The sequence below is a fragment of the Rhinichthys klamathensis genome, unplaced genomic scaffold (genome assembly GCF_029890125.1).
Source record: "Rhinichthys klamathensis goyatoka isolate OS25496 unplaced genomic scaffold, OSU_Roscu_1.1 h1tg000176l_1, whole genome shotgun sequence".
Taxonomy (NCBI): Eukaryota; Metazoa; Chordata; class Actinopteri; order Cypriniformes; family Leuciscidae; genus Rhinichthys; species Rhinichthys klamathensis.
In genome coordinates this window covers 2,585,590-2,707,485 of record NW_026606705.1, presented here as the reverse complement: position 1 = coordinate 2,707,485, position 121,896 = coordinate 2,585,590, and the positions used below count along the sequence as shown (strand labels likewise).

Sequence of the window (121,896 nt, the reverse complement as noted above, 5' to 3'; positions counted from 1 at the left end):
GCGCTGCTTTGCGGCCTGTAGCTCTTGATTAAAAAAAGGTGTTTCAGCAAAGTCAGCAAACGGCATTCGAGGATTGGTGAGGCCTTCCGCTGCATACATCTGGTATACCTTTGTAGAGCAGTAAAAGTACTTCACGCTCCCAGACTGATAAAAAAAATGAATGGAGGATCCATCACCAAGGTAACGTGACTTTGGCTGGCCACATGCAAGACAGTTCCGTGTCCTCTTTATAACAGGCTGTTGCTGTTGCTGCTGCTTCTCCACAATCTCTTTGGATCCCTGGAGGCAGCCTGCACAAGGGCAGCATACTCCGCATCCACCTGGGTGAGAAGGTCTTTCTGCCCATGGTACTTTGCCAGAAGGCCATCAATGGAATCCCTCATGGGCTGTGTCCACCGAAAATGGTCCAGGACAAAAAGTAGACCCCCTGCCTTGATAGAACCTGTGCGAGCAGCTCGTGGAGAGGGAGCAAAGGGCAGTGGTGGCGTCATCTCATCTAAAAGAGAGGAAAAGGGACAGGAAAATTAAATAATTTTCCCTTTTATCTCTGAAATATCTGTAGTATTCATATAAATAATGAATAATTAAGGGATGACGATGTGAGCTGAATCACCTTTTACATTGGTGGGCTGTGCAGGCTGGATCATTGTTTGTGAGCCAGGAGAAGCCACACCAAAGATGTCATCCTGGAGCATAGGGTAATTAATTTAGGTTACAATCAGTAATTACATAGTTAGATTTTGTATTTTAGTGATTGGGGATATTTGTAAGTACAACAGTCAAGTTTACCTGAGCAAAGTGTTCCTCCCTCACCTCCTCAGGTGTGTCATCAGGTGGGAAGATCTCACTGAGAGCAGACGGCTGTGAGGACTGATGCTCTCCCTCCCCTGCAACAGGTACCTTCTGGGACTTGTGCTTGTCCCAGTCTAGGGGGACAGGACGACAACCAGGCTCCACATACTGCAGTCCAAACCTTTCTCTGGTGTCTGTCTGTGAGACAAGTAAGGCAGGGTACTTGGCCTGGCCTGTCACCACGTCTGAGAGCTTGTTCAGTTCCATGATCAGCACAGGATCAAAGACTGCAGGCAGCTTCACTCCAGGCTGCTTCAGGTCCACAAGGCGCTGGAAATTCCAGCGAGCCACTCCAATCATGCCCTGCGCCTGGAAAAGTTCTGTGGATACCTGAGTGCCTGTGACCCATCTCGCCTGATGGAAATGGAACCCCTCCTGCTGAGAGGTGCCTCTCACAGGGATCCACACGGGTACAGCTGCCGCCTCCCCCTTCACATGGTTCAGCTGGACCGTTCCACCATGCCTATAGAGGATCCCCTCTTCAATCTCTGGGTCACTGAGGCAGCCTCTGAGGATGTGGACTCGCTGAATCCTCCACACCTTCAACATCGATGGTTTGAACAGTGGCCCACCATCAGGATCGCATTCTAAAAAGAATCTTTGGAGAACGCTCTCCACTCTCTCCAGCAGCTCTTTGGGGTGTGGGACCCTAGTGCGACAGTGCTCCCTGATGTGCTTCTTTGTTGGATTTGCAGGCACTATTCCACAGAAGACATAAGCCTGCTTCAGTCTCTGTAGGTCCGTCTGGTCCACAACACTAAAAGCTGCTGACAGAAACTTGCAGAAAGCACTGTGCAGTGGATGGTGCTCTGAAGTACACTCTCTGGAGAATCGCCGCATGCAGTGGAATAAGTCCAGCTTGATGTTGATGTTGCTATTATATTCTTTGCGGGAGGCACAGGTGTTGATGAGATGCCCAGAGGTAGCCGCAGTCACTATAGCCTCAGTGGTCTTCCAAGAATCCCAGAGGAGGTGCTCCTGGGGATCAGGGTTTGGGATCCTGAAGGCAGCACAGCAATCTCTGTTCCACACACAAAGAGAAGTATATTTAAAATATTAAACATTCAAATAAATAGGATACATGTATTTGCTATACTATATTTTGTTTACTTTACAAATATAATATACTGTAGGTGGGAAGGAAAATGTGATGGCTGGTTCTTACCTGTCAACCCACTGGTAGTTGGCTTTTGGCAGTCCTGCAAAAATGTAACGACGGGACAGCCCCTCATACATTGGCTGCAGGGATTTATCACTTTCAGACTGCAGCATCACCCAGGACAAGATCATCCAGTTTTCATTCATCACAGCGTATGACGACATAGTACCGGATGCAAGCACAACCTTCCGGGCCACCTTGCGGGTATGGTCAGCCCTTAATACCTGTCCAAATGTGCCTTGAAGGAGCAGATTGAGTGTGCTCTCCTGCCTATGGTACTCCTGAATGAGGCAGTCAACCAAGTAGTGGGGTGAGACTGTTACTCCAAACCAGCCGTCCACATCACCATACCCACCAAATGGAGCAGGAGTATTTGTTGCTCTTAGTGCCCCTGTGATGGTCTGCTGACCATAAAGTCCACTGTCTCCATCCAGCACATTCTTAACAGTGGACAGGTAAGCCAGGTGTGCACGCTCATACCTGAGGTGGAGAGCTTCGTTCAACTGATTGGCCATATCATTGGGAGACTTTGCTGTGCGCCGCAACTCATCCATCACAGTCTTACATATGGCCTTCTTGTGCGTCAGAAAAGCTGGAAAAATGTTGCAGAATCGACTTGGCAGCATCTCTATCCATTGGGGTTTGTCTGCAAACCAGTACTTTTTACAGACTTTACAGCTGAGCCGAGAGGCCAGCATGTAGTACTGGCTGCTTGTACCAATAATGACACGGGGTCGTCCAACTCCTGATGAGACAACTTGAGGATTCGGACAGCCGTTCAGACATGGCAGAGTGTAGTTGTTGCGGACTCTTTCCATAATGGTGTGCTCTGGTTTCCAAATGAAGAATGGATGAAGTTGAAAGTATTTTGGTGATGGCAGCTTATAGACAGCATCAATAAGCTCAGGCTGAGGTGGGTAACGCCACAAGGAGATCATGTTCATTGGATGTCTCACCAGTCTAGAGCCTGGCCACAGTCCCAAGTTTTCCATTTCTGTTTTCATCCAGATTCTCTGCTGGTGAGAGCAGTTCCATTGGCTTACATCCTGCTCATAGCCTGGCAGTGGTGGAAGTGCTGGCTTCTCCTCCAACTGAGTTGAGGGGTACCCAGCAGAGGCTGCAGGGAGTGCTGTGGGCGGAGTAGAGGCTGCAAGGAGTCTCGACTGGACAGCAGCTGCAGGGGGGCCTGAGGGAGGAGTAGAGACTGTAGACTGTGCAGAGGTCACTGGGAGGAGGGCTGCAGGACAACATGGTTGACATTAGTCATAGATGAGCATTACATTTGTTAAATAGGTTAAATCTGTTTTAAATTGTATTAAGTAATATTATGTTACATTAAGTCCTTACACTGACAGAGCATGGTTTCCTGCACTGGTCTCAAAGGCGATGTGGACTTGCTTGTCGATAACCCCAATTCAAGCAACTCTGGAGGTACTGGCAAAAGAACCCTCACTGGAGTGAATGGAATTGGTGAAAAACAATAACACTGATCAGAAACAGGCATATCCTTACAGTAGAGTCGGCATGTGTACACGTCCATATACTAACCTGGATGTGGAGATGCAGTAGCACTATATTCATCAGGCCGGACTGGTTTTAGGAGTGTTGCTGGTGGTTTACGCCTCCCTAACACAGAAAAATGTAATGTCATTCTAAATACCCTGTAGTACTGTCCCTTAATAAATGTGTTATTACGTAGTAATGTAAATGCATGCAAACCCATAAAACACATGTCAAGACTCTTTATAATATTAAAGGTGTGGTATGTTAATGCATTACCATTACATGAGTACTACATTGCATGAGTACTCTACAGCTTCATGTATCAAAACGGATGCATCATTCTAGTCCAAATTAATACATATTTGTACTTTTGCTGTACTTCTGCATTTTGGTACATACCAAACCTTTAAAGTATAGCATGCAAAAAAACATGCAAAACAAGAACTCTGTACTTACCCTCAATGATGAGATATAAATGCCTTATAAATGTTAGTAGAACAATTGAACACAAGAATTAGAACAGGCCTGAACGTGGCCTAACCAACAAACAGCAACAAATCAATGTAGAACAGATAATCCTGATTCATGTCAGAATCATCCCTAGCATGCAGTAGACAAGACCTTTGACCACTGGGACTCCAACAACTTCTGAACCTGAAAGCATAGTAAAGATAATTTAACTTTCAAGCAATTACAACATAAACAGACACAATGACATATAAAACCCTTTACTGTTAAAGTACAGTACACACCAAACTACACAAAGATGTGAAAAATGTAAAACACTGCTACGTGTCTTTTGCTTGTTCAGTATACAGTGGTGTGTACAGGAGTCACACGTACATGTATGTGCACAAATACACTGTATATACAGTATATATGCACAATTGATCTGAATCTTGAATTGAGTTGAAACTGAATCAACACTGAAGTGACTTGAGCTGAATAATGTCGCAATTGGCTTGTTAGAGCTGCTTTACAGCATCATTTGTTTTGAATTTGTTACTATTGTGAAGCTGCTGCGAAAATCTATACTGTAGCTTGTATGTATATTCAGTATACAGTTTACACACATTGAATATGCATACAAGCCAAGTCAGAAAGTCAACTTTATTTCTAAAGCACTGTATGTGTGTGTGTGTGTGTGTGTGTGTGTGTTTGTGTGTGCATATATAAGTATTACATATGTATGTAAAAGTTTGTTTTTCAATTGCGTGTAATGCGTATAAGCGTATAATGTGCTTGCAGTTTTGCAGACTTGGTCTGAAGATTAGGTACATGACTGAATGGTTTTACTGAGTGGGCCTCAAGTTCCACCTTTAGTGTGTAATCAATTTGAAAAAACTGTAGTATAATAATTTACGGGCATTAGAACAGGCCTGATCACGCCTAATAAACAAACAGTGATTTGACAGTGTGTTGGATGGATAATCCTGATTGAAGTCAGAATCATCCCCAGTGTGCATTCAGAATAGGACCTTTGGCCATAGGGACTCCAACATCTCGTGAACCTGAGTGCACAGCGCAGAAACAATGTAACATCCCAAACATTTACCATCTTGAATAACGCTGAATAAAAATGTAATGATGTTTCATGGAAATGAATGCAGTTTGATAGAGCATGTATGTGCATGTATGTGGTTCTCACTCAGTTGGCCTGGAATTTTAGATGAAAGAGTGGGTAGCATCATCCTCCCCAATTCTTCACCTTCCTCCACTTCTATGGAAAAAGAACAAACCAAGGATTGGTATGAAAGGATGGAATTATAAATATCATCAACTGTTGTTTATTCAGGGAAAATTGACTGAGCATTAAGCTCTTTTACAGCAGTACCCCGACTCCACATTCATACGAGTGTACATTCAGAATATGATATCAAAAATATGTATATAGCAGTCACAATAAATACTGTGTGTGTGTGTGTGTGTGTGCGTGTGAGCACACATGCACCTACACTACCGGTCAAAAGTTTTGGAAACAGTTGTGTACATTTTTTTTCAGGATTCTTTGATGAATAGAAAGTTTAAAAGAACAGCTTTAATTTGAAATAGAAACTTTTGTGACATTATAAATGCCTTTACTGTAACTTTTGATCAATTTAATTCATCCTTCATGAATAAAAGTATTTATTTATTGTATTTCTTTCCCCCAAAAAATAACTAACAATTCTTACTGACCCCAAACTTTTGAACGGTAGTGTTTAATGTGACAAAAGCTTTCTATTTCAGATAAATACTGTTCTTTTGAACTTTCTATTCTTCAAAGAATCCTGAAATAAAAATGTAAATAACTATTTGTTCTACTGTAATACTGTAACAATAATACTATTGTTGACAATGATAATAATGAGAAATGTTTCTTGAGCATCAAATCATCAGAATCATGTGACACTGTAGACTGGAGTAATGATGCTGAAAAACCCAGCTTTGATCACAGGAATAAATTACACTCTACAATATATACACATAGAAAACTGCTATTTTGAATTCTAATAATATTTCACAATTTTGACTGTTTTTTTTAATCAAATAAATACAGCCTTGGTGAGTAGAACAGACTTAGTAGAACAAATCTTACTGATCCAAAAAATTGTCTGTGTGAGGTTTTCTTACTCAGTTGGGCTTGGAGTTTGGATGGGGATATAGAAAGCATCATTCTCTCCAATTCTTCATCATCCTCCATTTCTGTAAAACAAAGCATAAAAGCAAAGATGCGAATCATATGTCATCCCACATTTACATATATTTTAACATGACCTTATATGTACTGTCAACAAACCTGGAGGATGAGAGGCAGATGCTGTAAGGCCAGCGGAAGCAGGTTCCGCTGAAACACTCTGAAGCTGGCTCTTTTTCTGAGTGAGGTACAGCTGCAGCCGATACATTTTGCTGCCTGGGACACACTGTTTCTGGAGGATGAATGCAGCATATCCATCTGCTCTGCTCTCCCAAACATCCCTCCAAGTCTTTTCTGCATTAATTCCAAAGCCAACCAAGTTGTCATCTTCATTCTTCACAGGTGGTGCCACTGATCTTCCAGTTAAATACTTTAGGAGGTCCTCGATTTCCTGGAAGCTATTACTGTACTCAAGAAATGAAAGTAGGCTGTCCTTCTTGGGACCCTCTGGTTTAAACTGTCCGGCTCTCTCCTCCTCCTCAACCTTCTTAGTCAAGAATATGGTATAGCCTACATCATTCTCTAGTAGCCACCGGAATGACTTGCCTTTGTACTTTCCAAACTGAAGCACATACTCTCCCAGCACCTCTTTTCTGTCTGACACATCTCCTCCTCTCATGAAGACAACAGAGCGGGCATTCTCCTTTACCTTGTCTTCCCTTTGAGGGTCTGATTTGTCCTGGAGATTGGGGTTGTCTTTGATCCTCTTGGCTTCATCTGAGGGATCTTGTCTCAGATATCCAGTCGGTCCTTTCCTGAAGCACACTTTGATCTTGCCTGGGAAGATCACTTTCACCTTCATCCTGCTGTGCTGTACATATACATTCACAAAGAGCTGATTAGTGTTTATGGTCTGTTGCATTAACACACTTAATTAATTAACACACTTCTATTCTGATTTAAATTATCTTATTTCTTAATAAATAAAACAACAATTCAATGAACCATTTTATTATGAAATACAAATTCATATTAATTGCACAATATCCTCTTTGACACTATTATTGTGTTTATTGATCTATTTTATCATAATAAAATGTTATTCATATAATATATCATTAAATTGCACATTTTTTTTTGTAATTTAAATGTAATATATTTGTGTGTACTATATATTACATTAAAAGTACTACATCACACTGCACTGTTATCATATATATTTTAAACATTTTATTTGAGTCCATAGTAAGAAATCAATGATGAAACATTCACCTTTACAAACAAAGATACTCTTATAAAATAACAGCTGTATTTAACGTTACAACGAGGAGTTTGGTTTACTGGGTTTCTTAACGTCACAAACAATTCAACACAATTAACAATACGATAACATGATAATATACATGCAATTTAAACGATAAAATATATGAATAATAATGTATATGCGGTCACCTGAGGTAAAATCCGTCTGAAGGTAACGTTAGTGTAGAATGTAAATATTTGTTGTAAAAAAACAAAACAATTTGCTGACAATTCGGTAAAATCTGTCTGAAGGTAATTTAGACTGTAAATATTTGTTGAAAAAACCCAAAACAATTTGCTGACAATTCGGTAAACAAATATCTCCGATCGTAAAACGGGTCTCCCCTCCTCCACTGCGAATGATTGACAGATGACACTACGCTTCTTAAATTCCCCGCCACGGAAAAACGAAACAGCGCCATGAAGTCTAAGTGTGGCCAAAAGTATATTGCATCCGTAGTGTTAAGCACTACCATAGAGAATGAATGGGAAAAGTTAAGAGAAGTTAAGCTTAGCCATTTTCGGCTCCCGCGCAGTTGACCCGGGTTCGATTCCCGGCCAACGCATTGCCTTTTGCTCAAGCCGTCGTTAAAACAGTCGTCCGGGGCCCCTGGCCAACTCCTCATTTAACTCGTGGCTGGAGCAAAACTTTTGCATGGGTCTTTGGGCAGCAGTAAAAGGACTAAGTCTCCCCGTCGGGGAATCGAACCCCGGTCTTCCGCGTGCAGGCGGAGATACTGTCCACTATACTAACGAGGAGTTGCAGAGATAGGTAGTCGCCCCCGATCAGCGCCCCCCGACCAGGAAAGGCCTCATGCGTCATTTTAGGTCATCGCTTCACAGAAGCCAGTTAAGCCAAACAAATCATCTAATACCATTTAAATATGAAGTGTCTGTGTAAAACGGGTTAAGTTATTAAATTAGAGAGCTAGCTTTTTTAATAAAGAGCCTGGTAGGTCAGGTCAAAAAGTTAATGCGTTTTTTTCCAGTGCCGGGCCCAAACAAAGAGAGTTTCGGGTCCTGCCAGCTGCTAATGTGTTGCCAGCATTCTTGCTGACCGCACAAGGCGGCATCCAGTCTATGCCCGACCATCTGCGTTGGTGGTATAGTGGTGAGCATAGCTGCCTTCCAAGCAGTTGACCCGGGTTCGATTCCCGGCCAACGCATTGCCTTTTGCTCAAGCTGTCGTTAAAACAGTCGTCCGGGGCCCCTGGCCAACTCCTCATTTAACTCGTGGCTGGAGCAAAACTTTTGCATGGGTCTTTGGGCAGCAGTAAAGGCAGAGATGGGGGACTCGAGTCACATGACTTGACTCGAGTCAGACTCGAGTCGCAAATTTAAGGACTTGAGACTTGCTTGACTAAATTAAAAAAATGACTCGACTTGACTTTGACTTGAGATCCAATGACTTGAGACTTGACTTGACTTGAACTGTATGACTCGAGAATGACTTGATATACATTTTTATATAAATCATCGCAACATCCATTGATAAACAAAATGAAAGCAACGGAACCATTGACGTCATCAGATTCTGCGCGATTGCGTGACGCTGCACAAGTCCAGAAATAGCCTACATCGCGGTGAGCGCGCTAAATACAAAAACATCTCCCTGCATCGTATCTTTTTGGATATAAACACTAGAAAATGACCATATTCATGCAAGAAGATTTTTTGTACGCATAATAACTGGCAAGGGATATCGGACGACCATCACAACCTCGAACAGTCGAACTTCATTCACCACGTCTAAAAGTAAGCTATGGCTTGTTTAACCTGTTTGTTATAGTTAATTTGACTATCTTTAAATCTAGAGAGATTAATATTGGTCAAAACAGCATGCCTCTTTATACACAATTATGTTTTCAAATGTAGCTTAATGTTGTCAATATTCAAATGATAATTAATGACGGTATATGTTTTGTATAACATTTGCCACATTTCTTTTTAAATCATGCTTTAAAGCCAAAAATGTTGTTCTTTCCAATGACGAAAAACAATATAGAAAACTGTCGTTTGTTTTGTCGTTTATGTTTCTCTTAATGTTATCAGGGTTTGGTGGCAAAAAATGCCAACAGAATTAATATACACCCAAAATTCAAAATGTGGTGAAAAAATGGCCCTAGTATGGCCCTGGCCAACTCCTCCTTTAACTCGTGGCTGGAGCAAAACTTTTGCATGGGTCTTTGGGCAGCAGTAAAGGACTAGGTCTCCCCGTCGGGGAATCGAACCCCGGTCTTCCGCGTGACAGGCGGAGATACTGTCCACTATACTAACGAGGAGTTGCAGAGATAGGTAGTCGCCCCGGATCAGCGCCCCCCCGACCAGGAACGGCCTCATGCGTCATTTTAGGTCATCGCTTCACAGAAGCCAGTGAAGCCAAACAAATCATCTAATACCATTTAAATATGAAGTGTCTGTGTAAAACGGGTTACGTTATTAAATTAGAGAGCTTGCTTTTTTAATAAAGAGCCTGGTAGGTCCGGTCAAAAAGTTCATGCGTTTTTTTCCAGTGCCGGGCCCAAACAAAGAGAGTTTCGGTTCCTGCCAGCTGCTAATGTGTTGCCAGCATTCTTGCTGACCACACAAGGCGGCATCCAGTCTATGCCCAACCGCCTGCGTTGGTGGTATAGTGGTGAGCATAGCTGCCTTCCAAGCAGTTGACCCGGGTTCGATTCCCGGCCAACGCATTGCCTTTTGCTCAAGCTGTCGTTAAAACAGTCGTCCGGGGCCCCTGGCCATCTCCTCATTTAACTCGTGGCTGGAGCAAAACTTTTGCATGGGTCTTTGGACAGCAGTAAAGGACTAGGTCTCCCCGTCGGGGAATCGAACCCCGGTCTTCCGCGTGACAGGCGGAGATACTGTCCACTATACTAACGAGGAGTTGCAGAGATAGGTAGTCGCCCCCGATCAGCGCCCCCCCCGACCAGGAACGGCCTCATGCGTCATTTTAGGTCATCGCTTCACAGAAGCCAGTGAAGCCAAACAAATCATCTAATACCATTTAAATATGAAGTGTCTGTGTAAAACGGGTTACGTTATTAAATTAGAGAGCTTGCTTTTTTAATAAAGAGCCTGGTAGGTCCGGTCAAAAAGTTCATGCGTTTTTTTCCAGTGCCGGGCCCAAACAAAGAGAGTTTCGGTTCCTGCCAGCTGCTAATGTGTTGCCAGCATTCTTGCTGACTGCACAAGGCGGCATCCAGTCTATACCCAACCGCCTGTGTTGGTGGTATAGTGGTGAGCATAGCTGCCTTCCAAGCAGTTGACCCGGGTTTGATTCCCGGCCAACGCATTGCCTTTTGCTCAAGCTGTCGTTAAAACAGTCGTCCGGGGCCCCTGGCCAACTCCTCATTTAACTCGTGGCTGGAGCAAAACTTTTGCATGGGTCTTTGGGCAGCAGTAAAGGACTAGGTCTCCCCGTCGGGGAATCGAACCCCGGTCTTCCGCGTGACAGGCGGAGATACTGTCCACTATACTAACGAGGAGTTGCAGAGACAGGTAGTCGCCCCCGATCAGCGCCCCCCGACCAGGAAAGGCCTCATGCGTCATTTTAGGTCATCGCTTCACAGAAGCCAGTTAAGCCAAACAAATCATCTAATACCATTTAAATATGAAGTGTCTGTGTAAAACGGGTTAAGTTATTAAATTAGAGAGCTTGCTTTTTTAATAAAGAGCCTGCTAGGTCAGGTCAAAAAGTGAATGCGTTTTTTTCCAGTGCCGGGCCCAAACAAAGAGAGTTTCGGGTCCTGCCAGCTGCTAATGTGTTGCGAGCATTCTTGCTGACCGCACAAGGCGGCATCCAGTCTATGCCCGACCATCTGCGTTGGTGGTATAGTGGTGAGCATAGCTGCCTTCCAAGCAGTTGACCTGGTTTTGATTCCCGGCCAACGGATTGCCTTTTGCTCAAGCTGTCGTTAAAACAGTCGTCGGGGGCCCCTGGCCAACTCCTCATTTAACTCGTGGCTGGAGCAAAACTTTTGCATGGGTCTTTGGGCAGCAGTAAAGGACTAGGTCTCCCCGTTGGGGAATCGAACCCCGGTCTTCCGCGTGACAGGCGGAGATACTGTCCACTATACTAACGAGGAGTTGCAGAGACAGGTAGTCGCCCTCGATCAGCCCCCCCCCCCGACCAGGAACGGCCTCATGCGTCATTTTAGGTCATCGCTTCACAGAAGCCAGTGAAGCCAAACAAATCATCTAATACCATTTAAATATGAAGTGTCTGTGTAAAACGGGTTACGTTATTAAATTAGAGAGCTTGCTTTTTTAATAAAGAGCCTGGTAGGTCCGGTCAAAAAGTTCATGCGTTTTTTTCCAGTGCCGGGCCCAAACAAAGAGAGTTTCGGTTCCTGCCAGCTACTAATGTGTTGCCAGCATTCTTGCTGACCGCACAACCCGGCATCCAGTCTATGCCCAACCGCCTGTGTTGGTGGTATAGTGGTGAGCATAGCTGCCTTCCAAGCAGTTGACCCGGGTTCGATTCCCGGCCAACGCATCGCCTTTTGCTCAAGCTGTCGTTAAAACAGTCGTCCGGGGCCCCTGGCCAACTCCTCATTTAACTCGTGGCTGGAGCAAAACTTTTGCATGGGTCTTTGGGCAGCAGTAAAGGCAGAGATGGGGGACTCGAGTCACATGACTTGACTCGAGTCAGACTCGAGTCGCAAATTTAAGGACTTGAGACTTGCTTGACTAAATTAAAAAAATGACTCGACTTGACTTTGACTTGAGATCCAATGACTTGAGACTTGACTTGACTTGAACTGTATGACTCGAGAATGACTTGATATACATTTTTATATAAATCATCGCAACATCCATTGATAAACAAAATGAAAGCAACGGAACCATTGACGTCATCAGATTCTGCGCGATTGCGTGACGCTGCACAAGTCCAGAAATAGCCTACATCGCGCTGAGCGCGCTAAATACAAAAACATCTCCCTGCATCGTATCTTTTTGGATATAAACACTAGAAAATGACCATATTCATGCAAGAAGATTTTTTGTACGCATAATAACTGGCAAGGGATATCGGACGACCATCACAACCTCGAACAGTCGAACTTCATTCACCACGTCTAAAAGTAAGCTATGGCTTGTTTAACCTGTTTGTTATAGTTAATTTGACTATCTTTAAATCTAGAGAGATTAATATTGGTCAAAACAGCATGCCTCTTTATACACAATTATGTTTTCAAATGTAGCTTAATGTTGTCAATATTCAAATGATAATTAATGACGGTATATGTTTTGTATAACATTTGCCACATTTCTTTTTAAATCATGCTTTAAAGCCAAAAATGTTGTTCTTTCCAATGACGAAAAACAATATAGAAAACTGTCGTTTGTTTTGTCGTTTATGTTTCTCTTAATGTTATCAGGGTTTGGTGGCCAAAAATGCCAGCAGAATTAATATACACCCAAAATTCAAAATGTGGTGAAAAAATGGCCCTAGTATGGCCCTGGCCAACTCCTCCTTTAACTCGTGGCTGGAGCAAAACTTTTGCATGGGTCTTTGGGCAGCAGTAAAGGACTAGGTCTCCCCGTCGGGGAATCGAACCCCGGTCTTCCGCGTGACAGGCGGAGATACTGTCCACTATACTAACGAGGAGTAACAGAGAAAGGTAGTCGCCCCCGATCAGCGCCCCCCCGACCAGGAACGGCCTCATGCGTCATTTTAGGTCATCGCTTCACAGAAGCCAGTGAAGCCAAAAAAATCATCTAATACCATTTAAATATGAAGTGTCTGTGTAAAACGGGTTACGTTATTAAATTAGAGAGCTTGCTTTTTTAATAAAGAGCCTGGTAGGTCCGGTCAAAAAGTTCATGCGTATTTTTTCCAGTGCTGGGCCCAAACAAAGAGAGTTTCGGTTCCTGCCAGCTGCTAATGTGTTGCCAGCATTCTTGCTGACCGCACAAGACGGCATCCAGTCTATGCCCAACCGCCTGCGTTGGTGGTATAGTGGTGAGCATAGCTGCCTTCCAAGCAGTTGACCAGGGTTCGATTCCCGGCCAATGCATTGCCTTTTGCTCAAGCCGTCGTTAAAACAGTCGTCTGGGGCCCCTGGCCAACTCCTCATTTAACTCGTGGCTGGAGCAAAACTTTTGCATGGGTCTTTGGGCAGCAGTAAAAGGACTAGGTCTCCCCGTCGGGGAATCGAACCCCGGTCTTCCGCGTGACAGGCGGAGATACTGTCCACTATACTAACGAGGAGTTGCAGAGATAGGTAGTCGCCCCCGATCAGCGCCCCCCGACCAGGAAAGGCCTCATGCGTCATTTTAGGTCATCGCTTCACAGAAGCCAGTTAAGCCAAACAAATCATCTAATACCATTTAAATATGAAGTGTCTGTGTAAAACGGGTTAAGTTATTAAATTAGAGAGCTTGCTTTTTTAATAAAGAGCCTGGTAGGTCAGGTCAAAAAGTTAATGCGTTTTTTTCCAGTGCCGGGCCCAAACAAAGAGAGTTTCGGGTCCTGCCAGCTGCTAATGTCTTGCGAGCATTCTTGCTGACCGCACAAGGCGGCATCCAGTCTATGCGCGACCATCTGCGTTGGTGGTATAGTGGTGAGCATAGCTGACTTCCAAGCAGTTTACCCGGGTTCGATTCCCGGCCAACGCATTGCCTTTTGCTCAAGCTGTCGTTAAAACAGTCGTCCGGGGCCCCTGGCCAACTCCTCATTTAACTCGTGGCTGGAGCAAAACTTTTGCATGGGTCTTTGGGCAGCAGTAAAGGACTAGGTCTCCCCGTCGGGGAATCGAACCCCGGTCTTCCGCGTGACAGGCGGAGATACTGTCCACTATACTAACGAGGAGTTGCAGAGACAGGTAGTCGCCCCCGATCAGCGCCCCCCTGACCAGAAACGGCCTCATGCGTCATTTTAGGTCATCGCTTCACAGAAGCCAGTGAAGCCAAACAAATCATCTAATACCATTTAAATATGAAGTGTCTGTGTAAAACGGGTTACGTTATTAAATTAGAGAGCTTGCTTTTTTAATAAAGAGCCTGGTAGGTCCGGTCAAAAAGTTAATGCGTTTTTTTCCAGTGCGGGCCCAAACAAAGAGAGTTTCGGTTCCTGCCAGCTGCTAATGTGTTGCGAGCATTCTTGCTGACCGCACAAGGCGGCATCCAGTCTATGCCCAACCGCCTGCGTTGGTGGTATAGTGGTGAGCATAGCTGCCTTCCAAGCAGTTGACCCGGGTTCGATTCCCGGCCAACGCATTGCCTTTTGCTCAAGCTGTCTTTAAAACAGTCGTCCGGGGCCCCTGGCCAACTCCTCATTTAACTCGTGGCTGGAGCAAAACTTTTGCATGGGTCTTTGGGCAGCAGTAAAGGACTAGGTCTCCCCGTCGGGGAATCGAACCCCGGTCTTCCGCGTGACAGGCGGAGATACTGTCCACTATACTAACGAGGAGTTGCAGAGACAGGTAGTCGCCCCCGATCAGCGCCCCCCGACCACGAACGGCCTCATGCGTCATTTTAGGTCATCGCTTCACAGAAGCCAGTGAAGCCAAACAAATCATCTAATACCATTTAAATATGAAGTGTCTGTGTAAAACGGGTTACGTTATTAAATTAGAGAGCTTGCTTTTTTAATAAAGAGCCTGGTAGGTCAGGTCAAAAAGTTAATGCGTTTTTTTCCAGTGCCGGGCCCAAACAAAGAGAGTTTCGGGTCCTGCCAGCTGCTAATGTGTTGCGAGCATTCTTGCTGACCGCACAAGGCGGCATCCAGTCTATGCCCGACCCATTTCCTTTTGATCAAGCTGTCGTTAAAACAGTCATCCGGGGCCCCTGGCCAACTCCTCATTTAACTCGTGGCTGGAGCAAAACTTTTGCATGGGTCTTTGGGCAGCAGTAAAGGACTAGGTCTCCCCGTCGGGGAATCGAACCCCGGTCTTCCGCGTGACAGGCGGAGATACTGTCCACTATACTAACGAGGAGTTGCAGAGATAGGTAGTCGCCCCCGATCAGCGCCCCCGACCAGGAACGGCCTCATGCGTCATTTTAGGTCATCGCTTCACAGAAGCCAGTGAAGCCAAACAAATCATCTAATACCATTTAAATATGAAGTGTCTGTGTAAAACGGGTTACGTTATTAAATTAGAGAGCTTGCTTTTTTAATAAAGAGCCTGGTAGGTCCGGTCAAAAAGTTAATGCGTTTTTTTCCAGTGCGGGCCCAAACAAAGAGAGTTTCGGTTCCTGCCAGCTGCTAATGTGTTGCCAGCATTCTTGCTGACCGCACAAGGCGGCATCCAGTCTATGCCCAACTGCCTGCGTTGGTGGTATAGTGGTGAGCATAGCTGCCTTCCAAGCAGTTGACCCGGGTTCGATTCCCGGCCAACGCATCGCCATTTGCTCAAGCTGTCGTTAAAACAGTCGTCCGGGGCCCCTGGCCAACTCCTCATTTAACTCGTGGCTGGAGCAAAACTTTTGCATGGGTCTTTGGGCAGCAGTAAAGGACTAGGTCTCCCCGTCGGGGAATCGAACCCCGGTCTTCCGCGTGACAGGCAGAGATACTGTCCACTATACTAACGAGGAGTTGCAGAGACAGGTAGTCGCCCCCGATCAGCGCCCCCCGACCAGGAACGGCCTCATGCGTCATTTTAGGTCATCGCTTCACAGAAGCCAGTGAAGCCAAACGAATATTCTAATACCATTTAAATATGAAGTGTCTGTGTAAAACGGGTTACGTTATTAAATTAGAGAGCTTGCTTTTTTAATAAAGAGCCTGGTAGGTCCGGTCAAAAAGTTCATGCGTTTTTTTCCAGTGCCGGGCCCAAACAAAGAGAGTTTCGGTTCCTGCCAGCTACTAATGTGTTGCCAGCATTCTTGCTGACCGCACAACCCGGCATCCAGTCTATGCCCAACCGCCTGCGTTGGTGGTATAGCGGTGAGCATAGCTGCCTTCCAAGCAGTTGACCCGGGTTCGATTCCCGGCCAACGCATCGCCTTTTGCTCAAGCTGTCGTTAAAACAGTCGTCCGGGGCCCCTGGCCAACTCCTCATTTAACTCGTGGCTGGAGCAAAACTTTTGCATGGGTCTTTGGGCAGCAGTAAAGGCAGAGATGGGGGACTCGAGTCACATGACTTGACTCGAGTCAGACTCGAGTCGCAAATTTAAGGACTTGAGACTTGCTTGACTAAATTAAAAAAATGACTCGACTTGACTTTGACTTGAGATCCAATGACTTGAGACTTGACTTGACTTGAACTGTATGACTTGATATACATTTTTATATAAATCATCGCAACATCCATTGATAAACAAAATGAAAGCAACGGAACCATTGACGTCATCAGATTCTGCGCGATTGCGTGACGCTGCACAAGTCCAGAAATAGCCTACATCGCGCTGAGCGCGCTAAATACAAAAACATCTCCCTGCATCGTATCTTTTTGGATATAAACACTAGAAAATGACCATATTCATGCAAGAAGATTTTTTGTACGCATAATAACTGGCAAGGGATATCGGACGACCATCACAACCTCGAACAGTCGAACTTCATTCACCACGTCTAAAAGTAAGCTATGGCTTGTTTAACCTGTTTGTTATAGTTAATTTGACTATCTTTAAATCTAGAGAGATTAATATTGGTCAAAACAGCATGCCTCTTTATACACAATTATGTTTTCAAATGTAGCTTAATGTTGTCAATATTCAAATGATAATTAATGACGGTATATGTTTTGTATAACATTTGCCACATTTCTTTTTAAATCATGCTTTAAAGATAGTGATAGTGCTTGTGATAGTGATAGTGATAGTGCTTTTTAATTTTAGATAGACTGATAGTGCGCATGCGCGGGCGGTGTTTGTTTGTGTTTAGAGCTCCGTCGAATTGATTCATTAATCCTTGATTTTCTTCTTTACCACTCATTTATTAACAAGCACTTTCTATTTTTATATCGTGTGAACCTATCCTCGATACTATTCCCTATAAAAAAAACAATCGGATTGCTTTGATATCGCTACTTAGATCCAACTTTGCGAATCTCGGCTACTAGCCTTTAGCCCGTTAGCATTTCACGCGTGGGCTCGCGCCTATCGAGCGTCTGATTTTACACCCGTTTCACTGAAAGGATACAGGTTATATCCAGCATTCCAGTCCTAAATTAGTAGTGATATTGGTAGTATCACTGCTAATTTACTGTTCATCTGTTATAATGGCGAACATATCGGATGTGTGTCTAACGTTACCTCTGAGTGCAGGTGAGGACACATTCGAGCTGATGTCGGTACGATTGGAACTGGAATCGGTGGAGAAACAGATCCGTGGTCTGCTGGAGAGGCAAGCCGAGCTGCGGGATCGGCGATCAGCGCTTGAAACGTCACGCGCCGATGCTCACAAGTCAGTGGTTAGTAACTTTTTGACTCCGACTTCCTCTACTCCGTGCGTTTCTCTGCCCAGGAGGACGCGATCATCTCTGGCTTCATTCACTCCGGCACCTACACAACACCATGGACCCTGGGTGATCCCACAGCGGAAGACACGAGCCAGGACCAGAGCAAGAGCCTCTCCGCCCCTCCCGGTCTTCGAGATCTCCACCTGGAACCGCTTCTCCCCTCTTCACGAGTCGGAACGCGACGACGCCGTGATCATCGGCACTTCCATGGTCCGTCATGTCCGCGCTTCCTCAGGTAAGGGTAAGGTGCGCACTCACTGCTTTCCTGGTGCTCGTGTTCTTGATGTCGCCGCACAGGTTCCCGAGATTCTGAACGGTGACGAGCGCGTCGGAGCCGTTGTCCTCCATGCGGGAACGAACGACATCAGGCTGCGGCAGACGGAGGTTCTGAAGAAGGACTACAGGAGCCTGATCGAGGCGGTACGCAACACAGCGCCTGAGGCAACGATCATCGTGTCTGGACCGCTTCCCACGTACCGACTAGGACAAGAAAGGTTCAGTAGACTATTTGCTCTAAATGAATGGTTAATGTCATGGTGTAATGAACAGAAACTGCTCTTTGTAAATAATTGGAATCTGTTCTGGGAGCGACCTAGGCTCTACCGTGCTGATGGCCTGCACCCCAGCAGAGCCGGAGCGGCTGTTCTGTCGGACAACATCTCCAAGACGTTGCACACCATCTGACTAGTAAGTCAAAGTCCAATTCACAGTCTTTGCTGTCCCAACTTAATTGATATAAGTAGTGTAGAACATTATATAGAAACTGTGTCTATTCCTCGTCTAGTGAGGCCAAACAATAAATGTAGTGTAGGATCTAGGAAAAATCTTATTGTAATTAAACCAGAAAATCTAAATATCAGTGAACAAAAACAATTTCTAAAACTAGGTCTTCTAAACATTAGATCGCTCACACCTAAGGCGGTTATTGTAAATGAAATGGTCACAGATAATAGCTTCGATGTACTTTGCCTTACTGAAACCTGGCTTAAACCAAATGAGTATTTCGGTCTAAATGAGTCTACTCCGTCAGGATATTGTTATAAGCATGAGCCCCGTCTGATCGGTCGTGGCGGCGGTGTTGCAACAATCTATAGAGATATTCTTAATGTTACTCAGAAAACAGGTCACAGGTTTAATTCGTTTGAAGTACTTGTGCTAAATGTTACGCTCTTAGATGTAAGAAAGAAATCCCTATTATCTCTAGCCTTGGCTACTGTATATAGACCTCCAGGGCCCTACACTGATTTCCTAAAAGAGTTTGCAGACTTTCTCTCAGATCTATTGGTCAATGTTGATAAAGCAATAATTGTTGGAGATTTTAACATACACGTAGATAACACAAATGATGCGTTAGGGACTGCGTTTACAGATTTATTAAACTCCTTTGGGGTCAAGCAAAACGTCAGTGGTCCCACTCACCGTCTAAATCATACACTAGACTTAATTATATCATATGGAACCGATCCAACCGATATAGATATTATACCGCAAAGTGACGATCTCACTGATCATCACATGGTAACTTGTATAATACGTACTGCTGAAATTTGTCATGTTGCGCCGCGTTATCGACCAGGCAGAACAATCCTTCCAATCACTATAGATAGATTCTCAAATAGCTTACCTGATCTATCTCAGCTGCTCAGTGAACCCAAACAAACAGATGAACTAGAGGAAATGACCAGCAGTTTGAGCACCATTTTCTCTAGTACATTAGATATTGTTGCACCAATTAGATTGAAAAAGGTTAGAGAGAAAACTAAAGCACCATGGTACAATAGTACTACACATGCTATCAAGAGAGAAACTCGTAACTTAGAGCGTAAATGGAAACAAACTAATTTAGAGGTCTTTAGAATCGCGTGGAAAGACAGTGTGTCACGTTATAAAAAGGCTCTAAAAGCAGCCAGGGCAGAGCATCTCCGCAAACTAATAGAAAATAACCAACATAATCCAAGGTTTTTATTTAACACCGTGGCTAGACTAACAAATAAACAGACATCACCAGAGCAAAATATTCCGTTACAGTATAGTTGTAATGATTTTATGAATTACTTCAATGAGAAAATAGAAAGCATCCGAAATACAATTGTAAATGTACAATCCTCTATGGTGTCTTGTGATTCAGCCTCAATTATCGTCCCTCAAGAACAACTACACCGCTTTACAACTGTAGGACAGGAAGAGCTAAATAAACTTATCATTGCATCTAAACCAACAACATGTTTATTAGATCCAATACCCACTAAACTACTGAAAGAAGTGTTACCTGTAGTGGAAGAGCCTCTTCTCAATATTATTAACTCGTCTTTATCTTTAGGTCATGTTCCAAAAATATTCAAGCTGGCAGTAATAAAACCTCTTATTAAGAAACCGCAATTAGATCAAAATAACTTAGCAAATTACAGACCCATTTCAAATCTTCCATTTATGTCTAAAATACTAGAAAAAATTGTGTCCGCTCAATTGTGTTCTTTCTTGCAAGAAAATGAGATATACGAAAAATTTCAGTCAGGATTCAGACCGCATCATAGCACAGAAACTGCGCTAGTTAAAATTACAAATGATTTACTTTTAGCTTCTGACCAAGGCTGTATCTCAATACTAGTTCTACTCGATCTTAGCGCTGCGTTCGACACTATAGATCATAAAATACTCCTGGATCGACTACAAAACTACACTGGTGTTCAGGGACAGGCATTAAGCTGGTTCAGATCGTACTTATCGGACCGTTACCATTTTGTCTGTTTAAATGGGGAAAAATCAAAGATAACGTCAGTAGACTATGGAGTGCCGCAAGGATCGGTGTTAGGCCCTCTGCTATTCTCAATATATATGCTGCCACTTGGTAATATTATAAGAAAACATGGAATTAATTTCCACTGCTATGCTGATGACACTCAATTATATATTGCATCACGACCAGATGAATACACTAACTTATCTAAATTGACAGAATGTCTTAAAGATATAAAATGCTGGATGACGTGTAATTTCCTGCTACTAAATCCAGATAAAACTGAGGTATTACTTATTGGTCCAAAAAACTACCCACAAAATCTCTTACAATACAACTTTAATTTAGAAGGATGTCCTGTTACCTTATCGACTACAGTAAAATACCTGGGTGTTATACTAGACCGCAACTTGTCTTTCGAAAATAATATTTCGTATGTTACAAGAACAGCTTTTTTCCACCTTAGAAACATTGCTAAATTACGTAACATGCTATCTGTTTCTGATGCAGAAAAGTTAGTTCATGCATTCATGACCTCGAGACTAGATTACTGTAATGCTTTATTAGCTGGTTGTCCTGCATCCTCAATAAACAAGCCACAGTTAGTCCAAAATGCAGCCGCTAGAGTTCTTACTAGGTCGAGAAAATATGATCATATAACACCGATTTTATCATCTCTGCACTGGTTACCTATTAAGTTCCGTATCAATTACAAAGTACTACTACTGACCTATAAAGCCCTAAATGGTTTAGCTCCTGTGTATTTAATGGACCTTCTATCGCCCTACAATCCATCGCGTTCTTTAAGATCCCGAAATTCGAGGCTTCTGGTCATTCCTAGGATATCTAAGTCCACTAAAGGAGGGAGGGCGTTCTCACATTTAGCTCCTAAACTCTGGAATAGCCTTCCTGATACTGTTCGTGGCTCAGACTCGCTCTCCCAGTTCAAAACTAGATTAAAGACGCATCTCTTCAGCCAAGCATTCACATAATGCTTACCTTTTATACCACTGTTGAATCAGATCGACTGCATTAATATTATGAACAGCAGCTACGCTAATTATCTCCCATCTGTTTTTCTGCTGTTATCTCGGGACGCTAGTCCCGAGGTAAATAGCGTTCGTCAGCTCCAGTTTGTATCCAGCCTCTCACGGAGACTTCAGATGCCCCAACACCTGCGATGAGACGACTCGACGCCTGTGAAGAGACGACTCAACGCCGGCGATATGTTATGCCCTAAATTAATACATGATGATTAACTAACTATATTCTTCTATGTACATTTCTGAAATGCACTTTCTGTAAAGCTGCTTTGAAACAATATGTATTGTGAAAAGCGCTATACAAATAAATTTGAATTGAATTGAATTGAATTAAAGCCAAAAATGTTGTTCTTTCCAATGACGAAAAACAATATAGAAAACTGTTAGTTTTGTCGTTTATGTTTCTCTTAATGTTATCAGGGTTTGGTGGCAAAAAATGCCAGCAGAATTAATATGCACCCAAAATTCAAAATGTGGTGGAAAAATGGCCCTAGTATGGCCCTGGCCAACTCCTCCTTTAACTCGTGGCTGGAGCAAAACTTTTGCATGGGTCTTTGGGCAGCAGTAAAGGACTAGGTCTCCCCGTCGGGGAATCGAACCCCGGTCTTCCGCGTGACAGGCGGAGATACTGTCCACTATACTAACGAGGAGTTGCAGAGACAGGTAGTCGCCCCCGATCAGCGCCCCCCGACCAGGAACGGCCTCATGCGTCATTTTAGGTCATCGCTTCACAGAAGCCAGTGAAGCCAAACGAATATTCTAATACCATTTAAATATGAAGTGTCTGTGTAAAACGGGTTACGTTATTAAAGTAGAGAGCTTGCTTTTTTAATAAAGAGCCTGGTAGGTCCGGTCAAAAAGTTCATGCGTTTTTTTCCAGTGCCGGGCCCAAACAAAGAGAGTTTCGGTTCCTGCCAGCTACTAATGTGTTGCCAGCATTCTTGCTGACCGCACAACCCGGCATCCAGTCTATGCCCAACCGCCTGCGTTGGTGGTATAGTGGTGAGCATAGCTGCCTTCCAAGCAGTTGACCCGGGTTCGATTCCCGGCCAACGCATCGCCTTTTGCTCAAGCTGTCGTTAAAACAGTCGTCCGGGGCCCCTGGCCAACTCCTCATTTAACTCGTGGCTGGAGCAAAACTTTTGCATGGGTCTTTGGGCAGCAGTAAAGGCAGAGATGGGGGACTCGAGTCACATGACTTGACTCGAGTCAGACTCGAGTCGCAAATTTAAGGACTTGAGACTTGCTTGACTAAATTAAAAAAATGACTCGACTTGACTTTGACTTGAGATCCAATGACTTGAGACTTGACTTGACTTGAACTGTATGACTCGAGAATGACTTGATATACATTTTTATATAAATCATCGCAACATCCATTGATAAACAAAATGAAAGCAACGGAATCATTGACGTCATCAGATTCTGCGCGATTGCGTGACGCTGCACAAGTCCAGAAATAGCCTACATCGCGCTGAGCGCGCTAAATACAAAAACATCTCCCTGCATCGTATCTTTTTGGATATAAACACTAGAAAATGACCATATTCATGCAAGAAGATTTTTTGTACGCATAATAACTGGCAAGGGATATCGGACGACCATCACAACCTCGAACAGTCGAACTTCATTCACCACGTCTAAAAGTAAGCTATGGCTTGTTTAACCTGTTTGTTATAGTTAATTTGACTATCTTTAAATCTAGAGAGATTAATATTGGTCAAAACAGCATGCCTCTTTATACACAATTATGTTTTCAAATGTAGCTTAATGTTGTCAATATTCAAATGATAATTAATGACGGTATATGTTTTGTATAACATTTGCCACATTTCTTTTTAAATCATGCTTTAAAGCCAAAAATGTTGTTCTTTCCAATGACGAAAAACAATATAGAAAACTGTTAGTTTTGTCGTTTATGTTTCTCTTAATGTTATCAGGGTTTGGTGGCAAAAAATGCCAGCAGAATTAATATACACCCAAAATTCAAAATGTGGTGAAAAAATGGCCCTAGTATGGCCCTGGCCAACTCCTCCTTTAACTCGTGGCTGGAGCAAAACTTTTGCATGGGTCTTTGGGCAGCAGTAAAGGACTAGGTCTCCCCGTCGGGGAATCGAACCCCGGTCTTCCACGTGACAGGCGGAGATACTGTCCACTATACTAACGAGGAGTAACAGAGAAAGGTAGTCGCCCCCGATCAGCGCCCCCCCGACCAGGAACGGCCTCATGCATCATTTTAGGTCATCGCTTCACAGAAGCCAGTGAAGCCAAAAAAATCATCTAATACCATTTAAATATGAAGTGTCTGTGTAAAACGGGTTACGTTATTAAATTAGAGAGCTTGCTTTTTTAATAAAGAGCCTGGTAGGTCCGGTCAAAAAGTTCATGCGTATTTTTTCCAGTGCCGGGCCCAAACAAAGAGAGTTTCGGTTCCTGCCAGCTGCTAATGTGTTGCCAGCATTCTTGCTGACCGCACAAGGCGGCATCCAGTCTATGCCCACCCGCCTGCGTTGGTGGTATAGTGGTGAGCATAGCTGCCTTCCAAGCAGTTGACCCGGGTTCGATTCCCGGCCAACGCATTGCCTTTTGCTCAAGCCGTCGTTAAAACAGTCGTCCGGGGCCCCTGGCCAACTCCTCATTTAACTCGTGGCTGGAGCAAAACTTTTGCATGGGTCTTTGGGCAGCAGTAAAAGGACTAAGTCTCCCCGTCGGGGAATCGAACCCCGGTCTTCCGCGTGCAGGCGGAGATACTGTCCACTATACTAACGAGGAGTTGCAGAGATAGGTAGTCGCCCCCGATCAGCGCCCCCCGACCAGGAAAGGCCTCATGCGTCATTTTAGGTCATCGCTTCACAGAAGCCAGTTAAGCCAAACAAATCATCTAATACCATTTAAATATGAAGTGTCTGTGTAAAACGGGTTAAGTTATTAAATTAGAGAGCTAGCTTTTTTAATAAAGAGCCTGGTAGGTCAGGTCAAAAAGTTAATGCGTTTTTTTCCAGTGCCGGGCCCAAACAAAGAGAGTTTCGGGTCCTGCCAGCTGCTAATGTGTTGCCAGCATTCTTGCTGACCGCACAAGGCGGCATCCAGTCTATGCCCGACCATCTGCGTTGGTGGTATAGTGGTGAGCATAGCTGCCTTCCAAGCAGTTGACCCGGGTTCGATTCCCGGCCAACGCATTGCCTTTTGCTCAAGCTGTCGTTAAAACAGTCGTCCGGGGCCCCTGGCCAACTCCTCATTTAACTCGTGGCTGGAGCAAAACTTTTGCATGGGTCTTTGGGCAGCAGTAAAGGCAGAGATGGGGGACTCGAGTCACATGACTTGACTCGAGTCAGACTCGAGTCGCAAATTTAAGGACTTGAGACTTGCTTGACTAAATTAAAAAAATGACTCGACTTGACTTTGACTTGAGATCCAATGACTTGAGACTTGACTTGACTTGAACTGTATGACTCGAGAATGACTTGATATACATTTTTATATAAATCATCGCAACATCCATTGATAAACAAAATGAAAGCAACGGAACCATTGACGTCATCAGATTCTGCGCGATTGCGTGACGCTGCACAAGTCCAGAAATAGCCTACATCGCGGTGAGCGCGCTAAATACAAAAACATCTCCCTGCATCGTATCTTTTTGGATATAAACACTAGAAAATGACCATATTCATGCAAGAAGATTTTTTGTACGCATAATAACTGGCAAGGGATATCGGACGACCATCACAACCTCGAACAGTCGAACTTCATTCACCACGTCTAAAAGTAAGCTATGGCTTGTTTAACCTGTTTGTTATAGTTAATTTGACTATCTTTAAATCTAGAGAGATTAATATTGGTCAAAACAGCATGCCTCTTTATACACAATTATGTTTTCAAATGTAGCTTAATGTTGTCAATATTCAAATGATAATTAATGACGGTATATGTTTTGTATAACATTTGCCACATTTCTTTTTAAATCATGCTTTAAAGCCAAAAATGTTGTTCTTTCCAATGACGAAAAACAATATAGAAAACTGTCGTTTGTTTTGTCGTTTATGTTTCTCTTAATGTTATCAGGGTTTGGTGGCAAAAAATGCCAGCAGAATTAATATACACCCAAAATTCAAAATGTGGTGAAAAAATGGCCCTAGTATGGCCCTGGCCAACTCCTCCTTTAACTCGTGGCTGGAGCAAAACTTTTGCATGGGTCTTTGGGCAGCAGTAAAGGACTAGGTCTCCCCGTCGGGGAATCGAACCCCGGTCCTCCGCGTGACAGGCGGAGATACTGTCCACTATACTAACGAGGAGTTGCAGAGATAGGTAGTCGCCCCGGATCAGCGCCCCCCCCGACCAGGAACGGCCTCATGCGTCATTTTAGGTCATCGCTTCACAGAAGCCAGTGAAGCCAAACAAATCATCTAATACCATTTAAATATGAAGTGTCTGTGTAAAACGGGTTACGTTATTAAATTAGAGAGCTTGCTTTTTTAATAAAGAGCCTGGTAGGTCCGGTCAAAAAGTTCATGCGTTTTTTTCCAGTGCCGGGCCCAAACAAAGAGAGTTTCGGTTCCTGCCAGCTGCTAATGTGTTGCCAGCATTCTTGCTGACCACACAAGGCGGCATCCAGTCTATGCCCAACCGCCTGCGTTGGTGGTATAGTGGTGAGCATAGCTGCCTTCCAAGCAGTTGACCCGGGTTCGATTCCCGGCCAACGCATTGCCTTTTGCTCAAGCTGTCGTTAAAACAGTCGTCCGGGGCCCCTGGCCATCTCCTCATTTAACTCGTGGCTGGAGCAAAACTTTTGCATGGGTCTTTGGACAGCAGTAAAGGACTAGGTCTCCCCGTCGGGGAATCGAACCCCGGTCTTCCGCGTGACAGGCGGAGATACTGTCCACTATACTAACGAGGAGTTGCAGAGATAGGTAGTCGCCCCCGATCAGCGCCCCCCCCCGACCAGGAACGGCCTCATGAGTCATTTTAGGTCATCGCTTCACAGAAGCCAGTGAAGCCAAACAAATCATCTAATACCATTTAAATATGAAGTGTCTGTGTAAAACGGGTTACGTTATTAAATTAGAGAGCTTGCTTTTTTAATAAAGAGCCTGGTAGGTCCGGTCAAAAAGTTCATGCGTTTTTTTCCAGTGCCGGGCCCAAACAAAGAGAGTTTCGGTTCCTGCCAGCTGCTAATGTGTTGCCAGCATTCTTGCTGACTGCACAAGGCGGCATCCAGTCTATGCCCAACCGCCTGTGTTGGTGGTATAGTGGTGAGCATAGCTGCCTTCCAAGCAGTTGACCCGGGTTTGATTCCCGGCCAACGCATTGCCTTTTGCTCAAGCTGTCGTTAAAACAGTCGTCCGGGGCCCCTGGCCAACTCCTCATTTAACTCGTGGCTGGAGCAAAACTTTTGCATGGGTCTTTGGGCAGCAGTAAAGGACTAGGTCTCCCCGTCGGGGAATCGAACCCCGGTCTTCCGCGTGACAGGCGGAGATACTGTCCACTATACTAACGAGGAGTTGCAGAGACAGGTAGTCGCCCCCGATCAGCGCCCCCCGACCAGGAAAGGCCTCATGCGTCATTTTAGGTCATCGCTTCACAGAAGCCAGTTAAGCCAAACAAATCATCTAATACCATTTAAATATGAAGTGTCTGTGTAAAACGGGTTAAGTTATTAAATTAGAGAGCTTGCTTTTTTAATAAAGAGCCTGGTAGGTCAGGTCAAAAAGTGAATGCGTTTTTTTCCAGTGCCGGGCCCAAACAAAGAGAGTTTCGGGTCCTGCCAGCTGCTAATGTGTTGCGAGCATTCTTGCTGACCGCACAAGGCGGCATCCAGTCTATGCCTGACCATCTGCGTTGGTGGTATAGTGGTGAGCATAGCTGCCTTCCAAGCAGTTGACCTGGGTTTGATTCCCGGCCAACGGATTGCCTTTTGCTCAAGCTGTCGTTAAAACAGTCGTCGGGGGCCCCTGGCCAACTCCTCATTTAACTCGTGGCTGGAGCAAAACTTTTGCATGGGTCTTTGGGCAGCAGTAAAGGACTAGGTCTCCCCGTCGGGGAATCGAACCCCGGTCTTCCGCGTGACAGGCGGAGATACTGTCCACTATACTAACGAGGAGTTGCAGAGACAGGTAGTCGCCCTCGATCAGCCCCCCCCCCCGACCAGGAACGGCCTCATGCGTCATTTTAGGTCATCGCTTCACAGAAGCCAGTGAAGCCAAACAAATCATCTAATACCATTTAAATATGAAGTGTCTGTGTAAAACGGGTTACGTTATTAAATTAGAGAGCTTGCTTTTTTAATAAAGAGCCTGGTAGGTCCGGTCAAAAAGTTCATGCGTTTTTTTCCAGTGCCGGGCCCAAACAAAGAGAGTTTCGGTTCCTGCCAGCTGCTAATGTGTTGCCAGCATTCTTGCTGACCGCACAAGGCGGCATCCAGTCTATGCCCAACCGCCTGCGTTGGTGGTATAGTGGTGAGCATAGCTGCCTTCCAAGCAGTTGACCCGGTTTCCATTCCCGGCCAACGCATCGCCTTTTGCTCAAGCTGTCGTTAAAACAGTCGTCCGGGGCCCCTGGCCAACTCCTCATTTAACTCGTGGCTGGAGCAAAACTTTTGCATGGGTCTTTGGGCAGCAGTAAAGGCAGAGATGGGGGACTCGAGTCACATGACTTGACTCGAGTCAGACTCGAGTCGCAAATTTAAGGACTTGAGACTTGCTTGACTAAATTAAAAAAATGACTCGACTTGACTTTGACTTGAGATCCAATGACTTGAGACTTGACTTGACTTGAACTGTATGACTCGAGAATGACTTGATATACATTTTTATATAAATCATCGCAACATCCATTGATAAACAAAATGAAAGCAACGGAACCATTGACGTCATCAGATTCTGCGCGATTGCGTGACGCTGCACAAGTCCAGAAATAGCCTACATCGCGGTGAGCGCGCTAAATACAAAAACATCTCCCTGCGTCGTATCTTTTTGGATATAAACACTAGAAAATGACCATATTCATGCAAGAAGATTTTTTGTACGCATAATAACTGGCAAGGGATATCGGACGACCATCACAACCTCGAACAGTCGAACTTCATTCACCACGTCTAAAAGTAAGCTATGGCTTGTTTAACCTGTTTGTTATAGTTAATTTGACTATCTTTAAATCTAGAGAGATTAATATTGGTCAAAACAGCATGCCTCTTTATACACAATTATGTTTTCAAATGTAGCTTAATGTTGTCAATATTCAAATGATAATTAATGACGGTATATGTTTTGTATAACATTTTCCACATTTCTTTTTAAATCATGCTTTAAAGCCAAAAATGTTGTTCTTTCCAATGACGAAAAACAATATAGAAAACTGTTAGTTTTGTCGTTTATGTTTCTCTTAATGTTATCAGGGTTTGGTGGCAAAAAATGCCAGCAGAATTAATATGCACCCAAAATTCAAAATGTGGTGGAAAAATGGCCCTAGTATGGCCCTGGCCAACTCCTCCTTTAACTCGTGGCTGGAGCAAAACTTTTGCATGGGTCTTTGGGCAGCAGTAAAGGACTAGGTCTCCCCGTCGGGGAATCGAACCCCGGTCTTCCGCGTGACAGGCGGAGATACTGTCCACTATACTAACGAGGAGTTGCAGAGACAGGTAGTCGCCCCCGATCAGCGCCCCCCGACCAGGAACGGCCTCATGCGTCATTTTAGGTCATCGCTTCACAGAAGCCAGTGAAGCCAAACGAATAATCTAATACCATTTAAATATGAAGTGTCTGTGTAAAACGGGTTACGTTATTAAATTAGAGAGCTTGCTTTTTTAATAAAGAGCCTGGTAGGTCCGGTCAAAAAGTTCATGCGTTTTTTTCCAGTGCCGGGCCCAAACAAAGAGAGTTTCGGTTCCTGCCAGCTGCTAATGTGTTGCCAGCATTCTTGCTGACCGCACAAGGCGGCATCCAGTCTATGCCCAACCGCCTGCGTTGGTGGTATAGTGGTGAGCATAGCTGCCTTCCAAGCAGTTGACCCGGGTTCCATTCCCGGCCAACGCATCGCCTTTTGCTCAAGCTGTCGTTAAAACAGTCGTCCGGGGCCCCTGGCCAACTCCTCATTTAACTCGTGGCTGGAGCAAAACTTTTGCATGGGTCTTTGGGCAGCAGTAAAGGCAGAGATGGGGGACTCGAGTCACATGACTTGACTCGAGTCAGACTCGAGTCGCAAATTTAAGGACTTGAGACTTGCTTGACTAAATTAAAAAAATGACTCGACTTGACTTTGACTTGAGATCCAATGACTTGAGACTTGACTTGACTTGAACTGTATGACTCGAGAATGACTTGATATACATTTTTATATAAATCATCGCAACATCCATTGATAAACAAAATGAAAGCAACGGAACCATTGACGTCATCAGATTCTGCGCGATTGCGTGACGCTGCACAAGTCCAGAAATAGCCTACATCGCGGTGAGCGCGCTAAATACAAAAACATCTCCCTGCATCGTATCTTTTTGGATATAAACACTAGAAAATGACCATATTCATGCAAGAAGATTTTTTGTACGCATAATAACTGGCAAGGGATATCGGACGACCATCACAACCTCGAACAGTCGAACTTCATTCACCACGTCTAAAAGTAAGCTATGGCTTGTTTAACCTGTTTGTTATAGTTAATTTGACTATCTTTAAATCTAGAGAGATTAATATTGGTCAAAACAGCATGCCTCTTTATACACAATTATGTTTTCAAATGTAGCTTAATGTTGTCAATATTCAAATGATAATTAATGACGGTATATGTTTTGTATAACATTTGCCACATTTCTTTTTAAATCATGCTTTAAAGCCAAAAATGTTGTTCTTTCCAATGACGAAAAACAATATAGAAAACTGTTAGTTTTGTCGTTTATGTTTCTCTTAATGTTATCAGGGTTTGGTGGCAAAAAATGCCAGCAGAATTAATATGCACCCAAAATTCAAAATGTGGTGGAAAAATGGCCCTAGTATGGCCCTGGCCAACTCCTCCTTTAACTCGTGGCTGGAGCAAAACTTTTGCATGGGTCTTTGGGCAGCAGTAAAGGACTAGGTCTCCCCGTCGGGGAATCGAACCCCGGTCTTCCGCGTGACAGGCGGAGATACTGTCCACTATACTAACGAGGAGTTGCAGAGATAGGTAGTCGCCCCCGATCAGCGCCCCCCTGACCAAGAACGGCCTCATGCGTCATTTTAGGTCATCGCTTCACAGAAGCCAGTGAAGCCAAACAAATCATCTAATACCATTTAAATATGAAGTGTCTGTGTAAAACGGGTTACGTTATTAAATTAGAGAGCTTGCTTTTTTAATAAAGAGCCTGGTAGGTCCGGTCAAAAAGTTCATGCGTTTTTTTCCAGTGCCGGGCCCAGACAAAGAGAGTTTCGGTTCCTGCCAGCTGCTAATGTGTTGCCAGCATTCTTGCTGACCGCACAAGGCGGCATCCAGTCTATGCCCAACCGCCTGCGTTGGTGGTATAGTGGTGAGCATAGCTGCCTTCCAAGCAGTTGACCCGGGTTCGATTCCCGGCCAACGCATTGCCTTTTGCTCAAGCTGTCGTTAAAACAGTCGTCCGGGGCCCCTGGCCAACTCCTCATTTAACTCGTGGCTGGAGCAAAACTTTTGCATGGGTCTTTGGGCAGCAGTAAAGGACTAGGTCTCCCCGTCGGGGAATCGAACCCCGGTCTTCCGCGTGACAGGCGGAGATACTGTCCACTATACTAACGAGGAGTTGCAGAGACAGGTAGTCGCCCCCGATCAGCGCCCCCCGACCAGGAACGGCCTCATGCGTCATTTTAGGTCATCGCTTCACAGAAGCCAATGAAGCCAAACGAATAATCTAATACCATTTAAATATGAAGTGTCTGTGTAAAACGGGTTACGTTATTAAATTAGAGAGCTTGCTTTTTTAATAAAGAGCCTGGTAGGTCCGGTCAAAAAGTTCATGCGTTTTTTTCCAGTGCCGGGCCCAAACAAAGAGAGTTTCGGTTCCTGCCAGCTGCTAATGTGTTGCCAGCATTCTTGCTGACCGCACAAGGCGGCATCCAGTCTAGGCCCAACCGCCTGCGTTGGTGGTATAGTGGTGAGCATAGCTGCCTTCCAAGCAGTTGACCCGGGTTCCATTCCCGGCCAACGCATCGCCTTTTGCTCAAGCTGTCGTTAAAACAGTCGTCCGGGGCCCCTGGCCAACTCCTCATTTAACTCGTGGCTGGAGCAAAACTTTTGCATGGGTCTTTGGGCAGCAGTATAGGCAGAGATGGGGGACTCGAGTCACATGACTTGACTCGAGTCAGACTCGAGTCGCAAATTTAAGGACTTGAGACTTGCTTGACTAAATTAAAAAAATGACTCGACTTGACTTTGACTTGAGATCCAATGACTTGAGACTTGACTTGACTTGAACTGTATGACTCGAGAATGACTTGATATACATTTTTATATAAATCATCGCAACATCCATTGATAAACAAAATGAAAGCAACGGAACCATTGACGTCATCAGATTCTGCGCGATTGCGTGACGCTGCACAAGTCCAGAAATAGCCTACATCGCGCTGAGCGCGCTAAATACAAAAACATCTCCCTGCATCGTATCTTTTTGGATATAAACACTAGAAAATGACCATATTCATGCAAGAAGATTTTTTGTACGCATAATAACTGGCAAGGGTTATCGGACGACCATCACAACCTCGAACAGTCGAACTTCATTCACCACGTCTAAAAGTAAGCTATGGCTTGTTTAACCTGTTTGTTATAGTTAATTTGACTATCTTTAAATCTAGAGAGATTAATATTGGTCAAAACAGCATGCCTCTTTATACACAATTATGTTTTCAAATGTAGCTTAATGTTGTCAATATTCAAATGATAATTAATGACGGTATATGTTTTGTATAACATTTGCCACATTTCTTTTTAAATCATGCTTTAAAGCCAAAAATGTTGTTCTTTCCAATGACGAAAAACAATATAGAAAACTGTTAGTTTTGTCGTTTATGTTTCTCTTAATGTTATCAGGGTTTGGTGGCAAAAAATGCCAGCAGAATTAATATGCACCCAAAATTCAAAATGTGGTGGAAAAATGGCCCTAGTATGGCCCTGGCCAACTCCTCCTTTAACTCGTGGCTGGAGCAAAACTTTTGCATGGGTCTTTGGGCAGCAGTAAAGGACTAGGTCTCCCCGTCGGGGAATCGAACCCCGGTCTTCCGCGTGACAGGCGGTGATACTGTCCACTATACTAACGAGGAGTTGCAGAGATAGGTAGTCGCCCCCGATCAGTGCCCCCCTGACCAGGAACGGCCTCATGCGTCATTTTAGGTTATCGCTTCACAGAAGCCAGTGAAGCCAAACAAATCATCTAATACCATTTAAATATGAAGTGTCTGTGTAAAACGGGTTACGTTATTAAATTAGAGAGCTTGCTTTTTTAATAAAGAGCCTGGTAGGTCCGGTCAAAAAGTTCATGCGTTTTTTTCCAGTGCCGGGCCCAGACAAAGAGAGTTTCGGTTCCTGCCAGCTGCTAATGTGTTGCCAGCATTCTTGCTGACCGCACAAGGCGGCATCCAGTCTATGCCCAACCGCCTGCGTTGGTGGTATAGTGGTGAGCATAGCTGCCTTCCAAGCAGTTGACCCGGGTTCGATTCCCGGCCAACGCATTGCCTTTTGCTCAAGCTGTCGTTAAAACAGACGTCCGGGGCCCCTGGCCAACTCCTCATTTAACTCGTGGCTGGAGCAAAACTTTTGCATGGGTCTTTGGGCAGCAGTAAAGGACTAGGTCTCCCCGTCGGGGAATCGAACCCCGGTCTTCCGCGTGACAGGCGGAGATACTGTCCACTATACTAACGAGGAGTTGCAGAGACAGGTAGTCGCCCCCGATCAGCGCCCCCCGACCAGGAACGGCCTCATGCGTCATTTTAGGTCATCGCTTCACAGAAGCCAGTGAAGCCAAACAAATCATCTAATACCATTTAAATATGAAGTGTCTGTGTAAAACGGGTTACGTTATTAAATTAGAGAGCTTGCTTTTTTAATAAAGAGCCTGGTAGGTCCGGTCAAAAAGTTCATGCGTTTTTTTCCAGTGCCGGGCCCAGACAAAGAGAGTTTCGGTTCCTGCCAGCTACTAATGTGTTGCCAGCATTATTGCTGACCGCACAAGGCGGCATCCAGTCTATGCCCAACCGCCTGCGTTGGTGGTATAGTGGTGAGCATAGCTGCCTTCCAAGCAGTTGACCTGGGTTCGATTCCCGGCCAACGCATTGCCTTTTTCTCAAGCTGTCGTTAAAACAGTCGTCCGGGGCCCCTGGCCAACTCCTCATTTAACTCGTGGCTGGAGCAAAACTTTTGCATGGGTCTTTGGGCAGCAGTAAAGGACTAGGTCTCCCCGTCGGGGAAGCGAACCCCGGTCTTCCGCGTGACAGGCGGAGATACTGTCCACTATACTAACGAGGAGTTGCAGAGACAGGTAGTCGCCCCCGATCAGCGCCCCCCGACCAGGAACGGCCTCATGCGTCATTTTAGGTCATCGCTTCACAGAAGCCAGTGAAGCCAAACGAATAATCTAATACCATTTAAATATGAAGTGTCTGTGTAAAACGGGTTACGTTATTAAATTAGAGAGCTTGCTTTTTTAATAAAGAGCCTGGTAGGTCCGGTCAAAAAGTTCATGCGTTTTTTTCCAGTGCCGGGCCCAAACAAAGAGAGTTTCGGTTCCTGCCAGCTGCTAATGTGTTGCGAGCATTCTTGCTGACCGCACAAGGCGGCATCCAGTCTATGCCCGACCATCTGCATTGGTGGTATAGTGGTGAGCATAGCTGCCTTCCAAGCAGTTGACCCGGGTTCGATTCCCGGCCAACGCATTGCCTTTTGCTCAAGCTGTCGTTAAAACAGTCGTCCGGGGCCCCTGGCCAACTCCTCATTTAACTCGTGGCTGGAGCAAAACTTTTGCATGGGTCTTTGGGCAGCAGTAAAGGACTAGGTCTCCCCGTCGGGGAATCGAACGCCGGTCTTACGCGTGACAGGCGGAGATACTGTCCACTATACTAACGAGGAGTTGCAGAGACAGGTAGTCGCCCCCGATCAGCGCCCCCCGACCAGGAACGGCCTCATGCGTCATTTTAGGTCATCGCTTCACAGAAGCCAGTGAAGCCAAACGAATAATCTAATACCATTTAAATATGAAGTGTCTGTGTAAAACGGGTTACGTTATTAAATTAGAGAGCTTGCTTTTTTAATAAAGAGCCTGGTAGGTCCGGTCAAAAAGTTCATGCGTTTTTTTCCAGTGCCGGGCCCAAACAAAGAGAGTTTCGGTTCCTGCCAGCTGCTAATGTGTTGCCAGCATTCTTGCTGACCGCACAAGGCGGCATCCAGTCTATGCCCAACTGCCTGCGTTGGTGGTATAGTGGTGAGCATAGCTGCCTTCCAAGCAGTTGACCCGGGTTCGATTCCCGGCCAACGCATCGCCTTTTGCTCAAGCTGTCGTTAAAACAGTCGTCCGGGGCCCCTGGCCAACTCCTCATTTAACTCGTGGCTGGAGCAAAACTTTTGCATGGGTCTTTGGGCAGCAGTAAAGGCAGAGATGGGGGACTCGAGTCACATGACTTGACTTTGCAAATTTAAAGACTTGAGACTTGCTTGACTAAATTAAAAAAATGACTCGACTTGACTTTGACTTGAGATCCAATGACTTGAGACTTGACTTGACTTGAACTGTATGACTCGAGAATGACTTGATATACATTTTTATATAAATCATCGCAACATCCATTGATAAACAAAATGAAAGCAACGGAACCATTGACGTCATCAGATTCTGCGCGATTGCGTGACGCTGCACAAGTCCAGAAATAGCCTACATCGCGGTGAGCGCGCTAAATACAAAAACATCTCCCTGCATCGTATCTTTTTGGATATAAACACTAGAAAACGACCATATTCATGCAAGAAGATTTTTTGTACGCATAATAACTGGCAAGGGATATCGGACGACCATCACAACCTCGAACAGTCGAACTTCATTCACCACGTCTAAAAGTAAGCTATGGCTTGTTTAACCTGTTTGTTATAGTTAATTTGACTATCTTTAAATCTAGAGAGATTAATATTGGTCAAAACAGCATGCCTCTTTATACACAATTATGTTTTCAAATGTAGCTTAATGTTGTCAATATTCAAATGATAATTAATGACGGTATATGTTTTGTATAACATTTGCCACATTTCTTTTTAAATCATGCTTTAAAGCCAAAAATGTTGTTCTTTCCAATGACGAAAAACAATATAGAAAACTGTTAGTTTTGTCGTTTATGTTTCTCTTAATGTTATAACAAACTCGTACTTCTATGGGTAAAGTTTACTATAAATCTGAATGTCTTTTGGGAAGGGATCTGCATACCAACTTATCACAATCATAAAACTGGTTGATGTCAAAAAAGAACAATAAGACAGGAAAATGCTTTACTTCGTAGAGATATATTATGAGAAAAGAACAATAGTGAAATGCACACTAAACCCAAAACCCATTAGCCTACCATAATACAATAATACAAAGTCCTCAACAAACAGAGTGTAATGTTGGATGCAACGAATGAGGATATACTTGTATATCACAGTCCATAGGTGAAAGAAAAACCCTTCTAGCTGATGTAGATGTACAATAGTTATTGAATCCTTGGTAATAGTCCAGACCAGATTCAATACTCCACACAGCAAATCCAGACTCAAGTAGAAAACAGTTCTTATCCTCTTCATTAAATATCCCGTTTCGATGACCCAAGGCCAATGAGATATTATGCAGGTAGTTTACTCCGTTTTATCCCCAACATGTACCATGTAGCAGGAAAAAGCATCATTGGTACAAAAAAAGGTAGGTAAAAGGAGTCCTTCTACAAACAAAATATTAAACATTATTATAAACCTCACCAACAATTGAATACAATTTGTACAGCACAGCCACCATTGAATATATAAAAAAAACCTTACTTTGATTGAGCATAAAACGGTAAGTTTCCCAATCAGGACATCAGTAAAGGTAAGGTTACCAGAGGGAAGCCATGCTTTCCTCTTACCAAACAGTCCTCCCTTCTTCTACTCCCTACCGGTATTTAACTAAGCATAAACGAACCATGGTGTCCCCTAATGGTGGGTAGTAGAATAACACCATAAGTAACATTTAACTGTTACATACCCCCCTGATCAGAAAGAGACTTGTCATAACCATAACAAGTTTTCAAATTCTGCACATGATAAGTCTCAACATTTTCAGAATCATTAAGGAAAGAAACAGAATAGTTGACAGGACCAAGACATTTGACAATCTTAGCTGGACCCTTCCACTTTGCGGCTAATTTAGCCATAAAGCCTTCTTCAGCTCTGGATAAAGGGTGAGATCGGACCCAGACTACATCTCCCACCTGAAATTTACAATACTTGCGTCGCAGGTCATAGTAGTATTTTTGTCTATGTTGAGCTCGTTCCACATTTTTCTTCACAAGGTCAATGAGGTGTTCTTGTCTTTCCAACACACTATAGGCAGGACTACAAGGAGCCGGAGGTCGATGTAAAGCTCTTTCTAACGGTCCCTTTAATTTCCGTCCCAGAGCTACTTCGGCTGGTGTGAATCCTGTGCTCTCCTGGAAAGTAGTATTGATCGCAAACCTAAATTCAGGTAACCACTGATCCCACTGGCGATGCTGATCTCCCACATACGAAGCAATCATTGTCTTTAGGTGGCGATTGATCCGTTCTGTCATATTCGTTTGTGGGTGATAGGATGTGGTCAATTTTTGTATTACTCCCCACTGTTTGCAGATTAAGGAAAGTAGCTGTGAAGTAAACTGAGCTCCGCGATCCGACACTAGATAAGCAGGGGTGCCCCATCGAGTAAAGATTTCCTCTACTAGAATTCTGGCTATTTGGGGAGCTTTCGCCACTCTCAAAGGGTATAACTCCACCCACTTGGAACAGTAGTCAACGATAACTAAGAGATGTTCATTTTGCTTGACACTCTTTGGGAATGGACCCATCAGATCAACTCCAAGCATATAACCGGGTTCGACTACTGGTGTGGACTGTAGATATCCAGATAACTTGGTTAACACAGGCTTATACTTTTGACATGGTTGACACTCTTTACAATACTTCCACAAATCAGTTCTCACATTTGGCCAATAGGCGATGTCCAGAAGTCGAAGAAGGGTTTTTAATCTTCCAAGATGACCACTTAATGGGTTATCGTGTACATATTGCAAGAACTCTTTACGAAAACACATTGGTATGACGAGCTGTAGTTTCTGTCCCTTATTTCCATCAGGTACACTGCGAAACAGTACTCCATTCTCGAGCAAGTAATGTACTCTTGAAAGGTCCTGAGAAGTTTGTGAACTAGCCTTTTTACATATCTCCTGGATCTCCAAATCATTCTGTTGTGCAGTAGTGATCTGATCAAGATCTACAGGTAAATTTGTTGGAAAAGCAGTCGACTTGGTAGCTTTAACTACAGCCAGCAGCTCTGATGATCCTGGATGTTCTTGGTTTCTAGACAACACATCGGCTACGACATTACATATACCTTTTCTGTATTTAACTGTGAACTGAAAGCCTTGCAGACGTATAGTCCACCGTGTGAGACGAGAGTTTGGTTTGGGATGCTGAAAAACCCATGTGAGAGCTGCATGATCTGTGACGACTTCAAAAGGTTGTCCTTCCAAGTAATGTCTCCATTTCTCAACAGCCCACACGACAGCCAAACACTCTTTCTCAGAAACTGAATAAGCTTTTTCTGCTCCTCTCAAGAGCCTAGAAGCATATGCTACCACATGTTCCTCTCCTTCTGTTTCCTGGGTTAATACCGCCCCCAAACCAGTCTCACTAGCATCAGTCTGTACCTTGAATGCTTTACTGAAATCTGGAGGAGTTAGTACTGGTGTTTGGGTAAGGTCTTTCTTTATTATCTCCAAGGCGCGCTGACATTGATCAGTCCAAATCCATGAAGTTTTCTTTTGTTTAAGAGCATGTAAAGGTGCAGCTTTTGTTGAGAAATTTGGGATAAAACGGTGGTACCACCCTGCCAAACCCAAAAAACGCTGAACATCCTTAATCGATTGGGGTATCGGAAAATCCTGAACAGCAGCTACCTTCGCTGGATCAGTTTTTACTCCTTCTGCTGAAACAATGTGACCAAGAAAAGTCAGTTCTCTTTGTATGAAGTTGCATTTTTTCAGATTTAGAGTGAGGCCAGCATCCTGTAGACACTTGAAGACCTGGTTTAAATGTTGAAGATGCTCCATTTCGTTCCGAGAATACACCACCACATCGTCTATGTATACCAGACAACATTTTCCTCTTAACTCCCTGAGTACATGTTCCATTAATCTTTGGAATGAAGCGGCAGAGTTTTTCAATCCAAAAGGAAGCCGCAAGAATTCAAATAACCCTGAGGACGTCACAAAGGCTGTTTTCTGGATACTATCTGCTTCCATCTCCATTTGCCAATAGCCACTTTTAAGGTCGAGTGTGGTAAACACAGCAGCTCCATGTAGTGACTCTAAAATGTCCGGAATTTGTGGCATGGGATAAGCATCAAGATGTGTCTTCATATTCAGTCCTCGATAGTCAATACAGAATCTTGATCCACCATCCTTCTTTGGAACGATTACCACCGGAGAAGCCCAAGGAGAGATTGAAGGACGTATGATTTCTTGGGCTAACAACTCTTTGATTTCAGTACCTATGAACTGCTGCTTATCCCTAGAAACTTTGTAGGCTCTTTTCCTGACCGGTATTTCATCTGTGGTAATAATGCGGTGTTTTATCAGGTTTGTATGTCCAATGTCGTGGGTACAAACGGTTGGCCAGTCTAACATAACATTTTCTAGTTTCCTTTTAATCCAGGGTTGAGTGTCAGCATTTTGAACAAGTTGCTGAATAGTCTGCAAAGTGCCATCAGGAACTGGAAGATTGGGTATAGCAAGATAAAAATGCACTGTGGAACAGACATCATTGCTCAAAAATGGAAAAAAAAGATCTGGCTTAGCTCCTATGGCAGAAGGCAACGCGTACTGAGCTTTTTGGAAGTCTAACACGATTCCTGTCATCAGTAGAAAATCCATGCCTAAAATGATTGGCACGGTCAAATCAGTATCCCTCATAATGAACAATGTCAGATCCATTTGCGATCCTTGAATTTCACCTCTCCAGTTTACCTTTCCCAAAGCTGTCTGCCTCTGTCCATTGGCTAGCATGAAGGACTGTCCTTGGCACTGCTGGTATGGTTCTGCTTTACACAGTTGTTTCCAACAGGATTCCTGGATAAGGGATAAAGTGCTACCAGTATCCACCATGGCTGAAAAATATCTGTCTCTGATAACTATGGGAATATAGACAGTTTTAATGTCTGGTCGTGTTGAATTTTGAGTGGATTGCATGACTCTGGTATTAGCTATATGAGGTTTTCGTTGAGATTCACGAGAGTTTTGTGCCCTCCTTTGTTCTTCCCCATTCACCTGACTCCAGTATCTTCTAGACTCCTCAAAATCTCGCTCTATCTGTGTGCCAATTCTTACCAGTTCACCCACATCTCTCACAGTTCCTCTCATCAGACTCGCTAACCGTGGATTACAATTCCGTAGTATAGCCTGTACTACTTCTCATTCAGTCATCTCCTTTTTCCATCTCATGCACAAAGCACGGTAGTGAAAGGCAAAGTCTCGAATATTTTCTTTGACTCCTTGTTTCCTTTCTAATAACTTTCTTGCAGCCACTTCTTCATAATCTTCACTCAGAAATGAGAGCAAGAAAGCTTCCTTAAACTGCTTCCAATTTCTGACATTCCTTCTTTCAGCCATCCACCAATCTTTAGCTGTTCCTTTCAATACAGTCGTTAAGGCAGCCAGTATCTCAGAGTCAGAAAGAGGACGAACAGCAAAATACTCTTCACATCTTTCAATAAACTCTACAGGATCTTCATCTTGAGTATTGCTAAAGTCAGGAAAGTCAATTTTTACAGGAGGGTTGTATTGTATTGAAGACTCATATCCAGTTACGGGACTAGTGAGCTGCACATCAAAAGTTTGATCTCTTCCATTCTTGACTGGAGTGGGTAATGGGGAACTTAGATGGGGCTGTTTGGGAGTAGACACGTTTGACATAAGAGATTTGAATTTTTGATCAATCTGGATATCTCTCCTTTTTAGACAGTCTACCATGGATCTTCCTAAATCTTGTATGGCAAATTCCAGCTGTTTCTTAACTCTGTCACATTCACGTTCTACAAAATAATGTAATCTTGCTTCGATGGCTTTACATTTGTTTTCCATCTCATCCTGAGAGACACATTCATCCAATCTCTGATGACAGTCTTCAACTCGGCCTTCAAGTGATGTTACTCTTCCATCCAGTCTTTCATTAAAAGGTGTAACAGAGGGAATTGACTGTCCCAGTTCTCTATCATCTTCAAGTGGCGGAGGGGGCGGTAAAGGAAAATTATCCAGATCCTCACTGGAGTTATCTTCCTCAGAGTCCAGGTACAAATCACTAAATGTATTGATTAGTTCTTTGATTGGTTCTCTGTGAGCGTTGAAGGACTCTGATGCAAAATCCAGGCTAGGTACGACCTCATCCTCATCCAGAGTATTATGGCTTGTCATTCTTAATAAAGACTCAAAACACAGTAAAACATCCGTGTGTGTAGTTAATTAGTATGTCCCTGTTCGGGCGCCATTATATAACAAACTCGTACTTCTATGGGTAAAGTTTACTATAAATCTGAATGTCTTTTGGGAAGGGATCTGCATACCAACTTATCACAATCATAAAACTGGTTGATGTCAAAAAAGAACAATAAGACAGGAAAATGCTTTACTTCGTAGAGATATATTATGAGAAAAGAACAATAGTGAAATGCACACTAAACCCAAAACCCATTAGCCTACCATAATACAATAATACAAAGTCCTCAACAAACAGAGTGTAATGTTGGATGCAACGAATGAGGATATACTTGTATATCACAGTCCATAGGTGAAAGAAAAACCCTTCTAGCTGATGTAGATGTACAATAGTTATTGAATCCTTGGTAATAGTCCAGACCAGATTCAATACTCCACACAGCAAATCCAGACTCAAGTAGAAAACAGTTCTTATCCTCTTCATTAAATATCCCGTTTCGATGACCCAAGGCCAATGAGATATTATGCAGGTAGTTTACTCCGTTTTATCCCCAACATGTACCATGTAGCAGGAAAAAGCATCATTGGTACAAAAAAAGGTAGGTAAAAGGAGTCCTTCTACAAACAAAATATTAAACATTATTATAAACCTCACCAACAATTGAATACAATTTGTACAGCACAGCCACCATTGAATATATAAAAAAACCTTACTTTGATTGAGCATAAAACGGTAAGTTTCCCAATCAGGACATCAGTAAAGGTAAGGTTACCAGAGGGAAGCCATGCTTTCCTCTTACCAAACAGTTCTCCCTTCTTCTACTCCCTACCGGTATTTAACTAAGCATAAACGAACCATGGTGTCCCCTAATGGTGGGTAGTAGAATAACACCATAAGTAACATTTAACTGTTACAATGTTATCAGGGTTTGGTGGCAAAAAATGCCAGCAGAATTAATATGCACCCAAAATTCAAAATGTGGTGGAAAAATGGCCCTAGTATGGCCCTGGCCAACTCCTCCTTTAACTCGTGGCTGGAGCAAAACTTTTGCATGGGTCTTTGGGCAGCAGTAAAGGACTAGGTCTCCCCGTCGGGGAATCGAACCCCGGTCTTCCGCGTGACAGGCGGAGATACTGTCCAATATACTAACGAGGAGTTGCAGAGACAGGTAGTCGCCCCCGATCAGCGCCCCCCCGACCAGGAACGGCCTCATGCGTCATTTTAGGTCATCGCTTCACAGAAGCCAGTGAAGCCAAACAAATCATCTAATACCATTTAAATATGAAGTGTCTGTGTAAAACGGGTTACGTTATTAAATTAGAGAGCTTGCTTTTTTAATAAAGAGCCTGGTAGGTCCGGTCAAAAAGTTCATGCGTTTTTTTCCAGTGCCGGGCCCAAACAAAGAGAGTTCTGGTTCCTGCCAGCTGCTAATGTGTTGCCAGCATTCTTGCTGACCGCACAAGGCGGCATCCAGTCTATGCCCAACCGCCTGCGTTGGTGGTATAGTGGTGAGCATAGCTGCCTTCCAAGCAGTTGACCCGGGTTCGATTCCTGGCCAACGCATTGCCTTTTGCTCAAGCTGTCGTTAAAACAGTCGTCCGGGGCCCCTGGCCAACTCCTCATTTAACTCGTGGCTGGAGCAAAACTTTTGCATGGGTCTTTGGGCAGCAGTAAAGGACTAGGTCTCCCCGTCGGGGAATCGAACACCGGTCTTCCGCGTGACAGGCGGAGATACTGTCCACTATACTAACGAGGAGTTGCAGAGACAGGTAGTCGCCCCCGATCAGCGCCCCCCCCCCCGACCAGGAACGGCCTCATGCGTCATTTTAGGTCATCGCTTCACAGAAGCCAGTGAAGCCAAACAAATCATCTAATACCACTTAAATATGAAGTGTCTGTGTAAAACGGGTTACGTTATTAAATTAGAGAGCTTGCTTTTTTAATAAAGAGCCTGGTAGGTCCGGTCAAAAAGTTCATGCGTTTTTTTCCAGTGCCGGGCCCAAACAAAGAGAGTTTCGGTTCCTGCCAGCTGCTAATGTGTTGCCAGCATTCTTGCTGACCGCACAAGGCGGCATCAAGTCTATGCCCAACTGCCTGCGTTGGTGGTATAGTGGTGAGCATAGCTGCCTTCCACGCGGGGGCCAGGCATTTATACCTGTAGATCGGTGACTAGCCAATCAGAAGCGAGAAAAATTTGAGGGCGTGTTCCAGGTTTTATCAATATTATTCCTCACTGAAACTTCGCTTCGAATCCCAGCTGAGGTGAAAATGAAGATGTTATTTATACCTTTTGACACATTCACTAATTCATATATTTAATGGAGTATGAATCAGTAATCACTTTACTTTTGTTTTCTAATATGAAACTTGCTTCTGAAGGATACTTATTTTACTGATAAATTAATTGGTGCACTGTGATATATTACCTATTGGGCTTGCCCAAAATAACAGTCCTTATTTTACTGATAAATTAATTGGTGCAATGTGATATATACTGTAACTTATTGTGCTTGTCCAAAATAACAGTCAAGGATTTAGGGACATTTTCAGTTAAATTATGTTTTAATAAAAAATAAACATCCAAAAGAATAAAAGTATACCTTTATAAAATATACAATTATAAAATAATACCTTTTTCATTTTAAAAGACTAATTATACCACAACACTATGTACAGTACATGTTAAGTACACAATAATGTGAACCAAGGCAATTGGATTGAATGAACCAATAAAAAAAAAATGGGAATATCTCAACATGACCAAAAGAAATAATCAATCTATGAAATCAAGTGACAGTTTAAAAACACCTACTGAACAAAGGTCTATGGAAGAATAAAAAAGAAACAGGCTGAAACAGGCTACACAGTACTTTTTCAGTTAAACAAAGTTCCTACTGCCCATGTGCATGTATACAGTACAGTTATAAATATGATTGTGCCAAAAGTAACAAACTAATAAAAAGTAAGAACAATATAACAACATGCTTAAGAAATATTATATGCAAAAAAAATCTTACAGGTGAGATGCAAAGTATTTACAATTACAAAAGATTAATAGTGCTTTCCATCATCCAAATAATCATAGAGTTTTGAACGAATTGTAAAAACATTTTAACTGATAAATTATGCATATAACAGTAAATGTTGCAGACTTTTTTAACATTTTACAATCATGCATGGACCCACATGGCATTCTAAAGTAAAAAAAAACAAAAACCAGAAAGACAAATAAGGCAAGAACAAACCACAGTGGTTTCAGCATGTAAAAGATATCCATAACAAGATACAGAGTTATTTTTTTACGATACAATAATTACAATGTACACATTCAAAACCAGGAAACATGAGGGCAGTCACTTTCCCTTTTCTGCTACCCATCTCTTCCTTTCTGCCTCATAAAAGGAAGATTGACAGAACTCTCCCCAAGTCATCTCGTGAGTCATCCCCTCTGTCCGATATAGGGAAAACACTTTGGCAGGACAATATACATATTTCCCTGCCACACCAGGGAATCCAGTATGTGTATGTGGACTATCTGGGCCTTGTTTGAGGGGCTTGTGGCAGAACCTACAGAGGCGACCAGTGGGATGCTGCTCCATGGCCTTTCTCTTTCCCCGCTCCTCCATTACCTGTCTTGCCTCTGCAGAGCGCTGCTTTGCGGCCTGTAGCTCTTGATTAAAAAAAGGTGTTTCAGCAAAGTCAGCAAACGGCATTCGAGGATTGGTGAGGCCTTCCGCTGCATACATCTGGTATACCTTTGTAGAGCAGTAAAAGTACTTCACGCTCCCAGACTGATAAAAAAAATGAATGGAGGATCCATCACCAAGGTAACGTGACTTTGGCTGGCCACATGCAAGACAGTTCCGTGTCCTCTTTATAACAGGCTGTTGCTGTTGCTGCTGCTTCTCCACAATCTCTTTCACCATCTGTTCAATCTCACCCTTAGTTAGCGGGGACTCCTGGGGCTTATTTCTGGGTGGGTTCACTGGGGCAGGTGGGAGGGTTACCACTGGAACACTTACAGTTTCACTACCTTTTGTGAGGTGATGCCACAGCTGCTGGGTCTCCAGGAGTTTCTCTGGACTGGTGTTCAGGGATGAACTTGTGTTCGTCATCTTGGCCAGGTGTTTCACATAACGTGAGATATGCTGTTTTGTGGTGGGGTGTAAGAGGCTATTGGGATCCCTGGAGGCAGCCTGCACAAGGGCAGCATACTCCGCATCCACCTGGGTGAGAAGGTCTTTCTGCCCATGGTACTTTGCCAGAAGGCCATCAATGGAATCCCTCATGGGCTGTGTCCACCGAAAATGGTCCAGGACAAAAAGTAGACCCCCTGCCTTGATAGAACCTGTGCGAGCAGCTCGTGGAGAGGGAGCAAAGGGCAGTGGTGGCGTCATCTCATCTAAAAGAGAGGAAAAGGGACAGGAAAATTAAATAATTTTCCCTTTTATCTCTGAAATATCTGTAGTATTCATATAAATAATGAATAATTAAGGGATGACGATGTGAGCTGAATCACCTTTTACATTGGTGGGCTGTGCAGGCTGGATCATTGTTTGTGAGCCAGGAGAAGCCACACCAAAGATGTCATCCTGGAGCATAGGGTAATTAATTTAGGTTACAATCAGTAATTACATAGTTAGATTTTGTATTTTAGTGATTGGGGATATTTGTAAGTACAACAGTCAAGTTTACCTGAGCAAAGTGTTCCTCCCTCACCTCCTCAGGTGTGTCATCAGGTGGGAAGATCTCACTGAGAGCAGACGGCTGTGAGGACTGATGCTCTCCCTCCCCTGCAACAGGTACCTTCTGGGACTTGTGCTTGTCCCAGTCTAGGGGGACAGGACGACAACCAGGCTCCACATACTGCAGTCCAAACCTTTCTCTGGTGTCTGTCTGTGAGACAAGTAAGGCAGGGTACTTGGCCTGGCCTGTCACCACGTCTGAGAGCTTGTTCAGTTCCATGATCAGCACAGGATCAAAGACTGCAGGCAGCTTCACTCCAGGCTGCTTCAGGTCCACAAGGCGCTGGAAATTCCAGCGAGCCACTCCAATCATGCCCTGCGCCTGGAAAAGTTCTGTGGATACCTGAGTGCCTGTGACCCATCTCGCCTGATGGAAATGGAACCCCTCCTGCTGAGAGGTGCCTCTCACAGGGATCCACACGGGTACAGCTGCCGCCTCCCCCTTCACATGGTTCAGCTGGACCGTTCCACCATGCCTATAGAGGATCCCCTCTTCAATCTCTGGGTCACTGAGGCAGCCTCTGAGGATGTGGACTCGCTGAATCCTCCACACCTTCAACATCGATGGTTTGAACAGTGGCCCACCATCAGGATCGCATTCTAAAAAGAATCTTTGGAGAACGCTCTCCACTCTCTCCAGCAGCTCTTTGGGGTGTGGGACCCTAGTGCGACAGTGCTCCCTGATGTGCTTCTTTGTTGGATTTGCAGGCACTATTCCACAGAAGACATAAGCCTGCTTCAGTCTCTGTAGGTCCGTCTGGTCCACAACACTAAAAGCTGCTGACAGAAACTTGCAGAAAGCACTGTGCAGTGGATGGTGCTCTGAAGTACACTCTCTGGAGAATCGCCGCATGCAGTGGAATAAGTCCAGCTTGATGTTGATGTTGCTATTATATTCTTTGCGGGAGGCACAGGTGTTGATGAGATGCCCAGAGGTAGCCGCAGTCACTATAGCCTCAGTGGTCTTCCAAGAATCCCAGAGGAGGTGCTCCTGGGGATCAGGGTTTGGGATCCTGAAGGCAGCACAGCAATCTCTGTTCCACACACAAAGAGAAGTATATTTAAAATATTAAACATTCAAATAAATAGGATACATGTATTTGCTATACTATATTTTGTTTACTTTACAAATATAATATACTGTAGGTGGGAAGGAAAATGTGATGGCTGGTTCTTACCTGTCAACCCACTGGTAGTTGGCTTTTGGCAGTCCTGCAAAAATGTAACGACGGGACAGCCCCTCATACATTGGCTGCAGGGATTTATCACTTTCAGACTGCAGCATCACCCAGGACAAGATCATCCAGTTTTCATTCATCACAGCGTATGACGACATAGTACCGGATGCAAGCACAACCTTCCGGGCCACCTTGCGGGTATGGTCAGCCCTTAATACCTGTCCAAATGTGCCTTGAAGGAGCAGATTGAGTGTGCTCTCCTGCCTATGGTACTCCTGAATGAGGCAGTCAACCAAGTAGTGGGGTGAGACTGTTACTCCAAACCAGCCGTCCACATCACCATACCCACCAAATGGAGCAGGAGTATTTGTTGCTCTTAGTGCCCCTGTGATGGTCTGCTGACCATAAAGTCCACTGTCTCCATCCAGCACATTCTTAACAGTGGACAGGTAAGCCAGGTGTGCACGCTCATACCTGAGGTGGAGAGCTTCGTTCAACTGATTGGCCATATCATTGGGAGACTTTGCTGTGCGCCGCAACTCATCCATCACAGTCTTACATATGGCCTTCTTGTGCGTCAGAAAAGCTGGAAAAATGTTGCAGAATCGACTTGGCAGCATCTCTATCCATTGGGGTTTGTCTGCAAACCAGTACTTTTTACAGACTTTACAGCTGAGCCGAGAGGCCAGCATGTAGTACTGGCTGCTTGTACCAATAATGACACGGGGTCGTCCAACTCCTGATGAGACGACTTGAGGATTCGGACAGCCGTTCAGACATGGCAGAGTGTAGTTGTTGCGGACTCTTTCCATAATGGTGTGCTCTGGTTTCCAAATGAAGAATGGATGAAGTTGAAAGTATTTTGGTGATGGCAGCTTATAGACAGCATCAATAAGCTCAGGCTGAGGTGGGTAACGCCACAAGGAGATCATGTTCATTGGATGTCTCACCAGTCTAGAGCCTGGCCACAGTCCCAAGTTTTCCATTTCTGTTTTCATCCAGATTCTCTGCTGGTGAGAGCAGTTCCATTGGCTTACATCCTGCTCATAGCCTGGCAGTGGTGGAAGTGCTGGCTTCTCCTCCAACTGAGTTGAGGGGTACCCAGCAGAGGCTGCAGGGAGTGCTGTGGGCGGAGTAGAGGCTGCAAGGAGTCTCGACTGGACAGCAGCTGCAGGGGGGCCTGAGGGAGGAGTAGAGACTGTAGACTGTGCAGAGGTCACTGGGAGGAGGGCTGCAGGACAACATGGTTGACATTAGTCATAGATGAGCATTACATTTGTTAAATAGGTTAAATCTGTTTTAAATTGTATTAAGTAATATTATGTTACATTAAGTCCTTACACTGACAGAGCATGGTTTCCTGCACTGGTCTCAAAGGCGATGTGGACTTGCTTGTCGATAACCCCAATTCAAGCAACTCTGGAGGTACTGGCAAAAGAACCCTCACTGGAGTGAATGGAATTGGTGAAAAACAATAACACTGATCAGAAACAGGCATATCCTTACAGTAGAGTCGGCATGTGTACACGTCCATATACTAACCTGGATGTGGAGATGCAGTAGCACTATATTCATCAGGCCGGACTGGTTTTAGGAGTGTTGCTGGTGGTTTACGCCTCCCTAACACAGAAAAATGTAATGTCATTCTAAATACCCTGTAGTACTGTCCCTTAATAAATGTGTTATTACGTAGTAATGTAAATGCATGCAAACCCATAAAACACATGTCAAGACTCTTTATAATATTAAAGGTGTGGTATGTTAATGCATTACCATTACATGAGTACTACATTGCATGAGTACTCTACAGCTTCATGTATCAAAACGGATGCATCATTCTAGTCCAAATTAATACATATTTGTACTTTTGCTGTACTTCTGCATTTTGGTACATACCAAACCTTTAAAGTATAGCATGCAAAAAAACATGCAAAACAAGAACTCTGTACTTACCCTCAATGATGAGATATAAATGCCTTATAAATGTTAGTAGAACAATTGAACACAAGAATTAGAACAGGCCTGAACGTGGCCTAACCAACAAACAGCAACAAATCAATGTAGAACAGATAATCCTGATTCATGTCAGAATCATCCCTAGCATGCAGTAGACAAGACCTTTGACCACTGGGACTCCAACAACTTCTGAACCTGAAAGCATAGTAAAGATAATTTAACTTTCAAGCAATTACAACATAAACAGACACAATGACATATAAAACCCTTTACTGTTAAAGTACAGTACACACCAAACTACACAAAGATGTGAAAAATGTAAAACACTGCTACGTGTCTTTTGCTTGTTCAGTATACAGTGGTGTGTACAGGAGTCACACGTACATGTATGTGCACAAATACACTGTATATACAGTATATATGCACAATTGATCTGAATCTTGAATTGAGTTGAAACTGAATCAACACTGAAGTGACTTGAGCTGAATAATGTCGCAATTGGCTTGTTAGAGCTGCTTTACAGCATCATTTGTTTTGAATTTGTTACTATTGTGAAGCTGCTGCGAAAATCTATACTGTAGCTTGTATGTATATTCAGTATACAGTTTACACACATTGAATATGCATACAAGCCAAGTCAGAAAGTCAACTTTATTTCTAAAGCACTGTATGTGTGTGTGTGTGTGTGTGTGTGTGTGTGTTTGTGTGTGCATATATAAGTATTACATATGTATGTAAAAGTTTGTTTTTCAATTGCGTGTAATGCGTATAAGCGTATAATGTGCTTGCAGTTTTGCAGACTTGGTCTGAAGATTAGGTACATGACTGAATGGTTTTACTGAGTGGGCCTCAAGTTCCACCTTTAGTGTGTAATCAATTTGAAAAAACTGTAGTATAATAATTTACGGGCATTAGAACAGGCCTGATCACGCCTAATAAACAAACAGTGATTTGACAGTGTGTTGGATGGATAATCCTGATTGAAGTCAGAATCATCCCCAGTGTGCATTCAGAATAGGACCTTTGGCCATAGGGACTCCAACATCTCGTGAACCTGAGTGCACAGCGCAGAAACAATGTAACATCCCAAACATTTACCATCTTGAATAACGCTGAATAAAAATGTAATGATGTTTCATGGAAATGAATGCAGTTTGATAGAGCATGTATGTGCATGTATGTGGTTCTCACTCAGTTGGCCTGGAATTTTAGATGAAAGAGTGGGTAGCATCATCCTCCCCAATTCTTCACCTTCCTCCACTTCTATGGAAAAAGAACAAACCAAGGATTGGTATGAAAGGATGGAATTATAAATATCATCAACTGTTGTTTATTCAGGGAAAATTGACTGAGCATTAAGCTCTTTTACAGCAGTACCCCGACTCCACATTCATACGAGTGTACATTCAGAATATGATATCAAAAATATGTATATAGCAGTCACAATAAATACTGTGTGTGTGTGTGTGTGTGTGCGTGTGAGCACACATGCACCTACACTACCGGTCAAAAGTTTTGGAAACAGTTGTGTACATTTTTTTTCAGGATTCTTTGATGAATAGAAAGTTTAAAAGAACAGCTTTAATTTGAAATAGAAACTTTTGTGACATTATAAATGCCTTTACTGTAACTTTTGATCAATTTAATTCATCCTTCATGAATAAAAGTATTTATTTATTGTATTTCTTTCCCCCAAAAAATAACTAACAATTCTTACTGACCCCAAACTTTTGAACGGTAGTGTTTAATGTGACAAAAGCTTTCTATTTCAGATAAATACTGTTCTTTTGAACTTTCTATTCTTCAAAGAATCCTGAAATAAAAATGTAAATAACTATTTGTTCTACTGTAATACTGTAACAATAATACTATTGTTGACAATGATAATAATGAGAAATGTTTCTTGAGCATCAAATCATCAGAATCATGTGACACTGTAGACTGGAGTAATGATGCTGAAAAACCCAGCTTTGATCACAGGAATAAATTACACTCTACAATATATACACATAGAAAACTGCTATTTTGAATTCTAATAATATTTCACAATTTTGACTGTTTTTTTTAATCAAATAAATACAGCCTTGGTGAGTAGAACAGACTTAGTAGAACAAATCTTACTGATCCAAAAAATTGTCTGTGTGAGGTTTTCTTACTCAGTTGGGCTTGGAGTTTGGATGGGGATATAGAAAGCATCATTCTCTCCAATTCTTCATCATCCTCCATTTCTGTAAAACAAAGCATAAAAGCAAAGATGCGAATCATATGTCATCCCACATTTACATATATTTTAACATGACCTTATATGTACTGTCAACAAACCTGGAGGATGAGAGGCAGATGCTGTAAGGCCAGCGGAAGCAGGTTCCGCTGAAACACTCTGAAGCTGGCTCTTTTTCTGAGTGAGGTACAGCTGCAGCCGATACATTTTGCTGCCTGGGACACACTGTTTCTGGAGGATGAATGCAGCATATCCATCTGCTCTGCTCTCCCAAACATCCCTCCAAGTCTTTTCTGCATTAATTCCAAAGCCAACCAAGTTGTCATCTTCATTCTTCACAGGTGGTGCCACTGATCTTCCAGTTAAATACTTTAGGAGGTCCTCGATTTCCTGGAAGCTATTACTGTACTCAAGAAATGAAAGTAGGCTGTCCTTCTTGGGACCCTCTGGTTTAAACTGTCCGGCTCTCTCCTCCTCCTCAACCTTCTTAGTCAAGAATATGGTATAGCCTACATCATTCTCTAGTAGCCACCGGAATGACTTGCCTTTGTACTTTCCAAACTGAAGCACATACTCTCCCAGCACCTCTTTTCTGTCTGACACATCTCCTCCTCTCATGAAGACAACAGAGCGGGCATTCTCCTTTACCTTGTCTTCCCTTTGAGGGTCTGATTTGTCCTGGAGATTGGGGTTGTCTTTGATCCTCTTGGCTTCATCTGAGGGATCTTGTCTCAGATATCCAGTCGGTCCTTTCCTGAAGCACACTTTGATCTTGCCTGGGAAGATCACTTTCACCTTCATCCTGCTGTGCTGTACATATACATTCACAAAGAGCTGATTAGTGTTTATGGTCTGTTGCATTAACACACTTAATTAATTAACACACTTCTATTCTGATTTAAATTATCTTATTTCTTAATAAATAAAACAACAATTCAATGAACCATTTTATTATGAAATACAAATTCATATTAATTGCACAATATCCTCTTTGACACTATTATTGTGTTTATTGATCTATTTTATCATAATAAAATGTTATTCATATAATATATCATTAAATTGCACATTTTTTTTTGTAATTTAAATGTAATATATTTGTGTGTACTATATATTACATTAAAAGTACTACATCACACTGCACTGTTATCATATATATTTTAAACATTTTATTTGAGTCCATAGTAAGAAATCAATGATGAAACATTCACCTTTACAAACAAAGATACTCTTATAAAATAACAGCTGTATTTAACGTTACAACGAGGAGTTTGGTTTACTGGGTTTCTTAACGTCACAAACAATTCAACACAATTAACAATACGATAACATGATAATATACATGCAATTTAAACGATAAAATATATGAATAATAATGTATATGCGGTCACCTGAGGTAAAATCCGTCTGAAGGTAACGTTAGTGTAGAATGTAAATATTTGTTGTAAAAAAACAAAACAATTTGCTGACAATTCGGTAAAATCTGTCTGAAGGTAATTTAGACTGTAAATATTTGTTGAAAAAACCCAAAACAATTTGCTGACAATTCGGTAAACAAATATCTCCGATCGTAAAACGGGTCTCCCCTCCTCCACTGCGAATGATTGACAGATGACACTACGCTTCTTAAATTCCCCGCCACGGAAAAACGAAACAGCGCCATGAAGTCTAAGTGTGGCCAAAAGTATATTGCATCCGTAGTGTTAAGCACTACCATAGAGAATGAATGGGAAAAGTTAAGAGAAGTTAAGCTTAGCCATTTTCGGCTCCCGCGCAGTTGACCCGGGTTCGATTCCCGGCCAACGCATTGCCTTTTGCTCAAGCCGTCGTTAAAACAGTCGTCCGGGGCCCCTGGCCAACTCCTCATTTAACTCGTGGCTGGAGCAAAACTTTTGCATGGGTCTTTGGGCAGCAGTAAAGGCAGAGATGGGGGACTCGAGTCACATGACTTGACTCGAGTCAGACTCGAGTCGCAAATTTAAGGACTTGAGACTTGCTTGACTAAATTAAAAAAATGACTCGACTTGACTTTGACTTGAGATCCAATGACTTGAGACTTGACTTGACTTGAACTGTATGACTCGAGAATGACTTGATATAAATTTTTATATAAATCATCGCAACATCCATTGATAAACAAAATGAAAGCAACGGAACCATTGACGTCATCAGATTCTGCGCGATTGCGTGACGCTGCACAAGTCCAGAAATAGCCTACATCGCGGTGAGCGCGCTAAATACAAAAACATCTCCCTGCATCGTATCTTTTTGGATATAAACACTAGGAAATGACCATATTCATGCAAGAAGATTTTTTGTACGCATAATAACTGGCAAGGGATATCGGACGACCATCACAACCTCGAACAGTCGAACTTCATTCACCACGTCTAAAAGTAAGCTATGGCTTGTTTAACCTGTTTGTTATAATTAATTTGACTATCTTTAAATCTAGAGAGATTAATATTGGTCAAAACAGCATGCCTCTTTATACACAATTATGTTTTCAAATGTAGCTTAATGTTGTCAATATTCAAATGATAATTAATGACGGTATATGTTTTGTATAACATTTGCCACATTTCTTTTTAAATCATGCTTTAAAGCCAAAAATGTTGTTCTTTCCAATGACGAAAAACAATATAGAAAACATTTAGTTTTGTCGTTTATGTTTCTCTTAATGTTATCAGGGTTTGGTGGCAAAAAATGCCAGCAGAATTAATATGCACCTAAAATTCAAAATGTGGTGGAAAAATGGCCCTAGTATGGCCCTTGCCAACTCCTCCTTTAACTCGTGGCTGGAGCAAAACTTTTGCATGGGTCTTTGGGCAGCAGTAAAGGAATAGGTCTCCCCGTCGGGGAATCGAACCCCGGTCTTCCGCGTGACAGGCGGAGATACTGTCCACTATACTAACGAGGAGTTGCAGAGAGGTAGTCGCCCCCGATCAGCGCCCCCCCGACCAGGAACGGCCTCATGCGTCATTTTAGGTCATCGCTTCACAGAAGCCAGTTAAGTCAAACAAATCATCTAATACCATTTAAATATGAAGTGTCTGTGTAAAACGGGTTACGTTATTAAATTAGAGAGCTTGCTTTTTTAATAAAGAGCCTGGTAGGTCCGGTCAAAAAGTTCATGCGTTTTTTTCCAGTGCCGGGCCCAAACAAAGAGAGTTTAGGTTCCTGCCAGCTGCTAATGTGTTGCCAGCATTCTTGCTGACCGCACAAGGCGGCATCCAGTCTTTACCCAACCGCCTGCGTTGGTGGTATAGTGGTGAGCATAGCTGCCTTCCAAGCAGTTGACCCGGGTTCGATTCCCGGCCAACGCATTGCCTTTTGCTCAAGCTGTCGTTAAAACAGTCGTCTGGGGCCCCTGGCCAACTCCTCATTTAACTCGTGGCTGGAGCAAAACTTTTGCATGGGTCTTTGGGCAGCAGTAAAGGACTAGGTCTCCCCGTCGGGGAATCGAACCCCGGTCTTCCGCGTGACAGGCGGAGATACGGTCCACTATACTAACGAGGAGTTGCAGAGATAGGTAGTCGCCCCCGATCAGCGCCCCCCCGACCAGGAAAGGCCTCATGCGTCATTTTAGGTCATCGCTTCACAGAAGCCAGTTAAGCCAAACAAATCATCTAATACCATTTAAATATGAAGTGTCTGTGTAAAACGGGTTAAGTTATTAAATTAGAGAGCTTGCTTTTTTAATAAAGAGCCTGGTAGGTCAGGTCAAAAAGTTAATGCGTTTTTTTCCAGTGCCGGGCCCAAACAAAGAGAGTTTCGGGTCCTGCCAGCTGCTAATGTGTTGCGAGCATTCTTGCTGACCGCACAAGGTGGCATCCAGTCTATGCCCTACCATCTGCGTTGGTGGTATAGTGGTAAGCATAGCTGCTTTCCAAGCAGTTGACCCGGGTTCGATTCCTGGGTTCGATTCTCGGGCCTTTTGCTCAAGCTGTCGTTAAAACAGTCGTCCGGGGCCCCTGGCCAACTCCTCATTTAACTCGTGGCTGGAGCAAAACTTTTGCATGGGTCTTTGGGCAGCAGTAAAGGACTAGGTCTCCCCGTCGGGGAATCGAACCCCGGTCTTCCGCGTGACAGGCAGAGATACTGTCCACTATACTAACGAGGAGTTGCAGAGACAGGTAGTCGCCCCCGATCAGCGCCCCCCGACCAGGAACGGCCTCATGCGTCATTTTAGGTCATCGCTTCACAGAAGCCAGTGAAGCCAAACAAATCATCTAATACCATTTAAATATGAAGTGTCTGTGTAAAACGGGTTACGTTATTAAATTAGAGAGCTTGCTTTTTTAATAAAGAGCCTGGTAGGTCCGGTCAAAAAGTTCATGCGTTTTTTTCCAGTGCCGGGCCCAAACAAAGAGAGTTTCGGTTCCTGCCAGCTGCTAATGTGTTGCCAGCATTCTTGCTGACCGCACAAGGCGGCATCCAGTCTATGCCCAACCGCCTGCTAGAGTTCTCAACGGGTCGGGTCGGCCCGACGGGACCCGCGGGTTCGGGCCGGGTTCGGGTCGAAAATATTTGCAAATGACTCGGGTCGGACCTCGGGCTTAATCTTTTGAATTGTACAATAAAAGAAAAAAAAACATTTATTATTCATCGCTGCTGTTCACTGTAAAGAAAGTCTGGCTGCTGCGTGCAACGTGCATCGCGACGCGAGGGCAGACCTGACGCCGCTGCGTGCACGCCTTTAGCCCGGAGAAGAAGATGGAGTTGGTGAAAAATAAACTTGCTGCAGGTGAAATCACCGTTGCTCAGGGGCGGCGCGACACGTTGTGTGATTATCTCGGCAGTTTAGGACATCGCACAAGATTTGCGTCAATACAGAAAACATTTAATCACTGGATAGTTTTTTTCGTTTATTGAAATGTGGTTTATGTCAGCTGGATGGGCGGAATGTGTGAGACGTTAGAGTGCGCGCGCGCGCGCGGCCGGGGCTCTCTCTCTCTCTGCGTCAAGCGCAGCAGTCATTCTACATACATCACTCACCGATCAAAAGGGTGGCGTCGGGCCGCGGGTCGGGTTCGGGCAGATAATTCATATTGATGTGTCGGGTTACATCGGGTCCGGGCTTTAAAAGCCACGGGCCGGGTCGGGTCGGGTTGTAATTTTCAGGCCCGTTGAGAACTCTACCGCCTGCGTTGGTGGTATAGTGGTGAGCATAGCTGCCTTCCAAGCAGTTGACCCGGGTTCGATTCCCGGCCAACGCATTGCCTTTTGCTCAAGCTGTCGTTAAAACAGTCGTCCGGGGCCCCTGGCCAACTCCTCATTTAACTCGTGGCTGGAGCAAAACTTTTGCATGGGTCTTTGGGCAGCAGTAAAGGCAGAGATGGGGGACTCGAGTCACATGACTTGACTCGAGTCAGACTCGAGTCGCAAATTTAAGGACTTGAGACTTGCTTGACTAAATTAAAAAAATGACTCGACTTGACTTTGACTTGAGATCCAATGACTTGAGATTTGACTTGACTTGAACTGTATGACTCGAGAATGACTTGATATACATTTTTATATAAATCATCGCAACATCCATTGATAAACAAAATGAAAGCAACGGAACCATTGACGTCATCAGATTCTGCGCGATTGCGTGACGCTGCACAAGTCCAGAAATAGCCTACATCGCGGTGAGCGCGCTAAATACAAAAACATCTCCCTGCATCGTATCTTTTTGGATATAAACACTAGAAAATGACCATATTCATGCAAGAAGATTTTTTGTACGCATAATAACTGGCAAGGGATATCGGACGACCATCACAACCTCGAACAGTCGAACTTCATTCACCACGTCTAAAAGTAAGCTATGGCTTGTTTAACCTGTTTGTTATAGTTAATTTGACTATCTTTAAATCTAGAGAGATTAATATTGGTCAAAACAGCATGCCTCTTTATACACAATTATGTTTTCAAATGTAGCTTAATGTTGTCAATATTCAAATGATAATTAATGACGGTATATGTTTTGTATAACATTTGCCACATTTCTTTTTAAATCATGCTTTAAAGCCAAAAATGTTGTTCTTTCCAATGACGAAAAACAATATAGAAAACTGTTAGTTTTGTCGTTTATGTTTCTCTTAATGTTATCAGGGTTTGGTGGCAAAAAATGCCAGCAGAATTAATATGCACCTAAAATTCAAAATGTGGTGGAAAAATGGCCCTAGTATGGCCCTGGCCAACTCCTCCTTTAACTCGTGGCTGGAGCAAAACTTTTGCATGGGTCTTTGGGCAGCAGTAAAGGACTAGGTCTCCCCGTCGGGGAATCGAACCCCGGTCTTCCGCGTGACAGGCGGAGATACTGTCCACTATACTAACGAGGAGTTGCAGAGATAGGTAGTCGCCCCCTATCAGCGCCCCCCCGACCAGGAACGGCCTCATGCGTCATTTTAGGTCATCGCTTCACAGAAGCCAGTGAAGCCAAACAAATCATCTAATACCATTTAAATATGAAGTGTCTGTGTAAAACGGGTTACGTTATTAAATTAGAGAGCTTGCTTTTTTAATAAAGAGCCTGGTAGGTCCGGTCAAAAAGTTCATGCGTTTTTTTCCAGTGCCGGGCCCAAACAAAGAGAGTTTCGGTTCCTGCCAGCTGCTAATGTGTTGCCAGCATTCTTGCTGACCACACAAGGCGGCATCCAGTCTATGCCCAACCGCCTGCGTTGGTGGTATAGTGGTGAGCATAGCTGCCTTCCAAGCAGTTGACCCGGGTTCGATTCCCGGCCAACGCATTGCCTTTTGCTCAAGCTGTCGTTAAAACAGTCGTCCGGGGCCCCTGGCCATCTCCTCATTTAACTCGTGGCTGGAGCAAAACTTTTGCATGGGTCTTTGGGCAGCAGTAAAGGACTAGGTCTCCCCGTCGGGGAATCGAACCCTGGTCTTCCGCGTGACAGGCGGAGATACTGTCTACTATACTAACGAGGAGTTGCAGAGACAGGTAGTCGCCCCCGATCAGCGCCCCCCGACCAGGAAAGGCCTCATGCGTCATTTTAGGTCATCGCTTCACAGAAGCCAGTTAAGCCAAACAAATCATCTAATACCATTTAAATATGAAGTGTCTGTGTAAAACGGGTTAAGTTATTAAATTAGAGAGCTTGCTTTTTTAATAAAGAGCCTGGTAGGTCAGGTCAAAAAGTTAATGCGTTTTTTTCCAGTGCCGGGCCCAAACAAAGAGAGTTTCGGGTCCTGCCAGCTGCTAATGTGTTGCGAGCATTCTTGCTGACCGCACAAGGCGGCATCCAGTCTTGCCCGACCATCTGCGTTGGTGGTATAGTGGTGAGCATAGCTGCCTTCCAAGCAGTTGACCCGGGTTCGATTCCCGGCCAACGCATTGCCTTTTGCTCAAGCTGTCGTTAAAACAGTCGTCGGGGGCCCCTGGCCAACTCCTCATTTAACTCGTGGCTGGAGCAAAACTTTTGCATGGGTCTTTGGGCAGCAGTAAAGGACTAGGTCTCCCCGTCGGGGAATCGAACCCCGGTCTTCCGCGTGACAGGCGGAGATACTGTCCACTATACTAACGAGGAGTTGCAGAGACAGGTAGTCGCCCCCCGACCAGGAACGGCCTCATGCGTCATTTTAGGTCATCGCTTCACAGAAGCCAGTGAAGCCAAACAAATCATCTAATACCATTTAAATATGAAGTGTCTGTGTAAAACGGGTTACGTTATTAAATTAGAGAGCTTGCTTTTTTAATAAAGAGCCTGGTAGGTCCGGTCAAAAAGTTCATGCGTTTTTTTCCAGTGCCGGGCCCAAACAAAGAGAGTTTCGGTTCCTGCCAGCTGCTAATGTGTTGCCAGCATTCTTGCTGACCGCACAAGGCGGCATCCAGTCTATGCCCAACCGCCTGCGTTGGTGGTATAGTGGTGAGCATAGCTGCCTTCCAAGCAGTTGACCCGGGTTCGATTCCCGGCCAACGCATCGCCTTTTGCTCAAGCTGTCGTTAAAACAGTCGTCCGGGGCCCCTGGCCAACTCCTCATTTAACTCGTGGCTGGAGCAAAACTTTTGCATGGGTCTTTGGGCAGCAGTAAAGGCAGAGATGGGGGACTCGAGTCACATGACTTGACTTTGCAAATTTAAGGACTTGAGACTTGCTTGACTAAATTAAAAAAATGACTCGACTTGACTTTGACTTGAGATCCAATGACTTGAGACTTGACTTGACTTGAACTGTATGACTCGAGAATGATTTATATAAAAATGTATATCAAGTCATCGCAACATCCATTGATAAACAAAATGAAAGCAACGGAACCATTGACGTCATCAGATTCTGCGCGATTGCGTGACGCTGCACAAGTCCAGAAATAGCCTACATCGCGGTGAGCGCGCTAAATACAAAAACAACTCCCTGCATCGTATCTTTTTGGATATAAACACTAGAAAATGATCATATTCATGCAAGAAGATTTTTTGTACGCATAATAACTGGCAAGGGATATCGGACGACCATCACAACCTCGAACAGTCGAACTTCATTCACCACGTCTAAAAGTAAGCTATGGCTTGTTTAACCTATTTGTTATAGTTAATTTGATTATCTTTAAATCTAGAGAGATTAATATTGGTCAAAACAGCATGCCTCTTTATACACAATTATGTTTTCAAATGTAGCTTAATGTTGTCAATATTCAAATGATAATTAATGACGGTATATGTTTTGTATAACATTTGCCACATTTCTTTTTAAATCATGCTTTAAAGCCAAAAATGTTGTTCTTTCCAATGACGAAAAACAATATAGAAAACTGTTAGTTTTGTCGTTTATGTTTCTCTTAATGTTATAACAAACTCGTACTTCTATGGGTAAAGTTTACTATAAATCTGAATGTCTTTTGGGAAGGGATCTGCATACCAACTTATCACAATCATAAAACTGGTTGATGTCAAAAAAGAACAATAAGACAGGAAAATGCTTTACTTCGTAGAGATATATTATGAGAAAAGAACAATAGTGAAATGCACACTAAACCCAAAACCCATTAGCCTACCATAATACAATAATACAAAGTCCTCAACAAACAGAGTGTAATGTTGGATGCAACGAATGAGGATATACTTGTATATCACAGTCCATAGGTGAAAGAAAAACCCTTCTAGCTGATGTAGATGTACAATAGTTATTGAATCCTTGGTAATAGTCCAGACCAGATTCAATACTCCACACAGCAAATCCAGACTCAAGTAGAAAACAGTTCTTATCCTCTTCATTAAATATCCCGTTTCGATGACCCAAGGCCAATGAGATATTATGCAGGTAGTTTACTCCGTTTTATCCCCAACATGTACCATGTAGCAGGAAAAAGCATCATTGGTACAAAAAAAGGTAGGTAAAAGGAGTCCTTCTACAAACAAAATATTAAACATTATTATAAACCTCACCAACAATTGAATACAATTTGTACAGCACAGCCACCATTGAATATATAAAAAAACCTTACTTTGATTGAGCATAAAACGGTAAGTTTCCCAATCAGGACATCAGTAAAGGTAAGGTTACCAGAGGGAAGCCATGCTTTCCTCTTACCAAACAGTCCTCCCTTCTTCTACTCCCTACCGGTATTTAACTAAGCATAAACGAACCATGGTGTCCCCTAATGGTGGGTAGTAGAATAACACCATAAGTAACATTTAACTGTTACATACCCCCCTGATCAGAAAGAGACTTGTCATAACCATAACAAGTTTTCAAATTCTGCACATGATAAGTCTCAACATTTTCAGAATCATTAAGGAAAGAAACAGAATAGTTGACAGGACCAAGACATTTGACAATCTTAGCTGGACCCTTCCACTTTGCGGCTAATTTAGCCATAAAGCCTTCTTCAGCTCTGGATAAAGGGTGAGATCGGACCCAGACTACATCTCCCACCTGAAATTTACAATACTTGCGTCGCAGGTCATAGTAGTATTTTTGTCTATGTTGAGCTCGTTCCACATTTTTCTTCACAAGGTCAATGAGGTGTTCTTGTCTTTCCAACACACTATAGGCAGGACTACAAGGAGCCGGAGGTCGATGTAAAGCTCTTTCTAACGGTCCCTTTAATTTCCGTCCCAGAGCTACTTCGGCTGGTGTGAATCCTGTGCTCTCCTGGAAAGTAGTATTGATCGCAAACCTAAATTCAGGTAACCACTGATCCCACTGGCGATGCTGATCTCCCACATACGAAGCAATCATTGTCTTTAGGTGGCGATTGATCCGTTCTGTCATATTCGTTTGTGGGTGATAGGATGTGGTCAATTTTTGTATTACTCCCCACTGTTTGCAGATTAAGGAAAGTAGCTGTGAAGTAAACTGAGCTCCGCGATCCGACACTAGATAAGCAGGGGTGCCCCATCGAGTAAAGATTTCCTCTACTAGAATTCTGGCTATTTGGGGAGCTTTCGCCACTCTCAAAGGGTATAACTCCACCCACTTGGAACAGTAGTCAACGATAACTAAGAGATGTTCATTTTGCTTGACACTCTTTGGGAATGGACCCATCAGATCAACTCCAAGCATATAACCGGGTTCGACTACTGGTGTGGACTGTAGATATCCAGATAACTTGGTTAACACAGGCTTATACTTTTGACATGGTTGACACTCTTTACAATACTTCCACAAATCAGTTCTCACATTTGGCCAATAGGCGATGTCCAGAAGTCGAAGAAGGGTTTTTAATCTTCCAAGATGACCACTTAATGGGTTATCGTGTACATATTGCAAGAACTCTTTACGAAAACACATTGGTATGACGAGCTGTAGTTTCTGTCCCTTATTTCCATCAGGTACACTGCGAAACAGTACTCCATTCTCGAGCAAGTAATGTACTCTTGAAAGGTCCTGAGAAGTTTGTGAACTAGCCTTTTTACATATCTCCTGGATCTCCAAATCATTCTGTTGTGCAGTAGTGATCTGATCAAGATCTACAGGTAAATTTGTTGGAAAAGCAGTCGACTTGGTAGCTTTAACTACAGCCAGCAGCTCTGATGATCCTGGATGTTCTTGGTTTCTAGACAACACATCGGCTACGACATTACATATACCTTTTCTGTATTTAACTGTGAACTGAAAGCCTTGCAGACGTATAGTCCACCGTGTGAGACGAGAGTTTGGTTTGGGATGCTGAAAAACCCATGTGAGAGCTGCATGATCTGTGACGACTTCAAAAGGTTGTCCTTCCAAGTAATGTCTCCATTTCTCAACAGCCCACACGACAGCCAAACACTCTTTCTCAGAAACTGAATAAGCTTTTTCTGCTCCTCTCAAGAGCCTAGAAGCATATGCTACCACATGTTCCTCTCCTTCTGTTTCCTGGGTTAATACCGCCCCCAAACCAGTCTCACTAGCATCAGTCTGTACCTTGAATGCTTTACTGAAATCTGGAGGAGTTAGTACTGGTGTTTGGGTAAGGTCTTTCTTTATTATCTCCAAGGCGCGCTGACATTGATCAGTCCAAATCCATGAAGTTTTCTTTTGTTTAAGAGCATGTAAAGGTGCAGCTTTTGTTGAGAAATTTGGGATAAAACGGTGGTACCACCCTGCCAAACCCAAAAAACGCTGAACATCCTTAATCGATTGGGGTATCGGAAAATCCTGAACAGCAGCTACCTTCGCTGGATCAGTTTTTACTCCTTCTGCTGAAACAATGTGACCAAGAAAAGTCAGTTCTCTTTGTATGAAGTTGCATTTTTTCAGATTTAGAGTGAGGCCAGCATCCTGTAGACACTTGAAGACCTGGTTTAAATGTTGAAGATGCTCCATTTCGTTCCGAGAATACACCACCACATCGTCTATGTATACCAGACAACATTTTCCTCTTAACTCCCTGAGTACATGTTCCATTAATCTTTGGAATGAAGCGGCAGAGTTTTTCAATCCAAAAGGAAGCCGCAAGAATTCAAATAACCCTGAGGACGTCACAAAGGCTGTTTTCTGGATACTATCTGCTTCCATCTCCATTTGCCAATAGCCACTTTTAAGGTCGAGTGTGGTAAACACAGCAGCTCCATGTAGTGACTCTAAAATGTCCGGAATTTGTGGCATGGGATAAGCATCAAGATGTGTCTTCAAATTCAGTCCTCGATAGTCAATACAGAATCTTGATCCACCGTCCTTCTTTGGAACGATTACCACCGGAGAAGCCCAAGGAGAGATTGAAGGACGTATGATTTCTTGGGCTAACAACTCTTTGATTTCAGTACCTATGAACTGCTGCTTATCCCTAGAAACTTTGTAGGCTCTTTTCCTGACCGGTATTTCATCTGTGGTAATAATGCGGTGTTTTATCAGGTTTGTATGTCCAATGTCGTGGGTACAAACGGTTGGCCAGTCTAACATAACATTTTCTAGTTTCCTTTTAATCCAGGGTTGAGTGTCAGCATTTTGAACAAGTTGCTGAATAGTCTGCAAAGTGCCATCAGGAACTGGAAGATTGGGTATAGCAAGATAAAAATGCACTGTGGAACAGACATCATTGCTCAAAAATGGAAAAAAAAGATCTGGCTTAGCTCCTATGGCAGAAGGCAACGCGTACTGAGCTTTTTGGAAGTCTAACACGATTCCTGTCATCAGTAGAAAATCCATGCCTAAAATGATTGGCACGGTCAAATCAGTATCCCTCATAATGAACAATGTCAGATCCATTTGCGATCCTTGAATTTCACCTCTCCAGTTTACCTTTCCCAAAGCTGTCTGCCTCTGTCCATTGGCTAGCATGAAGGACTGTCCTTGGCACTGCTGGTATGGTTCTGCTTTACACAGTTGTTTCCAACAGGATTCCTGGATAAGGGATAAAGTGCTACCAGTATCCACCATGGCTGAAAAATATCTGTCTCTGATAACTATGGGAATATAGACAGTTTTAATGTCTGGTCGTGTTGAATTTTGAGTGGATTGCATGACTCTGGTATTAGCTATATGAGGTTTTCGTTGAGATTCACGAGAGTTTTGTGCCCTCCTTTGTTCTTCCCCATTCACCTGACTCCAGTATCTTCTAGACTCCTCAAAATCTCGCTCTATCTGTGTGCCAATTCTTACCAGTTCACCCACATCTCTCACAGTTCCTCTCATCAGACTCGCTAACCGTGGATTACAATTCCGTAGTATAGCCTGTACTACTTCTCATTCAGTCATCTCCTTTTTCCATCTCATGCACAAAGCACGGTAGTGAAAGGCAAAGTCTCGAATATTTTCTTTGACTCCTTGTTTCCTTTCTAATAACTTTCTTGCAGCCACTTCTTCATAATCTTCACTCAGAAATGAGAGCAAGAAAGCTTCCTTAAACTGCTTCCAATTTCTGACATTCCTTCTTTCAGCCATCCACCAATCTTTAGCTGTTCCTTTCAATACAGTCGTTAAGGCAGCCAGTATCTCAGAGTCAGAAAGAGGACGAACAGCAAAATACTCTTCACATCTTTCAATAAACTCTACAGGATCTTCATCTTGAGTATTGCTAAAGTCAGGAAAGTCAATTTTTACAGGAGGGTTGTATTGTATTGAAGACTCATATCCAGTTACGGGACTAGTGAGCTGCACATCAAAAGTTTGATCTCTTCCATTCTTGACTGGAGTGGGTAATGGGGAACTTAGATGGGGCTGTTTGGGAGTAGACACGTTTGACATAAGAGATTTGAATTTTTGATCAATCTGGATATCTCTCCTTTTTAGACAGTCTACCATGGATCTTCCTAAATCTTGTATGGCAAATTCCAGCTGTTTCTTAACTCTGTCACATTCACGTTCTACAAAATAATGTAATCTTGCTTCGATGGCTTTACATTTGTTTTCCATCTCATCCTGAGAGACACATTCATCCAATCTCTGATGACAGTCTTCAACTCGGCCTTCAAGTGATGTTACTCTTCCATCCAGTCTTTCATTAAAAGGTGTAACAGAGGGAATTGACTGTCCCAGTTCTCTATCATCTTCAAGTGGCGGAGGGGGCGGTAAAGGAAAATTATCCAGATCCTCACTGGAGTTATCTTCCTCAGAGTCCAGGTACAAATCACTAAATGTATTGATTAGTTCTTTGATTGGTTCTCTGTGAGCGTTGAAGGACTCTGATGCAAAATCCAGGCTAGGTACGACCTCATCCTCATCCAGAGTATTATGGCTTGTCATTCTTAATAAAGACTCAAAACACAGTAAAACATCCGTGTGTGTAGTTAATTAGTATGTCCCTGTTCGGGCGCCATTATATAACAAACTCGTACTTCTATGGGTAAAGTTTACTATAAATCTGAATGTCTTTTGGGAAGGGATCTGCATACCAACTTATCACAATCATAAAACTGGTTGATGTCAAAAAAGAACAATAAGACAGGAAAATGCTTTACTTCGTAGAGATATATTATGAGAAAAGAACAATAGTGAAATGCACACTAAACCCAAAACCCATTAGCCTACCATAATACAATAATACAAAGTCCTCAACAAACAGAGTGTAATGTTGGATGCAACGAATGAGGATATACTTGTATATCACAGTCCATAGGTGAAAGAAAAACCCTTCTAGCTGATGTAGATGTACAATAGTTATTGAATCCTTGGTAATAGTCCAGACCAGATTCAATACTCCACACAGCAAATCCAGACTCAAGTAGAAAACAGTTCTTATCCTCTTCATTAAATAACCCGTTTCGATGACCCAAGGCCAATGAGATATTATGCAGGTAGTTTACTTCGTTTTATCCCCAACATGTACCATGTAGCAGGAAAAAGCATCATTGGTACAAAAAAAGGTAGGTAAAAGGAGTCCTTCTACAAACAAAATATTAAACATTATTATAAACCTCACCAACAATTGAATACAATTTGTACAGCACAGCCACCATTGAATATATAAAAAAACCTTACTTTGATTGAGCATAAAACGGTAAGTTTCCCAATCAGGACATCAGTAAAGGTAAGGTTACCAGAGGGAAGCCATGCTTTCCTCTTACCAAACAGTTCTCCCTTCTTCTACTCCCTACCGGTATTTAACTAAGCATAAACGAACCATGGTGTCCCCTAATGGTGGGTAGTAGAATAACACCATAAGTAACATTTAACTGTTACAATGTTATCAGGGTTTGGTGGCAAAAAATGCCAGCAGAATTAATATGCACCCAAAATTCAAAATGTGGTGGAAAAATGGCCCTAGTATGGCCCTGGCCAACTCCTCCTTTAACTCGTGGCTGGAGCAAAACTTTTGCATGGGTCTTTGGGCAGCAGTAAAGGACTAGGTCTCCCCGTCGGGGAATCGAACCCCGGTCTTCCGCGTGACAGGCGGAGATACTGTCCAATATACTAACGAGGAGTTGCAGAGACAGGTAGTCGCCCCCGATCAGCGCCCCCCCGACCAGGAACGGCCTCATGCGTCATTTTAGGTCATCGCTTCACAGAAGCCAGTGAAGCCAAACAAATCATCTAATACCATTTAAATATGAAGTGTCTGTGTAAAACGGGTTACGTTATTAAATTAGAGAGCTTGCTTTTTTAATAAAGAGCCTGGTAGGTCCGGTCAAAAAGTTCATGCGTTTTTTTCCAGTGCCGGGCCCAAACAAAGAGAGTTCTGGTTCCTGCCAGCTGCTAATGTGTTGCCAGCATTCTTGCTGACCGCACAAGGCGGCATCCAGTCTATGCCCAACCGCCTGCGTTGGTGGTATAGTGGTGAGCATAGCTGCCTTCCAAGCAGTTGACCCGGGTTCGATTCCTGGCCAACGCATTGCCTTTTGCTCAAGCTGTCGTTAAAACAGTCGTCCGGGGCCCCTGGCCAACTCCTCATTTAACTCGTGGCTGGAGCAAAACTTTTGCATGGGTCTTTGGGCAGCAGTAAAGGACTAGGTCTCCCCGTCAGGGAATCGAACACCGGTCTTCCGCGTGACAGGCGGAGATACTGTCCACTATACTAACGAGGAGTTGCAGAGACAGGTAGTCGCCCCCGATCAGCGCCCCCCCCCCCCCGACCAGGAACGGCCTCATGCGTCATTTTAGGTCATCGCTTCACAGAAGCCAGTGAAGCCAAACAAATCATCTAATACCATTTAAATATGAAGTGTCTGTGTAAAACGGGTTACGTTATTAAATTAGAGAGCTTGCTTTTTTAATAAAGAGCCTGGTAGGTCCGGTCAAAAAGTTCATGCGTTTTTTTCCAGTGCCGGGCCCAAACAAAGAGAGTTTCGGTTCCTGCCAGCTGCTAATGTGTTGCCAGCATTCTTGCTGACCGCACAAGGCGGCATCCAGTCTATGCCCAACTGCCTGCGTTGGTGGTATAGTGGTGAGCATAGCTGCCTTCCAAGCAGTTGACCCGGGTTCGATTCCCGGCCAACGCATCGCCTTTTGCTCAAGCTGTCGTTAAAACAGTCATCCGGGGCCCCTGGCCAACTCCTCATTTAACTCGTGGCTGGAGCAAAACTTTTGCATGGGTCTTTGGGCAGCAGTAAAGGCAGAGATGGGGGACTCGAGTCACATGACTTGACTTTGCAAATTTAAGGACTTGAGACTTGCTTGACTAAATTAAAAAAATGACTCGACTTGACTTTGACTTGAGATCCAATGACTTGAGACTTGACTTGACTTGAACTGTATGACTCGAGAATGACTTGATATACATTTTTATATAAATCATCGCAACATCCATTGATAAACAAAATGAAAGCAACGGAACCATTGACGTCATCAGATTCTGCGCGATTGCGTGACGCTGCACAAGTCCAGAAATAGCCTACATCGCGGTGAGCGCGCTAAATACAAAAACATCTCCCTGCATCGTATCTTTTTTGATATAAACACTAGAAAATGACCATATTCATGCAAGAAGATTTTTTGTACGCATAATAACTGGCAAGGGATATCGGACGACCATCACAACCTCGAACAGTCGAACTTCATTCACCACGTCTAAAAGTAAGCTATGGCTTGTTTAACCTGTTTGTTATAATTAATTTGACTATCTTTAAATCTAGAGAGATTAATATTGGTCAAAACAGCATGCCTCTTTATACACAATTATGTTTTCAAATGTAGCTTAATGTTGTCAATATTCAAATGATAATTAATGACGGTATATGTTTTGTATAACATTTGCCACATTTCTTTTTAAATCATGCTTTAAAGCCAAAAATGTTGTTCTTTCCAATGACGAAAAACAATATAGAAAACATTTAGTTTTGTCGTTTATGTTTCTCTTAATGTTATCAGGGTTTGGTGGCAAAAAATGCCAGCAGAATTAATATGCACCTAAAATTCAAAATGTGGTGGAAAAATGGCCCTAGTATGGCCCTTGCCAACTCCTCCTTTAACTCGTGGCTGGAGCAAAACTTTTGCATGGGTCTTTGGGCAGCAGTAAAGGACTAGGTCTCCCCGTCGGGGAATCGAACCCCGGTCTTCCGCGTGACAGGCGGAGATACTGTCCACTATACTAACGAGGAGTTGCAGAGAGGTAGTCGCCCCCGATCAGCGCCCCCCCGACCAGGAACGGCCTCATGCGTCATTTTAGGTCATCGCTTCACAGAAGCCAGTTAAGTCAAACAAATCATCTAATACCATTTAAATATGAAGTGTCTGTGTAAAACGGGTTACGTTATTAAATTAGAGAGCTTGCTTTTTTAATAAAGAGCCTGGTAGGTCCGGTCAAAAAGTTCATGCGTTTTTTTCCAGTGCCGGGCCCAAACAAAGAGAGTTTAGGTTCCTGCCAGCTGCTAATGTGTTGCCAGCATTCTTGCTGACCGCACAAGGCGGCATCCAGTCTATGCCCGACCATCTATCTATGCCCGACAATATTTTTTAAACAAATGTGGGAATTTTAATTTGGGGGAGGATATTTTATGGATGAAAACAAAAAACTGGATGGCGGAAGGATTATCGGATTTTTATAAGGAAATTTTAAGTGCTTGGGGGGATTTCTTAAATGTAATAGATTATAATCTGAAAGGAAGAGAAAACATCTTAAACCAACCTCTGTTCTTAAACAAAAGTATTTTAAGAGATGGGAAAGAGATCTTTTTTAAAAAATGGATGGATGTGGGTATAACAAGGGTAAGAGATGTTTTGTATGAATTTAAAGAAGGGTTTTTACCATCACAATTTATAATGGATGCAATGGAGGAAGCAAAAGAGGAATGCAACAAACGAGAAATAGAGAATAAATACGAAATTATCAAATACGCAATACCGGAGGAATGGATTAAAAGAATAGAAAACATGGAGGAATGGAAGAAAGAGAAAGACATTTATGTCAGACTTAAAGGAAAACTATGTAATTTTAAGGAGTGTAATGTGAAAGATTTTTATTGTTATTTTAGAGATGGTGTTTTTAAAGAACCAGTTGCTAACAATTTTTGGGTACAGAAAATTAAGGACCTGAAAAAAGAAAGTATATGGAGAAATATGAGGGGAAAGTTTGTGGAAGCAAAACTTGAATGTTTAGAGTATTTTATAAGGCACAAAGTAATTTTTACCGAATGTATTTTAACTAAGATCGGAATGGAACAGAATGCAACATGTAAAGTATGCCAAGAAGAAGACGAAGGGATTTTACACTTGTTTTTATACTGCAAAGAGTTGGAGGGTTTTTACAGAAAATGCAAAAGGGTGATAAAAGAATTAATTGAGGACTGGGACGAAGATGTAATAGAATGGAAGAGGATAGTGATGTTTGGATGGGAGGAAAATTGTCAAAGTAAACAGTTTGTGAACCTGTTAGTAATGTTGATAAAAAATGCAGTATGGGAAAGAAGAAATGTGGCAAAAAAAGGAAAAGTGGTGCTTGATGTTTGGAATGTTCTTAAAAGGAAAACAGAAAGATATATTGAAGGATTGTATTGGTATTTTAAGTATGAAAACATGTTGCAAAGCTTTTATGTTGTTTTTACTCCAAGGGTTTCTAAAGTTTTAAAAGATCTAGCATGGAATGTACCTGAAAGTGATTTGGATTTTTAATTTTAATTTTTACTTTTATTGTATTTTATTTTTTTAACAGTTCTTTAAACTTAAGAATTGTGTACTGAGGGTCTGTATTACAAAAATATGTATTGAAAATGATGAAAGTTTTGATGTATATTTTTGTATTTGAAACATTTTCAATAAAAATTTAAAAAAAAAAAAAAAAAAAAAAAAAAAAGCATAGCTGCCTTCCAAGCAGTTGACCCGGGTTCGATTCCCGGCCAACGCATCGCCTTTTGCTCAAGCTGTCGTTAAAACAGTCGTCCGGGGCCCCTGGCCAACTCCTCATTTAACTCGTGGCTGGAGCAAAACTTTTGCATGGGTCTTTGGGCAGCAGTAAAGGACTAGGTCTCCCCGTCGGGGAATCGAACCCCGGTCTTCCGCGTGACAGGCTGAGATACTGTCCACTATACTAACGAGGAGTTGCAGAGACAGGTAGTCGCCCCCGATCAGCGCCCCCCGACCAGGAACGGCCTCATGCGTCATTTTAGGTCATCGCTTCACAGAAGCCAGTGAAGCCAAACAAATCATCTAATACCATTTAAATATGAAGTGTCTGTGTAAAACGGGTTACGTTATTAAATTAGAGAGCTTGCTTTTTTAATAAAGAGCCTGGTAGGTCCGGTCAAAAAGTTCATGCGTTTTTTTCCAGTGCCGGGCCCAAACAAAGAGAGTTTCGGTTCCTGCCAGCTGCTAATGTGTTGCCAGCATTCTTGCTGACCGCACAAGGCGGCATCCAGTCTATGCCCAACCGCCTGCTAGAGTTCTCAACGGGTCGGGTCGGCCCGACAAACCCGACGGGACCCGCGGGTTCGGGCCGGGTTCGGGTCGAAAATATTTGCAAATGACTCGGGTCGGACCTCGGGCTTAATCTTTTGAATTGTACAATAAAAGAAAAAAAAACATTTATTATTCATCGCTGCTGTTCACTGTAAAGAAAGTCTGGCTGCTGCGTGCAACGTGCATCGCGACGCGAGGGCAGACCTGACGCCGCTGCGTGCACGCCTTTAGCCCGGAGAAGAAGATGGAGTTGGTGAAAAATAAACTTGCTGCAGGTGAAATCACCGTTGCTCAGGGGCGGCGCGACACGTTGTGTGATTATCTCGGCAGTTTAGGACATCGCACAAGATTTGCGTCAATACAGAAAACATTTAATCACTGGATAGTTTTTTTCGTTTATTGAAATGTGGTTTATGTCAGCTGGATGGGCGGAATGTGTGAGACGTTAGAGTGCGCGCGCGCGCGGCCGGGGCTCTCTCTCTCTCTGCGTCAAGCGCAGCAGTCATTCTACATACATCACTCACCGATCAAAAGGGTGGCGTCGGGCCGCGGGTCGGGTTCGGGCAGATAATTCATGTTGATGTGTCGGGTTACATCGGGTCCGGGCTTTAAAAGCCACGGGCCGGGTCGGGTCGGGTTGTAATTTTCAGGCCCGTTGAGAACTCTACCGCCTGCGTTGGTGGTATAGTGGTGAGCATAGCTGCCTTCCAAGCAGTTGACCCGGGTTCGATTCCCGGCCAACGCATCGCCTTTTGCTCAAGCTGTCGTTAAAACAGTCGTCCGGGGCCCCTGGCCAACTCCTCATTTAACTCGTGGCTGGAGCAAAACTTTTGCATGGGTCTTTGGGCAGCAGTAAAGGCAGAGATGGGGGACTCGAGTCACATGACTTGACTTTGCAAATTTAAGGACTTGAGACTTGCTTGACTAAATTAAAAAAATGACTCGACTTGACTTTGACTTGAGATCCAATGACTTGAGACTTGACTTGACTTGAACTGTATGACTCGAGAATGACTTGATATACATTTTTATATAAATCATCGCAACATCCATTGATAAACAAAATGAAAGCAACGGAACCATTGACGTCATCAGATTCTGCGCGATTGCGTGACGCTGCACAAGTCCAGAAATAGCCTACATCGCGGTGAGCGCGCTAAATACAAAAACATCTCCCTGCATCGTATCTTTTTGGATATAAACACTAGAAAATGACCATATTCATGCAAGAAGATTTTTTGTACGCATAATAACTGGCAAGGGATATCGGACGACCATCACAACCTCGAACAGTCGAACTTCATTCACCACGTCTAAAAGTAAGCTATGGCTTGTTTTTTTTTGTTTTTTTGAACAATATATTTAATCATTTTTCAGTTTACATATCACATCAAATTACATAATGAATAACAATCATGTAAAACACAGTAAACCTTTTTCACCCTGTTCTCCCTCCCAACACCCCCCCACCCCCCCCCCCCCCCCTCCAAAAAAAAAAAAAAGTATAAATAAAAATAAAATACAAAATAATAATGATAAATAAATAAAATGTATAATAATAAAAAATAAAATAAAAGAATAATATATTTTTTTTAAAGACACCTAAATCAGGTAAGGAGTGTTTCACATGTATATTTAGAAGACCATGATGCTACCCTACTACCTCAGAGCTTGTTCTTGTTGTAGCAGGTTACCAACATTTACATTATGCCTTAAGAAGTTAGTAAAAGGTCTCCAGACATCTTCAAAAGTATTTTGTTTATTTTTGACAATGTACGTTATCTTTTCCATTGACATGTTTGACGCCATTTCTTTAATCCACATTCCAATTCTCGGCTCATTGATATTTTTCCAATTAAGAGCAATTGTACGTTTAGCTTGTAAAATACACATGTCTGAATCTGACCTCTCTGCTCTGTATGGGAGGGCTGGTAGGATATACACCCAGGATAAAAAGCTTAGGATCTAGTGGTAGTTTCTTTGATAATATTTGGTCAATCATATCAATAATACCTTGCCAAAAGGGTTTCACTTTCATACATTCCCATATACAGTGGTACAATGTACCTCTTGCCTCATTACACTTTATACAGGTATCAGGAATGTTATCGTTAAACTTATGCAACTTGACAGGAGTTATGTATGTACGCATTAGCCATTTGTACTGTATGAGTTTCAAGCTAGTGTTGACTGTCTGCCTCTGCGCCTTCTTACATGCCTCATTCCACTCCTCTAGGGATATTTCGTCATCTATATCTTCTTTCCATAATCTTAGTTTTGATTCTGAGGATTCATCCGACCCAGACACAAACAAGTCATACAAAGATGAAATTGAACCCTTATCATAACAATGTCCTATAAGTGCTGCCTCTAGTGGGGAAATGGCCGGTATGTCTAATGAATGATTTTGAGATGAGAATATAAAGCTTCTAAGTTGAAGATATTTGAAAAAATGGGTCTTTGGAATGGTATATTTGGTTGATATTTCTGCAAAGGACATAAGTACTTCATCTTCACTGTACAAATCCTGCACTTTCTTTAACCCTTTTTCAGCCCATATTCGAAATCCTGCATCACATTTCCCTGGTTTGAAATTAGTATTACCCCAAATAGGACTGAAACGTGACAAGGAGGAGTTAAAATTAAAATATTTACATGAATTAAACCAAATATTGATCATGTTCAATACGATAGGATTATCTGTGTTTTTTCTCAGGTATTTGTGGTCTGCTGAATACAGGTATAGGTGCAATGGTAATCTTGGTGTAATGGAACAAGATTCCAAATCCAACCAAGCAGGAGGGCTTTCAGATGAAAAATAAAACATAATTGTACGCAGCTGAGCTGCCCAGTAATACCATTGGATGTTTGGACATTTAAGTCCTCCTCGGTCAAATGGTAGGTATAATAAAGATAGACGTAGTCTGGGACGTTTATTTTGCCAAATAAAGTTGGTAAACAATTTCTTAATTTTAGTAAATAAAGATGAGGGAGGGGGTAGGGGAATATTCTGGAACAAATAGAGAAATTTAGGGAGTATATTCATTTTTATAATATTTATCCTGCCAATCATTGAGATGGGTAAAGATGTCCAACGTTCTATTGATGAGGTAGTATCTTTCAGAATTGGGTCATAATTTATCTGGGCAATCTTATTCACCTCGGGGACAATTTTTATACCCAGATATGTAAAATTATCTGTTGAGGTGAAGGTAGAAGAATAATCCTGGCAATTTTCCCTCTCCGATTCATTAAGTAACATTATGGATGATTTCGAGTGATTAACTTTGTATCCAGAAATTTTTCCAAAAGTTTCAATGCAGACTGATCTCATGAAATGGCGTATGTATGACACGCCAATTCGTATTTCCATTTTTGGCGTGCTATCAACACGCATAATCGCTTTTCAGCGTGTTTATCAACGCCTTTGACTTAACGTTATATTACTGTATTATGTATATATAAATATATGACCTACCCCAACCCCGTCCCTAAACCTACCCGTCACTGGGGTTAATACCATTTATTAGTCTTCTCCTACCATCCTAGGAAAAGAAATATCGCTCCACAGATGCAGATATAGATTTTGCTTCGTTTCGCTCGGACATTTAACGGCGTACACATACACGCGGAATCACTCGGACATTTAATGGCGTAGACATACACGCAAAAGATTTCGGCGTGGACATACACGCGGATATCTCAAAATGCGTATAGATAACACGCCACTTGAATTGAAAGTGGCGTGTATGTTTACGCAAAGTCATGATGTCATGTTGTTCAATGAGATCTAGGAGTGCAGGGATAGATCTACTCAGGTTTTTCAGGAACAAAATTACGTCATCTGCAAATAGTGCTATTTTATGTTCCAGGTGACTTTCTCGGATTCCATAAATGTCACTATGCATCCTCACCCTTATAGCAAAAGGTTCTATTGCAAGGATAAATAATAAAGGTGATAAGGGACTTCCTTGCGGGCAACTTCTAGAGATGTTAAAAGGTTTAGAGACCACATTATTGGTCAAAACTTCTGCGGAAAGCCCAGTACAAAGCAATCTAACCCATTTACAAAAAGTATCCCCAAAGCCAAAACGAGTGAGCACCTCAAATAAGTAGTGCCATTCGACGCGGTCAAAGGCCTTTTCTGCATCAAGAGAGAGTAAAGCCGTGTCTTTTGCCCCTCTCTGGTTATGTAAAATATTGAGCACTCGTCTGACATTATGAAAGCCCTGTCTACCTTGGATAAATCCATTTTGGTCCTCTCCCACCACCAGAGGTAGCAGGCCCTCCAATCTTCTTGCAAGAACTTTGCTAAGTATTTTTGTATCTGAGTTTAAAAGGCTGATTGGGCGCATATTTTCGCATTTTGTATTAGGTTTTCCTGGTTTTGGGAGTAAAGTTATTAGGGCTCTCCTCATGGATGTAGGAAGAAGGCCATTACTAAAAGATTCCTGGAACATCTCCAACAGGGGTGAAATTAATTTGGACTGAAATTTTTTATAAATATCTATAGGTATGCCATCTGGACCTGCTGCTTTTCCAGCCTGCATACAGCTAATTGCTTCTACAATTTCTAATATTGTTATTTCTCCATCTAATGCTCTACTCTCATTTTCTGAAATTCTAAGGTTGTTTAGGAATAGTGTTTGTTTATCGAGATTACGAGTACCCTCAGAGCTATACAGTTTCTCATAAAATACCCTGAAGGCCTCATTAATTTCTGTAGGGTCTACTATGGTTCTACCGCTTGGATCTTCGATGTAGTTAATAGACCTTTCTGTTTGTTGTTGTTTAATGCGCCATGCTAAAAGTTTCCCAGGTTTTTCCCCTTGGTCATAAAAGGATTGTTTAAGTCTCATTAAATTAACTGCTGCTTTGTTAGCTGACAATTCATTATACTTTGCTCTAAGTAGAAGTAATTGTACATGTACATCGTTAGAGTTTGGTTTCTTATTGTAGAGATCTATTTCAAGTTTTTTAATTTTCTCATCTAATGTCTTAATTTCCAAATGTGAACTCTTTTTTTTGGAGCTGGTAAAGCTAATTATTTGACCCCTAAGAAAGGCCTTAAATGCCTCCCATCTTATGCTAGCAGACGTTTGAGAAGTATTACATACAAAGTACATGTCAATTTGTTTATCTAAAAAATCTATAAATGTGGGATCTGTAAGCCATCCTGGTTGAAGGCGCCATTTCGGGGGATCACTCACAAGTTTAGTATCTGTATAAGTGAGTGAAATAGCTGCATGGTCAGATATTACTATACTACTATACTGACAGTTGTCAATTTTTGAAACAAGTAGTGCTGAGACCAAAAAATAATCTATACGTGAGTGAGTTTTATAAGTGCTGGAATAACAGGAGTATTCTACTGCATTGGGCTTGCCATGTCTCCATATATCTAACAAGTTTAATTCTTTCATAAAATGGCTTATTGTCTTCCTCGAACTAGTGTGAGTATTATCCAAGCCTGATGATCTATCTCTTACTGGATCTAACGTGCAATTAAAGTCGCCCGCTATTATGTATTTCCCAGAGAGATTTGAGACAGTCAGAAACAGATTATTATAGAATTTAGGGTCATCATCATTTGGGCCATACACATTTATTAGATTTATATTTTCAAATAATAACATACCCTGAATTATGATATATCTACCAGCAGGGTCCTTAATTATATTTTTAATTTGTAGTGGGACAGATTTATGAATTAATATCATTACTCCTCTAGCATGGGTGGTATAAGGAGCTGACAACACTTGACCCTGCCATCTTCTTCTTATTTTAGAAATATCCCCAGCCATTAGATGGGTTTCTTGCAAGAAAATAATTTTTGATTGCAAGAATTTTATCCTGTTCATCACTTGTTTAACCTTTGTGATTTTATTTAAACCCCTACAGTTCCATGAGGTAAATTTCACCTTTAAACTACTGGACATTAGTTATATAAAATATCCTTAAGATTCGTTTTGATAAAATAAAATACATTGATAGCAACACACCCGTAAAAAAAGAAAAAGAAAAAATAGAAAAAAGAAGAAAGAAAAAAAGAAGAGAGAAAAAAGAAGAAAAAAAAAGAAAAGAAAAGAAAAACCCCACACACCTTATACCAACCGCTTATGACCGAGACGGGTCCGCGCAGTCGTCTATCTCTCGCTTTTAGTTATTTCCTTCTCTTTAGCTCTCTCTGCTATTAAAGAAACCAACTTACTAACCAACCAATAATATTATTGTAATGAACAATGCAACATGTGTTAACATAACCATTAAAGGGTTATTCGATTACGCACATACCCGATAATAACATAACGTTAGGACTCCGCTGAAGGGAGGACAAAAATATTTAAGAAATAAAATAATACAACTATTGGCCATGTAGAGTAGGGCTATGTGATGGGTTGAACGTCCCATATGTGTCATTCTAAACTATCTGGTAGTCTATTAGGATGCGAGTCATGTCCGTGTGTTCCCCTGCATCCATGAAAAACTTATTTTGGCCATGAGAGTGTAAAAGAAACCAAGACAGTCCTATTTGACGGAAAAGGGCAAGCAAAAATAATTGTCACTTTCTCTTGTGTAAAAACAATATAAGCCTATAGGCAGCTATTACCGTTAGGCACATTTTCCTGGTAAAGTAGCCTCTGCCACAGGTTTGCCTTGATCCTTCAAAGAGACTGGACAAACTTGTCTACTTCAGCCGGCATTTGGAAAGTGTAGGACCTCTCCTCATGTGTCAGCAGGAGCCGTGCTGGAAAGATGATTCTGTGCTTATGAATACCCTTGTCTCGCAGCTTCTTTCGCACGACATCATAGTCGCGCTGCATCTTGTGAACACCAGCGGAGAGGTCTGGGTGAAAACGGACTTGTTCGTTATTGTAAAGAACATTCCCTTTGATCCTGGCTGCCTTTAATACTCGCTCCTTGTCTTTGAAATTCAAGAACTTCATAATCAGTGTCCTCGGGCGTGTCATGCGTGGGTCGTTATTTGTCAGAGTGCCGATTCTGTGAGCCCGCTCGATTACCAATGTCTCCCGCGGTTCCATTCCTAAAGCCTCTGGTATCCACTTCTCAAGAAATGTAACCGTGTCCAGGCCCTCTGCTTTCTCCGGTAGGCCCACCATTCTCACATTGTTCCGTCGGCTTCTACATTCTAAATCTTCCACTTTGTTTGAAAGAGTTTTAACGGTGTTTTCCAATGTGCTCACTTTGGATATTAGACCATTAACGTTGTCTTCAGCATCGGAAATACGTTGTTCCGCGTGCGCTATGCGCCCTGTGCATTCCTGTATCTCCTTTCTTACCTCCGTAATTGTTGTTTGCACACCATCTATCTTCTTATAAAGGCCACTTTTCAGAGACATTATGGCTTTCATTATATCCCGATTATTTTCGCCCGAAGTTGCAACTTCACCATCTCCTTCGTCAAGACCGTCTTCCATAGTTGTCATGGCGTCGCTAATTTCTTCACCCTCAGAGTGTTTGTCTTCGTTTCGTGCTTTTTTCTTGTCTTTTTTGCCACCTTTACGTGACATTTTAATTCCCTGTACTCTTATGTACTTGTTGCTTAGCGTTATGTACACTTCTGGTTGGTATTGTAGGATTAATTACATGCTAACAGCAGAGCTAAAAAGTTGCGACCTTTTAGGACCTCGCCATAACCGGAAGTCAGCTATGGCTTGTTTAACCTGTTTGTTATAGTTAATTTGACTATCTTTAAATCTAGAGATATTAATATTGGTCAAAACAGCATGCCTCTTTATACACAATTATGTTTTCAAATGTAGCTTAATGTTGTCAATATTCAAATGATAATTAATGACGGTATATGCAGAGCCGGCTCCAGACTGCGCTCAGCAGGGGGGCATTTATTTTCAATGGGTGGGCACTAGGTATGGGGACTTTTTTTTCGGATATCAGATATCCTATATGTATTATTGCTACTGCCTTTTCTGTTAGCTATTACCGTGCCGCAACCCATACAATAAACACATAAACCATTGCACATTGTTGCAAGACGTGCAACTCTTAAGAAATTTGATTAAATAAGGGTTAAATAGGCCTATAAAAAAAATTGCAAGACCGACTCTGACCACAGCTTTATTATAAACAAAGCTAACGAACATGCACACCGTCTCTCACTGACAGGATATAGTTTAACTGCTATCTCACTGGCGGAAAAGAAGAAGAAAAAAGCTACACATCTTTATTCTGCTTTGCTCTAACATAAGCGTTTACAGTAGCCTACTATTAAAAAGCATCATGTTACCTTTATCGTTAATCGACGTGGAAGGAGAAACTGTGGTTTTGAACCATTTTCTAATGTCCATTTTTGGAGCGAGTTTTTATCTGTTTGCTTTGTTTTGAATGCAGCCAGCAATCTCGCGCCAACTGAAAGACATTTCATTCATGTATTAACCTTAACGTGCGTGATTGGGGGGGGCGGCAGGGGGGTTTCCTCACATCGCCACACTGTGGTTTTATGTTAGCTTTATTATATTTTCAGCTAATGGGCAGTTTGTAGACATATATTTTTATTATTTCTCACTGAAATGTGAATTAAATTAAACTGATATTAGTTTGTAAATTATATCATAATTCAATTTGGGGGGGCATCAAATACATTTGGGGGGGCATTGCCCCCTAATGCCCCCCCATACCGCCGGCACTGGGTATATGTTTTGTATAACATTTGCCACATTTCTTTTTAAATCATGCTTTAAAGCCAAAAATGTTGTTCTTTCCAATGACGAAAAACAATATAGAAAACTGTTAGTTTTGTCGTTTATGTTTCTCTTAATGTTATCAGGGTTTGGTGGCAAAAAATGCCAGCAGAATTAATATGCACCCAAAATTCAAAATGTGGTGGAAAAATGGCCCTAGTATGGCCCTGGCCAACTCCTCCTTTAACTCGTGGCTGGAGCAAAACTTTTGCATGGGTCTTTGGGCAGCAGTAAAGGACTAGGTCTCCCCGTCGGGGAATCGAACCCCGGTCTTCCGCGTGACAGGCGGAGATACTGTCCACTATACTAACGAGGAGTTGCAGAGATAGGTAGTCGCCCCCGATCAGCCCCCCCCCCCCCCCCCCCCCCGACCAGGAACGGCCTCATGCGTCATTTTAGGTCATCGCTTCACAGAAGCCAGTGAAGCCAAACAAATCATCTAATACCATTTAAATATGAAGTGTCTGTGTAAAACGGGTTACGTTATTAAATTAGAGAGCTTGCTTTTTTAATAAAGAGCCTGGTAGGTAGGGTTGGGTACCGAAACTCGGTGCCAATAGGGAACCGGTTCCGACGTAAACGGTAGTAACCAGACCGAATAAGAACGAAAATTTCGGTGCCTGATTTCGGTGCCTAACTTCATTAGGCACACACGCGCACACACACACACACACACACACACACACAAGGTCTCTCGCTCTCTCTCTCTCTCCGCCGTGCGTGTGCTACACAGTTTGGAGCACAGTTTCTTCTGTCTCGCATGCGCGCTCTTTCTCGCAAGGTTTGGCTGCAGTTCACGTGTAAAATTACGTGTCAGAACGCCCTCTGGGTGTGCCGATAGTCTGAATCCCATATAGAATCAAGCCAATTCATTGGCTGATGGCGCGGGCGCCGCATCGACGCACTTACGTCGTCATACTATGTTGGCGCGCGCGCGCCATCTGCTCCTCAGATTTCTCTTCCGAAAAAGGAAGCTGGTCGGCAGCGAGAGGAGCTTGGCAGCATCCCGTTCCCTATTGAGAGCTATGTTACACAAGTAACCAGAGATGTTCTCTTTCATAGGTTCACTCAACGCTGCGTAGCTAAGAAGCAATGGATTTGTATTTGTAGGCTGCTGTATCACGTGCCGTTTGAACTGACGCGCTACAGCGATCTGTCACATTTCAAAGAGCCAAAACGTTATTTATTGTGTGAATCTCGTAAAAATATTGACAGAATCTGACAGCTGTGGATTTGTTCCATATCAAAAGTAACCTTCTCTGTCGTCAGTGTCCTCTTTGTCCGCGATTTTTCTGTGTGAAAAGGGTCATTTGCGTGAGTCTCACGGTCAATGCGTGAGAGTTGGCAGCTCTCCCTGCTAGTAATCTCTATTAATCTCCAGTATTATTACATTGTTTGATACAATATTGTTTCATTTGATATTATGTAAATATGAATTTTTATTTTATATTGGTTTTATTATTACCATATGTTACTTGTATTTATATTGTTTAAAGATTTAAGTTAATATTGTGTCCAGTTTGGCCCTGTAAATTAAAGGGTATTATTTTTTGATAAAGTGTGTTCGGTTTCATTTTCTTAAGTACCGATTTAAGAACCGTTTAAGCACCGGAACCGTTTAAAAAATACCGAGTAGGTACTGGAATCGGATAAAACCCAAACGATACCCAACCCTACTGGTAGGTCAGGTCAAAAAGTTAATGCGTTTTTTTCCAGTGCCGGGCCCAAACAAAGAGAGTTTCGGTTCCTGCCAGCTGCTAATGTGTTGCCAGCATTTTTGCTGACCGCACAAGGTGGCATCCAGTCTACACCCAACCACCTGCGTTGGTGGTATAGTGGTGAGCATAGCTGCCTTCCAAGCAGTTGACCCGGGTTCGATTCCCGGCCAACGCATTGCCTTTTGCTCAAGCTGTCGTTAAAACAGTCGTCCGGGGCCCCTGGCCAACTCCTCATTTAACTCGTGGCTGGAGCAAAACTTTTGCATGGGTCTTTGGGCAGCAGTAAAGGACTAGGTCTCCCCGTCGGGGAATCGAACCCCAGTCTTCCGCGTGACAGGCGGAGATACTGTCCACTATACTAACGAGGAGTTGCAGAGACAGGTATTCACCCCCGATCAGCGCCCCCGAACAGGAACGGCCTCATGTGTCATTTTAGGTCATCGCTTCACAGAAGCCAGTGAAGCCAAACAAATCATCTAATACCATTTAAATATGAAGTGTCTGTGTAAAACGGGTTACGTTATTAAATTAGAGAGCTTGCTTTTTTAATAAAGAGCCTGGTAGGTCAGGTCAAAAAGTTCATGCGTTTTTTTCCAGTGCCGGGCCCAAACAAAGAGAGTTTCGGTTCCTGCCAGCTGCTAATGTGTTGCCAGCATTCTTGCTGACCGCACAAGGCGGCATCCAGTCTATGCGCAACTGCCTGCGTTGGTGGTATAGTGGTGAGCATAGCTGCCTTCCAAGCAGTTGACCCGGGTTCGATTCCCGGCCAACGCATTGCCTTTTGCTCAAGCTGTCGTTAAAACAGTCGTCCGGGGCCCCTGGCCAACTCCTCATTTAACTCGTGGCTGGAGCAAAACTTTTGCATGGGTCTTTGGGCAGCAGTAAAGGACTAAGTCTCCACGTCGGGGAATCGAACCCCGGTCTTCCGCGTGACAGGCGGAGATACTGTCCACTATACTAACGAGGAGTTGCAGAGATAGGTAGTCGCCCCCGATCAGCGCCCCCCGACCAGGAAAGGCCTCATGCGTCATTTTAGGTCATCGCTTCACAGAAGCCAGTTAAGCCAAACAAATCATCTAATACCATTTAAATATGAAGTGTCTGTGTAAAACGGGTTAAGTTATTAAATTAGAGAGCTTGCTTTTTTAATAAAGAGCCTGGTAGGTCAGGTCAAAAAGTTAATGCGTTTTTTTCCAGTGCCGGGCCCAAACAAAGAGAGTTTCGGGTCCTGCCAGCTGCTAATGTGTTGCGAGCATTCTTGCTGACCGCACAAGGCGGCATCCAGTCTATACCTGACCATCTGCGTTGGTGGTATAGTGGTAAGCATAGCTGCCTTCCAAGCAGTTGACCCGGGTTCGATTCCCGGCCAACGCATTGCCTTTTGCTCAAGCTGTCGTTAAAACAGTCGTCCGGGGCCCCTGGCCAACTCCTCATTTAACTCGTGGCTGGAGCAAAACTTTTGCATGGGTCTTTGGGCAGCAGTAAAGGACTAGGTCTCCCCGTCGGGGAATCGAACCCCGGTCTTCCGCGCGGCGGCCGTGGATTGTTCAGCTAAACGGCCCTAAACAGTTTCCCATCCCGACTCGAAGAGTGACACATAACAGCGTTCGTTTTAGTCTACACATTTTCAACTCATCTAACAAAGGTAAGTTACTTTATTTATCTTTTACTATTAACGTTAATGCTGAAACCTTATGCGAACTGATTCTGAGGCAAACTTTAATGTTACCCTGTCGGCTTTCCTTTCTTTCTTCCAATTCATCGTAGTATGATTTGCTTGCTAAATTACGAATGAACATACCTTTAATCTCGTTTCAGTGTTGTGTTTTTTGTGTTTACATATACATTTTGTTTTATTTTTCCGTGGTTGTTACGTACGCTATCTTACCAGCTTTACTCGCTGTTTTTTGGTTGTGGATTTTTTTTTTTTTAATTCTTAGATCCCTAACGTTAAGTTACGTGAATTAAGTGTTATTATGAGATTGCACATATTAAATAGTTCAAAAACTTTGAGAATGTTTTCGTTCTAGTTATCCATTTTACCACAGTAAAATAGTACAGCAACAGTATTTAGTAGGAGCTTTTCAATAACCATATATTTTATATTGTTGTTAATGTAGTAACCTAGTTTTGACCATGATATTTGTAGTGTAACCTTGGTAATATAAATGTAAACTCTCTCTCTCTCTCTCTCTCTCTATATATATATATATATATATATATATATATATATATATATACAGTATATATATATATAAAACATTAAAATATTGCTTTTTCTGTCTCTCAGATCAACACCCACAAAACAGTCATGTTTTACCCTGGAAGGGTTCAGGTTGTGTTCCGTAAGGGACCTCTTGGTTATCTCCTTCAGGAGCCGACTGATGAGGCCAGGCTGATCAAAGACAACCCATCTCTACAGGACAAGTCGGCACCTAAGAAGCAGGAGTTGGTCCATCAGAATGCTCTGACTGTGGTCCGTCAGAGAGGAGGTGATGCCTCAGACAGAAGAGAGGTATTGGGCGAGTACATCTTGCAGTTTGGGAAGTACGAGGGGAAATCTTTCCGGTGGCTCCTAGAAAATGATATGGGGTACACCATATATCTGATGAAGACCCTGCATAAGGAAGAGGCAGCTGGAGACTTTATGGCAAAGGGACACAGCAAAAACAGCCTGATGTCGTTTGTTAGTTATGCTCACAGCTTTGAAGAAATTGAGTCTCTTCTTAGCTATGTGACCAGAACTGCAGCTGCGCCAGCAGCCTCGTCAGAGGATGACCAGCTAGTCGGTTTCGGGGCTCGTGCCAAGAGCACATGGCAGGAGATTTGGAAAAGCAGGTCTGATGGATATGCATCCTTTGTATTGGGGGCAAACTGTGTCCCAGGGACTCGGATGCACAAGCTGCAGCAATACCTGCGGAAACAACAGCAGCAGTCTACCTGTCCACCTGTACCTACATCAAGTGCCATAACTCAACTCATGGGTCAGTTGTGTATTTTTTGTCATTTGATCTTCAGCAGGACATATTGCCATTGTAACTTATGATTTTACTCATACATTACACTTCAGTTAACACAAGCTCTATTTTAAGAAATCCATTCTGTGAAAATGTTTTTTTTAACAACCCGTTGATTCTTGTCTTTCTCCAACACAGAGATGGATGAAGATGTTGAGTTGGAGAGTGCAATGCTGAGCATCACCCCCTCCAAGCTACAGGTGCTGTGTAAGTATATTTTCCTTCAGTTAAAAATTGATTGTGTTCTGTTTTCTCTCAAATGTTTTTAATGTTTTGTGTGTTACCACCACCAGCACCACCATCATCATCCTCCTCAGCAGCTGAACTGGGGCGGTCTATGGAGAAGGAAAAAGGTTTTTGCGCATTGGGTTCAGCACTGGAGCACAGTTCTGTTGAATTGTGAGATGAAATGATCTCCAGAACTGAACATAAATCCTTGTGTTCTCTGTGTTCTGGCCATGTTCTGGCCTTGTTCCATTAACAATGCGTTTGCTGTTGGCATTATAGTAAATGTCCCTGGGGACTATGAATTAATTTCCCCTTTATGAATTGATACCTGCAACAATCAGGGTAAGTACTCGCTTTTGTCAACTTGTAAATATTACTAACATATGATGAAATGCATGTTCTTGCATGTTTTGTTCACATCCCTCCTGGGGATATGTAATTTTATTTTATACCACTAAGACAAGCATGTGAAGTAAGATTAGGGTGTTTTTGTCTTTAAACCTAATTACATATATACATTTATCATATAGGACCTTCTGCTTCCCTCTACAAATCACCTGCTGGAAAGAAACCGCGAGTGACAGCAGTTCATGGTAAATGCATTGTAATTCTGCCCATCAATTCAAACGTTTGTCTCATATACTATGGTATTGATCTTTTTATTGTTCTTTGTTTTTTATATTTTCTTTTTTTAGCACCACCCTTGTACCCCACAATACCTGTGCCCATTCCTGAAGAGTTGAAGTTTCTTGTGAAGAAAGATCCATTGGGTTCGACACAAGGTGAGAGAACTGTTTCAAATACAGGTGTGTTTTATGTTAGGTTTTGTGCTAATTTTTTATTCTAAAGTCACATTGTAACTGTTTAGCATTTAAAATCCTGTTTAATATTTATAATACCTCACCAATTTTATAAGTAATTGTTAATAGATAAATGTTACTCCGTTTCAGGAGACAGCGGCACCATAGACAGCTCTCGAGTGTGCAGGACACTTACATTTGAGGAATGTGTTATAGATGGTAAGGGTGTACTGCATATAGACTTGACAAATGTAGAATTTTCAATGAAGCGGAGTTAAAACTAATACTGGGTTCATATCTTTCCTCTTCAGAGACCACTTCCCACATAGCTGAAGCATCACACAGTAAGATGATTGCTTTACTCTGCTGCTGCAAAATACTACATTTTTCCGAGCATTTTTCTTGTTCAATTGCTTGCTCTTCATTTAATGAATGTAGCTTTACAAATGTCTGCATTATGAATATGGTTGTTCTGAGTTTTCGATTGCTACTTTTTTATTATCTTAATTTAAAAGAAAGATCTTTATTATTATATTATTTGTCTATGTATTTGTAGAGCCATTGTCCTCTGCTCCTGATGCTTTCTCAAAGCCCAATCCAGTTCCTTTACAAATTACAACACAAAGTAAGTATCTAGATGATTCTTCAAACATCTGCCTGATTGATAGATAGAAGAAAGTCTGTAGCTATTCTTCTGTCTTCATTTTAATCAGCCCATCCCAGAAATCCTCCTCCACAACTTGGCTATGACCATGATGTCCGCCAGTGGAAGTGTTCCCAGCAGCAGAGGATCTGGATGAAGACAGAGCTGGAATCCATGGGTCTATGGCCTGGCTCGGTTCCTGTGAGCAACCCCATGAAGACCGTGTCATTGTGGCGTTTACCACCTCAGCCAGAGCTGATGGACACCATCACTGATCTGCCATCTCCTAAATATTTTCAGCTTCATCCCTTTTTCATTTGGAAGCCTGAAAATGATACCCTGATGGCTCGGCTGAAGAATAACTATGCTCTGCCATGCAATGATGAGTGTAAACAGCCACAGGTGACATCTGCAGGGGTTGGTAGACCTCGTGTGATTACAGGCATCATGGGTCAATACTGCCTATTCTCGTCACGTCTGTGCTGCAAAGTCTGCAAAAAGAAATGGTTTGCAGACAACCCGCAGTGGCTGGAAAAGCTCCCCAAAAGATTCACAAACTTGTTGCCAGCAGTTCTTACTTATAAGAAGGCTATTTGTAAATCTTTATTGGATGAACTGCGTCGTACAGGTAAATCACCCACAGACATGGCCAATCAGGTGATGGAAATGATGCACCTAAAATATGAACGTGCACACTTGGCCTACCTCCTCAGTTGCCAGAATATCCTAGATGCTGAGGCTGGAAGGTATGGACAGAAAAGCATCACAGGATTCCTGAGAAAAGAGACCCAGCCTGCTACCTTTGGGGAGTATGATGATCCCAGTGGATGGAATGGAATTGCTGTGTCTGCACACTACCTCACTGACTGCCTCCTGTACGAATACCAGCGCCAAGAGGGAGCTATTAATAAGCTCCTACAGGGAAGCTTTGGGCAGGCTTTCCGTTCTGACCACACCCGGAAGGTGGCCAGGAAGGTTACATTTACATCTGGCACGATGTCATCCTATGCCATCATGAATGAAACCTGGATGATCTTATCATGGGTTATGGTACAGTCAGAAACGGAAAAATCACTGGAGCCCATGTACAGGGGACTCGCAAACCGGTACAGGATGGCAGAAGTGGAGAATGCACAGTTCCATTGGGTAGACAGGTAGGCCATGGGGCATTGTGAAAATGATTATATAATTCCATTCCTTGCCTAAGACATATCACATGGAAAATGTGCACATTAGACAATCACATATCCTGACTGATGAACAGATCCATTGACTGATTGCTACAGCAGCATTAACCATTATACTTTTCTGTTCTTTTTTCAGAGATTGCTGTGCACCGTTCAGAGTGCCAGACCCTCACAAAACAGTGCACCTGAACTGGGAAGCATGGCAGACTACGGATGCCATTATTGCTGAAGCCACTTCCGGAAACTTGCAGAACACCTGTGCCTCCAGATCTCACTTTAATCAGCACATCACCGTCAAGCTGGACCTGTTCCATTGTATGAGGCGCTTCCTCCGTGAGTGTGTTACAGAGCACCATGCCCTTTACAGCTCCTTCTCCCAGTTCTTGTCTGCTGCTTTCAGTCTGGTGGATCAGGAAGACCTGCAGAAGCTCAAGGATGCATACACATTTTGTGGGATTCAGCCTGCCAACCCCACAAAGCAGCACATTCGAGAGCACTGCAGAACAAAGATCCCACAGCCTGGAGAACTCCTGAGGAGGGTTGAGGATGTTATACACCATTTTCATTTGGCAGCAGATCCTAATGGTGTTCCCCTGTACAAACCCTCTATGCTTAAGACATGGTGCATTCAGCGCGTTCACATTCTGCGGGGCTGTTTAAGTGATCCAGAGGTTGCAGGTCAAATCCTTTACAGGCATGGTGGAACACTGCAACTTAACCACGTCCTGGGCGAGGGGGCAAAAGTTCCAATATGGATCCCCATAAGAGGAACATCTCAGCAGGAGGGCTACCACTTCCACCAGGCTCAGTGGGTCACTGGCACACGTGTCTCCTCAGAGCTGTTTCAAGCCCAGGGGATGACAGGAGTGGCACGCTGGAATTTTCAGCGTCTGGTGGATCTAAAACAGTCAAGTATTCGGCTTCCAGGAGCTTTTGATCCCTCTCTGATTGCTGATCTGAATACCGTCTCAGAAAGGCTGTTAGGTATGCCGAAGTATCCTGCCCTTCGGGTAACTAACGTAGATACTGGAGAAAGATTCGGGCTGGAGTATGTTGAACCTGGATGCCGCCCTGTTGTTCTGGACTGGGAAAAGCACAAGACCAAGACCACTCAACCTGTAAATCTAGCTGAGCAGGTTGATCCACCCACTGCCCAGTCTCAATACCCTTCTGCTGCTCTTGATGTAACTCCTAGTCCTCATCTTGAGTCAGGTAAACTTTTACAGATGCAGGAATTCAAAATATACTGTTAGCAGACTTTTTACCCATAAATTAACAAAATGTTTTACTTTCTGTTGTTATAGTAACCACCAGCACTCAGTCTGTGCCCGTGCTGTCCTCTTCTTTTGCTGGCCGTGCAGAGGCTCGTTCAGAGACAGGTAAGCATTTGATAAATACACAAAGTCATTCCATAAACAACTTTATTTTTCCTTTATTCAAAAAGTAATTACAAATGTTTACTTCCTGTTATAGTAACCACCAGCACTCAGTCTGTGCCTGTGCTGTCCTCTTCTTTTGCTGGCCGTGCAGAGGCTCGTTCAGAGACAGGTAAGCATTTGATAAATACACAAAGTCATTCCATAAACACCTTTATTTTTCCTTTATTCAAAAAGTAATTACAAATGTTTACTTCCTGTTATAGTAACCACCAGCACTCAGTCTGTGCCCGTGCTGTCCTCATCTTCTGAGCCTCGTTCAGAGACAGGTGAACATTCATAGATAATCCTGCCAAAAATCCTGCTAGTATTTATTATCTAGGTCAAAGACTGATTATATGTTATTGTGATTGATGTAGGAACCACATTCACACCACTTCTGCCTATGATGGCCTCACCAACTAGCACCCGCACTGGACCGGTGAAGACTGGTGGTAGGGTGTTTGTGTTGGATCACAAAAGGTGGACAGCTTCAATGAAGGAGGCCATTGACACCTTACTGAAGAAACACCATGGCAAGAAGGACATGATTAGGCTTGTGGATCAGGAGTATGCAGCAATGGTTCATAACTCCTGTACTGATCCCAACAGCATGCTCCATTCAACCACAAGACTGCACATTTCACAGTATGTCAAGCACTTAGCTAAACTCTTAAACACCAGTTCTTCCTTGAACACAAGTCCAGAAAAACTTCGTGACAGACAGCAACTCTGGTATTCACTGACAGAGGGTAGTGACACTACCAGTGTTCCGGTTATGACAGTGACCCCAGCAGTAGTTGTACACCCACCTGCACATTCTCTGACTACACCACTGACTCAAAATGCCATTGAGAAAATTGTGGAGGAAATAATGGTGAGACAGCAACAACAACAGCAGCAGCAGCAGCAGCAGCAGCAACATACAGAAAAGAAGAAGCAAACAAAGACTTGTCTTGCCTGTGGACAGCCCAAATCTCGGTACGAGAACGATGGCTCCTCCATCCACTTCTTCTTTCAGCAAGGTTCTGTTAGGTACTTCTATTGTTCCACAAAAGTTTTTAAAACCTACAGTGGAGAAGGACTAACAAACCCAAGAATGCCATTCCCAGATTTTATGGAGACCGAGTTCTTTCAAAGGGAACTGGAAGCCACAAAAAAACGTGTTGAGGAGAAAGGGCAGCCGAAACGGAAGAGGTCTGAAACTCAACACACTGGCCGCCTGTGCAGATTCTGTAAAATGGAGTTGAAGCAGGGCCTAAATAGTCCACATATACATACAGGCTTTCCTGGGGTACCAGGGAAATATATTTACTGTCCTTCCAAAGTATTTTCTATCTACAAAGGTCAGGGCATGGACAAAGAGATGACCTGGAAAGAATTTCAAGACTCTGCTTTTTATGAGGTGGAAAAGCAAAGATGGGTGACAGAGAAGGGAAAATGAAAGGGGGAAAAAATTATCTTGTTTCTGTAAAAATCTGTGCATATATTCTCTTGATATCTTTGGGTTTCTTTTATAGGTACAGTTTTTATAGTTTTATACCAGTTTAATAATTTATAATGGCATTGTGTGTGTGTGTGTGTGTGTTTGCTAAGGGCATTGTACAGTTAAGACCCACTGAATGGAACTGTAAATTGCATAGCAATAAACAGTAAAAAGATATAAATCTTGTAATAGTCTTTTTATAATTAACTGTCTTTTGTAAATTTGAAAAAAAAATCCCTGATTGTAGAATAACACCTTTCAAATTTGAATAACATTTATATCTGTTTCATTATATCTGCTCATCTTAATTCCGCTGTCCAAGGTCCTGATTTAATGCTATAGCTACTTTGGCAAATAAACAAAGAAAAAAATCTAAAAATCATTTGACTAATGATTGAATGATTTTGTATGATAGATATAAACTTTATATGCTATGGGGTGGTTTTTTGTGTTTATATTGGCTCAGAGTTGCGTAAAAACATATCTCAGGATTGCAATGAGTGGGATTCGAACCTAGGTCTAGACGAGCATACCAATAATAATGAGAAAAAATCTGATTGGCTGTAGTGGTAATTTAGCACCAAGGACAGTGCCAACAAAGCTTCAATTTCATTGGCTGTCACTGAGTTCCAACTATACATGACCTGCCCCGGCGTGACAGGCGGAGATACTGTCCACTATACTAACGAGGAGTTGCAGAGACAGGTAGTCGCCCCTGATCAGCGCCCCCCGACCAGGAACGGCCTCATGCGTCATTTTAGGTCATCGCTTCACAGAAGCCAGTGAAGCCAAACAAATCATCTAATACCATTTAAATATGAAGTGTCTGTGTAAAACGGGTTACGTTATTAAATTAGAGAGCTTGCTTTTTTAATAAAGAGCCTGGTAGGTCCGGTCAAAAAGTTCATGCGTTTTTTCCAGTGCCGGGCCCAAACAAAGAGAGTTTCGGTTCCTGCCAGCTGCTAATGTGTTGCCAGCATTCTTGCTGACCGCACAAGGCGGCATCCAGTCTATGCCCAACCGCCTGCGTTGGTGGTATAGTGGTGAGCATAGCTGCCTTCCAAGCAGTTGACCCGGGTTCGATTCCCGGCCAACGCATCGCCTTTTGCTCAAGCTGTCGTTAAAACAGTCGTCCGGGGCCCCTGGCCAACTCCTCATTTAACTCGTGGCTGGAGCAAAACTTTTGCATGGGTCTTTGGGCAGCAGTAAAGGCAGAGATGGGGGACTCGAGTCACATGACTTGACTTTGCAAATTTAAGGACTTGAGACTTGCTTGACTAAATTAAAAAAATGACTCGACTTGACTTTGACTTGAGATCCAATGACTTGAGACTTGACTTGACTTGAACTGTATGACTCGAGAATGACTTGATATACATTTTTATATAAATCATCGCAACATCCATTGATAAACAAAATGAAAGCAACGGAACCATTGACGTCATCAGATTCTGCGCGATTGCGTGACGCTGCACAAGTCCAGAAATAGCCTACATCGCGCTGAGCGCGCTAAATACAAAAACATCTCCCTGCATCGTATCTTTTTGGATATAAACACTAGAAAATGACCATATTCATGCAAGAAGATTTTTTGTACGCATAATAACTGGCAAGGGATATCGGACGACCATCACAACCTCGAACAGTCGAACTTCATTCACCACGTCTAAAAGTAAGCTATGGCTTGTTTAACCTGTTTGTTATAGTTAATTTGACTATCTTTAAATCTAGAGAGATTAATATTGGTCAAAACAGCATGCCTCTTTATACACAATTATGTTTTCAAATGTAGCTTAATGTTGTCAATATTCAAATGATAATTAATGACGGTATATGTTTTGTATAACATTTGCCACATTTCTTTTTAAATCATGCTTTAAAGCCAAAAATGTTGTTCTTTCCAATGACGAAAAACAATATAGAAAACTGTTAGTTTTGTCGTTTATGTTTCTCTTAATGTTATCAGGGTTTGGTGGCAAAAAATGCCAGCAGAATTAATATGCACCCAAAATTCAAAATGTGGTGGAAAAATGGCCCTAGTATGGCCCTGGCCAACTCCTCCTTTAACTCGTGGCTGGAGCAAAACTTTTGCATGGGTCTTTGGGCAGCAGTAAAGGACTAGGTCTCCCCGTCGGGGAATCGAACCCCGGTCTTCCGCGTGACAGGCGGAGATACTGTCCACTATACTAACGAGGAGTTGCAGAGACAGGTAGTCGCCCCCGATCAGCGCCCCCCCGACCAGGAACGGCCTCATGCGTCATTTTAGGTCATCGCTTCACAGAAGCCAGTGAAGCCAAACAAATCATCTAATACCATTTAAATATGAAGTGTCTGTGTAAAACGGGTTACGTTATTAAATTAGAGAGCTTGCTTTTTTAATAAAGAGCCTGGTAGGTCCGGTCAAAAAGTTCATGCGTTTTTTTCCAGTGCCGGGCCCAAACAAAGAGAGTTTCGGTTCCTGCCAGCTGCTAATGTCTTGCCAGCATTCTTGCTGACCGTACAAGGCGGCATCCAGTCTATGCCCAACTGCCTGCGTTGGTGGTATAGTGGTGAGCATAGCTGCCTTCCAAGCAGTTGACCCGGGTTCGATTCCCGGCCAATGCATCGCCTTTTGCTCAAGCTGTCGTTAAAACAGTCGTCCGGGGCCCCTGGCCAACTCCTCATTTAACTCGTGGCTGGAGCAAAACTTTTGCATGGGTCTTTGGGCAGCAATAAAGGCAGAGATGGGAGACTCGAGTCACATGACTTGACTCGAGTCAGACTCGAGTCGCAAATTTAAGGACTTGAGACTTGCTTGACTAAATTAAAAAAATGACTCGACTTGACTTTGACTTGAGATCCAATGACTTGAGACTTGACTTGACTTGAACTGTATGACTCGAGAATGACTTGATATACATTTTTATATAAATCATCGCAACATCCATTGATAAACAAAATGAAAGCAACGGAACCATTGACGTCATCAGATTCTGCGCGATTGCGTGACGCTGCACAAGTCCAGAAATAGCCTACATCGCGGTGAGCGCGCTAAATACAAAAACATCTCCCTGCATCGTATCTTTTTGGATATAAACACTAGAAAATGACCATATTCATGCAAGAAGATTTTTTGTACGCATAATAACTGGCAAGGGATATCGGACGACCATCACAACCTCGAACAGTCGAACTTCATTCACCACGTCTAAAAGTAAGCTATGGCTTGTTTAACCTGTTTGTTATAGTTAATTTGACTATCTTTAAATCTAGAGAGATTAATATTGGTCAAAACAGCATGCTTCTTTATACACAATTATGTTTTCAAATGTAGCTTAATGTTGTCAATATTCAAATGATAATTAATGACGGTATATGTTTTGTATAACATTTGCCACATTTCTTTTTAAATCATGCTTTAAAGCCAAAAATGTTGTTCTTTCCAATGACGAAAAACAATATAGAAAACTGTTAGTTTTGTCGTTTATGTTTCTCTTAATGTTATCAGGGTTTGGTGGCAAAAAATGCCAGCAGAATTAATATGCACCCAAAATTCAAAATGTGGTGGAAAAATGGCCCTAGTATGGCCCTGGCCAACTCCTCCTTTAACTCGTGGCTGGAGCAAAACTTTTGCATGGGTCTTTGGGCAGCAGTAAAGGACTAGGTCTCCCCGTCGGGGAATCGAACCCCGGTCTTCCGCGTGACAGGCGGAGATACTGTCCACTATACTAACGAGGAGTTGCAGAGATAGGTAGTCGCCCCCGATCAGCGCCCCCCCGACCAGGAACGGCCTCATGCGTCATTTTAGGTCATCGCTTCACAGAAGCCAGTGAAGCCAAACAAATCATCTAATACCATTTAAATATGAAGTGTCTGTGTAAAACGGGTTACGTTATTAAATTAGAGAGCTTGCTTTTTTAATAAAGAGCCTGGTAGGTCCGGTCAAAAAGTTCATGCGTTTTTCTCCAGTGCCGGGCCCAAACAAAGAGAGTTTCGGTTCCTGCCAGCTGCTAATGTGTTGCCAGCATTCTTGCTGACCGCACAAGGCGGCATCCAGTCTATTCCCAACTGCCTGCGTTGGTAGTATAGTGGTGAGCATAGCTGCCTTCCAAGCAGTTGACCCGGGTTTGATTCTCGGCCAACGCATTGCCTTTTGCTCAAGCTGTCGTTAAAACAGTCGTCCGGGGCCCCTGGCCAACTCCTCATTTAACTCGTGGCTGGAGCAAAACTTTTGCATGGGTCTTTGGGCAGCAGTAAAGGACTAGGTCTCCCCGTGGGGGAATCGAACCCCGGTCTTCCGCGTGACAGGCGGAGATACTGTCCACTATACTAACGAGGAGTTGCAGAGATAGGTAGTCGCCCCCGATCAGCGCCCCCCCCGACCAGGAACGGCCTCATGCGTCATTTTAGGTCATCGCTTCACAGAAGCCAGTGAAGCCAAACAAATCAGCTAATACCATTTAAAAATGAAGTGTCTGTGTAAAACGGGTTACGTTATTAAATTAGAGAGCTTGCTTTTTTAATAAAGAGCCTGGTAGGTCAGGTCAAAAAGTTAATGCGTTTTTTTCCAGTGCCGGGCCCAAACAAAGAGAGTTTCGGGTCCTGCCAGCTGCTAATGTGTTGCGAGCATTCTTGCTGACCGCACAAGGCGGCATAAAGTCTATGCCCGACCCATTGCCTTTTGCTCAAGCTGTCGTTAAAACAGTCGTCCGGGGCCCCTGGCCAACTCCTCATTTAACTCGTGGCTGGAGCAAAACTTTTGCATGGGTCTTTGGGCAGCAGTAAAGGACTAGGTCTCCCCGTCGGGGAATCGAACCCCAGTCTTCCACGTGACAGGCGGAGATTGTGTCCACTATACTAACGAGGAGTTGCAGAGACAGGTAGTCGCCCCCGATCAGCGCCCCCCGACCAGGAACGGCCTCATGCGTCATTTTAGGTCATCGCTTCACAGAAGCCAGTGAAGCCAAACAAATCATCTAATACCATTTAAATATGAAGTGTCTGTGTAAAACGGGTTACGTTATTAAATTAGAGAGCTTGCTTTTTTAATAAAGAGCCTGGTAGGTCCGGTCAAAAAGTTCATGCGTTTTTTTCCAGTGCGGGCCCAAACAAAGAGAGTTTCGGTTCCTGCCAGCTGCTAATGTGTTGCCAGCATTCTTGCTGACCGCACAAGGCGGCATCCAGTCTATGCCCAACCGCCTGCGTTGGTGGTATAGTGGTGAGCATAGCTGCCTTCCAAGCAGTTGACCCGGGTTCGATTCCAGGCCAACGCATCGCCTTTTGCTCAAGCTGTCGTTAAAACAGTCGTCCGGGGCCCCTGGCCAACTCCTCATTTAACTCGTGGCTGGAGCAAAACTTTTGTATGAGTCTTTGGGCAGCAGTAAAGGACTAGGTCTCCCCGTCGGGAAATCGAACCGCGGTCTTCCGCGTGACAGGCGGAGATACTGTCCACTATACTAACGAGGAGTTACAGAGACAGGTAGTCGCCCCCGATCAGCGCCCCCCGACCAGGAACGGCCTCATGCGTCATTTTAGGTCATCGCTTCACAGAAGCCAGTGAAGCCAAACGAATATTCTAATACCATTTAAATATGAAGTGTCTGTGTAAAACGGGTTACGTTATTAACCCTCTGGGGTCGGCGGTCTCGCCGGCGATACCAGCTCACTTTTTTCCTTATCAGTGCAAAAGAGACTCAAATTACTCTGTTGATTTTGATCTTACATATAAGTGTTGTACATCATTCGATCCTGTTAAGTTTGTATTTTTTTTGTGGAACCTCATAATAAAAACAAAGTGTTGTGCTTTTCGCCTAATAAAGAAAAATAAACATGATGCGCGTTCTGCGTTCTCTCTGTCAGTGAAGTCCATTCTGAAACGCGTCCGAAAAATCAACTGTAACTCTGCAAATACTCAGTCAAACAAGTATACAGGCAAGCAAGCAACGTATTAAACTGCAAATTAACATTTATATGTCCTAATCATAAAAACGATATGTTACATATGAAAGACAAGATGTCGTTTTTACTGTAAAATACTGCCACATCAAATAAGCTTGTTTGCTAAGATGTTATTATAGTGTTTGTTCGATTGTAGGCTATATTCAAACTAATTAATCCGCAACTGTGAAATATGTGATAAAATGTATACTTTAGTATATAATACAAAGAAAGATTACATTTGAAATACAGTTAAAATTTTAATTGTTGTTGTAATTGTAACCTTTTTATTAAAATAGCAAAAATATATGTAGGCTACATATAAATAAATCTTAGGTAAATCTTAAAAGCTCAATATAAGCCTCCTCTTTAAATTATTTGTATTGTGTTTTATTAGTGACACATTTGGGATATATTCCCAAACTTTCTGTAAAAACAGTATGAGAATTAACTGCACAATTACTAGAAATTTTTACATTTGATATTATACAATTTGCAAGCACAATTTGAAAAATAAATAAATAATTGGAACTGTGAACCAATTTTGTATTATATATATATATATATATATATTGTCATTGCATTCTTGAGGCTCAGTGACACACCTGAATGAAAGGGTCATTAGTATGCATCCCCATTATGCGCTCATTATGCGGGCCCATTGTCTTCTCAGGTGTGAATCACAGCAGGTCACACCCCTGCGCATATTGCCTTTCCAAACAAAAAGTGTCATTTTTAAATTTAAACCAATCTATTGTTTTATGTGAATGATAAGGCAGGATGATTTTCAGATCATTTTGAAGAAAAAACTCTAGGCGACAACATCCATTAGTCAAAAGTCTTGTGGACACATATTTAGTATGTGTTTTGTGGCCTTATTTCAGAAACTTTAAGTTTTTGTTTTTTCAATAACCACACATAAACAATATTCTCTCAAAAATACAAAAATGTACATACATGTTGATAACATATTATGGTAGTCCTGTTTGTGCTAAATAGAGTGTAATTACACCTTTGCCAGTAATATGTTTATAAGCAACTGAAAAAAGCACAAATGTCAGAGTATGTCAAAACATCTCAAGGACCCCAAAAACACCTTGGACCCCAGAGGGTTAACTGTCGTCCTGTTCAGTCATCTTAACTGTCGTCTATGTTCAGTCATCTTAACTGTCGTCCTGTTCAGTCATCTTAACTGTCGTCCTGTTCAGTCATCTTAACTGTCGTCTTATTCAGTCATCTTAACTGTCGTCCTGTTCAGTCATCTTAACTGTCGTCCTGTTCAGTCATCTTAACCGTTGTCCTGTTCAGTCATCTTAACCGTCGTCCTGTTCAGTCATCTTAACTGTCGTCCTGTTCAGTCATCTTAACTGTCGTCCTGTTCAGTCATCTTAACTGTCGTCCTGTTCAGTCATCTTAACTGTCGTCCTGTTCAGTCATCTTAACTGTCGTCCTGTTCAGTCATCTTAACTGTCGTCCTGTTCAGTCATCTTAACTGTCGTCCTGTTCAGTCATCTTAACTGTCGTCCTGTTCAGTCATCTTAACTGTCGTCCTGTTCAGTCATCTTAACTGTCGTCCTGTTCAGTCATCTTAACCGTCGTCCTGTTCAGTCATCTTAACCGTCGTCCTGTTCAGTCATCTTAACCGTCGTCCTGTTCAGTCATCTTAACTGTCGTCCTGTTCAGTCATCTTAACTGTCGTCTTAACCGTCGTCCTGTTCAGTCATCTTAACCGTCGTCCTGTTCAGTCATCTTAACTGTCGTCCTGTTCAGTCATCTTAACTGTCGTCTTATTCAGTCATCTTAACTGTCGTCCTGTTCAGTCATCTTAACTGTCGTCCTGTTCAGTCATCTTAACTGTTGTCCTGTTCAGTCATCTTAACTGTCGTCCTGTTCAGTCATCTTAACTGTCATCTTATTCAGTCATCTTAACTGTCGTCCTGTTCAGTCATCTTAACTGCCGTCCTGTTCAGTCATCTTAACTGTCGTCTTATTCAGTCATCTTAACTGTCGTCTTATTCAGTCATCTTAACTGTCGTCCTGTTCAGTCATCTTAACTGTCGTCCTGTTCAGTCATCTTAACTGTCGTCCTGTTCAGTCATCTTAACTGTCGTCCTGTTCAGTCATCTTAACTGTCGTCCTGTTCAGTCATCTTAACTGTCGTCCTGTTCAGTCATCTTAACTGTCGTCCTGTTCAGTCATCTTAACTGTTGTCCTGTTCAGTCATCTTAACTGTCGTCCTGTTCAGTCATCTTAACTGTCGTCCTGTTCAGTCATCTTAACCCTCTGGGGTCTGCAATCACGCCGGTGTGATCTGCTCGCTTTTTTTCTTATCAGTGCAAAAGAGACTCAAATAACTCAGTCGATTTTTGTCATACAGGCAAATGTTATACATCAATCGATCCTGTTACAGTTTTTACCAACTGTTTACACACGTTTTCAAAACTAAGTCTCCTTTTTTCAAAACTCTAAACACAATTCTCAAAACTGCACACACAAAATGCAAAATGCCTCACATCTCCTTCAAAATGCAACACTGCATTCAAAATGCCATAAACACATGTCAGAATGAAGCATTTGCATCAAATGGCAAACACTTCTTTCATAATAATGCATTTTTTGATTTACCATGTAAACATTGTTTTTCTAAACCTAAAGCTCTTTGGTCTTTCATATGCTTATATCTACATTTCAATACAATGTTCTACAGTGAAAGTAATCTTTTGAGAGGGGTAACAAGTCCAATGCAATGTAGAAACAGAAAATATTTGTAGGCCAAACATTACTGTTGTATACATTAGCATACAACAAAACGAAACATTTACGTTAGCAATTAGTGTTTCACATGTGAGGAGTGTGTGTGTGACCAGTGTAGCATTTTGATTGGTTGTGTTTAGAAAAGGAAAGCAAGTCACTTCCTGATAGATCTTTGTGTTTTAGGTATGAATTGTGTGTAGTGTTTTGAAAAAAGTGTTTTATGCAATTGAAAACTTAGTCAAAGGCTGAGAAATAGCTTATGGTTTTGAAGATTTGGCATGTAGTTTTGCACTTTGAGTGAGAGGTTTCAAAAATTGTGTGACATGAAAAGATTTTGTGTGTAAACAGTTGGTAAAAACTGTAATCCCCACACCCCTCCCTCCACAGCTAATCAATGCTATAGGCTACTTCACCAATATCAAATATATAAAATAGAGATATGCAACAGGCACGTTTAAACGACAAACAATAAAATCAAAACCAGCATTTCAGTTGTTCATTAGTTCCAGTGGCCCTAATGCATGCACGGCTTTTCAAAATTTCACAAAGCGTGTTGAGATTATTTTGAATGAAATATTGAAGTTTATAATTAAGTGTTTTGGCACACCACGCTGAGTGGCCCTATGCATTTTTCTAAAGTCGGGTTTTATTCTGGCATGGTGAGTTAGTGTTCGACAAACGCTGCGGCGCGTTCATTTAGATTAATTTATTTTTCTCATTATTACAGCTAAAATAACTTACAGTTTTTTTCAATTGTTTACACACTAAAATAAAAATTTCCACACAATTTGCAAAATTCTACTCCAATGAGCAAAACACCTCCACAGATTTGCACAACATTACACACAATGTCTGCTTCACCCTTTTTGCAAAGCATTACACACAGTGATTTGTAAAACTCTAGACACATTTTCACACCTTAGACACAGATAAGGATTGCGAGGTTACTTCCTTGTCATTACAAAGCCCCGGTTTGCCATTGACCACACTAATGGACGAATTGGATAAACACATCCACCAGGCGTGGAAGCACACATGTGCTAATTTGAAAACGCAGCACTCAGGTGTGCTATAAAAGGCAGCAGGTGAGTTCACCTGTCTTCAACAAAAATGGAAGGAGCTAGAAGAAGAAGAAGAAGAAGAGTGAGAATGAGAGGGGGAGCTCAAAGAGGAGATGAAGGAGGTAGAGGAAGATCGAAGATGAGAAGAAGGAGATAGAGGAAGAGGAGAAGAAGGAGATCGAAGATGAGAAGAAGGAGATAGAGGAAGAGGAGAAGGAGATAGAGGAAGAGGAGAAGGAGATAGAGGAAGAGGCCCAGCTAGAGGAAGAGGAGAAGAAGGAGATAGAGGAAGATCGAAGATGAGAAGAAGGAGATAGAGGAAGAGGAGAAGGAGATAGAGGAAGAGGAGAAGGAGATAGAGGAAGAGGAGAAGGAGATAGAGGAAGAGGTGAAGAAGGACTTGAAAAGTTGATAGAACCTGAACAAAGAAGACGAGGACCAAATTTGACTCAAGAAATCCGTGCAACACTTATTGACCATGTTATCAACCAATCAAATGTTAGATGATGAATAGTTACAGTATTCTTGTTGCTTTTACAGTAGTTTGTCTTCAGGGTCAAAGTGTATCTACTTTATGCAGTAATTTTTATTTGTCTACAGATTTTATTTGTTTCATTGATTTAATTGTTGGTTGATTACTGTAACTGATTATGGTTAGAAATACTGTAAGTATTGAAATAAATACTTGAAATATTGCAGCATCAGTGTTGTGCAGTGCTTGGTAAGTTAGTAGGCCTATTTGTGTACATTCTCCCTATATCTCAAACTAATCATGAAGAATGTTGTGGGTTTGTCACTATTTTTTTCATCTAAATTATCCCTTACATAACAATGTCTGGCCAAAAATCTAGCACATGCTATTTCCTAAAATTAGTTTTTTTACAAATGTGTTTTTTATTTATCACAGCAGTGTGAAACTGTCTGCAATAGTGTCTGATCATTGAGGACTGTGTTATGTTAAATGAAAACTAATAGTATTTTCACAAATATGTGTATATGTTTTGACTGAAGTGTGTATGTTTTGACAGAAGTGTGTCATTTTGCAAACAATCTAGGAATTATGCAAATTCAGTGTGGTGTTTGGATAATTGTGATTATATTTTGAAAAAAATAGCCCGGTTTTCAAAATTGTGTGTAAACAATTGAAAAAAACTGTAATACGTATAGCAAAACCACTCACTGAGTTTGCAAAACTAAAAGCACAAACACTGCTTTGCACTCAGTTTGCAATTTTGTAACACACACTTTGCAAAACTGTAGGCACAATTCACTGCACAACACTCTTTTTGCAGAACTTTAAACACAACTCACTGCATACACTCAATTACCAAATTGCCAACACACTCCTAGCAAAATTATACACATGTATGGCTATCATTAACACTATTTTGCCAACTGTCTGGCACACTTTCACATGTGAAAACTGTTTTAGATAATTAGTTCACTTTGCAATCAGCCTAAGCACTATAAATAAGCCACAGGTAAGCTGTCTGTGTGGAGTACAATGGAAGGAGCAGTAAGAGTGAGAAGAGTGAGAATCAGAGGAGGCCGAGGGAGAGGACGTGGAGGTGAAGAAGTTAGAGGAAGAGGACGTGGAGGTGAAGAAGTTGGAGGAAGAGGACGTGGAGGTGAAGAAGTTGGAGGAAGAGGACAAGGAGGAGCAAGAAGAGGACGAGGAGGCCGAGGGAGAGGACGTGGAGTTGAAGAAGTTGGAGGAAGAGGACGTGGAGGTGAAGAAGTTGGAGGAAGAGGACGTGGAGGTGAAGAAGTTGGAGGAAGAGGACGTGGAGGTGAAGAAGTTGGTGGAAGAGGACGTGGAGTTGAAGAAGCGAGAAGGTTAGAGGAAGTTAGAGGAAGAGGACAAGGAGGAGCAAGAAGAGGACGAGGAGGCCGAGGGAGAGGACATGGAGTTGAAGAAGCGAGAGGGTTAGAGGAAGTTAAAGGAAGAGGACAAGGAGGAGCAAGAAGAGGATGAGGAGGGGAAAGAGGAAGGGTAAGAAGAGTAAGAAATAGAATAACTGATGACATCAGAGGTACAATAGTGGACCATGTCATCAACCATGGGATGACCCTGAGGGAAGCTGGCCAACGGGTTCAGCCTAATTTGAGCCGCTACACTGTGGCAAGCATCATTAGGACATTTCGAAATGAGAATCGGTAAGTACTTTGTAGCACTGCCATACTCTAATGAGAAACACAACAGTACCATACAAGCAAAAATACTGAAATTGTTACTTTACAGAATTGCTAGACGTCCAGATGTTGGGGGCAGAGGAAGAATGTTCACTCCAGAGCAAGAGACCCATATAGTGAACATGGTGATTGCCAATAATGCAATAAGACTGCGCGAAATACAGCAGCGCATAATTGATAATGACACCATCTTTCAAAATATTCACAGTGTAAGCATTTCTGCACCAAGTCGTGTACTTCCGCGCCACAGAATAAGAATGAAGCAAATTTACCGAGTTCCTTTCGAGAGAAACACAGAACGTGTAAAGCAACTGCGATATGACTATGTGCAGGTAAGCTATAGTGTCATTGGTTCTGAATTTGGAAGTGCATACTGTAGTGCTGTGCATGGGCCTGATGTGTTGCATTTGTTTTGTCTTGTCCAGAGAGTGATGGAACTAGAAGCAGATGCCATGGGACATGAGCTACTTTTTGTAGATGAGGCCGGTTTTAACCTCAGTAAAACCAGGAGACGTGGCAGGAACATTATTGGACACCGTGCCATCATCAATGTCCCAGGACAACGTGGTGGTAACATAACCATGTGTGCAGCTATAAGCCAAAATGGTGGTGTTCACCATCATGCAACCATAGGCCCATACAACACACATTATAGCATTCCTGGACACCTTACATGACATGCTCACTGTTCAGAGACCAGAGCATACCCGATATGTCATCATATGGGACAATGTTAGTTTCCATAGGGCTGCTTTGGTCCGCAACTGGTTTACAGACCACCCATTCTTCATGGCACTCAACCTCCCTCCATATTCTCCATTCTTAAACCCCATCGAGGAGTTCTTCTCTGCATGGCGCTGGAAAGTGTATGACGGTCATCCACATCAACAGGTAGCCCTTTTACAGGCAATGGAGGAGGCATGTGGAGATATTGACCAGGCATAATGTCAGGCCCGGATACGGCATTCAAGGAGATATTTTCCCCGGGTGCCTTGGACTGGAGGATATCGCATGCGATGTGGACAAAATTTTGTGGCCGGACCCAGAAAGACGACATGATGTAGGCTGATTGTTTTTTTTTTTTATTTTTTTTTTTTTTTATTACTATTTTGTGTTCTGACTTGTCTTGGGTTGATGAGTGTGAATAAACACCAATACTTGAAGTTTGGATCCTTGTATGTTTACATGACACTATGACAAAAGTATGACCTCAAATTGACATCTGTACACAGAGAAAGCAAAAGCCAGATGTGTTTTGTATTCATACCATCAGTGTGTAGTTGGCACATTGTGTGCTTAGTAGATGATGGCTTGTGTTTACTGTTTGATACGAAAACACCATTTTTACGAAGGTGTGAAAAGTTAATTTAGCTGTGTTCGCTTTTGCAAGAGAACTACAATGTTTTGATAATTGGGTGAAAGGTTTTCTTATTTGTGTGTAGAGTTTTGCAAAAATAGCCAATAGTTACAAAAAATGTGCTTAAGCAATCAGAAAAAACTGTAAAATAATTCAGCAGAAGCAGGGATGTTTAGACCAGAAAGGAAATCCCAGTCCCCCCTGGCAAATCACACTTTACTTAAAACCATGTTTTTAAAAACTCTAGGTTGTAGGGAACAGACCTCTCTGCCATGCGCGCGCACGGTTTGGAGCACAATATCTGTCTCGCATGCACGCTTGCTCTAGATAGATTACGGGATATTTTAACTAATTTGCGGTATAACTAGTCGATCACGAGTGGCTCAACAGGTAGATCTATAGATAAACTATATCTTCAAGGAATTTGACCAGCCGGGTTGACACTTCAGCGTGAGAAATCGGGGGTGTGGCGTGAGAGCCTGGAATCAAACAAATATATATATATATAGCCTATATATATATATATAGGCTATATATAATTAATTTTTTTACAGAACTGCTTTTGAAATTACGATTGGTAGCCTATTATTATACAGATGCAAAGTCGTTCTACCGCTCGGCTATGAATTTTCTCACTGAGAAATACCCAAACGTTTGTTTCTCACATGAGCGAGAAAACGTTTTGTCTTTAGCCTGTGAGTGTAGGCCTACTTTAGCCTTTTACAGTTTTAAAAGATTATATCTTATCTGTATGACCAACAATTTGTTGTAGGCTTATTTGGAAATCACCATAACTTGTAGTATTTCATCCTTAGGCTACTGTTAATAGACATTAACTTACGTTTTGCTAAATGTCCCTTTGCGCCACCTGGCGGTCATTTCGCGTACGACTTTGAAATGCGACTGGTTTATTTTTACCGCGGTGGATGGCTAAAAATGGTATGTGGATGGCTAAAAGGTGTGACTAAAAATGTGCTTTTGGCTTTCATTTATATTTTGATTGTTTGTATATATATATATATATATATGTGTGTGTGTGTGTGTGTGTGTATAAATATTTATTTATTTATATATATATTGTCCTTGCATTCTTTCTTGTGTGACACCCCTGAATGAAAGGCTAATTAGTATGCAGTCTGCTCAGGTGAGAACTGCCTAATTATTCATGAGGGGGTTGGGCCGTTCCGCCCATCCGCATATTGCCTTTGCAAACAAAAAAATGTTTTTCACAATTTAAAACAATCTATTGTTTTATGTGAATGATTAGGCAGAATGATTTTCAGATCAATTTGAAGAAAAAACTCTAGGCAACAACATCCACTTGTCAAAAGTCTTGTGGACAGATATTTAGTATGTTATTTGTGGCCTTATATTAGAAACTTTATTTTTTAGTTTTTTCAATAACCACGCATAAACAATATTCTCTCAAAAATACAAACTTGTACATACATGTTGCTCACATATTATGGTAGCCCTGTGTGTGCTATATAGAGTGTAATTTCATCTGTGCCATTAATATGTTTATAAGCAACTGAAAAAAGCACAAATGTCAGAGCATGCCAAAACATCTCAAGGACCCCGAAAACACCTCAGACCCCAGAGGGTTAACTGTCGTCTTATTCAGTCATCTTAACTGTCGTCCTGTTCAGTCATCTTAACTGTCATGCTGTTCAGTCATCTCAACTGTCATCCTATTCTTTCTATCTAGTGATGGCCGGTTCGTGAACGAATCGTTCTTTTGAACCGGTTATTTTTAGTGAACCAGTAAAATACACAACCCGGACTTTCCATAACTCATCTTGCTGTCCTTTTCCTAAACTATTTCAAAATTGGGCGTGGTGTAGACACAACTGCACCTGCTACGTCACCCAAATCTGTCAAGATATAAGTCTTTATCTAGTTTACAAAATAATTAATGTTCATATTTTAGTGTCATATTTGTTAGCATTATCACAATTATAACTAAGTGGTAACTATAATTTTAGTGAGAAATGTGAAATGGTTTATTTTACAGAAACAAAGTAACTTAAAATTCAAAAGTAATTCAAGTTTAAATTTATTTAATATCGTCCCAGTAAACCGCTTCAGTCATATATCCAACAAATAACATTCTCTCTCCCAGTAATATATAATGGTATAGTGGAACAGTTTAATCTCTTCTGCTCTGCTGTCCCGTGGCTACCCCAGCTAACATATGACCAGCAGGCAAAAAAAACAACCTGGTTCCTAGTTTTACCATAGTAAAACCATATAATGCTTTTCACAATACATATCGTTTCACATCAGCTCCACATTTATGTCTACATTTATTTATTTATGCATTTATTTATTTATACATTTATTGCTCTGTATGCTAATGGGGGGGCGTAATGCCACAGGGACACCTTGTGGGTGTGACCAAACAATACGCAAGAGGTTTGTGGACGTGACTTTACAGGTCACGCAGGAAATAAATGACTTAGAGATGGGCAATATGGCCAAAATCTTATAACACGGTTTATGTCCTTTAATATCCCCTAACTGTATGTAGTTAGGGGATAGGTTTGATGGCCGTAAAACATCAGCTGGTCGGAATTTCTAAAATGTCTGGGCACACATGAACAGAATCCGTAGATAACACTTTGACACGGAAGCGCGTCAAATTATCCACTATTACAGTTTTTCTCAATTGCTAAAACACTAAAACCCATTGGCTGAACAAAGTTCTCAGTTGCCTGAACTCATTTAGCTAATTGTGCAGTCTGTTGTCAATACCTTAAACTATTTCACATGGCAAAACACAATTTGCAGATCTTACTTAGACTTTTCAGCAAAACGCTAAACACATTCTCATTCTCAAAACATATTCTGCACTGTAATGCACACGTCATCCATACTGGTAAACACAAGTGGCAATGATCAAATACAAATAGAGAACAAATGTCATTGATTGAACACAACCACTCAAAATTGATTTAACCTGTTTCAAATGATGCCCAAAGACAAGAAGAAGCACACTGATCACGTTTACTCATTTGATTTTTGTCCCTTTTAGTATTGTATACTGTAGTACATTGTAGGCTGTATACTGTACAATGAACACATTATATGGTCCCGAACATCGTTACTGTAACAGTACCATTTGTTACAGTACTGAATGCTCAATAGATTTTACTGGTTGCACTAGCAGGTTCATATCAACAAAGAACAAGAATTACAGTATCAAACAATAGAACTGACAAAGGAGAAGTTTGTGAGATGCAGGGCACTGTACTGTAAAAATAGGGGTACAAGGAGGAGGAAGAACAAATAAAATTGCAAAGAGCAAAGCAGAGTAGTAATTTCTGATCAATTTTGCGCTACTATGATGTTTTCATTCATCAAAAGACAATGACGGACAAATATGAAATTTGTTTTAAGATTAAAAATGTACTTCTCCCTGAAATTTTGATGGTACAGTAATGTGTCACGGGTAAGTCTACAAACAGAATAGCCGTCCGTAGATATCTTTCGAGAACTGTATGTTTTGAACAATGTGTTTTCTATTTTTTGGTGTATTGTTTACTGACTGCTTGATAGTGTATGTCATTTTGATCACTTTGTCTATGATTTGAGAGCAGTGTTTGATTTTGAACACAAGTAAAACTGTTTTGAGGCGAAAGTTTCATTTTGCAAGAAGAGTCAGAGGTTTTGTAAATAGTGCTTGAAGATGAGGTTTTGTGTTTAATGTTTTCAGAAAAAGGAGCAAGGATTCAGAAATTGTGTTTTAGCAATTGAGAAAAACTGTAACCACATTTTATGTCATGCATTGTAGATCCGTACACAGAAGCAAACTGCATTTTTAATGTAGCTTATCTTCCAAAAACAATGTTGACAGCAAAAAACTTTTCCATAAAGAGGTAAATAAAGAGAAAACAAAAAACAGCATACATTTTGTGCTGTTTTATGGGTTTGAGACATGGTGTTTGCAAAACGTACATTTCACAGGAATATTCTCCATCTGTAAATCTTAGAAAGTCGTGCAAATATTTCCATTTTGCTGCTAACCTTCACATTGAACGAGCACTGCTGCGCGCATGCTCGCCAAATAGGAGCGCAACAATTCTGACTCTAAATATGTATATATTATACATTTGCTTGGAAAATTAATAGGCTATATGATATTTTATAACACCAGAAATATCTTGTAGCCTAATTATAATAATTTATCCTTAGGATGTTGGATAACTTGTAGTGAACTTATAGCTCATTACACTCATATTGACATATATAGCAATTGTAAGTCGCTTTGGATAAAAGCGTCAGCTAAATGAATAAATGTAAATAAATAAGTATAAGTCATCTGTGTTAAGTAGCTTAGGTCCTAAACCCAAAACTATATTTTGTCTTTATTATATTTGTTTTCTTAAATTCTTCCCTCAATTACTTCTGTTCAATTTTTTTTTTTTAAGTAATATATATACTGTCTATATTGTTAAAATTACAATGCAAACAACTAAGTCTGAGCATACACTGATTTCTTTGTTTCAGATGCTGAGATTAATGATTATTTAACCACCAGCAATGAACTTACTCACATTTCCAGGATTTTTATGTTTATTGTTGCAGCCTATTTTAAATGCATACAATGTTATTTATTAAGTATTAAGTATCATATCATTTTACATTTATGGTGAACATTTAAACTTGGGTATTTCAGATTCAGGTCTAAACACTTGCAACGCAGTGGGGACTTATTTTGGTCCTTTACATTAAACGAAAGAAAAAAAAAGAACCAGAAACTAATAACATTACAGGAACAGGAAACCACAAAAAAACATATTTAAGCAAAATCAAAAGTAGGGGACTGGAGAATGCCTGACTCCATCCTTTCTCTGAAACTGAGGTAAGACTCATGCAGAGGCAACCGCAATGTCACATCACAAGTGTTGGCTTCCGGGAAGATGCGCACACCGTTGTCTTCGGGATGGAGGAATTGTATTGTTGGTTTTTGTGGAAATCCCAAAGGTGGTATCCTGCCGGCACCTGAGGTGAAAATTAAGATTTTCTGAAGACTGACAGGCCTGGTCCCCTCTAATGAAAAAGAGAAAAATATTGATGGGACATGGGACTGCGCATGCGCGTGCGGTGTTTGTTTGTGTTTAGAGCTCCGTCGAATTGATTCATTAATCCTTGATTTTCTTCTTTACCACTCATTTATTAACAAGCACTTTCTATTTTTATATCGTGTGAACCTATCCTCGATACTATTCCCTATAAAAAACAATCGGATTGCTTTGATATCGCTACTTAGATCCAACTTTGCGAATCTCGGCTACTAGCCTTTAGCCCGCTAGCATTTCACGCGTGGGCTCGCGCCTATCGAGCGTCTGATTTTACACCCGTTTCACTGAAAGGATACAGGTTATATCCAGCATTCCAGTCCTAAATTAGTAGTGATATTGGTAGTATCACTACTAATTTACTGTTCATCTGTTATAATGGCGAACATATCGGATGTGTGTCTAACGTTACCTCTGAGTGCAGGTGAGGACACATTCGAGCTGATGTCGGTGCGATTGGAACTGGAATCGGTGGAGAAACAGATCCGTGGTCTGCTGGAGAGGCAAGCCGAGCTGCGGGATCGGCGATCAGCGCTTGAAACGTCACGCGCCGATGCTCACAAGTCAGTGGTTAGTAACTTTTTGACTCCGACTTCCTCTACTCCGTGCGTTTCTCTGCCCAGGAGGACGCGATCATCTCTGGCTTCATTCACTCCGGCACCGACACAGCACCATGGACCCTGGGTAATCCCACAGCGGAAGACACGAGCCAGGACCAGAGCAAGAACCTCTCCGCCCCTCCCGGTCTTCGAGATCTCCACTCGGAACCGCTTCTCCCCTCTTCGCGAGTCGGAACGCGACGACGCCGTGATCATCGGCACTTCCATGGTCCGTCATGTCCGCGCTACCTCAGGTAAGGGTAAGGTGCGCACTCACTGCTTTCCTGGTGCTCGTGTTCTTGATGTCGCCGCACAGGTTCCCGAGATCCTGAACGGTGACGAGCGCGTCGGAGCCGTTGTCCTCCATGCGGGAACGAACGACATTAGGCTGCGGCAGACGGAGGTTCTGAAGAAGGACTACAGGAGCCTGATCGAGGCGGTACGCAGCACAGCGCCTGAGGCAACGATCATCGTGTCTGGACCGCTTCCCACGTACCGACTAGGACAAGAAAGGTTCAGTAGACTATTTGCTCTAAATGAATGGTTAATGTCATGGTGTAATGAACAGAAACTGCTCTTTGTAAATAATTGGAATCTGTTCTGGGAGCGACCTAGGCTCTTCCGTCCTGATGGCCTGCACCCCAGCAGAATCGGAGCGGCTGTTCTGTCGGACAACATCTCCAAGACGTTGCACACCATCTGACTAGTAAGTCAAAGTCCAATTCACAGTCTTTGCTGTCCCAACTTAATTGATATAAGTAGTGTAGAACATTATATAGAAACTGTGTCTATTCCTCGTCTAGTGAGGCCAAACAATAAATCTAGTGTAGGATCTAGGAAAAATCTTATTGTAATTAAACCAGAAAATCTAAATATCAGTGAACAAAAACAATTTCTAAAACTAGGTCTTCTAAACATTAGATCGCTCACACCTAAGGCGGTTATTGTAAATGAAATGGTCACAGATAATAGCTTCGATGTACTTTGCCTTACTGAAACCTGGCTTAAACCAAATGAGTATTTCGGTCTAAATGAGTCTACTCCGCCAGGATACTGTTATAAACATGAGCCCCGTCTGATCGGTCGTGGCGGCGGTGTTGCAACAATCTATAGAGATATTCTTAATGTTACTCAGAAAACAGGTCACAGGTTTAATTCGTTTGAAGTACTTGTGCTAAATGTTACGCTCTTAGATGTAAGAAAGAAATCCCTATTATCTCTAGCCTTGGCTACTGTATATAGACCGCCAGGGCCCTACACTGATTTCCTAAAAGAGTTTGCAGACTTTCTCTCAGATCTATTGGTCAATGCTGATAAAGCAATAATTGTTGGAGATTTTAACATACACGTAGATAACACAAATGATGCGTTAGGGGCTGCGTTTACAGATTTATTAAACTCCTTTGGGGTCAAGCAAAACGTCAGTGGTCCCACTCATCGTCTAAATCATACACTAGATTTAATTATATCATACGGAACCAATCCAAGCGATATAGATATTATACCGCAAAGTGACGATCTCACTGATCATCACATGGTAACTTGTATAATACGTACTGCTGAAATTTGTCATGTTGCGCCGCGTTATAGACCAGGCAGAGCAATCCTTCCAATCACTATAGATAGATTCTCAAATAGCTTACCTGATCTATCTCAGCTGCTCAGTGAACCCAAACAAACAGATGAACTAGAGGAAATGACCAGCAGTTTGAGCACCATTTTCTCTAGTACATTAGATATTGTTGCACCAATTAGATTAAAAAAGGTTAGAGAGAAAACTAAAGCACCATGGTACAATAGTACTACACATGCTATCAAGAGAGAAACTCGTAACTTAGAGCGTAAATGGAAACAAACTAATTTAGAGGTCTTTAGAATCGCGTGGAAAGACAGTGTGTCACGTTATAAAAAGGCTCTAAAAGCAGCCAGGGCTGAGCATCTCCCCAAACTAATAGAAAATAACCAAAATAATCCAAGGTTTTTATTTAACACCGTGGCTAGACTAACAAATAAACAGACATCACCCGAGCAAATTATTCCGTTACAGTATAGTTGTAATGATTTTATGAATTACTTCAATGAGAAAATAGAAAGCATCCGAAATACAATTGTAAATGTACAATCCTCTATGGTGTCTTATGATTCAGCCTCAATTATCGCCCCTCAAGAACAACTACACCGCTTTACAACTGTAGGACAGGAAGAGCTAAATAAACTTATCATTGCATCTAAACCAACAACATGTTTATTAGATCCAATACCCACTAAACTACTGAAAGAAGTGTTACCTGTAGTGGAAGAGCCTCTTCTCAATATTATTAACTCGTCTTTATCTTTAGGTCATGTTCCAAAAATATTCAAGCTGGCAGTTATAAAACCTCTTATTAACTCTCTGGGGTCGGCGGTCTCGCCGGCGATACCAGCTCACTTTTTTCCTTATCAGTGCAAAAGAGACTCAAATTACTCTGTTAATTTTGATCTTACATATAAGTGTTGTACATCATTAGATCCTGTTAAGTTTCTATTTTTTTTGTGGATACTCACAATAAAAACAAAGTGTTGTGCTTTTCACCAAATAAAGAAAAACAAACATGATGCGAGTTTTGCGTTCTCTCTGTCAGTGAAGTCCATTCTGAAACGCGTCCTAAGATTAACTGTAACTCCGCGATTACTTGTCACACAGGCACGAGAGGTTTTTCTTTATGAAGCTTGAATTCTCTTCTTTTAAATGAAGTAATTTATATAAAAAACAAATATTCTCAGTTTATGCAATCTGTATGAAAAGAGAGTGCTGTCAGTATTTTTTCCCCCAGCTCATTACACTTCATTACGCGTTAATCTGACACGCCCACGGACGACGCGCGCTATTCAAACGCAAATGTCGAGACAAGCCATGACAACGCCCACATCAGCTGTTCCACCGCGGCGGTAAAATGTGTGGTGTATTTGCTGCCTTTTACCGCTAAGAGGCGCTACAATCATAGACTCTGAAAAGTGTTCGTTTATTCCGGTTTATTCTCTCTAATGCGTAATCTGCTGCCGCACCGCGCTGATTCAGAGCGATTGAAAGCTGGTAGCAGAAGAATTCAACAAGTGAAACGTAGTTAAAATAATTCATAATCACAATACTGAAATTAGGCTACTGAAATGTAATTGAATAAATAATGAAAACATTTCAACATAAAACATTGCAATAAAAACATTTAGGCTACATGAACGAGGCTTTACAACTTTAACAGCGTACAGACGATAGCTCAGTGATCAACGCAACGACACGAGCTTCGAGGAGCTTCAACAGACCCGAGATCGAATCTCAATGTAGCATAGATGTTGTTAACCGATGTTGTCCTACGTTTATATTTTCCCACCTTGATGCTTAAATAGGTAACTGTTTATATCTGTTTACTTATTTAAAGTCAAGAGTTTTGTTTGATTATCATTACAACATAAATTTGCTACATTCCTGTAGAACCGCAGCCGCTGCACAAACGACAAAAACTGATGAAGATTGTCAGCCGATCAGAAAATGAAAATGAAGAAGCTCGTCTTTAGTCTGCTAAATTATTGTGTAATGTAAAAGAACACTAAAATTACTTAAGTTTGAAACCAAGTTCGAACATTTCAAGGTTTAAATTGTTTAATTTAAAACAGGGTTGCATCTTGTTTAGAGTTTATTTCTTTTGCGATGCAAAATAAGAAACACTAGGCTAATCTTATTCTTGCGACATTTTAAATTTGTATTGCCAAAGAAATTACAGCTAAATTAAACAATTAAAACAGTAGGCCTACAAAACGAAAATTGTCCAAAGAAACATAATTAAATTAAAAACATGCGTTTCTCTTTGCCTCTCTCGCGCTGGATCTCTTTTTAACAAGTTTATTTAGTCTCCCTCGCTGCGCGCGCGGGTCTCTCTCTCGAAATTAATCATTTCAGGGTAAAAACACATCATACAGCTGATAATACTGTATATGTCGCTGCGTGTCAGCCATACAAATCACGAAAAAATTATTTAACCTTTAATTGTTGCTTCAAAGACACAGCATGCCTTGTTGAATTCACCTTACAATAACTTCAATTGAAATTTTGTGTGAAAAAAAAACTTTAAATAGGCTACAATAAATAAACTACAATATTTATAATTTAATAAGATATGGGGCCTACATTTGGACACAGATTTATCCTTACAATAATTTTGCCTGCTCATCAGGCTGGCTATCCGACACTCTCCATATGAAAGAGGAACATTAACACCTTTGTCCAGCAACTGTCCCTCCAACCCCCCACAGGCTATCGGAGTCTGAGGCTGACTTAACACAAAGAGAAGTCGCAATTCACACTTAAATCGCCATTCTAGACAGTGTTGATAATGAAGGAATTAAATGATTTAAGTTACATGTAGCCTAGTGATATTTCTGTCATAAAAGTTTATTACTAAATATTTCATTATTTCAATAATTGATGAAATAAAACTGGTTTGGGGCAGCTTTTTCCAAGCAAAACTAAATATAATCTGAAAAAACGCTTGTGAATTTGTTGTCACTTAATATTAAAGTCTACAGGGATCTTTGGATCCTTACAACCAGGCATGCAATTTGTGAATTAAGTTTTTATTTTATTTTGTATTATTCAAATAAATATCGAAACACGGTGCTTCGTGGTAATGCTGCTAAATTAAATAACATTTATAGAATAATTATGAACTTAAATGAAACAATATCGCAACATTTCGACAAATACATTATTATGTTTTTACATTTTAATTCAGGGCGATTTAGCCTACATTTAATTAGAGCGAGATTTTCACCCATGTCTTGTCATTTTCTCATTGGGAAGCGCATGTTTGAGTAGATCCTCTGTACCTCTCGTTTTCATATGGATTAGCCTACATAATCAGATAACATTTATTAGCCTAAATATTTAGACATTTAAAGGCTTTAGACATAGCCGATTTCTTATCGTGACTGAGCTGAAGTGGCTTTCGGTTCATTTTTGTGACGCGCAGTTCCCGGAGACAGAGAGGACAGATATACTGTTTTTGTCGTTAGCCTAATATGAATACAAGTTTACAGTTTTGAACGATGTAAGCTACTCTACTCTTATCTGTATGACCAAAAAATTACGGAGTCGCCTATTAAGTTATTTTAGCTGTAATAATGAGATAAATAAATTAATCTAAATGAACGCGCCGCCGCGTTTGTCGAACACTAACTCACGATGCCAGAATAAAACCCGACTTTAGAAAAATGCATAGGGTCACTCGGCGTGGTGTGCCAAAACACTTAATTATAAACTTCAATATTTCATTCAAAATAATCTCAACACGCTTTGTGAAATTTTGAAAAGCCGTGCATGCATTAAGGCCACTGGAACTAATGAACAACTGAAACGCTGGTTTTGATTTTATTGTTTTTCGTTTAAACGTGCCTGTTGCATATCTCTATTTTATATATTTGATATTGGTGAAGTAGCCTATAGCATTGATTAGCTGTGGAGGGAGGGGTGTGGGGATTAAAATAATTCAGCAGAAGTAGGGATGTTTAGACCAGAAGGAAATCCCAGTCCCCCCTGGCAAATCACACTTTACTTAAAACCATGTTTTTAAAAACTCTAGGTTGTAGGGAACAGACCTCTCTGCCATGCGCGCGCACGGTTTGGAGCACAATATCTGTCTCGCATGCACGCTCGCTCTAAATAGATTACGGGATATTTTAACTAATTTACGGTATAACTAGTCGATCACGAGTGGCTCAACAGGTAGATCTATAGATAAACTATATCTTTCAGGAATTTGACCGACCGGGTTGACACTTCAGCGTGAGAAATCGGGGGGGTGGCGTGAGAGCCTGGAATAAATAAATAAAAAAATATATATAGCCTATATAAAACAAAACTGTATGGTGTAACAGAGTTTTAGAGCTAGACAAATCTCTCTGCAATAATAAATATAAAATATACAGCAGACCATGTTTGTGCGGGATTTGAACCTGTGTCATCTTGATGATGAACCATCAGTTCTACCGCTCGGCTATGAATTTTGTTACTGAGAAATAACCAAACGTTTGATTCTCACATGAGCGAGAAAACGTTTTGTCTTTAGCCTGTGAGTGTAGGCCTACTTTAACCTTTTACAGTTTTAAAAGATTATATCTTATCTGTATGACCAACAATTTGTTGTAGGCTTATTTGGAAATTACCATAACTTGTAGTATTTCATCCTTAGGCTACTGTTAATAGACATTAGCCCCACTTACGTTTTGCTAAATGTCCCTTTGCGCCACCTGGCGGTCATTTCGCGTACGACTTTGAAATGCGACTGGTTTATTTTTACCGCGGTGGATGGCTAAAAATGGTATGTGGATGGCTAAAATGTGTGACTAAAAATGTGCTTTTGGCTTTCATTTATATTTTGATTGTTTGTATATATATATATATATATATATGTATATGTATATATATATATATATATATATATATATATATATATATATATATATATATATATATATATATATATATAATGAGCCTTTCATTCAGGGGTGTCACACAAGAAAGAATGCAAGGACAATATATATATATATATAAATAAATAAATATTTATATACACACACACACACACACACACACACATATATATATATATATATATATATATGTGTGTGTGTGTGTGTGTGTGTGTATATAAATATTTATTTATTTATATATATATATTGTCCTTGCATTCTTTCTTGTGTGACACCCCTGAATGAAAGGCTCATTAGTATGCAGTCTGCTCAGGTGAGAACTGCCTAATTATTCATGAGGGGGTTGGGCCGATCCGCCCATCCGCATATTGCCTTTGCAAACAAAAAAAATGTTTTTCACAATTTAAAACAATCTATTGTTTTATGTGAATGATTAGCCAGAATGATTTTCAGATCAATTTGAAGCAAATACTCTAGGCGACAACATCCACTAGTCAAAAGTCTTGTGGACAGATATTTAGTATGTTATTTGTGGCCATATATTAGAAAATTTATTTTTTAGTTTTTTCAATAACCACGCATAAACAATATTCTCTCAAAAATACAAACATGTACATACATGTTGCTCACATATAATGGTAGCCCTGTGTGTGCTATATAGAGTGTAATTTCACCTGTGCCATTAATATGTTTATAAGCAACTGAAAAATGCACAAATGTCAGAGCATGCCAAAACATCTCAAGGACCCCGAAAACACCTCAGACCCCAGAGGGTTAAGAAACCGCAATTAGATCAAAATAACTTAGCAAATTACAGACCCATTTCAAATCTTCCATTTATGTCTAAAATACTAGAAAAAATTGTGTCCGCTCAATTGTGCTCTTTCTTGCAAGAAAATGAGATATATGAAAAATTTCAGTCAGGATTCAGACCGCATCATAGCACAGAAACTGCGCTAGTTAAAATTACAAATGATTTACTTTTAGCTTCTGACCAAGGCTGTATCTCAATACTAGTTCTACTCGATCTTAGCGCTGCGTTCGACACTATAGATCACAAAATACTCTTGGATCGACTACAAAACTACACTGGTGTTCAGGGACAGGCATTAAGCTGGTTCAGATCGTACTTATCGGACCGTTACCATTTTGTTTGTTTAAATGGGGAAAAATCGAAGATAACGTCAGTAGACTATGGAGTGCCGCAAGGATCGGTGTTAGGCCCTCTGCTATTCTCAATATATATGCTGCCACTTGGTAATATTATAAGAAAACATGGAATTAATTTCCACTGCTATGCTGATGACACTCAATTATATATTTCATCACGACCAGATGAAAACACTAACTCATCAAAATTGACAGAATGTCTTAAAGATATAAATTGCTGGATGACGTGTAATTTCCTGCTATTAAATCCAGATAAAACGGAGGTATTACTTATTGGTCCAAAAAACTACCCACAAAATCTCTTACAATACAACTTTAATTTAGAAGGATGTCCTGTTACCTTATCGACTACAGTAAAAGACCTGGGTATTATACTAGACCGCAACTTGTCTTTCGAAAATCATATTTCATATGTTACAAGAACTGCCTTTTTCCACCTTAGAAACATTGCTAAATTACGTAACATGCTATCTGTTTCTGATGCAGAAAAGTTAGTTCATGCATTCATGACCTCGAGACTAGATTACTGTAATGCCTTATTAGCTGGTTGTCCTGCATCCTCAATAAACAAGCTACAGTTAGTGCAAAATGCAGCCGCTAGAGTTCTTACTAGGTCAAGAAAATATGATCATATAACACCGATTTTATCATCTCTGCACTGGTTACCTATTAAGTTCCGTATCAATTACAAAGTACTACTACTGACCTATAAAGCCCTAAATGGTTTAGCTCCTGTGTATTTAATGGACCTTCTATCGCCCTACAATCCATCGCGTTCGTTAAGATCACTAAATTCGAGGCTTCTGGTCATTCCTAGGATATCTAAGTCCACTAAAGGAGGGAGGGCGTTCTCACATTTAGCTCCTAAACTCTGGAATAGCCTTCCTGATACTGTTCGTGGCTCAGACTCGCTCTCCCAGTTCAAAACTAGATTAAAGACGCATCTCTTTAGCCAAGCATTCACATAATGCTTACCTTCTATTGTTGAATCAGATCGAATGCATTAATATTATGAACAGCAGCTACGCTAATTATTTCCCATCTGCTTTTCTGCTGTTATCTCGGGACGCTAGTCCCGAGGTAAATAGCGTTCGTCAGCTCCAGTTTGTATCCAGACTCTCACGGAGACTTCAGATGCCCCAATACCTGCGATGAGACGACTCGACGCCTATGAAGAGACGACTCAACGCCGGCGATATGTTATGCCCTAAATTAATACATGATGATTAACTAACTATATTCTTCTATGTACATTTCTGAAATGCACTTTCTGTAAAGCTGCTTTGAAACAATATGTATTGTGAAAAGCGCTATACAAATAAATTTGAATTGAATTGAACATTACAAATAAGTTTGATAATATCACTAACCGAAAACTGAAGATTATTCCAAAGAATTTGATTATTCCAAAAAATATTATTTGAAAAACAACCTATTTCAAAACAGATTTACAACACTTCTTATTTGTTTCTCTTGCTTTGCTTCCTCTTCTTCTTTTTCTTTATTTCACTGATGAATCTTAAGAAGGAATCCCATGTCTATTCCTGTATTATGTATTAAAAGGAAATACAGTAGGCCTACACCCAGAAATGTCCTCACCATTTACCCTCATGCCATCCGATGCGACTTTCCATCTCCAGATGAAAACATTTATTATTTAATAATAAATGTATTAAAATAAATTATCTCTGTGAATCCATTTAATGCAATCTTATGTGTTCCTAAAAGCTGAAGCATCAACCAGCACATACAGCAATAACTACAGTAATCCATACAACCCCCATGGAGGAATCAATGTCTTCTGAAGTGAAACGATAAGTGTTTGTTAGAAAAATATCAAATATTTAAGCAATATTTGAAGGCAAGCAAGAAAAAAAAAAAGCACAAACGTGCTACTTTCTGTCAGGACTTTAGTATTTGAAATGAAAAGTTGATTTTAAAACATGAATAAATGAATAAGAAGTGTTGTAAATTTGTTTGAAATAAGTTGTTTTTCAAAGAAAGGTTTTCAAGTCATATCAGATTGTATAGGCCTACTTGTGTTTTTATTGTACTTACCCAGTAACTTAATGGAACAAGAGGGTAAGAAGCACCACTTTAATTTACAGCCCGTAATGTCATACAGTTTTGATTTATATGCTGTTTAATGTTTGATGAACATGTTATTTTACACTTGCGAAAGCAATCTTCTATGGCCGTCCCAAATGGCACACTTCATATGCATTTTCGGTCTTGGGGACTTACAATGGCTGCCGTGTGGCCGCTTAAGTCCACAAGACCGTAGGGTGTCACATTTATCATTTTACAGTTTTTTACAATCACTTTGCTACTATTTTCAGAACCTTGATGTCATTTTTTTTACAACTCTAGACACAAAACTCAAAACGGTTATCACTTGTAACACAGGCTGTCTAATGTTCAAAACATTGCATTGTGCATTCACATCTTTAAAGAAATCTTACACTTGCACAATCATTGGTTCAAAAAACAAATTTACTGTGAAATACCATTAAAATATAACTATAGATCACCCACACACAAGCAACCGATAGTTTCACTGTCATTGTTCGTACAATCATTAAATATTGTAGAACAAAATAGGTGATACAGGTTTCATTATGGTACTACATGTACAGTAAATACATCTCTGTAAAAGTACTGCAGTAGTAGAGATAATACTACAGACACAGTGGAATCATCGAACAAAGTGTGTAATATATTGATGCAAAACACTACAGTACAATCACAACATAGGTTTATTTGAATCAAAGCAAAAATAATTAGCTATGAAATAGAAAAGAAAATACAGTACTGTAAAACTTCAAATGCGGTGTTCCTCAACTTGCTTGCTTGTACTGTAAGAAACAAAACAGGAGTGATTACTGTACATCTATATTGCCATCAACTCTTGTGTTGTGGATTTGGCCACAGGTTCTCATCTACATCACAATTGATGTTTTCATTAGCCAAACATCTTGGAAAAAACCTTCGGGCATGGCGAATCCAAGCCTGACACTGGTCTGCTGTGATGTCATTGCAGGCGTCATCCATAGCCTGGAGAAGAGTGACTTGTTCATGAGGGTGCCTATTATGAACCTTCCTGTCAGGGTCTTGCTCTGGCAGCTTTGTCTGTGTTGTCTTTGTTTCATGTCTCTATGTTTGTGTTGTGCTTGAACATATGGTTGTGTTTGTGTTGGCCATGTGCTCCTCTGTTCCTGCCTCCTTGTTTCTCTGTACCACGCCCTCTTGTCTAGTTGAGTCCTCGTTTGTCTGAGTGTTGTCACCTGTTCCTCATGTTCTCTGCTCCCTTGTTTCAGTCCTCGTTTACGTGAGTGTGTTCACCTGTTCCTTGTCTAAATGTTCTCACCTGTTACTCTTGTTAACTCCCTTTATGTGTGTGCTCTTTCCCTCATGTGTTGCCAGGTCGTTTGATGTTGTACTACATAGTTTGTTTCTTGTGACTAAAGTCTACAGTGTTTTATTTGTAGAAGTGTTTTGTGCTTTAGTTCTGCCATCGGTCCTGTCTGTCTTGTCTTCTGTGTCTCTAGTTCCAGTCCTGCTAGCAGAGTGTCCCTGACTGCTTACACTCTTGGCTTTGGAGGAAGCCTGGTGCTGGAGTACTGGAGTACTTACAAGTACTTGTTGTACTTACAAGTACTTGTTACAGTACTTGCTGGAGTACTTACAAGTTCCTGTCTGGCTACTGCTAGTATTCTGAGGTCTCATTCTGCTCTGCCATTTCTACTCTCCAGCTTCCAGTCATCTTGCTAGTTACAAGTGCTGCTCGGCTAGTTTCTACGGCTGTCATTGTGTCTCATCCCTGCCTATTGTCTGGACTGTTCACCTCTCCCACCACATCCTGTCTTCTGTCTACTGTTTGTCAATAAAACCTGTTAACACTTGTTCTGCATTTGAGTCCTCCATCGTAGAAACGTAACACCTTCCATCTCCATGCGGAGAAAAAATCCTCAATCGGGTTAAGGAAGGGAGAGTATGGGTGGTAAATTGTGCATGGGCCTGAAACCATGCTTACACCACATGAGCATGATGGAACCTGACATTGTCCCACACAATGACATAGGTCACACCTTCAGGGGCCTGTTTCAGAAAGGAGGTTAAGTGAAAACTCTGAGTATGTTAACCCTGAAATGAGGGAAACTCTGAGTTTTCTGTTTCAGAATGGGAGGTAAGTCAAACCTGAGAAAGCAGGGTAAGTCAAGCCCGTTTCTGAAAGAGAGGTAACTTATACTCAAGAGTCAGTTACCATGGTAACTTACTCTGTGAACCTAACCTGGTTGGGAGCAGGTTTACTTCCGTAAACCCAGAGTTTATTTCGGTCTCCTCCCCTTTTTTAAAGAGGAAGCAGTGTTTAAACACCTCATTCATTCTTTCGGTACATTTATTCATTGCTGTTTTTTTTTTTTTTTTTTTAAACAAGATGAAGTCAATATAACTTCTTAACTGGCAACTGAAAATACAGTAGATTAGAGTTACATCATGCAGTTCTAAACACATTCTACAGAATTAAACTGTGGCATTCACTGAAAATCACTGAACTGTGTTTATCTGTGCACCAGAAGTTGATGGACCTTCCTCCTGCTGTTCTTCCACACCCTGGGGACGGGGGAGAGAGACAAGAATATCCGTTTATACTTAGAATTAAACTTAGATTCTATAGGCTACTCTACATAAATAATCTGAAGAAATTTGAATGTGTATATTGTTTGATGTGTAGACAATATTAACATTTCCTAGTAGGCCTCTCTGTGGCAGCAGAAACTGTTTCTTCATCCCCATCGTCCTGTGAAGATGAGCATTTGATTGAGCACATTTTATAATACTATTTGTCATAATTTTTGGTGTATTGAGTATTTACAACTGCCTGGGGTTCTGTTGGGACAGGAGACTCCAAAAGACAGATATTACCATCAGAATCGGTTGGGAGCAACAAAAAACCCAACCCAAAGTAAAATATATGGAAATATCAAAAACAGCC

At 41.9% G+C, this 121,896-nt stretch overlaps 3 protein-coding genes and 22 non-coding genes across 28 annotated transcripts; 22 read left to right on the top strand and 3 right to left on the bottom strand.

The window, feature by feature from the left end:
* Window positions 1-227: 227 nt before the first annotated feature.
* Window positions 228-3,999, bottom strand: LOC130092581 (uncharacterized). Its single transcript, XM_056260483.1, has 7 exons — window positions 3,971-3,999; window positions 3,560-3,637; window positions 3,359-3,463; window positions 2,018-3,236; window positions 790-1,873; window positions 614-686; window positions 228-496 (listed from the first exon to the last, which is right to left on the bottom strand). Exons 3-7 carry the CDS (start codon window positions 3,369-3,371, stop codon window positions 228-230), a joined length of 2,658 nt encoding a protein of 885 aa, XP_056116458.1. The 5' UTR covers window positions 3,372-3,463; window positions 3,560-3,637; window positions 3,971-3,999.
* Window positions 3,746-52,231, bottom strand: LOC130092435 (uncharacterized). 4 transcript variants are annotated; one of them, XM_056260294.1, is made up of 5 exons: window positions 51,335-51,401; window positions 6,294-7,002; window positions 6,128-6,199; window positions 5,163-5,231; window positions 3,746-4,168 (listed from the first exon to the last, which is right to left on the bottom strand). In XM_056260294.1, the coding sequence occupies exons 2-5, from the start codon at window positions 6,991-6,993 to the stop codon at window positions 4,098-4,100; spliced, it is 912 nt and encodes a 303-aa protein (XP_056116269.1). In that variant the 5' UTR covers window positions 6,994-7,002; window positions 51,335-51,401; the 3' UTR covers window positions 3,746-4,097. The 4 variants fall into 4 exon arrangements, with proteins under 4 accessions (XP_056116269.1, XP_056116268.1, XP_056116266.1 ...); XM_056260293.1 differs by having other exon boundaries at window positions 5,163-5,234; window positions 51,335-51,399; XM_056260291.1 differs by lacking the exons at window positions 3,746-4,168; window positions 5,163-5,231; window positions 6,128-6,199; window positions 6,294-7,002 and adding exons at window positions 48,951-49,373; window positions 50,370-50,441; window positions 51,501-52,231 and having other exon boundaries at window positions 51,335-51,406.
* On the top strand, window positions 8,528-8,599 carry trnag-ucc (transfer RNA glycine (anticodon UCC)). Its single transcript has one exon. It is a non-coding gene; the product is annotated as a tRNA-Gly (tRNA).
* Window positions 10,052-10,123, top strand: trnag-ucc (transfer RNA glycine (anticodon UCC)). Its single transcript has one exon. It is a non-coding gene; the product is annotated as a tRNA-Gly (tRNA).
* On the top strand, window positions 14,583-14,654 carry trnag-ucc (transfer RNA glycine (anticodon UCC)). The gene has a single exon. It is a non-coding gene; the product is annotated as a tRNA-Gly (tRNA).
* Window positions 15,707-15,778, top strand: trnag-ucc (transfer RNA glycine (anticodon UCC)). Its single transcript has one exon. It is a non-coding gene; the product is annotated as a tRNA-Gly (tRNA).
* Window positions 22,605-22,676, top strand: trnag-ucc (transfer RNA glycine (anticodon UCC)). Its single transcript has one exon. It is a non-coding gene; the product is annotated as a tRNA-Gly (tRNA).
* trnag-ucc (transfer RNA glycine (anticodon UCC)) lies at window positions 24,127-24,198 on the top strand. The gene has a single exon. It is a non-coding gene; the product is annotated as a tRNA-Gly (tRNA).
* On the top strand, window positions 24,727-24,798 carry trnag-ucc (transfer RNA glycine (anticodon UCC)). The gene has a single exon. It is a non-coding gene; the product is annotated as a tRNA-Gly (tRNA).
* On the top strand, window positions 26,252-26,323 carry trnag-ucc (transfer RNA glycine (anticodon UCC)). The gene has a single exon. It is a non-coding gene; the product is annotated as a tRNA-Gly (tRNA).
* trnag-ucc (transfer RNA glycine (anticodon UCC)) lies at window positions 31,099-31,170 on the top strand. The gene has a single exon. It is a non-coding gene; the product is annotated as a tRNA-Gly (tRNA).
* Window positions 33,220-33,291, top strand: trnag-ucc (transfer RNA glycine (anticodon UCC)). The gene has a single exon. It is a non-coding gene; the product is annotated as a tRNA-Gly (tRNA).
* Window positions 35,020-35,091, top strand: trnag-ucc (transfer RNA glycine (anticodon UCC)). Its single transcript has one exon. It is a non-coding gene; the product is annotated as a tRNA-Gly (tRNA).
* On the bottom strand, window positions 44,653-49,204 carry LOC130092369 (uncharacterized). The gene is made up of 7 exons (XM_056260211.1): window positions 49,176-49,204; window positions 48,765-48,842; window positions 48,564-48,668; window positions 47,223-48,441; window positions 45,995-47,078; window positions 45,819-45,891; window positions 44,653-45,701 (listed from the first exon to the last, which is right to left on the bottom strand). The coding sequence occupies exons 3-7, from the start codon at window positions 48,574-48,576 to the stop codon at window positions 44,653-44,655; spliced, it is 3,438 nt and encodes a 1,145-aa protein (XP_056116186.1). The 5' UTR covers window positions 48,577-48,668; window positions 48,765-48,842; window positions 49,176-49,204.
* A 2,422-nt stretch (window positions 52,232-54,653) lies between the features above and the next one.
* Window positions 54,654-54,725, top strand: trnag-ucc (transfer RNA glycine (anticodon UCC)). The gene has a single exon. It is a non-coding gene; the product is annotated as a tRNA-Gly (tRNA).
* Window positions 54,726-56,546: 1,821 nt separating this feature from the next.
* trnag-ucc (transfer RNA glycine (anticodon UCC)) lies at window positions 56,547-56,618 on the top strand. Its single transcript has one exon. It is a non-coding gene; the product is annotated as a tRNA-Gly (tRNA).
* Window positions 56,619-58,067: 1,449 nt separating this feature from the next.
* Window positions 58,068-58,139, top strand: trnag-ucc (transfer RNA glycine (anticodon UCC)). Its single transcript has one exon. It is a non-coding gene; the product is annotated as a tRNA-Gly (tRNA).
* Window positions 58,140-58,666: 527 nt separating this feature from the next.
* trnag-ucc (transfer RNA glycine (anticodon UCC)) lies at window positions 58,667-58,738 on the top strand. The gene has a single exon. It is a non-coding gene; the product is annotated as a tRNA-Gly (tRNA).
* A 515-nt stretch (window positions 58,739-59,253) lies between these two features.
* trnag-ucc (transfer RNA glycine (anticodon UCC)) lies at window positions 59,254-59,325 on the top strand. The gene has a single exon. It is a non-coding gene; the product is annotated as a tRNA-Gly (tRNA).
* An 8,305-nt stretch (window positions 59,326-67,630) lies between these two features.
* Window positions 67,631-67,702, top strand: trnag-ucc (transfer RNA glycine (anticodon UCC)). Its single transcript has one exon. It is a non-coding gene; the product is annotated as a tRNA-Gly (tRNA).
* Window positions 67,703-71,766: 4,064 nt separating this feature from the next.
* Window positions 71,767-71,838, top strand: trnag-ucc (transfer RNA glycine (anticodon UCC)). The gene has a single exon. It is a non-coding gene; the product is annotated as a tRNA-Gly (tRNA).
* Window positions 71,839-81,634: 9,796 nt separating this feature from the next.
* On the top strand, window positions 81,635-81,706 carry trnag-ucc (transfer RNA glycine (anticodon UCC)). The gene has a single exon. It is a non-coding gene; the product is annotated as a tRNA-Gly (tRNA).
* Window positions 81,707-82,233: 527 nt separating this feature from the next.
* trnag-ucc (transfer RNA glycine (anticodon UCC)) lies at window positions 82,234-82,305 on the top strand. Its single transcript has one exon. It is a non-coding gene; the product is annotated as a tRNA-Gly (tRNA).
* Window positions 82,306-82,833: 528 nt separating this feature from the next.
* trnag-ucc (transfer RNA glycine (anticodon UCC)) lies at window positions 82,834-82,905 on the top strand. Its single transcript has one exon. It is a non-coding gene; the product is annotated as a tRNA-Gly (tRNA).
* An 8,428-nt stretch (window positions 82,906-91,333) lies between these two features.
* trnag-ucc (transfer RNA glycine (anticodon UCC)) lies at window positions 91,334-91,405 on the top strand. The gene has a single exon. It is a non-coding gene; the product is annotated as a tRNA-Gly (tRNA).
* Window positions 91,406-121,896: the final 30,491 nt, after the last annotated feature.

Excerpts from the sequence above, each read along its gene's own strand:
- LOC130092581 (XM_056260483.1), bottom strand. Across the intron at positions 687-789 it reads GGGAGGAACACTTTGCTCAG|GATGACATCTTTGGTGTGGC; the intron begins GTAAACTTGACT and ends CCTATGCTCCAG. Across the intron at positions 497-613 it reads ACAGCCCACCAATGTAAAAG|ATGAGATGACGCCACCACTG; the intron begins GTGATTCAGCTC and ends CCTCTCTTTTAG.
- LOC130092369 (XM_056260211.1), bottom strand. Across the intron at positions 47,079-47,222 it reads AACTACCAGTGGGTTGACAG|AGATTGCTGTGCTGCCTTCA; the intron begins GTAAGAACCAGC and ends TGTGTGGAACAG. Across the intron at positions 45,702-45,818 it reads ACAGCCCACCAATGTAAAAG|ATGAGATGACGCCACCACTG; the intron begins GTGATTCAGCTC and ends CCTCTCTTTTAG.
- LOC130092435 (XM_056260291.1), bottom strand. The coding sequence starts at position 52,200 with ATGAAGGTGAAAGTGATCTTCCCAGGCAAGATCAAAGTGTGCTTCAGG. Across the intron at positions 51,407-51,500 it reads ATCTGCCTCTCATCCTCCAG|AAATGGAGGATGATGAAGAA; the intron begins GTTTGTTGACAG and ends TTTGTTTTACAG. Across the intron at positions 50,442-51,334 it reads CAAACTCCAAGCCCAACTGA|AAGTGGAGGAAGGTGAAGAA; the intron begins GTAAGAAAACCT and ends CTTTTTCCATAG.